Source organism: Podarcis filfolensis (genome assembly GCF_964270895.1).
Source record: "Podarcis filfolensis genome assembly, chromosome: 2".
Lineage (NCBI taxonomy): Eukaryota > Metazoa > Chordata > Lepidosauria > Squamata > Lacertidae > Podarcis > Podarcis filfolensis.
This window is the reverse complement of record NC_139605.1, coordinates 99,558,179-99,702,357: the sequence shown is the minus strand read 5'-3', so window position 1 is coordinate 99,702,357 and position 144,179 is coordinate 99,558,179. Positions and strand designations below refer to the sequence as shown.

The 144,179-nt window shown below is 43.1% G+C and overlaps 2 protein-coding genes and 1 long non-coding RNA gene across 5 annotated transcripts in view; all 3 read left to right on the top strand.

Moving 5' to 3' along the window:
- Positions 1 to 472, top strand: part of LOC310755770 — an 11,219-nt gene extending 10,747 nt beyond the window's left edge. Inside the window, exon 3 of the long non-coding RNA XR_014544529.1 lies at positions 234 to 472. This is a non-coding gene — a long non-coding RNA (uncharacterized lncRNA). The remainder of the gene's footprint in view (positions 1 to 233) is intronic.
- A 29,342-nt stretch (positions 473 to 29,814) lies between these two features.
- KCNJ16 (potassium inwardly rectifying channel subfamily J member 16) lies at positions 29,815 to 74,709 on the top strand. Of its 3 annotated transcripts, none has more exons than XM_083598862.1 (2): positions 29,815 to 29,893; positions 72,857 to 74,709. In XM_083598862.1, exon 2 carries the CDS (start codon positions 72,951 to 72,953, stop codon positions 74,253 to 74,255), a length of 1,305 nt encoding a protein of 434 aa, XP_083454988.1. In that variant the 5' UTR covers positions 29,815 to 29,893; positions 72,857 to 72,950; the 3' UTR covers positions 74,256 to 74,709. The 3 variants fall into 3 exon arrangements, with proteins under 3 accessions (XP_083454988.1, XP_083454989.1, XP_083454987.1); XM_083598863.1 differs by lacking the exon at positions 29,815 to 29,893 and adding an exon at positions 45,242 to 45,285; XM_083598861.1 differs by lacking the exon at positions 29,815 to 29,893 and adding an exon at positions 57,678 to 57,804.
- A 29,087-nt stretch (positions 74,710 to 103,796) lies between these two features.
- Positions 103,797 to 115,761, top strand: KCNJ2 (potassium inwardly rectifying channel subfamily J member 2). The gene is made up of 2 exons (XM_083598867.1): positions 103,797 to 103,951; positions 110,151 to 115,761. Exon 2 carries the CDS (start codon positions 110,366 to 110,368, stop codon positions 111,641 to 111,643), a length of 1,278 nt encoding a protein of 425 aa, XP_083454993.1. The 5' UTR covers positions 103,797 to 103,951; positions 110,151 to 110,365; the 3' UTR covers positions 111,644 to 115,761.
- Positions 115,762 to 144,179: the final 28,418 nt, after the last annotated feature.

Here is a 144,179-nt window from a genome sequence, read left to right as displayed (position 1 = left end):
TCTGGTGGACAAACGCTGGCTCCCTCGGCCTAAAGTGAGATGAGCACCGCAACCACATAGTCGTCTTTGACTGGACTTAACCGTCCAGGGGTCCTTTACCTTTACCTTACCTTCTACCTTAGGCTTCAAAAAGGCACAATTTACATTCTATATTTAAGTGCTGAATCCAAGTCCTGAAAATGGGTCTACTTGCATTACTGAAGGCTTTGCTTTTTTCATTTTGACCCATGCAGAAGTACCTGGAGAAGGCTGATGAAGCAGTTCATGTCAATCAATGTTTGATAAGCCAACAGAAGCAGATTCAGGCTCCTCATTCTTATCTCAACGTTCCTGCCTGGATCAGACTCCCCTGTTGCAAGATTTGGTTTTATGGATGGTGAAAAATGATTTCCTGACATCTTAAAAAACATGCTCTTTTTCCTGTTTTGATGGAGGAGAAAAACCCCGTGTATTTCATTAAAATGGAAACTTTTGTCCCAGTACTATGCAGTGTATCACTTGATCAAGATTTCTTTTTTGGAAAAAAAAATCTTAGCCAAGATGTTTTCCCCGACAGAAACATCTTGTGTTTGGGAAGGAGTAGGTGGGGTTGAGGAAAGGAAGGTTGCAATTAAGAAATTCCAGTCTCTTCTCTCTGAAAGTAAGAATTAAACACAAATGAAAGGCCAGGTAATGGTAGTTGGAACATTTAAGCCTGAATCACAAATGCAGCATGTGCCCCAACCAAACAGGGTGGGCTTGTTGTTGTTGTTGTTTAGTCATTTAGTCGTGTCCAACTCTTCGTGACCCCATGGACCAGAGCGTGCCAGGCACCCCTGTCCTCCACCGCCCCCCTCAGGTTGGTCAAACTCATGCTGGTAGCCTCAAGAACACCGTCCAACCATCTTGTCCTCTGTCATCCCCTTCTCCTTTTGTGCCCTCAATCTTTCCCAACATCAGGGTCTTTTCCAGGGAGTCTTCTCTTCTCATGAGGTGGCCAGAGTATTGGAGCCTCAGCTTCAGGATCTGTCCTTCCAGTGAGCACTCAGGACTGGTTTCCTTAAGGATGGATAGGTTTGATCTTCTTGCAGTCCATGGGACTCTCAAGAGTCTCCTCCAGCACCATAGTTCAAAAGCATCAATTCTTCAGAGATCAGCCTTCTTTATGGTCCAGCTCTCACTTCCATACATCACTACTGGGAAAACCATAGCTTTAACTATACGGACCTTTGTTGGCAAGGTGATGTCTCTGGTTTTTTTTTTTATGGTGGGCTTGCTGATGTGCAAGGTTGCTCCATGGCAAAAAATTGCAGCTGGTAGCATGGAGAGCTTTGAAGTCACTGTAGTAACTGACTGAGTACAAGCATGATGTCCCTAATGGAGCTGGATGGTTCAAACATAAAGGGTTTGCAAAAATGTTTCTTAGAAAGCATGGTTATCATATCCTTCATAAAGCAGGGGTGACTAACATGTAGCTCTCCAAATGTTATTGGACTACAACTCCCATCAGCCCCAGCTAGCACGTCCAATGGGCAGGGATGTTGGGACTTGGAAGTCCAACATCTAGAGGACCACACAGGTTCATTACTCCTGATGTAAATCAGCAGTAGACAACAGGACAGCATAGCAGCTTGACTTTTAGGATACTTCTTGCAGAAGATGCTGCTGTTCAGATATGTTCCTTTCAGAAGAAGCTACCTGAGAAGATAGGTCCACTTTTGACCCACATCCCATCATTTGTTACACTCCAATAAGAGACTTTGCTGCCAAGCACAACTTGCAATTACGCTGGAAGAGGTCAAGCAGAGAATTACTGCAATAACGGTCTCCTGCTTTTATTGCTCTTGACCCCAAAGTAATAAGCAGTGGGTGAAGAACAGAAGCTGATTTCTGGGTACCACTTTAGTCAAGTAGAGTGGGGAGCAATGACACCACCTTCTTAAGGTGTGAGATTATTAAGCTCCAAATTAGACAACATCAATATTTTGGTAAGCAGCTCTTGAGATGATTAACTTTTGTCACTCACCACTAACGTCTATTATCGGAAGATGCGACCCTGCAAAAATTAAGATCCACTACGTATTCCAGATGTGTCTGTTTGTAGCCGAGGGAAGGGTAGGAGGAGAAGGTGTCTGTGTGGTGTTTGTAATGTAATGTAAGTTTAATTTCAGGTTAACTGCAAAACTATGGCAGTTCAATGTATCCTAGATTTACAAACTAATGCACTCTCTGAGTTTCCAAAATATGACTGGCTTTGTTGCTCCATTTCTGTCTCACATTATATGTGATAAAGGTGGATAAAGGCTTTCTCACATTTCTCTTGGGCCATCACCTGCATTAGTAATCCATGCCTGAGAACACTGAGTGAGGAAGTTACAGAATTTCACAGGAAGAGTCATCTTTTAAGGAATTGCTTGTCTTCCTGGTTTCCCCCCACCATGTTTTTGTAGATTTCACAATTCCAAGTGTTAATTTTTTTTTATAAGTATTTGTTGTTGTTAAATTCCCATTTATGTTTGAGTGCCTCTGACTTATTTAAGCAGGGCCTATATGTGAGAGAGTGATGTGAGTGGAATTGAACTCCAATGAAATTCTAGGCTTCAGTGGGATCCCACCATGGAGGTAGACTATAAATTGGAGGCAACAGCAGTGGGTGTTCCTCTCGTATTTTTTTTTTTTTTAATGTAACGTGCTTCAAGGATAAGAGAATTTGTGTGTTCATAGACAGCACGAATGTGTGAAGTAAACAGCAAGAGACTGGCATTCCATGTTGACAATTGCTAGCATTAAAAAATAGTAATGCTGACAATGTGAGAAACTTTTGTGTGAAAGTTTCTGCTTCCTTAGCTAATTGAATATGAAAGGGAGTGCTAATTAAAGGTGCTTTCATATCAAATCTCTAGATTCTGTTGGAACCAGCTAGGGCCAAACAGATCTGTCAATTTCAGGTTCTTTCAGCTTCTCATTTCCCCGCTTCTGTTCTCCACATTTCCACATTCCTCACAAAAACTCAGCAGTGTTTTAGAGCAAGTTTCTCCCAACAGACACTCATATATTCAATTTTGCATAATATATACATTTTTATGGAACAATTTCCTTTGTTATAATGCATTTGTGTATGCTATTTTCATGAATATATGCATACTCATGCACACTAATACACAGCTGTGAGGAAACTTTTCAACTGTAGGGTTGCCGTATTTTGAAGAGCAAAAAATGAAGATGCATTTGTCAACTTCTACTTTTAACTATGGATCGCTATGACGACTCTCCCCATGAAAAAGAGGGTATGTCCTGGAAGAAGAGGACATATGGCAACCCTTATCAGGCTCTGTCTCACAGGCTAAATACTGTGATGCCACCTGTCAATGGCATAGCATTGTTATGACATCACATGATTAACAGGGGGATGGGATACCTGCCTGTCAAAATCTCTAGGACTTTGTGATTCATTCTGCTTAACAGGGGAGCATGGGAGAATCACAAAGGACTCTGCAAGTTTTCTCACTTTAAGCACATCCTATGCTTGGAGATTGGGTTGGAAAGGTGTACCAGTTTCAGTCCTCTTATTTTCTCATTTTGCCAATCTAAAATCGATTTCTCCACATTTCAGTAGTTATTTCTCTCTCTGTGTGTGTGTTTTATTTTTTTTAAAATCCTCATAAAATAATAGATTTGGATCCCTGTATTATACAAAGAAAATGGCAATTAAAAAACCACATATAATCATTTACATTTTGCCTATTTATTTGCATGCATTATACGTAAGAAGCTCTAATTACATATCCAAAAATTGCCCCTCCACCTTTAACAGTTGCATGATAGCAATTATCAAGTGATTTTAATATTTGTTAATGGAAGTTTTGTTTTGTTTTAAAGAGAAGCATATAACTGATCAGCGCTACCTCAGCTGTTTGCATGAGTTGGCTTAAAAGCTTGGGTGAATCCCTAAACAGAATACAGAGAAGTTAAACATCCAAGAGGAACCAATAGTCTCTCTCTCTCTATAAAAAAGTATCAAAGAAAAGCATTTTAATGCTCATATTTCCTCATCCTTTCTCTTCCCCACTACTTTAGTGATTAACATCTTTTTTCCTAAAGTGAAAGCTTGACAGCAAATAAAGGGGGCAATGAATGTTTGGGACGACGTGCAACATTAACAGCCTTGTAAAAATTAAATGACGCATTACTTGCAGATTATTGCTGAACTGGCACTGCACACTTTTGCATAATGCACATGCTTTCCACTTTATTCAAAGTTTTCCAGTCAAGAAACAGCTTCTGATTCTTGCAAAAGTTTCCAGTGAAATTGTGCACTTCTATAACTTTTCTCTAGCACACTATTTTTCCTCTCTTGTGTCTCTCTCTCAATCTTTAAAATGGATACCAACTCTGGCCATTAGGAGCAGAGTTGATCTATTTATAACACAATATAGACTACTAGCCAAATAGCAGCAGTAATTTGATAATCATAGCAAGTAAATCTAAAAGATTAGGAGATCAATCTGTCAGAAGGGAAGAAGATCTAAATTAGCTAAAATACAGGTGGGTAAAGATGAACAAGAATAAACATTTTTGACTAGTGGCATGCTTAATGTTCACAGACCTTTTTTTTCCATCAATGAGAATTTTCCGAGACCTGCAAAAAAGCAAAGCAAAACATAACTCATGGCCAATATTCATCCTTCTGCTGCAATATATATCACAGATATTCATGGTTGCAACAAAGTGATGTTGCAGCATGGATCTCACACGGCTCCACACTCAGAATTGGCTATGTGACAACATCATGAAACCAGTTCAGAGCAAAGGCAGTGCTTGCTCTGAATGGGCAAAAAATGTTTTCCTGCCTGTTCAGAGCCCTCCCTGCAAAATTTTTCCAAAGGGGGTGCTTTTCATAGGAGGCAATAGTGTTCTTAGAAAGTCTTTCCTCCATTTCAACTCTGACATTATTTTACCATTAATCACCCGACAGAATGCAGAAAACGAAATTTAAAACAAGGCGCAAAGGGAAAGGGCACAAGGATTTCATTTTTGAACTTTCAATTAGATGGCTTTATTTTACCATTAATCACCCAACAGAGTGCAGATAACAAAATTTAAAACAAGGGGCAAGGGGCAAGGGCACAGGGATCTCATTTTTTGAACTTTCAATTAGATTCAGGACTGGATGAGAACATACCTTTCTTGGTGTGGCCTAAATATACCCTTGAACCAAATACCTTTGAAGACTTAACTTAAAGACGGGAGGAATGTGATCGTTTTAACTATGACAAGTGTGTCCATGTTAGATATTTGTAAGTCCTGCAGTGCTTTGTGTAATTTTTCTATCCACGTCTTTCCATGTAATGTAAACCACCTGGAGCTGAGTGTGTGGGATGGAACATTAAATGCTATAGAAAGGCTGCTCTGTCCCACAGAGGAAAGAGAAACCGGGTGGTGTAGGGAGAGCAGGGGGGTTGCAGTTTATCAACATGCAGGTTGGAGGGCAAAGAGTCAAGATTTCCAGCTCTGGAATGGTGTTTACTTATCTTCATGAGGGCCTACAACTGTACTGAGAATGCGAAGTCTAGAGGCTACATTTCATTATGCCTCCTTTCTCTTGTGTGGCTTGAAATAATAGAATCTCCCTTCATCGGGAACAGGAGTGTAGGAGAGGCTCGGAAAAGAGGCAGAAAGCAGAGGTAGAGACTGAGAAGGCTTCAGAAGCTGACAGGGACATCTGCATAGCTCTACCTAAAGGAGGCTCAAAGGAAGCCATAGGCAAATCTGTCAATTTTACGCCCGTGTCACCTTGGAACATCCTTACCCATAATTCTATAATTCTGTTCTCCTCCGTGCCTGCATATAATCTGTGGAATTTCACACAAGCTCTTCTCAAAACATTTATTTAAATCGGCATTTAAAATGTATTCAGATGTGGATGTTTTCTGGGGTTTTATCACTTTGGGGGGGGGGGAGGTGCCAGTATTCCCCATCAAGTTGTTACAATAAATGCCACACTTTTTAACAACAACAACAACAACAACAACAACAACAACAACAAGAGGTGCTGGTACTTCGTAATAATAATAGTAATTTATTATTTGTACCCTGTCCATCTGGATGGGTTTCCCCAGCCACTCTGGGCAGCTTCCAACAAAGATTAAAAATACATTAAAATGTCACACATTAAAAACTTCCCTGATGCCTTCTAAATGTCAGGTAGTTGTTTATCTCTTTGACATCTGATGGGAGGGCGTTCCACAGGGCGGGTGCCACTACCGAGAAGGCCCTCTGCCTGGTTCCCTGTAGCTTCACTTCTTGCAGTGAGGGACCTGCCAGAAGACCCTTGGCGCTGGACTTCAGTGTCTGGACAGAACGATGGGGGTGGAGATGCTCCTTCAGGTATACTGGGCCGAGGCCGTTTAGGGATTTACCTTGTGTGCCCCCTTGTTCAGTTAGCACTTAATATTTTGAAGGGGAATGGGTGATCAGGGCTTTGCTCTCGAGATGATAGAGGCTTCACAGATCAGTCAAGTTCATCACTGTGAAAAAGGGCAGTCCGCTTAGATGCATTTTCAAAAAAGAAATTCTTAATCATGTGCATGGTAATTCCACCTTTTGGAAATTAACAGAAGTAGCATGCTTCCTATAGAACAGATTAATCAGCTGAGCTGCCTCATTCAAGGCAGCCTGCAATGTCCAGCTGTCTGCAGAAAAGGGAGCTGAGGAGGTGTTTCTGCAGCACACGGTGGAGTCTGACAAAGGCCAAGAGTTGACCAGACAGTAGTCTTAGGCATGAGTTTAACACTCAAGTACTATGCAGTCCTTCCAAGAGTCCCTATTTTCCTGGATTTACAAAAGCCAACCCAGTTTCTGATTTGATCCTGGAATGTCCCACTTTTCCTCAGGATTTCCCTATTTTCATCAGAGAAAAGTTGGATGATATGGAGTTATGTGACCCCCGAGCCAAGGGTTTAAGACAGTTATAAGACATCTGAAAGGAGCCCTGTATAGGGAAGTTTTTAATGTTTTCTTACGTTTTTATAGAGAGCCTGATGTTGGGAAAGATTGAGGGCACAAGGAGAAGGGGACGACAGATGACGAGATGGTTGGACAGTGTTCTCGAAGCTACCAGCATGAGTTTGACCAAACTGTGGGAGGCAGTGAAAGACAGGAGTGCCTGGTGCGCTCTGGTCCATGGGGTCACGAAGAGTTGGACACGACTAAACGACTAAACAACAACAATGTTTTTATATATGTTGGAAGCCATCCTGAGTGACTGCAACAACCTAGTAAGATGGGTGGGGTATAAATAATAAAGTTGTTGTTGTTGTTGAATAAGATGTCCCTATTTTCATCAGAGAAATGTCTGGGAATAGGACTTCCTTCTGAGGGGACTTAGTTACGATCGCAGTCCTACCGTAAGTCTCAGTATTGCACAGAATGAAGAAAAAGTGCTGGGGGGGGGATGCTATGGATTTACTGCGTGCTGATACACATGACAGAAGCCACTTGTATAATTAGTGAAGTCTGGTTTAGATAGTGGTGTCCCCCCCCCCCCACATTTCGCATTTGGCAGTCAAACAAATTCTGGCATGGGAGAAGCCTTTATTTTAAGTTGCTATTCAAAATCCTTTCTTTTTAGAGGGCTTTTGCTAGAACATGTATCAGCTGGAAATGATGTGGCTATTTTTAGGAGTCATTTATTTCTTCTTGAAATAAGAGGGGGCGGGAGGAAATAGCTGCACATGCTATTTGCATTCATTCTTGATCACAGGGATGATATAAGAAGGCACTTGGTGTATAGCACGTTGCCATCCAAGTGCCTTCGGCAATTTCTGCACTTAGCTCATTGATTATTCCCTTCCACCAAGAATGGACCGACGTCTCCCCAGAAGGCTTTGAACATTCTATCCTTCTGTGGTGTTCAGGTCTCCTGAATGGAAACTCCACTGTTTTCCCATCAGGTAGGTTTCCCCCCTCTTTTTTCATTTTATTCACAAATCCTGTCAATCCTTTCTCCTGTTGCTACTGCGTCATCCATCTGAATGCAAACCTTCTCTAAATCTTCCTTTACAAAAAATGTATATAAATGTACAACTTTGCAAAGATAGTTTCATGCAATATCAATCACAGCATTTGTGGGTCTCAGGTGACTTCCACCATCACTTTCTAGGACCTCACAGCTCAATCCTACACAGGAGTAAATGGAAGGCTCATGAGTTCAATAGGACCTACTTCCAGGTAAGGGTACATAGAATTGTAGCATTTGCTTTTTTAGAAAAACAAACAAACCCAAAAACAAAAGAAGAGGGCATGAGGTCTCGTGGTTAGGAAAATAAATCTGGAAAAACAAGATAGCAGTGGGGCATGCTTCCCAAAATTGGGGGGAAGTGGTGGAAAGGCTGTTGTCATCTAAAACTGCCCTCAGCACCACAAGTGCTGCTGAAGGAAATGAGTTTTGGGGCTTTTTGCATTTGGGGGTTCATTCCTAAAGCACAGCTTCATCAGACTACAGTACAGTGGTACCTCGGGTTAAGTACTTAATTCGTTCCGGAGGCCCGTTCTTAACCTGAAACTGTTCTTAACCTGAAGCACCACTTTAGCTAATGGGGCCTCCTGCTGCCGCCGCGCAATTTCTGTTCTCATCCTGAAGCAAAGTTCTTAACCCGAGGTACTATTTCTGCGTTAGCGGAGTCTGTAACCTGAAGCGTATGTAACGTGAAGCGTTTGTAACTCAAGATACCACTGTAGTGACAATTTTGGGGGACAGGTGTATTTCTTGGGTAATTCCCCTTTAGAAGAAGGAAATTATGAAGGTGATTTCCCCCTTGGGTCATTGCTTAGAGCACGTGTGTGGGACCTTTGGTCCAGATGTTGCTAAAAAACTTCCATCACCCCTGGCCATCAGCCATGCTTGCCAGGCCTGATGGGAGTTGTCATTCAGCAACATCTGGAAAGCCAAAGGTTCTCCACAAAGGAGATTGCTCTGTGTTTGTTTTTTTAATGGAAAGCCTCTTTTGAGCAAAAGCACCTTTCCCAGCTCCACATCAATGCGACCAGGGCAATCCACCATTCCTGCGCACTATTTATTTTGTAAACCCTGCATACAGAATAGTTACCACATGTGCCAGCTAGTATGGCACCTCTATGTGCTTAGAATAAGCTGCCAAGTGCACAGGTGTGCCAGACTAGCTTATGGAGATTTAACCTGAAGCCTAACATCTGAAACTTGGGACTGACATAGCCACCTTAAATATTGGGGTCATAGAAAGCAGTAGGCCATGCTGTTGACCTAAATTATGCTCACCAGGTTCTCTCCTTAACCTGTACTACTAACTTTAGTCTTTCATAAACTAATAGACCCACCTTAGGCTCTGTCTCACCCAAAAGGGATCACATATGTATCTTAATTTGTTCTGGAGGTCCATTCTTAACCTGAAACTGTTCTTAACCTGAGGTACTACTTTAGCTACTGGGGCCTCCCACTGCCGCCGCACTGCTGCCGTGCGATTTCTGTTCTCATTCTGAGGTAAAGTTCTTAACCCAAGGTATTACTGCCGGGTTAGCGGAGTCTGTAACCTGAAGTTTGTAACCTGAGGTACCTCTCTCTCTCTCTCTCTCTCTCTCTCTCTTACACACACACACACTTCCCTGAGGACCAATCCACCTCCTTTGTTTCTTGATCAGGTGGCCTCATCACATTACATGTCTCTGTGCTCCGATTCCGCTATTATCCAACATCTCCCTAACAGAATACCATTCTTTTGTCAGCAACAAGTCCTTAAAATGCCCAGTCCACACATTGCTTGCTGTTTGCCTGCCTTTTACTTCATAGATTTATATTGGGATTGCCAGATTGAATACCAGGTTGGGTTATGGTGCCTTTAATAGCTGTGCCTCAGGAAGAATCTCTGAAAATTGCCCTTCACACACACACACACACACACACACACACACACACACACACAGAATGGAACATTTGCCTTTTCAAAGCATCTGTTAAAGACAGAGACACACACATTTGTAGGGGATGGTAGCCATATGACATACTTTACAAAGGACAGTCCTCTATTTAGGGGTTGTCCAATCTAAGTCCAGTTTAAAGACAGAGAACCATCCATAAGAATGGAGGGCATAAGTTCCCCATTAACAATGAACACATAGACAGGAGATTCAGCTGTTTCCAGGGTCACCCTCTTCCTCACTATGATGAGTTGCATTCGATTTCCATTTAAATTATCATCATCTGTGCATATGAAGAACATCAATACTGTGTTTTATTATGCACTTGGGAGTATGCCCTCTTCGGATCAATGAAATATGCATTTGATCAGGACATAAGGCTGCTATCCTAATAAAGCTTATTAGACATAGGGTGAAAAAGAGGTTAGGGGTTCCTGTACCTTTAATACTTGTGCAGAAGAGGGAAGCTACACCGACTGAAATCCCCCCTTCTGTGCAACCATTAAAAGTGCAGGATACTTTTAATAGTTAAAAACTGCCCACCCTTAACTAAAGTCCACCCGACATATCTGAGACACGCAGCTTCATAAACATACTGCCACGGATATTGCAAAGACCATGGTCGTGAAACTGAAATTCAGACACACCCCTCTTTCTGACCAATCCAACAGCCTCCACTCATCGCCGCCAACTCGATTCCTTCCGGTACTTCTCTCATGAGGTTTTCACCTGGGAGAAAAACAACCTGAAACATTTTACCTTTGCTCATGCTGTCCTCGTAAGGAGGGGAAAGTCCATTAGCAGCGACGGAGCAGTTTATTCCTGTCAGAGCCAGACTTTTTAACAGGTGTTTGAATGTTAACTGTTGCTTGCTGTCAACAGAAAGCCCTTCGTAAAGACTCATTAGGCACCAAGTGGCTGGCTCTCAGTGTAGCTGCAGGGCAGAACAGTGGCGTAGCGTGGGGGGTGCAGGGGGGGCCGGCCGCACCGGGCGCAACATCTGGGGGGGGCGCTCGCACTAGCAGCTCTCTGCCCCTACTAAAATCCACGGGTTAGGGGCCACAAATTACTTGCCTTGCCCTGGGTGCTGACAACCCACGCTACGCCACTGGGGCAGAAACACAGAGCCTGATTTCGGTTTATGCGCTGAGAAGCAAAGGAACGGCATTAGCAGTAAAGAGCCTGGTGCCCCTTGAAGGCCCTTCAGGATGGAAGCAAATTTTTTTTTAAAAAAGTTTTTTTTATTAACAATTTCAACAAAACAAAATATCAAAAGACATCATATTCATTATTTTGCCCCCTTTTCCCCCCACCTCTCCTTCAAACCCTCCCTCCTTCCCCGCCCCCTGAAACTTCCCTCAGTTCCTTTCTCTGATTTCTCAACAAATGTTATTCTCTGCATATTATAAATTGTATAAATCCTTATATTATCTATCTACCATGTTTAAAGGTAAAGGGTAAAGGGATCCCTGACCAATAGGTCCAGTCGTGATCGACTCTGGGGTTGCGGCGCTCATCTCGCTTTATTGGCCGAGGGAGCCGGCGTACAGCTTCCGGGTCATGTGGCCAGCATGACTAAGCCGCTTCTGGCGAACCAGAGCAGTGCACGGAAATGCCGTTTACCTTCCTGCTGGAGCAGTACCTATTTATCTACTTGCACTTTGACGTGCTTTTGAATTGCTAGGTTGGCAGGAGCAGGGACCGAGCAATGGGAGTTCACCCCCTCGTGGGGATTCAAACCGCCGACCTTCTGATCGGCAAGTCCTAGGCTCTGTGGTTTAACCCACAGCGCCGCCTGCGTCCCTATCTACCATGTTATCAATCAATAAATTTGTGCATATTTATTCAAAACCTGCCAAGGAGTCTAGCTCGTTTTGTTGTCTTTTTAAATAATTTGTAAAAAGTTCCCATCCTTCTTTAAAGTCACAGATGTCCTTATCTCGCAGTTTGTATGTCCGTTTAGCCAATTCTGTATAATTCATCCTTTTCTCTTGCCACTGTTCCTTTGTTGGGATTCTTAGGATGGAAACAAATATTTTATTGCAGAATAATTCCTTGAAAACCATTCCTGAATTGCAATAATTGCAGTTTAGCTAGAGAGTGGGCTAGAAAGAGTTTTGATTAAATGCACTGCTGCTTTTCTCCCCACCCCCATTCCCCGTTCTGTTTGAGTGAAAAGGCTGCAGAACTGCAATATAGACAAGGGACCCCCACCCCCCAGTGCCATAGTACAAAGAGAATTTGCTTTTACCTTCACTGAACATAGGAAAGAGGGAATATTAGCAACAGCAGCAACAGTAATAGTCTCTGTGGGATTCACTGAGCTGGACTCCTAACATGTGTTTTAAGGTGCTTTACATATTGTTATAGAATTGGGTGGGTGGGGGGCATTTAGAAATTACTACATGGCAGGATTTTGATTAATTGGGATAGGGATGAAAGTACAAACTGCAGAACTGTTCCAGGCAAGGAATGCCTAGGCTGGCTTATGCAAACTAGCCTGGCCGCCCTAGCGAAGAGCAAATCTGTTAACATGACAAAAAGGGGTTGATGGGCCTTCTGAGAGGAATCCTTTGGCCTGGGGAGACAGGCATTGTCAAGGTGATGGGGTTTGTGTTTTAAAGTGACAGCAAATGAGAGTTTTGAGCAAGGTGTCCTGGGAAGAAGGAGGAAGAAGGAAGACAGGGATCCATCTTGGGCAGGCTGGCTGCAGGCTGGCTGGGAGAGATGCCTTGGACTCTGTGGCTGCACTGCTGTGGGGGATGAGCCCCTCTTGAAATGACCATGCTGTAAGATCTGGACTCCCCCCTTGCAGACTGAAGGTGTAAGTAGGTGAATAAACCATATTTCTTAAAGCTACAACAGTCTCTGCCGTGCCTCAGTTCTCCAAAGGAACACAGAACCTGGGTGGGTGGGTGCCTGGAACCTCATAAACTATTACTACTGCTCAGCAGAGAGGGACAGAGGCACCCAACTTTTGTAGCAATAAATCATTGCAAAAGTTCTTTCACATTATTATTTCCATGTTGCAGATGAGGGAAGGGAAAAGTGAGACTGGTACCCAAGGTCACTTGTTGAGTTCCTAGGCATGGTGAGATTTGTACAAAGGGCTTCCTAGTGCACTGGATTTACGTATAAGCTAAACAAGCTATAGCTAAGGGTCCCACTCTCTTGACCACTCCCCAATATACTTCTTCTTAATTGTATTTCACTACTAATATAAAGGTAAAGGGTAAAGGGACCCCTGACCACTAGGTCCAGTCATAGCCGACTCTGGGGTTGCGGCGCTCATCTCGCTTTATTGGCCGAGGGAGCCGGCGTACAGCTTCCGGGTCATGTGGCCAGCATGACTAAGCCACTTCTGGCGAACCAGAGCAGTGCAGGGAAACGCCGTTTACCTTCCCGCCGGAGCGGTACCTATTTATCTACTTCCACTTTGACATGCTTTCGAACTGCTATGTTGGCAGGAGCTGGAACCGAGCAACAGGAGCTCACCCGGTCACAGGGATTCGAACCACCGACCTTCTGATCTGCAAGTCCTAGGCTCTGTGGTTTAACCCACAGCACCACCCACGCCCCCACTATTAATATGCTTCTTAATTGTACACTGCTAGCTCTCTGCAACAATGCTGTTGCCGAATCACAGGATTGAGCAGGGTCTAAAGAGAACTAGACATCAGCAACCCCCATCCACAGAAATACTCCAATAAAACAAAAAGTAACTCCCAAAGCCCAGACTAAGGAACCCTGAATCCAATCAGCTAATTAGGGGCAAAAAGCACGACAGAAATGAAGACAAGCAGGGAAAGGCCCGGCCAATGCAGCAGAACCCCATTCCCATGCTTTCCAGTGGTGGCATCAATGTCTCTAGCACAGAGCCCACTAAAATCAAATTAAGGACCTCGGAGCCACTGCCCCGTGTATTTCGCTTCCCCTAATGAGTCCGTTATGAAGTCCAGGAAAAACATGTCTGTGTGGTCGAAGCAGCAAAGCAGTGAAGGCAACACTCAAAACCACCATGTTTCCAAATTAAGGGCTTCAAAGCTGCTGCACTGTGTTCTCCGCCTCCCTTAATGAGCCCAATGTGAAGCCCAGCACAAAGAAGCGGAACCCCAGGCTCAGTGCCCCTCCGCAGACAAGGCAGACAAGGCTGGGAAGGCCAAACGAAAAACCACTGCTATCCCATGCCTTGCTGTCAGGCTCTTCAGAACACACCATGTACCAGCGACAGACAGCGGGGAAAGCAAAGGCCAATAATTATAATTATAATTATAATTTTATTATTTATATGCCGCCCATCTGGCTGGGTTGCCCCAACCACTCTTGGCTGCTCCCGACAAAATATTAAAAACACAGTGAAACATCAACCATTAAAACTGGGCTGCCTTCAGATGTTTTCAGATGTTTATCTGTGTGACATCTGATGGGGAAGGCATTCCACAGGGTGGGCGCCACTACTTAGAAGGCTAACCCAATATGGCTGACTGATTTTGCCATGCTGCAGTGATCCTAGAGATGCCAAGGAAGAAGGAAGACCTGGGGGAGGGGCAAATCATTACAGGGATGTGTGTGTCCCCCCCCCCAAGCCTATTGGCAAAAAAAGAAAAGAAAAGAAGCCACATAGTCGGGAGCAGATGTCCCCTCCCCTCAGAAGATAGCCAGACATGACTTCCTTCTTCATAGGGATGGAGCAAACCCACCTTCAGCTAATGAGGTGTATAAAAAGCAAAATTGTTAGCACTATCTGGGCTTCAAGATCCTGAGGAAATGCAACCAATTATATACCATGAAAAAAAATGAATTCTGTGATCTGTAATCGTTGTGCAGGTATTAGGGATTCCCATGCTCTTTTGTGCTGCTAAGACTCTGCTCTAGCTTCTTTCTGTTGTAACCCACTTGACCACAGACGATACCCGCAAAATCTGAGCTCACTAGAACTGTTCCATAGATATGGTCAACAGAGAAATACATTTGTGTAACTGGAGGCACAAACAGTTCTGTCTTATGCCACCGATACACAGCACCCCACTGAAAAACTGAAATAGCTGCAAGGCATCTGAAATGGCAAGAGATCTCGTGCTCCATCATTGTCTCTAGCAAACTTTAGTTTTTACTTGATTAGAACACACTCATTTCTAATCCAGATCATTGTCTACTTGAGTTTATTAATCTCACCTTACATTTAACCACTGCCCGGGGTAGGGTATGGCACTGCAACTGGGCCCACAACAAACAAACAAACAAACAAACGGACTTTGTGGTGAGTTCCCTGACCTTTCCCCCTCCAGAAAAAAGCACTGTGTACAGGAACCTGCTACCCAAGGAATGAGGTGGCGTTCCCTTCCAATGACTCTATAATGCAGCCCAAACTCCATAATCTACCATTTCATACAACCCCAAACATAGGGATAATATGCACAAGTATTAGCAGACACTCAACACACTCATTTTGTTTCCTATCCTTGAGTAAAACAAGTCTGTCTTCACTTTAATCAAAAAGAAAGCACTCGGAAAGGAGCTAATCGCAGCTACCCAGTGGTGGTTTGCACAGAATTATATTAAAGTGCCAGAGCTACAAGACTAATATACTTCTAAACATGTTTCTTTTTATTAGACTTAGCACAAGGGTTTGTACGGTTCCAATGATCTTTAATGGAGATTAGTCTAAATGGAAAATGTGTTTTTTATTTAAGCAACTAAAACACAACAGGCACTGCCGCGCTGGGGATTACTGAGAGCACTGCTTTGGCATTCCGAGGCCAAAGCGAGAGCAATTCATGCATTCTGCAAAGGGTTATAACCCCTTTGGAATACAAGGCCTGGTGTGTCCATATGGTAGTTATGGAATGGAGACTGTAATTCAGTTCCAATGTGCGTATTATTTACTATGTATCATCAACCCAGGGCTGGAGAGCCAGTGTGGTATAGTGGTTAGGAGCAGTAGACTCGTAATCTGGTGAACCGGGTTCGTGTCTCCACTCCTCCACATGCAACTGCTGGGTGACCTTGGGCTAGTCACACTTCTTTGAAGTCTCTCAGCCTCACTCACCTCACAGAGTGTTTGTTGTGGGGGAGGAAGGGAAAGGAGAATGTTAGCTGCTTTGAGACTCCTTCGGGTAGTGATAAGGTGGGATATCAAATCCAAACTCTTCTTCTTCTTCTGACATAATTGACCATGAGAGACAATGCTTCAGTAGGACTGAACTAATGAAACTAATCTGTTCGGTCATTTCATCTGATTTCCTCCTACAGTATTAGATAGTGCTCCCACAAGCACTATCTCTGATAGTCGCTTGATAGAAATAAAATGCATATTCTAATCTAATAATAATAATAATAATAATAATAATATTGTTTATACCCCGCCCATCTGGCTGGGTTTCCCCAGCCACCCTAGGCAGCTTCCAGCACATATAAAAACATAATAAGACGTTAAACATTAAAAACTTCCCGATACAGGGCTGCCTTCAGATGTCTTCTAAAAGTTGTGTGGCTCTTTATCTCCTTGACATGTGGTGGGAGGGCTTAAAAACCTCGAATGAAGGAGAGTCCACAACCTCCAGAGGGAAACTGTTCTAATGTTGAACAGCTCTGACTGTCAGAAAATTCTTCCTGATGGTTAGTTCGAATCTCCTTGCACGTGTAATTGTGCAATGTATTGGTGCAATCATCTCCTTGGTAGGAGAAGAGTAAATGAGCACTGATGAGTTATCTCCCGGTTCACCTGCCTCCAGATCCTTGACTATCCCCCATTTTGCATACAGCATTCAGGGCCACATGTGATGAGTCATGATTCTAGCTCCTCAGAATGGCTCCAGTGTAAACCCTTATTTGTGAGCACATGGTATCATTTCTGCTAAAACTAGGTTTCTAGAGTGGGAAGGACAACTAACTTAACTTGCTGGGAACATTGATTTTATTGTTAAAGGGCATCATAAATATCTGAGTGAACAATGAGGAACCTTGCCCGGAATTCTTAAAACATTTTCCACTGGTCTTCATTCTTGTTTGCGTATTAGATGTCAGCTTTTATACTTCTCTGTTCGGTACAGAGCTCCTAAATGCCTATCCAAGGGTAATACATCATTTTGTGTGAAAAGTCCCAGTACTATCACAGAAGTGTTGATTCAATCAAAGCCGAGCAATCAGATTGACTTGGAAAAAGTAACTTATTGAACATGTGAGATAACTTGAATTTGTGGGGTTTGAGCCAATAGTTTATGAAAGTTGCATCCTGTTAGATGCCACACCTCCAAAATTGTGAATGCAAGTCAACCCCACCCACCCATTGCTTGTTTTGATATGCTCTTTTTGGGGGAAAGGGGGGGGGGCTAAAAGGGATATTTACTTGTTAAATAAAAACACAGCACAGTGCTTATTTTTGTGCAGCAGGGATCCACTAGCTTCTCAGGAACCATAATGATCTTTTTTAACAAGTTGGAAAGCATTGCTAGTGAAAAGCTACAGCATAGCCATGTTTTTCACTATTTTGGATTATTCATTTATACAGTGGTACCTTAGGTTAAGTACTTAATTCGTTCCGGAGGTCTGTTCTTAACCTGAAACTGTTCTTAACCTGAAGCACCACTTTAGCTAATGGGGCCTCCTGCTGCTGCCGCACCGCCGCTGCATGATTTCTGTTCTCATCCTGAAGCAAAGTTCTTAACCCGAGGTACTATTTCTGGGTTAGCGGAGCCTGTAACCTGAAGTGTATGTAACCTGAAGCGTATGTAACCTGAGGTACCACTGTATTCTTTTCATACTTACCGAGAGCGCAAGAATGAGCCATGTACGTGAAAAATGTTCGTGTTTATATAAAATTCATGGAAATTTATTTTAAAATGTGGACTTCTGCTCAAAATCTTAGGGGGACATAATTTATACTTCATGACTTGGAATATATATTTTAAATGGTGGAAGAATCTATACCTACTGTATGCAGCTGAGAAGCTAAGACAGAGGCTGCTTCATCGCAATGATCCTTTAGTGCTGCAGATGTACATTTCCAATCAGCTAGAATTAAACTAGTGGCTCCACTAATGGGCAGAATTTGTAGATGAACGTTGTTGAATGGAACTTCCTTGTGCATACAGAGAAAGAGGTGTGTGGGGGGGGGGGGAACCAAATGTTCCAGGACTACAGCTCCCATCATCTCTAATCATTGGCTATGCTGACAGGGGCTGATGGGAGTTGGAGGCTAACTATCAACGTCACAAGCTCCTTTCCCCTGTCCCAAATCCCCCTATAGGGTTTACTCACAAGCAAGTCCGCTACAGATTCTGCTCATTTGATTGCAGCAATAGTGGCAATATCCCTGATGAATAGCTAATTGTCTCTTAATTACACTCCTTCTGTTCACAGCAGCAGTTGGGGCTTTAATTACTGCTATCCTCCCTTTTTCTGTTATGATCACGAAAGAGAGATACAAAGGGAAAATGTTATTTATTAGTATTATACAATACTTTGTTGCGGTCCAAAGACCCATAAAACATAAACCATAAAACAATTCCAAAACTAGATACCATTAAAATGACCAGACAGACAGACCAAGGCAGTAATTTTGTCATATCCAGGGCATAAAGATCTTTGTTTCTTGTAACCTCCAAAAGAAACTTTGCCACGGCCAGTGTAATATCATTTGACCTGTCTTCCAAAAGATATTTAATATGGGAGGCTTCAGATTTTCCCGGCAAATTTGCCAGTAAGGGTTTGATCAATTGATCCCTTGCTTGCTCATATTGCCCACAATGCAGTAGGATATGCTTCACACAATCAGTGTCCTGGGAACATAAACAAAGCCTATTCTGATAGGGGATGCCTCTCAGTCTGAAATTAGAACTTCTGAGGGAAATACATTTAGTCTAGCTTTGGTAAATAAACGGCAATAGGTATTATTAGTATCACCTCTGAAAAGCGAATGGCAATTCTGAGAAGGGGGCTAGAGCATAACCACCCACTGGCTACAATCTAAACAGGTTTTCTATGTGAAAATACAGGAAATGGGGAAACAGTTCCAACTTTCTTCAACGAGTGCAGTAACTTTCATTCCTACATTGACGAGCTGCTGTGACTCTCGTGTAGCATGCCTTCTTCACTCTTCCTTCCCTGGTTAGCAGTCCCACAGCCAACTGCATCACTGTGCTCAGAGGATTAACAGCCTGGCTGGGTTTCTTTAGTTTGAAAATAAAGATAAAAATGGCCTACATTCCTCAGAGTAAGAGCTGCTTCAAAACAACAAACAAAGCAAGCTCTAGCATTGTGTATCGTTCCCTTACTAGCATTCCCTAGTTACTTCTAGGGATTGTGAATGATACCTCTGGCCAAATTGCTTTTACAGTGGTACCTCAGGTTACATATGCTTCAGGTTACATACGCTTCAGGTTACAGACTCCGCTAACCCAGAAATAGTACCTTGGGTTAAGAACTTTGCTTCAGGATGAGAACAGAAATTGTGCTCTGGTGACGCGGCAGCAGCATGAGGCCCCATTAGCTAAAGTGGTGCTTCAGGTTAAGAACAGTTTCAGGTTAAGAACGGACCTCCAGAATGAATTAAGTACTTAACCTGAGGTACCACTGTATTTGTTTGAAGCGTTAAAGTTTTCAAACTATATGAAGCCTTTCAGCCAGGAAGCACAGAGCAAAATCCTAAACTTCAAATGAAAGTGAAGTTAAATATCAAAGTTCAGTTATTCAAGCTTAGCCTGCAATCCTAAACCCATCTACCTAGGAGTAAGCCCCACTAAGCCTCTGAGGAGACTTTATAAAGGCTTGTATAAGCAGTGCTTTTTTTCCTGGGGGGACACGGGGGTATGCATACCCCTAAACATTTTGTGAATCTCAGTTTGACCTCATTGAGGGGCAGTATTTCAATATGAGTAGGAAAATGAGAGTACCCCTAAACATTTTTTAAAGAAAAAACACTGTGTTCAAAGCTTGCTCAAAGATAAAGGTAATTGAGGCAGATTTAACGAGACTATCTCAGTGACCAGATGGCTCAGGTTTGTTTCTGTTGTTTTTAAAAATATTTTTTGAATGTTCTGAAAATATACCGTATTTTTTGTTCTATAAGATGCACCAGACCACAAGACACACCTAGTTTTTGGAGGAGGAAAACAAGAAAAAAAATACTCTGAATCTCAGAAGCCAGAACAGCAAGAGGGATCGCTGCGCAGTGAAAGCAGCAATCCCTCTTGCTGTTCTGGCTTCTGTGATAGCTGCGCAGCCTGTATTCGCTACATAAGACGCACACACATTTCCCCTTAGTTTTTAGAAGGGAAAAAGTGAGTCTTATAGAGCAAAAAATACGGCACTCCTTGCTAATTCAAGCCTACTTTTATTCCCACAGGCATGTGACCCGTCAATAACTTTCAATGTAGTCTAAGTATTATAATGCAAGTTATTTATTAAAGAGTGCCTAGAGTATATTCAGATAAATGGACTCCATCGCATCTTCAGAATGTTACTTATGCAGCAGATCCTGGACTTCTGCCATTTATTTCATGAGCCAGAGCTATGCAGTCTTTACAACATCAACATAAGACTTTTATTGGAGCCATGAAAAGGTTGTTGTCTACAGCCTGATGATGTGCTATAATTCTTTATACAGTTAATTCCCTTCCAAAACACAGCTTATCCAGTGATTCTGGAGCAGGTACCAATTGGGTATGTTAAATGCACCTGGTAATGGTGTAAGCAGAATGAATTAGGAACTATTAGGACTCCCAACTTGGCACAGGACACCTGGTCCTCAATGTCTTTTCCTCAATATTCAGAAAAAGTCAGATAAAGATGTATCCTCATCTATGGTTTCCCTGTGATAAGCCATGGGTGTGTGTGGTCTACCAGAGGAATGATGCTTGGGCCCTGGCAGTGGCTGAACATATCCACTCCCACTACTATGTTCATATGACCAGCTGGGACCGTTAGTCCAATGAACTCAAGGTGGTACATATGGTGGCCCCCATCCCCATTTTATCTCCACAAAAACCTTGTGAGGTAGGGTAGGCTGAGAGATAGTGACTGGCCAAAGCTCATCCATTGAGCTTCATGATATGAATCTGATCTCCCACGTGATAGTTCAACACTAGGACCACTGTGCCACACTGGCGGTCATGTGTGTCCCTGTGTGTAATCTTGTGGGGTCCAATGAATAACTGGACAGGGCCATAATAATAAATGGGCCCTGGGGCTAATTATGAAGGAATCCAGCAATGAAGCCACCTCAGAAGTTGCTTTTCTTAACCTGTCTCAAAGGACAGGTGGAAGGAAGGAAGTTATGATTAAGACGCAAGTGGAGGCTGGTGCCCATTGGTACAGAAAGCAGGAAGGCCAAGAATAGGTGGAGCTGAAGCCAGTGAGAGATGGAGGAAACTAATTCTAGTTTTTTTTTTAATAGATATTTATTAAAGTTTCAAAAAAGGTTACAAAGAAAAAGTTACAAAATGGAAAAAGGGAAAAAAAGAAAAAATACAAAAATACAGAGAAATACAAAGTACAGAAAAATAAATAAAGAGCAGTTAAAAACAAATCAATCTTTTCATGTTATATATTTCATTTGCTTGTTTCCCTGACCTCCTCACACCTCCCTTTTTTGTATTCCAGTTCGATTAGTTAGTTCAGCAAACCCTTTCCCTCCTTGTTTTTATCTTGACCCTTTACCTTAATGTGTTATAACTTTACATTTTCACCTAATAACAATCCATTTTTACATACTCCTTTATAACATTGCTGCCAAAACCACTTAACTTCACTCCGACATCAATCTAACATTCCTTAATTTTGCAGTATTTGTCTAAGTAGTCTTTAAATTTCTTCCAATCTTCTTCCACCAACTCTTTTCCCTGGTCTCGGATTCTGCCAGTCATTTCCGCCAGTTCCATATAGTCCATAACCTTCATCTGCCATTCTTCCAGGGTGGGTAAATCTTGTATCTTCCAATACTTCGCGATGAGTATTCTTGCTGCTGTTGTTGCATACATAAAAAAAGTTCTATCCTTCTTTAACACCAATTGGCCGACCATGCCCAGGAGAAAGGCCTCTGGTTTCTTCAGGAAGGTATATTTAAATACCTTTTTCATTTCATTATATATCATCTCCCAGAAAGCCTTAATCTTTGGGCACGTCCACCAGAGGTGAAAGAATGTACCTTCCTTTTCTTTACATTTCCAACATTTGTTATCGGGCAAATGGTATATTTTTGGAAGCTTGACTGGTGTCATGTACCACCTGTATATCATTTTCATAATATTCTCTCTTAAGGCATTACATGCCGTAAATTTCATACCTGTGGTCCACAACTGTTCCCAGTCAGCCAACATAATATTATGTCCGACATCTTGTGCCCATTTTATCATAGCAGATTTCACCGTTTCATCCTGAGTATTCCATTTCAACAGCAAGTTATACATTCTTGATAGTATCTTAGTTTTGGGATCTAACAGTTCTGTTTCCAATTTTGATTTTTCCACCTGGAAGCCAATTTTCTTGTCTAGGTTGTAGGCCTCCCCTTATTTGATAATATGGTTTTTAAATGCTTTATGTGCTTTGACCTTATCATACATCAAATATGCATGCCACCCAAATACATTATTGAAACCTTCTAAATCCAAAAGTCTGTGTTCTCAAGAAGCAGCCATTCTTTCAGCCAGCAAAATGCTGCTGATTCATAATAAAGTTTAAGGTCTGGCAGGGCAAATCCACCTCTTTCCTTTGCATCGGTTAATATTTTAAATTTTATTCTGGGCTTCTTGCCCTGCCAGACAAATCTAGAAATATCTCTCTGCCACTTCTTGAAACAGTCCATTTTGTCCAAAATTTGCAATGATTGGAACAAAAACAACATTCTTGGCAATACATTCATTTTTATAGCAGCAATACGGCCTAGCAAGGAAAGCTTCAAATTTGACCATATTTCTAAATCCTTTTTCACTTCTGACCAACATTTTTCATAGTTGTCTTTAAATAAATTTAATTAGTTTAAGAAACTAATTCTAGTTTTGTCCCCATTCCCCTCCCTTTTGAGTTCTACAAGGTCGATGCTGAGATTAAAGAGGAGGAAGCTTGCATGTAACGCAACCAGCACCCACGGACTGGTTGGAAGATAGAAGGCAGGCAGGTGGGGGCTGGTTGAGGGCAGATTGTGGTTGGTGGGGCAGTGCCCCTTTCTCCCTATGGGATGTGACTGTGCTGGACATGAGGAAGAAACAAGTGAGGAGTCACTCTTTCCTTACCATTGTTAGGCATCTTGTTGTTGTTCTCTGTCTTGTTCTGAACTGTTCTTCAACTCAAAGCTCAACCCCAAGTTATGAGGCTACTATAAAGCTTCAGAAAATGGACTATATGGTGGTGCAGTAAATGAGGGTTGTCGTGTGAGCTGGGTTAATGATGAGGCCATTGTACAACTCCTGCCAGTGGCAAAGTCTACTTGGTGCCACACAAGCCACATCCCCCCTCCACTTCAGTGGATTATATGACCTAGTTCTGCCTCACAAATGGAGATGATCAAAACTCATTCCCTACTACACTACTCTACTTCAGAAGCAGCCCATTTGTGGTAGCCCTGCTCCCAAACAACTGATCTCTTGACTAGCTTCTCTTTGGTTATGTTTCATCTGTGAATCCGTGGTACGTTTAAACAACATAATGCCACTCAATCTGCCTGCTCTTATGTTTTTCCGATGCCCGCTTGGTTTTCTTGGAAGAAAAAAAATCAATTTTTTTCTTTAAACATGTAGGAAGAACTTTCCTAATGGTGCTGCTGAGCACAGCTAACCAATGCCAGCTAGTCACTCTTAGGTATTAATTAAGATGTTGTGTGGGTTCATTAGATGGAACATCGAGAGCTAAATCCATTTCTGAGGACAGTGAAATCAATGGTGGCCTCGAAGCTACGTCAGAGTGTGGGGCCTGGGGCTATGGAACATTCCAAGGGTCAAGAAAAGCTCTTTGCAGTTCCACTTTCTCTTCTAGTTGCCTTCGTTGAATAATTATTTCCCCCTCTTCAAGGACGTTAATTCTGAAGTAGGGATGAAGAGTTCACTCCATTTACAGTTTTCATGCGTCCTTTCATAAGTCTGTTCCATCCTACTTCCACATTGAAAAATGTTGTTTAAATCTGAATTGAATGTAAGTTGGACTAGACGTTCTAAGGGACCTCTCAACTCTGCGTCTACACAACCCCAAGCAATTTATCTTGGGAAAGGGGCATATGAAGAATGGAATAACCATTATGTGCCTGGATGGCTCAGTTGGTTAGTGCGTTGTGCTGATAATGCCAAGGTTGCAGGTTCGATCCCTGTATCGGACAGCTGCATATTCCTGCATTGCAGAGTGTTGAGACTAGATCAGTGGTTCCCAACCTTTTTTTGGCCATGCCCCACCTAAGCATCTCTAAACTCCTAATACCCCCTGACTTATAATTCTTATTATTCAAAAAGCGAACTCCCATTCATGTGGAGGAAGCCTAAAAGGCCATGAACTGTTAATAACTCATTCTTGAACTGCTCCCCTTAAAAATCAAATTGCCTCCGCTGTGGGGCATGTGCCCCACGTTGGGAACCATGGGACTAGATGTTCTTCAGAACCCCTTCCAACTCTACAGTTCTATGATTTGTAAAGCTGCTAATTAGTGAAACAGAAACTTCAGGAGCACCTAATTGTGAGTCTCCTCCATCTTGACTGGTTAGGTGGCTCTCCGTATGAGGCAGATACTCCCATATGCTCCATGAGGGGAATGGAAACCAGGTGTAAAGATCTGGAAAGGGGCTGGTTCAGAACTATAATGAGAAAGATAGAGCAGGGAGGGGAGAGACATGAGACAGATAGCCAATAGCACAAATAGCTGTTTTCATTTCCAGTCAGTGTGTTATGCACATGCTGTGTAACTCCAGCTTACAAAATGAGAATGCTCATCTGTAATATCCCCCCCCCCAATTTCCCCCTTTCCAATACGATTTTCTTTTCTTTTTATATCTTGCGTGCGTCGTCGTTAGCGCTGCCTTTGTAGTGGTACGGGCTCGTCTTTCCTACAGGCGCGACATTGCCAGGGAGAGGCACCCGGCACTGCGTGGTAATTAAAGCCTTTGTAGATCATGCATATTTTAATTATGACTTGTTTTAATGTTGAAAGTATTGACTCAAGCTGCCCACATGAGACACAGCCACACATTCCATGAGGGCCGGCAGTGACGGCCAACACATTCCTCAAGATCCCCAAATATTAAACAGACATTCGCTCGTTTTTGAGCCTTGTCTGTTTCTAAGCATCTATAAATCAAGCTGTGTAATGGGTGTGCGGAGAGAATAGCCTCCCATATGTTGGAAAGTTGAACCAAAGCACTAAGAGTGGCAAAAAGCGGTGGCGACACTAGAAGAGGGGGAGAAAACCCACAGGCTGTTTTGTACAGAATATGAGCACACCTTGTCTTTATTAAGGGACAAGCAGAGGCTGGCTTTCCACTAACATAGCCTCCAGCTTCCAGCCCGATTCCCCACAGGGATCCAAAAAGTTCTCGAGTTTCGACCTGCACAATGGCAAAGTTCTAAGCTCTGTTAAGGTTGGGGAAGGTTTGGGGTTGTTGTTTTTTTGGTCAGTGAAAGGGGTGTCAAATAACACAGAAGTGCCCTAGACAAAACAAGATGTGTAGACAGGATGGAAACATCTCAATCTGACAATTACCTGATAGAGAAGGAATATGTGTCTACTTAAAAATAATAATAATAATACAAAAGTTCCAGGAATGGAAAATTCCCTGCCTATGCTTCCTGCTCTTTTTTTGTTATGCTGACCAAGGTAGGAAGGATTAGATTTCAGCTGCCAAAAGAAATATCATCTGTATGCTTCTCATTCTCGAGAAGGAGAACGCAGACACACAGACCTTTTCCAATTCCCGTCTTTTGTATTTTTCTCTCACGTAATGCCAGTCAGCCAACGGTGGGCACCTCAAACCGGGGCTGCCAACTGAATGAAATATTGCGGGGGCCCAGGTAATCAATCGCATGACACGGTGCATGCACAACGTTTGAGTGGCAATGCCCATCAACTTTGAGGGGTCCTGGCCCCCTTAAATCTTTTATCATTCATCATTAATCAACAGAAAGTGAATGCAAATAGGGTGCCTTGCATAATGGCTTTGGCAAAGCTAGCTACTTTTTTCAAACTCTGAGTAAGAATTATTCTTTACATATTTTAGGGAGAATTCAAAATATTTTATTAGAAATTGCAAAAGAAAATTCTGAGAAAGCCTAAATCCCCCATAGAAAAATCTAGCTTTTTTAAAGAAATAAACTAAAATGTGAAGTAGTTTTACTAACTTCTCTTTGTACAACCAGAAGAGATATGGGCTTAGGGTACACTTGGCAAATAGACTACCAAGCTATGCTGCAGCACACAAATCAATTATTTTGCCATTCTTTCTTTAAAAAAATATTTAATCATTTTTTCGATACAAACTACAACCGCAAAAGACACTACAACAAAAACCATAATACAATGGTACTTCAGGTAACATACACTTCATGTTGCTTACGCTTCAGGTTACAGATTCCGCTAACCCAGAAATATTACCTCGGGTTAAGAACTTTGCTTCAGGATGAGAACAGAAATTGTGCTGCAGCGGCGCAGCAGCAGCAGGAGGCCCCATTAGCTAAAGTGGTGCTTCAGGTTAAGAACAGTTTCAGGTTAAGAACAGACCTCCAGAACGAATTAAGTTCTTAACCCGAGGTACCACTGTAACAATAACACAATTTGACAATTCAGATTTAAATAAACTGATATACCTATGACTGCACCCTTTTAACAATATTTTCCCACCTCTCTCTCCTCCCCCCACTTCCCACCACTATCCAAGGTACCACTGTATCTCCCTCAATCAATTCCAGGTGAGGGGCCTGTCAGTTGAATCTTAACTTCAACTCTGGGGATATCAAAGCATCCTCCATTGCACCTGAGTGGAGCTTAGAGGATCCCACAAGCTCAGGGGGTGCATGAAAGGCTGTGTGGCACACTGTGCTCTCAAACCCAACAAAGTTGAAATGACAAGAGGCTCAGAGACTGCGATTTCATCATCATCAATTTATTTGTATGCCGCCTTTCCATAGTTCAAACTGTGCTCAAGACGGCTTGCAACATGACAAGATTTACATAAGTACAAACATAACAGAATTCATAAACAATAAATAAAACACATCAAAAATACACAACCTAATGGAAACAATTTCCTCATAAATCATAAGATCTAAAACTAAAGATACAACAATAATATCAATAACGGCAACAGCTCTCTCAACAGTACTAAACAATACTCCAGCCCAAGAATCTGTTCAACAACCTCAGCTTTTGTAGCTGGAGTCAGTCAGCACTCCACTTTCCCAGGCCAGATGGGAAAGGGCCAGTAAGGCAGGGTGCAGGTCTTCCAGGGCTCACAGCCAAGATGGTCTCATTTAAAACAACACAGATAAAAATTAAAAACAATTTAAAAGCAGCAGCCGCAGTCCTTGTGAAGCCTGCCAAGCCCCGCCCCAAGCCAGGTGGAAAGAGGCAAGGGCGGGGTCCTTTCATGGTGTTTTGAAGGTAAATGAAGCTGACCAGAAGCATTTGTTTGTTTGATTATTTAAATTTATATGCTACTTTTCCATTAAAAATGATGATTAGAGTGGCTCAAAACAGAATAACAAACAATGGCAATTAATACATCCCCCCCTAACATTCAAATGCTAAATCATCTCAAAACATAGCCATTTAATTTTGTTTTGTTTTGTTTTGTTTTGTTTTGTTTATATACCACCTGTATCTTACAAGGATCTCAACGTGGTGTACCTGGTTCTCCTCCTCCCCATCTCACAACAGCAATCCAACATATAACTCGCTCTGATTATTATCATAATGTTTTAAAGTCATCACAAAATTACTGGTCATTAAAACAGATCAGTTAATGACAAATATAATACACATTCTAATAGGGCTATCATAGGCATAATCATAGGCATGTTTTATAATTTATGTTTTGGAATTTGGTGGGAGGGCAGTGCCTTGAAGCTACACTGATTTGTCAGCTCCTTGCTTTAATCAACTAATGATGAAATCCATTCCACCACCATCCTTCCCTTCAGTGTAAGGTCCCAGGGTAGACATGAGAAAGAGCATGAATGGGGGTTTGTGCGTTATGTGCAATTTGGAGCAAAGAAGTAACTAGGAGGTCAAGAGAGGGTTGGGAAAAATGTGATGCACACCAAGAGTTTTGCCATGTCAGGAAACATATACAGTAGTAACAAGAACCTACAAAAGCAAAGGGGATGCGGGTGGCACTGTGGTCTAAACCACTGAGCCTAGGACTTGCCGATTGGAAGGTCAGTGGTTCGAATCCCCGCGATGGGGTGACCTCCCGTTGCTCGGTCCCAGCTTCTGCCAACCTAGCAGTTCGAAAGCACGTCAAAGTGCAAGTAGATAAATAGGTACTGCTCCGGCGGGAAGGTAAACAGCGTTTCTGTGTGCTGCTCTGGTTCACCAGAAGCGGCTTAGTCATGCTGGCCACATGACCCGGAAAAACTGTCTGCGGACAAACGTCGGCTCCCTCAGCCAGTAAAGCAAGATGAGTGCCGCAACCCCAGAGTAGTACGCAACTGGATTTAACTGTCAGGGGTCCTTTACATTTACCTTTATTTGCAAAAGCAATGTAAAATATTATTCTGCTTTTCCATAAATCCATCAGTAGGCATGGCTGGGATCAGCTGTCTGGGAATGTCTGTCTGGATAAAAAAAATCTCTATAAGCATACGCTTTAAAACCTGTTTGGTGGAAATAAATATTGTAAATACTTTTATGAGTTTCTAATTATGTTATTTTTTTATTTACAGTCAAACCTCGGTTCCCAAATGCCACCATTTTGGACCATTTTGGCTCCTGAACGCTGAAAACCTGGAAGTAAGTGTTCCGGTTTTTAAACATTTTTCGGAAGTTGAACATCCGACGCAGCTCCTGCAGGAAGCTCCTGCAGCCAATTGGAAGCCGTCCCTCATTTGTCAAACATTTCGGAAGCTGAATGGGCTTACAGTACGTTCGACAACCAAGGTTTGACTGTATTTTGAAGATTTATATATCACTTCAGACCATAGCTGTGGTTCACCATTAATGAGCCATAAACACAAAACGTGCTTAAAATGCTCTTAGCATGTTGGGAAAAAAATTTTTTTAGCAGGTATGCAGTGCTTTTTTTTTAATGTTATGGGGTACTCTCATTTTGACTCAAGGAAATCACCATTTTATAGTTCAAATCGGGGGAAATAAATACAATAAATGGACAAAAGTACAAAGGTTTACAAAATGTTTAGCGGTATGCGTACCCCTGCGTACCCCCCAGAAAAAAAGCACTGGAGGTATATATGGAGTGTCTGAAGGTTATTGTGTTCCCCCTTCTGGAGCCGCCCTGGCACTGATTAACTGTTCCATTTAATGCACCACCCACCTCCTTAATAGTAGCTTAACCCCTTCCTTTTGCCTGCTCTGGAAATTTCCACTCCAACTTAGGGCAAACAGAGGAACGAAAGAGGATCAAAAAGAGAGCTCTTTTGCGATGACTTTTCCCTTTAGTGACTTTTCAATAGGTAACACCAAACCAGGTATTTGTATTATGAATGGTGGTTGGATTTTTGTTTTTCTTGACCCAGGAAATCTTTCTCTTTTTCACAGTTGTTGAAATCCTAGCCTGAATGTGCTCCAGTGACTTTTGTGAATATTTCAGCACACTTTTTTTTAATGGGGTGGGCATGGCGGCCTGTCACCTGATTCTCAAGATGCCAGGAGCGACCTAAGCAGATTCCTGGAGCTAGATTACAGCTGCAAATTGGGGTAAATGTTTAACTGGGGACTTTGGAGGCTGTGGCTTTGGAGATGTCTGATCCTTAACGCAACCCTTGTTTTCTTTTACAGTTTCGTGATTGCAGGCGTGGAGGTAGCAAAGGGACAATGGTAAGTGGCTTCATATTTGATATCGCGGTTCCTGTTACATCTATAAATTTGACGCCGATACCAGTGTTTTCCTGAGTGGCATTCTCTACAAAGAAACAGCAGAACATCAAAACTGTGCCAATATTCTCCCAGGGAAAAGAAGGCAATGTTTTAGAGCAGAGAAAAGGGCAAGCACCTTGACTGACATGAAAAGGTTTTGGAGGGTGTTGTTGATTTGATTTACTTGGCATCTGTGGTGATTTGTCTCAAGTTGGTTGAAAGCTCTGAAGTTGAGCTCTTGCCATTAGGAGGATCTCGCTCACCTGCAAATCGACTTTGCTCTCACAAGGAAGTTGTTGTAATCGTGGACATTTTATGGTGGGAAACAGACGCATACTGAGGAAACATGCCTCTTAAATACGTAGGATTGATTCTGAAGGAATGTGTTTCCTCTATGCACAGATACTCTTGGAGTAAATCAGTTGAGAACTGCTTGAATATGAAATCCACATGGGTTTTTGAAAGGTTCATAATCAGGAGCAAGCAGGAAATCTAATCTAATGCAATGAAAGCAATCATAGAGAATGTGATGTGATGTTAAAACAAGGGCTTCATGTGAGTGAGATCCTAATGGCAATGATAACATTTTCCATATGTGTTCCTCTGTAGGTATTTTTCCATGGGGAAAAATGTTCCATTGCAATGGGCGCCTAATGTTTGCTTTCTTTCTTTCTTTCTTTCTTTCTTTCTTTCTTTCTTTCTTTCTTTCTTGCTGAGGGGTGGACAGGACAGTTAACAAACTCACACAGGCAAGCCTCAGAGCAGAAACTCTCCTCGAGAAATATTTGTGGAGAGTTAGTGGAGACCCCTATTCCTCAGAGTTACAATTCTTATTTCTCCATTCCTCTTCCCAGAGAAGTCTGAGAACTGTAACTCTGTGAGAGGAATAAGGGCCTCCTCATGACATTTAGCACCATTAACAAGCTATAGTTCCAGGGATACTTAACAGGGAGGAGCAATGACTCTTTAAAGTGGCATGATACTACTTTAAATCTATAGTGCAGATGAGGCCTAATTCTAGTTTTGCCTGCCTTCTCCTGCCTTCTATGAATGGCTGGCCAGAGATCTTTTGTCACCTAAGCAAGGCCAGTCCTACCATGAGGCAAAGTGATGCAGCTTCCTCAGGCAGCAAATTCTGAGGCATGGACAATGACTAGAAAGGTGTGCCATGTGGCCTGCCCTGCAGCCCCTAGGCTAGATTGCTGCCATAGCATTGCTGGTGTACCAGTGAAGTGACCTGAGGTGACCCATCTTGGGTTGCCACAGGGAGCAGGAGATCACAGTCTGGCTTCAGCGTTGGTGGCTTCCAACTTGGCTTTGGGTCAGCCAAAACCAGCCAAAACCAAAGCTAGGGAGAGCACTAACAGTGCCTCCTGGAACGTCCAATTTTCACATATGCTCTCAGTGAAAAGGGGGAGTTCCTACAAAGCAGGTGCATTGCTACTGGTCTCGTTCCAACCTGGATCTGTGTCGGGAGCCATTAGTGGGACATCTTGCCTCAGGCACAGGGCCAGCTCAATATATTTTGGCACCTGACGCACCCACAAAATGGCATCCTCTCTCCACCAGGGAAGAAGGGGTGAGTGAAGATCTACCTCAGGAACAAGGGTGTGGGGAGTAAAGCTCTACACTGGAATCTGATGCCTCTGTGGATCGTGCTGCCTGAAGTGGTCTCCTCACCTTTCCTCATGGGTGGACCATCCCTGCTGGTGGTGGTGTGGTGGTTGGGGCTTATGGGTGACAGAGGAAAGGGTTTTTGGACAGGCCTGAGCCTCAGCACCTCTCTTCTTAAACATGCATTTCAAACTTGAATTGCTCTGTAGGTCAGAAGGGGGGGGGGTGGAAACTGAACAAAAAGCTATCTGCCCATTTAAAGCAATGTCTTCAATAGTTGTTAAGTTTGAAAAGCCCATTAGGTTTCAGGATCTTCACTCCCATTTGTTCCCTCCTGGGTAATTACTGTTGGTGTGGGAAAATAAGAAAAGTTCTTTGTAGGTCATCACTTGGCAGCTAAGGAGGTCAAGCACAACTCCAAGCTAACATGGTAATCAGCATGATTTTGGGCAAAGTGGGGCAAAAACGCCTTTCTCCTCATGCATTCTTTCTGTTGTGAGCGTGAGCAACACAGAAGATGAGTTCTACTGATAAGAACTTGCCTGCTGTGACAATGACGGCTGAAGCTTTATGCCAAGGATGGATTTGGATAAATCTGCTATGAATTCACAAATAAAACCCACAGGGGTAATTTTGAAAGTAATTTTTCCTTCAAAATTAAAGTAACTGTTAACAGCGAGCTTTTCTCCAGCTCTTTAGAACTCTTAAAAGTCAATTAATATAGCTCAACCATCAATCTGTATTCTAGGTGAGTTGTTGGATAAATTAAACGTGACTTAAGTTAAAGATGGTATCATACTCCTATCATTCATTAGTGCCTTAGATGGGTTCCTATTCTACTCTTTTATGCCTGTTAGCACTCCACTTTCTATGAAAAGATACAGGGCAGCAGTGAAAATCATTTCTCTTCTACCTACTTTTCTGAAAGAAAATATTCCTTTAAAGCCAATTCTGTGCATGCTTAGAGCTACTATACAGTGTGACTCTGTCCTGGGCGTGGGGAGGACACCATTCTCTGCAGTGCTTCAGGCTGCAAAATGTCTTAGAGCAGCCCTGCTTTGAAGCTAGAGACTTTTAGGTAGGCTTGACCTTCTAAGTCCTTTTTGTTTCTTCATGGACAATCTCTTTCCTGGGCCACCACAGTCTCACTTCATTCACATTTTCCACTGCAGACAGGGCAAGCTTATAGAAATCTCCTCAGAAGCAGATTGCACTGGTTTCAGTGGTGCTTATTTCCAGAAAATGGGTTTGGGCCAACTTAACATTTTCTGCTGTTGACCTTTCCTCTTTTCCCTATCCGTGATCTGGGATTCACATTCGGCAGAATGAGGTGCTAATTGAGTGGCGAAATAAGAGTGCTGAGGTGATAAAATTGGCTGGATCAGTTCAGGTAGTGGTGGTGGTGGGGGGTGGAATCACATTTTAACATTCTTTTTTTTTTAAGGGGGAAAAAATAAGAAACTAGTGCAGCAAAAGAACAAACTGGGATAGGACATTTCTCCCTGATTGGTTGGCCTCTTCCTCTCCCATCTTGTAGCAAGCCTAATAGTGGGAAAGCAATAAAAACAACTTTCTCCATCTGTACTCCAGTCCACTCTATCATCTCAGGAGTCTGCATAGACTAGACTGGTTTCAGCTCCCAAGTGATCTGAGCAGAGATTGGGTCACATTTGTGATATCCGCTGGGTGAAAGTTCACACTTTGGATGCGAACAGAAATGTTTAAAAGCAGTTTCAACTGCCCCATCCTTTTCATCAATATGCACCATAGACCACATTTCTGAACCCAGTTAGGTGGAACCCATTGAATTTGGTGGGTCTTACTTTTGAGGAAGTGTCTCTAGGGCTGTTGAGATCCATAGCAATGTCATTTCCAAGAGGTATCTAGGCGAAAGTGCTTTGACTAGCTGTTAACCCAAAGTCTATAAAAACCAGTGATTGTCAATAAAAAGTAGCCTCTGGAGCACTTCTTAATAGATGAGCCGTAGGCGGAACAGTCCATGCCAAAAGAGTGGGATTTCACACTTGCCTGTCTGCCTGGGGGTATATTTAGCAATCTGAATGCTCGTGATTTGATGAACAGTTGCTGCCTCATGAAACAGATGGCTTGCGAAATGATCTCTAGGAAGGCTATATAAGGTCAAACACCAAACGTCCTTTCTCACATTTAATAGCACCAACATGAATGCTGAGTTTGGAAAATGGTGCTTGTAAGGCTGAGGTGCCAAAACCTTCTCAGCTTTGGAAGCAATGCAGTCCCGCTCTGGCATTTTATTTTCAATAGCTTGTTGCCATGTTTTTATCACACTGTGGTAAGTAGGCTGGATCTGGCATGTGGGTAAGAGATTACCAGTTGACCAGACCTGATCTGGGATGCCATTTGTATACAGAAGCCTCTTTTAGGGGGTGAATTCTCTTCTCTGGACTTGGATGTGGGAGTCTGCCACATGTCTTCATTCTCTGGTGAAGAACAATTCCCCACCATGTGTTCTGGTGAACATGAGAAAACGAAACCATCTTGATATTATTTTTCAAGTTTTAAACTCTTTCTTGCCCTCTTCAAATGAAGCTTTCCTGACAAGATGCTCAACTTAAAATAGTCATCTTGATGTAGTCACAAGCAATCTTTCCCCTAGAGGAAATAATCATTCTTGATCAAAAATGTCATTTTTTGAGGGAGGGGGAAAAGAAGAAGGCTCCATCACATAATTTATGAACAGAATCATCTGACACTTGATAGTAACAGAGAATTCTAACTTCTAGTGAAATTACTGGCTGCCAGTGAAAGATAATTCTTATGCAACCATTCCAGCAAAAGAAAAAAGAGAGGGGGTGCAGGGAGAAAAATGAAATGAAATATTTGGCGTGTTATCTATTAGTCTATTGTACTTACTTGCTTTCTTTCAAAGTAATTGTGCAATAATGATAGTTCAGTAGATGTCATGCGTTGCTGGTGTTTATTCGCTATGCAAATTAAAATTAAAGTCAACTGAAAAATGGTTCTAAATTGTTGCAATTCTTGTCAATAGACTTGGTCTTCAGGGCTTTGAAATCCTGAATCACAGCTTACATTCTGGAAATGGGGCTCCCGCAGGACTTGACATGAAATCATAGAATTGTAAAGTTGGAAGGTACTCTGAGGACCATCTAGTCCAACCCCCTGCCATGTAACTGTCCCATACAGGCATCGAACCGATGACCTTGGCATTATTAACACCACACTGCAACCAACTGAGCTATCCATGCACTGAAGTTCCTTAAAATGAATGGAGATTACGCAGCTGCAACATTTGTTGGGGTCATCCCTTTAACTGGTGGAAAAAATATTGTTAAGGTTGGCAGGATTTTATGATTACTTTGCTTTTTTATACTTTATAATTTATAGAGGCACCCACAATGCATGATCCAAATCAGCCTTGTTAAGGGGTCGAGAGATTGAGATACAACAGCTGGCTGTGCTGTGGACAGTCAAAGGGATTTTTAAGGGATTTACTCATTATCATAGAAATCACATACTGTCTTGTCTTTCTCATTTAGTCTGATAGAGGAGGGCTCTATTTCTTGCTGCTGCTCTTTCCCTCGGGCAAAAATGCCATTATCATAGCTGTGCCAGTTTCACTCCTGTTGCTGTGGCAGAGCTGATCGGAATATTTTGCAGCAAAAGAAGCTTCTGCTGAAAGCGTTCGCGCTCGTTAAAATAAACAAACGCTGACAGTGTACCCACTTACCCACTTAGAGCACAAAGCAGTAGTTTATTTGACATACACAATGCAGAATTCTTTGCAGTCATCCTCAATAAGCTGCTTTTAATCCAGATATATTCTAGATCTTCAGCCCACAAGAGTGGGTGTGGTTATTGAAAATGTGTTTCGATATCATCCTCTTGATGAGGTTTCCATGCCTTCTCCATGCCCTCCAACACAATAAAGAAGTAGTGGTTGTGGTTTTGGTGTACACCCCCACCCACAGCAACACTGGGCAGGTATGACTACACCCCCTAAAGCTGGGGCCACCTCCATCTGTTATCAGTGAAGTCAATATGGGCTACTGAGTGGCCACTTCTGGAGAACCACAGCCAATTGCAGTCACGAACGACTCTGGGGTTGCGGTGCTCATCTCACTTTACTGGCCGAGGGAGCCGGCGTACAGCTTCCGGGTCATGTGGCCAGCATGACTAAGCCGCTTCTGGTGAAGCAGAGCAGCACATGGAAATGCAGTTTACCTTCCCACTGAAGCAGTACCTATTTATTTACTTGCACTTTGATGTGCTTGCGAACTGCTAGGTTGGCAGGAGCTGGGACCGAGCAACGGGAGCTCACCCCATCGCGGGGATTCAAACTGCCAACCTTCTGAACGGCAAGCCCTAGGCTCAGTGGTTTAGATCACAGTGCCACCTGCGCTGTAGTGTTGTGGATAGTATCAGGCTAGGACTGTAGGGGCTGAGGTTCAAATCCTTACATTGTCGTGAAGTTCATTGAGTGATCTTCAGCCAGTCATTATCTCTAGGTCTAATCAACCTCATAGGGCTGTTGTGAAAATACAAATGCCACACCTGCTTTGGCCCTCAGCCACAGGGTTGTCGATATTTCATTAAGTTCCCTAAAGTTTGGACAAAATACCCTATCAGCAAAGCCTCTCTTGAAAAGCACGGCCATCTTCTTAGCAGCCTCTTTCCCACCGCAGATCAACTTATGCTTCCACAAATAGAAAGCAGATATACATCACACACATACAATTGCAGAGCAATGCAAATAAGTGAACATGGCTAGTTAACTTAGTGGAAAATTTCCTCTTGATACCAGATACTGCAAATAGGGCAACCGATTGTTAAAACAGATCCCCTGCAACATCTGTCAGTGAAGCTTGTCAAACACATTTCACTCAGAGCTTGAAACAAGGCAATGGAAAACGGGAAGATTAAACACAGATTAGACCAACCTGCTTTGTGCAATTTAGTCTCCTTGATTGCATATGTTTACCTTACCATAACAATCACACCAGTTTAATAAAGCTCATTCATATGAACATAATTTATATTTTGAGCCGAGTGATGCTCATATTAATATTTTTAGTTAGGCTATGCTTTTCATTGGAAAACTCCTTCCTAGCTATTCTCATTTCTTCTTATCTCTGGCGTTTAATTTCAATAAGTAAGAAATCACTATCCACCCATCTGGTCTATAATGAAGCTGAGTATATACTGATGGAAAAGTGGCTCCCCATTCATGTTAATGAATAACATTTATACAATGTGGATTAGATCTGAAGACTAGAACGACCATATTAATATGGAGGTGCTGCTACTGAAAAGAAAGATATCTTAGCTTCAAGATACCTAGTGGCTTTGATAGCTTGAAGTATTTTTCACCAGTTGCGACTGGTGTGCCAATTGAAATCCTTCAAAGGCATAAATTGCCAGGCCACTGTTATCTGTGCCCTGGGAGCTTCTGGTTTAGATTATTTCAGTGCGTGTTGTATATAGGACTGTCTTTGAAGACTGTTTGGAAATGTTAGAATATATCAGCACAATAATTAACTGGGCCCAAGTGTTTGGCGCATGTCACTCTAGTTTTGGAACAGCTACCTCATCTGCCAGTCCATTTCTGGACAAAATTAAGAATACTGGACTTTTTAACCTAAGCAGGTTGGAAGCAGGATACCTTAACATCTGCTTCTTCCCACATGAATCTGCTCAGTTACTGAGATCAACCTCAGAGACCCTGCTTGGTGTCCCTACTCCCTACCAGCCCCTCCATCTGGAGTAAGGCAGAGAGGGGACCTTTTCAGTTGTGGTTCATAGGAATTTAGGCCTTTGGTCTATCTATCTCAGTATTGTCTACAGTGACTAGCAGGATTCCACACATGGAGTCTCTCCTAGGATCTCCTGTATGCAGGGCAGATTCTCTGCCCGTGAGCTATGGTTTCACACAGGCATCTGATTGGCCATTCTGATAAAAAGGATGCTATATGGGCCTTTGGTATGATCCAGACTACTTTTATTGTATTATGATCACCTATGGCCCTCTCCCTGAAGGAGTGTCTCCACCCCCATCGTTCAGCCTGGATACTGAGGTCCAGCTCCAAGGGCCTTATGGCTGCTCCCTCAATACGAGAACTGAGGTTCCAGGGAACCAGGCAGAGGGCCTTCTTGGTAGTGGCACCTGCCCTGTGGAATGACCTCCTATAAGATGTCAAGGAAATAAACAACTATCTCACTTTTAGAAGACATCTGAAGGCAGCCCTGTTTAGGGAAGTTTTTAATGACTGATGTTTGATTGTGTTTTTAATATTCTGTGTTTTTAATATTCTGTTGGAAGCCACCCAGATGGGCGGGGTATAAACAAAAAAATATTACTATTATTATTATTATTATTCAGTCTTTCAAGGTTCGATCATTTTTGGAACTCCTCCCTAGTAAGGACACTGTCCATATTTCTTCTTTTTGGGTATCAGGTGAAAACATTTTAATTTGCTTGGGGTTTCTTGAGTTTTTTTTCCTTTTATGTCTTTTAGCTATTTAGGCTAAAAGGATTGCTGAGGATGAAACAATGTTTTTAGATTCACTGTTGCTCATCAGCTTCTCAGCATGTGATAAGCTTTCATTCTCCAACTGTGAAGGCCTCTCTTTTCCAGGCTCTAAAGAGATCTGCACATAATAATGTATGTGTCGATGTTGTGTTTATCGTGGCTTGCTTGCTATTATGGTGCTGAAAGGATAGCGCCTACTCCTAAAATCTGTCAGGGTATAGATCGGAAGTAGCTAAATATTCTGCTTATTTATTGATAGAACTAAATGGAGCCTGCCTTATAGCTCCAGAGGAGTGAATGTTACTTTATACATTCTTATGCCAATGTGGTTTTTTGGAGGGCATCTGGGGACATAGCCTTGCCTAATATGTTGCATTATTTGGTTAGAGAATGCTGCTTCACCTATCTGAGTGCAGAAGTTCCCAGAAGTTTCTTTTAAAGCATGTATGCATTATTTTAAAATTCAATGAAACAAAGGTGCAGTTGTTTCAGAAACAAAATCTGCTATGAGCTCTCCCTGTCGTGGGCTTTGATTCGAAAGGCCAATGTATTAGTTAAGAAAAATAATAATGTACAGTGGTACCTCTGGTTAAGAACTTAATTCGTTCTGGAGGTCCGTTCTTAACCTGAAACTCTTCTTTTTTTTAAAAAAAAATAATTTTTATTGATTTACAACACAAATATACAATTTTATCCAATCTTTTATCCAACCTGAAACTCTTCTTAACCTGAGGTACCACTTTAGCTAATGGGGCCTCCTGCTGCTGCCCTGCTGCCGGAGCAAGATTTCTGTTCTCATCCTGAAGCAAAGTTCTTAACCCAAGGTACTATTTCTGGGTTAGCGGAATCTGTAACCTGATGTGTCTGCAATCTGAAGCATCTGTAACCTGAGGTACCACTGTGATGCAAACTTCTTGGGCCTGCACCACTTTAGAATGAGGAAGAAGGATTTGCTCCTGCAAATCAAAAATACCCTCTTCCTTTTTTGCTAGCTTTTCATGGGTAAGCTTTTGCTCACTGTTTTAACACGCAGCATTTAAACATGCAGTTTCAGTAATATCAGAATTAATTCTGTCACCTGCGTGTCATCATTCAAATTAGCACTGCCGTTGTATAGTTAGTGTGGGGACCCTGTGGCCCTCCAGATGTTGTGGTATCCCTGACCATTGGCCACGAGGGCTGGGGCTGACTGGTGATGGAGTCCAACAAGTCTCCCACTTCTGAACTGAAGTACTGTTCCTTCCCAAAGTACAGCACTACTAAGATCTGTTGACTTTTTGGTGGCTGGATTAGGCCTTAATATTTTACTGGGAAATTAAGCTAAAAAAAGCTCACCGCCAACAGAATGTAAATGACAAAGTGGTCATGCAAATAAGTCTGTAAAGTTTAAAAATAACGCGTGTAAAAATAGGAACACAAGTAATATGAAAGGTTAGGATCTAATTAATTTATACAAAAGACCTCAGTAGTGTCTACATATATTGGTGTTGTTTGTGCTAATCTTTTTCCAAAGCTGTTGAACAGAAATAGCCTATTATGCAGCTCAATGGAAAGCCGTTCCATCTCACTGAACATGTAAAATGTTCCATCCTTCACCCCTTCTTGGTTTTTTAGCTGTTGACACTGTTCACCTGAGAATATGCTACATCTTTATCCCTTTGTGGTTGCATCTACCAAGCCTTTGACCACAGAACTGAATTGATAATATTTGTGCATTAATACAGTTATCCTTTCCCAGGTGTTAATCTCTGCTAGAGGCTGTAGGCTGATAAATGATTTGGGCAAAATGAATGCCAACGCCTACACTTGGCACAAATAGAAAGCAAATTGACATTAGATTTTAGGTGTTAAATGTCAATAACATTTCACCCCTTCACAATCCACAGTGTGTACACACCAAGTTTCGACTGACTGATAATAAAATTGCGCAGATAGGCAATCAAACCCATTGTTTACAAGGCTGCTACAACAGAATGATGAATAGGAGATGTGAGCTGGGAGTTTTATTTAATGAGATCAGTGAGTCCTTGGACATGGAGAAAAAACCAAACGCAGTGGGATGTGTGTGACCACATGATGCTGTTATCCTTGAATGGTGCACTTGACTCCTGAGCTAAAGTAGCAGTGATTTTTCATGCATGTTGTAGCTTAAGGAGAGGTGGACAAAGGCACCAATTCAACAAATGGGACTTACTCATAGTTATCTGCTGAACTTCTACCCTGGCTGAAAAGAATAGCCGAGATGGAAAACAACAACAGAAAACCCACAAAATATCATAAAATGACAATATAGTACAGAATAAAAATAGTTAAAAGGAGACTGGCAAAACATCAATCAAAACAACTAACTAAAATCAATTTTGACAGAAGCTTAAGGGCAACAGGCCTGGCGTTTTTTTTTAAGTATTAGACAGCAAATAATTAGAAATGGACCTTCTTTGGGCACAGAGTTCTAGAGCCTGCAAATAGCTGTTGAGAAAGTTGGAGAATGAGCTCAGCTGCATATGGAATCACAGAAAAGGCAGGGGGTGTCAGTAATAACCACAATCTGTTCATCATTTAAAGGTCACCTAGATAGCAGTCATTATTATTATTATTATTATTATTAACCTCAGGTATCAAAAGGAGGCCAATTATACCCATAGCTCTTTTACCAATCCAGGTTTTCTTGCTTCCTTGAGAAAAAGGAACACAGTTTGAATGAAATATAGGAGACAAATAAACCAGTGCCTTTTCCTTCCCTTCAGAAGGAAAATGACAGGAAGATTGTTATTTGGATCAAGGGAAGAAACAGTTTGTTTCCCTCTGTCTTGAGACCTTTCTGATGTTGTGCCTGTGGGTTTGTTTGTTTGTTTGCTTGCTTTTTTGGTTACCTGTTACACTGAGAGAGAAAAATAAAGCAAAGCCAAGTTAAATTTTTTTTTTATATATAAATTACAGCCATCCCCAGAGTTTCACAGTCCTCTCTTCTCAAGTGAAACCTTGGATGAAAATGGCCATCGTAAGGATTTTTAAAATAGGTATTAAATGAGCCTGCCTGACTCATCATAGGTATGGAGTGGACACATGGGCATGCAAAATTGCTTATTTTGGAAGACATTTTAAGGCTTAGCCAAATTTTTCAGAGCAATGACGAATACAGGGGATTCCCCCCCCCCCCACATTCATTTAAACGTTGAAACAATAAATTTGAAATGACCGGTGGCAGCAACTTTGTAATGAATGCCACTGATCCAAACCTATAATCAACTGAAAATGTTATCCCCTTTAACATCTGAACAACAGGTTCTGAGTGAACATGAACCTGATACTCCCTGCTTGTCTTAGGAGTGTTTTTATCACCTGATCATGCCTGAAGCCTAGACATTGAGGAATCCATCTCTGACAACCTTATTCACCTGCTGCTGAAGCTGGCAGAGATCACTTCTGCTAATAGTATTCAGTTCTTCTGCTTGTCTAAGCCAAAGGTCTTTCAAACATTAGCCCCATCTTCTGGCGCCGACACTTTCGGAGGCGTACACTCCGTGCAAGGCAGCTTGCGAAAATTAAAACCACAATGGAATGTATCAATAAGGTACAGGCAGACAGGAGAGATTGAAATAGTCATCAACGCAGACCCTTACCTAAAGCAGTTCAGCAAAAGTCTGCTGGTGTAGGAAAGTCTCCACCAGCTGACAAAAAATGGTGAAAGAGTCATGTGAACAGCAGAGGACAAGGTGTCCCACAATCTTGGTCTTTCCCCCCACAAGGCAAATAAATTAAAAACAAGGGGGGCACCAGGCAAGCCTTCAAGTATTGTGCAATCACAGTAAGTGGACTTGCCTACACATTCCTTGTGGGTGGAAGCCTACAAAAAACTAATAAGTACCAACCAGTTGGAACTGTAGAGAACCGGGTTCGAATCCTTGTTCCTGTTGTAGGAGGAGAGAAGACGTTATGCCTGAGAATGTATAGTCAGTGGTGCTGAAGTTGTTACTTGACATGGGTTTGTTTCTGTTAAGACGGTTATATTATCCACTGTTACATTGTTATGCCTGCTGTTTTACAGACCTTTAACTGTGAATTTTACTACTTAAGTTAACTCAGCGAGGCTGCTCACAGTTTCAATGCATTTTTCATAAACATGTTTTAATATGTTTTGGGGGTTTGGTTGTTTACTTTAAAAATTGAATTAACTTTTATTGTCTGAAGTACTGTTGTGTAATATATTTGCATTGCTCCTGCTTGTTAGGTTTTCATATGTTATACAGTGGTACCTCAGGTCAGAAACACCTCGGGTTACAAACACTTCCGGTTACAGACTCCGCTAACCCGGAAGTAGTACCTCGGGTTAAGAACTTTACCTCAGGATGAGAACAGAAATTGTGTGGCGGTGGCAGCGGGAGGCCCCATTAGCTAAAGTGGTACCTCAGGTTAAGAACAGTTTCAGGTTAAGAATGGATCTCCAGAACGAATTAAGTTCGTAACCAGAGGTATCAGTGCGTGCGTGTGTGTGTGTGTGTGTGTGTGTGTGTGTGTATGAATGAAGATATTTTAGTTTCATTGTGGATCTGAAAGCAGAGAGGTGACAAGGGATGGATTTCTATCTTTCTTAAAGAAGTCCTCAGGAAAATGTACACACACATTTGTTGACATTTCCAATATACAGTGGTACCTCTGGTTGCGAACGGGATCCGTTCTGGAGGCCCGGTCGCAACATGAAAAGAGTGCAACCCACAGTGGCACATCTGCACATGCACGGGTTGCGACTCGCCGCTTCTGCGCATGCGCACGACGTCATTTTGTGCATCTGTGCATATGTGAGCGGCAAAACCCAGAAGTAACCCTTTCCAGTACTTCCAGGTCACCGTGGGACGTAACCTGAAAGAACATAACATGAAGCAAATGTAACATGAGGTATGACTGTATACATTTCATAATTTTGCTCTCCAAGTCATGGAAGGCCGCAAACATCGCAAAGGTGAAGTGCCAAAGTAGGCAGGACTTTTTTCCCAAGCGAGTAAGCAAAATGTGTAGGAAAGTTTATTATATGGATTACATGACACGTGTCTCTGACATGGCTTTTTAATGTGAGCCTGCAGTGGAGCTGGCTAAGGGAAGAAAGGGAGGAAGCTGCCTGGAGGCTCATCCTACTGTGCCAGGATACAACATATGAAAAAAGAAGAGAGGGCAAGCAGCTGTTTTCTGGCCACTGAGGGGGAATAAAAACTTCAGAGACCCGTCTCCTCTCCCTTCCCATCTTCTATCCCTCTGCACTTTCTCCCTGCAGCTTGAGTTTGTTCCAACATTTTCAGAATCTAGTCCAGTTCCTGTCACTCAATGAACCTCTCTTACATGCCTTAAGAATCCTGCATTACCTGAGATTATAGGGACAAAATGTTCCATTTGGTGGGTTTACGGCGTCCATGAAATGCTGTGCAAACAGTTTACTCTGGTTTCATGAGGAGGGCTGAGGAAGAAGGAAGGATGAAAAGCTGTGAGCGGATCTGAACCGCGGCAGACAAATAGTTCAGATTCGTGGTTGTCTTGCCAGCACACCCGTAGAGAACCATACAGTGGTGAATAGATTCTGTTTATTCAAAATAGAATAGAATAGGAAAGTTGCAAGCAATAGATCAGCCCAATTAACCGAATAAAAAGAGAGCCCAGGCAGTGAAGTTTCCTAAGACAAAAAGGATCAGCTCCACCACAACTTCTGGGCACATTTACAGGCTCATCCTGTGGCTCTGCAACAAAGGACTGGGAAGAATTCTTCCTCCTTGCCACACAACCCTTTGGTATGTGAACTTGACTAGAGCCCTGTGGCCCCACCAGGTCAGTGCTCACCCCGGAGGAGCACATGCCAGACCTCCCTCCATTTTGTACCCCTAACCTTTGGTTATACCAATGTCAAATGGCTGCAGCTTGACATGGCTAGAGGCTCTATGGGAAGGTGATGCATTTCCACTACAGATGGGAGACCCTCCAAGTGCCCCCATTTTCTGGGGACTGTCCCGGATTTACAGAAGCCATCTTGGTTTCTGATTTGATCCTGGACTGTCCCGCTTTTCCTTAAGAAGTCCTTATTTTCATCGGAGAAATGTTGGAGGGTATAGTGTTATGTGATCCCTGAAACAAGGAAATAAATAACTATACAGTGGTACCTCTGGTTGTGAATGGGATCCATTCCGGAGGCCCGTTCGCAACATGAGCAGAACGCAATCTGCGTCTGCGCATGCGCGGGTCGCGATTTGCCACTTCTGCGCATGCGTGTGACATCATTTTGTGCATCTGCGCAAGCGCAAGCGGCAAAACCTGGAAGTAACCCTTTCTGGTACTTCCGGGTCACCGTGGGACGCAACCTGAAAATGCGCAACCTGAAGCAAACGTAACATGAGGTATGACTGTACAACCTTTAGAAGACATCTGAAGGTAGCTCTGTCTAGAGAAGTTTTTTAATGTTTAATTATGTTTTTAGATATGTTGGAAGCCACCCAGAGTGGCTGGGGCAACCTAGTCAGATGGGCGGGGGTATTATTATTATTGAATAGAATGTCCCTCTATTCATCAGAGAAAAGTCAGAAGGTTAATATATTATTATTCCATGTGTTATAGACAATGGCAGCAGAGCACGGTGGGGGCGTGGGGGGGGGGAGGACTGACTTCTGGGCTCTGGCTTATGCAAAGTGCCTCTAAACAGTAATCTGACCCTTTTCATGATATAGTTTCCTTGTTCTGAAACTTGCGTCACCAGCTTTCCTTCTTGTTTTTATGTAGCAGCATTTCACTTAAGCAAGTGGGTGATGTATCTTCTTCCTTTCAGCTACCTGAACTGCAGCAATGAATAAAACTGAGTCTGCGCTCCAATGGAGTTGCACGTTTTTAAGGTGGCCTAGGTCTCTTTATCATTTTCCTTGCTCCGGAGGTTGTTGTTATTATTTCCATTGTGCGGAAGGGAAAATTAGGCTAACTGCTTCAAGGCTATTACTCATCAGGTATCTAAACCCAGCTGTAGGGTTCACCTGCTGACCACACTGGTGCTCTTCAAGTCTACTCCTGGAACAGATCATTTTTACATGAATACTTTCAGAGTGTTTCCAGGCATGTGATGTTTGTTTAACAATATGAAAGAGGGAGGGATTGTACCTACTAGCAAAATACAAGGGGGAAAAATCAGTTTGTTTGTCATGCCAGAGACCAGGGCTATGAATTCCCGTATGCGTGCTGCAGCAGGTAACATTCAGTTTCTCTTCTTACAAGTAATTATTTTATTGTTTCTGTAAATACAGTGAATGTGGCATTAAAGCTGTTTGAATTTGTGTCACAGTGTTAAATACTTACCCTTTGCAAATGAAACGTTTCTCGGGAATCTGGAAAGGCTGTACTTGCTCTATATTTCCTGAAGACATTTACACAGCGTGCCATTAGAAAGAGGAAGCTTAAAAGATGTAAACAGCCTAGGCTGTGATTTTTGCAAAATGAATCCATGTAATTTGCAAATAGATAAATAGGATAGGCATTCATGAATGGCAAATGCAAAAGAGGCAGCCATTTTAGTCTGGGTGGTTTTTTTTAAAAAAAGTTAATGTGGCACTTTAAAGATGAACACATTTATTGTGGCATTTAGTTATTGCATCAGACCTATGCTACAGAAACATATGCACCTTATATTGTTGAGAAATTGAGTTTTCCTTTTCAGGTTGTAGGGTGAATTGGCTGTTGTGTGAACAAACAGTTTAAATTAGATTAGTAAAAAATAGCACTGAGCGCTTAGTTTGTATCCAGTGCTGTTTAACTTTTCTCAGCTGTTGAGCAGAAGTACAACATATACACACCTCTCAGAAAGTATATTTTGAATGCTTACCGGTTTTAGATATAGTTGTGAACTATCGGACACGCAAAACCTGCTTGTTGCTGTATCTACTGGTGTCGTGGGAAAGCATGTTCTCCTTCATAGAGAGCACGTGTTGCGGTGGGGTCTGACAGGCCACCCCTCTGTTGCTGGGCGGGTTAGTATGGATGACCATCTGCAGTGATTGGGCGGTTGGGTTACTGGGCAAATTTTGGTGTTGCCATTTAGGAGGATGGACCAAAGGTTATAAAATCAAGTCACGCAGCACTGACTGGGCTCTTTTGCTGTGTGCATTGGATCACCCGCCCACCCTCCCTAATCTAGGGCTATTGCGTTGACCTTGCTATGCCTGTCATGGGGTCGTCTGCTTTTGGGGCAGGCACCTTGTAGGAATTTTGTCCATTTGGCTGATTGGCTGGTGCTATTTGGTTTTTGCCTTCTGCAGCAAATCGTCACAACTTGTAAGGTTGCGGTTAGGCATTGGTTAAAAAATTGGTTGGTGGAGGAGTAAGGATTGGCGGTGCCTGCCCCTCCAATGCTGCTGCGGAAAGGGAATTCTGTTAAAGGAATCCAGGGGCTTGTCATTCTTTTGTCCATACACCTGAATGGGGCTTAGGGCCACGCAAGCCCCCGGGAACATGCGGGGGGGGGATGAGGGTCTGGTGCCCGGCTCCATGCTCTCCCCAATATTGTTTTCCCTTACTGGCTTTCGCTGGAATTCGGAAATCAGTTCTGTCCCTGTCCATGGGGACAGATAGTCACAACCAATGCGTAAGCAACCACTCACATTTATGTTTTTTAATAAAGTTGTGGCCAAAATTATGCCAAAAACCTTAAACAAAAATTATGTGTGAATTGTGAATTTTTTAGGGGTGGCTTGGGGGACCTCGACACGCAAATTGTGGAGAGTATTTCCACCTGTTTTGCACAATGCTGTGCATGGGTTTAAACACTCTTTATTCAACATCTCCCTCTCTTCTTGACTTTTCTCATGTCATGTTCTAAATGTCCTTGTTTGTCTGGTGACCAACACAGTAATTTCTTGTGAATATTCATAAAGTGCATACAAGTCAATAGAAAGAGAGGCATTTATTAGTTGTAAATTCTAGAACGGTAGCTCCTTTAGCCAAATGAAAAAACAACAACAGACAAACAAAAATGGTCCTGTGGCAAATTGATTGTGGCGTTTAAGCAATTGCATCAGGCCTACATGATAGAAATAAACACACATAAAATTTTACAGTGCTCTTATTTTGTCCCACTGTGAATTTTGACATCAGAAAATCAAGGGACCTCTACTAGGCTGGCCTGTACTGGTTGTTTGATTATATTTTAATTTCAAACATCTGATGGTTTCTCTAGTTGCTACAAGGCACCATGCATTAAATCATTTTGACTTTCATGGTGCCTATAATGGAGAAACTATTCAGTTCCTTTCACACCTGGGCAACACTTCAGCTTCATTCTGCTGCTTTTTGCTCTCGATGAAAACCAGACTGATTTTTCTGCAGTTTCATGAATCTCAACTAGTTCTTTTCAAAGCCAAGCTTTCTGATTGGCTATCCATTTATTCCATGATAAGTTGTTTCACAGATCAAAGTATGAAAACAGTATTCTGCCTGTTTGTTTTAGACTTTAGGTTAATGTGAGAGGGTCCTCCATATTTTTTTTGTGTTAGAAGAAAGGGTACGAGGCAGCTGTTCTCTATTCATTCCTCCCCTCCAGACAGTTCATGAATAAATGTTCTTTTCAATGCAATATTTGGACTGTCTCTCATTTTATTTATGTGGGAGCAAAAGGGTGGCGCAGTTTCCATAGCAATAATCCAAAATGGAATTGGAACCTTTTGAGCAACTTGTGGAATGCGGTTGTACAGGTGTTGCAACAGCTCTAAGTATTTTAATTACTATGAAAAATAGCAGTGCCAGAGCAGCTGCCGGTGATTTATAGAGTCTCTCCTGATGGGACAATGCTATTTCTGTAAGGGTGGCTATTCTTAATGGGACGCAAAGTGTTTGGTAAAATAATTTATAATGAATGACTGCTTTTGGACTTGGTTTTAAGTCAAGCCAGAATACCTAATAGCTGGAGTTATGGATGAGGACAATGGACTCCAACCAATGTTTATGAAAGCTGAATTGTAGGGTCCAGTACTACAGAGTGGCAAAAACAGCCCCACAGCTTGCCCTAAATGGGGACTTTGGGGACTGAGCCTCTGCATTATAGCCAATTGCAGGTGGGATATAGTCAGACCTCTCTGGCATGCAAGACCCCCTCAAACATCAATAGCAGACCATAGCATATCACTAGAGTACATAATGTGCCATGGCCTGAACTCTTTGTACTGAGAGATGATTAATCTTTACATGGGAGGGGGAGGAACCTGTGGCCCTTCATATTTTGCTCAACTACAACTCCCTACTACAACTTATGCTGGCCCAAGTTGTACACCAATCCTTAGTTTTGCAGTACATCCAGGTCAGGTCAAAGCAAAGGACAAATAACAAAGTTAAATTAACTAACATCTTATTAGGTCTGAATAAACCATTGGTCTAATCATCAAAGAAAGATACTTCCAACTTGTAACAAATCTCATTGAGACAATTAAGCCTTTTTGCCTTCTTTTACAGCTGGCTTATTGGTTTTTCCATGTCTCTAGAGCAAGCATCCGCTGCCCACCCCTTTTGTGTGCAATATAGCTCCATCCTTGCCCAGGAATCTTTGCTCTTTCCTTTGACTCATTCTGCCATTAAGAAAAAGTACCAGTGAGCTAGACAATGGCCATTTTTTTTCTTTATTATGGAATGGGAAGTGTACTTGGAAGTTAGTGAAGAATTCATAAACAGTTCAGGGTGTGTGATTGGAAGAATGCCCTCATAATAGATTTTGATGGGTAAGAACAAAGAGATCCGAGTTCCTGGTTTGAAAAACACCCAAAGTTTCAGTGGCTGTCATTGGGACATAATGGGTCATAATAACGTCAACCTGTTGCTCACTTGTTGACACTTGTGCTGATGCACTTTGCAGGTTGGCTTGCAAAGAAGCATAGAGATATCTGTTCCCTTAAGGAATGTTTGCTAACAATGAGTTGCAAGATAACTTCATCCATTTAGTATTTGTTGGAAGCAAAGATCCCCCCTTTTCTGCTTTCCTCAGGATGCTTTGTGACGTCACCGCCTGCAGCTTGTTTTTCACTTCTTATAACATTACTGGCCCTTTTCCAAATTGTTTTCTCTTATCTGTGCTTCCTGCACAGAGTGCAAACTCCAATAAACACGGCAGTTGTCTTCTGAAGCAGAGAGATTCAAGTGCTACAAGCGCTCCTTGTGTTCTCTACTTAGTCCTTCCATGGCGATAGACCACTTGATACTCTCAACACACTCTGTTTCTGAAGCACATAGCCTTTTTAAATCTGCCAGTAGTATCTGATCCAGCTTGCCAAACAAACCCCACAAGCCATGTTTCAATATGGTTTCTATAAAACTAATTAAAATATTCAGTCATTCTAGAGGTTATCCTTCACTTTGAGGACATAGAAAGGGGAGCCTATATCTTCTCACCGTTATTATGTAAATTCAGCAGTCAGTTTCTCCTACCTAAAGGTAAAGGGACCGCTGACCGTTAGGTCCAGTCACAAATGACTCTGGGGTTGCGGCGCTCATCTCACTTTACTGGCCGAGGGAGCCAGTGTACAGCTTCCGGGTCATGTAGCCAGCATGACTAAGCCGCTTTCTGGCGAACCAGAGCAGCACACGGAAACCCCTTTTACCTTCCCACCGGAGCGGTACCTATTTATCTACTTGCACTTTGATGTGCTTTCGAACTGCTAGGTTGGCAGGAGCTGGGGCTGAGCAACGGGAGCTCACCCCGTCGCGGGTATTTGAACCACCGACCTTCTGGTTGGCAAGCCCTAGGCTCTGTGGTTTAACCCACAGCGCCACCCATGTCCCTTTCTCCTACCTAGTGATATTTTAATTAATGATATAAGTATATATGTAGGTAAGACTCCCGAAAGTTTCTGATGAAGTCTTTGTATCAGCACTAGCTAGGACTGCACATTTAAGCATGAGACAGAAGCAGTAAAGAGACTACGTTCATAATTTGGGGTGGCTCTGATTACCTTCATGAACTGAGCCACAGACAGCTTCCGTTTATTGCCTAAATGTGATCAATTGTAGTAGAAATGAGGCTGGGAACCTCAAGAACTTCTGGTGCCAGGATATAGGGTCCCTTCATACAAAGTAATCCCAGTGTGCCCTGTTAACTTAAAATAAGAGAGGTTTTTCATCGCACTATTCTGACCTATCATAGAATTGTAGAGTTGGAAGGGTCATCTAATCCAACCCTCTGCAATGGAGGAATCTCAACTCAAGCATCCATGACAGATGCCCAGCCAACCTCTGCTTAGAAACCTCCAAGGAAGGAGAGCCCACAATCTCCCAGGGGAGGTCGTTCCACTGTCGAACAGCTCTCCCTGTCAGAAAGTTCTTCCTGAACCTTCTTGAGTTCTCCATTCCAAGTAAGAGCAATGGTGGGTCCTTGGGGGAGTAGGCCATTTGCTGGTTTTGGGGTCCCAGCAAATTCTTAATCTCTGCTACCAGGAGCATCATAGCCCAGAGAAGACAAGGTTTGGAGCCAAAGATCATCCATGCACTCAGGGACAGCCAGGAGAAGATCCTATGGAAGCTGGCTGCATGTATGAAAAGCCTCAATATTTTTTTGTGACCTGGTTGTGGAATCCCTGAGTTAGGCTGCTGAACTGGACACCTGAGACATGTGGAAAGATCATTTTATGACTCAGTGTCTAGTCCATTCAAACCGGGTGAATGACATGATAATCTTGGGTGGACATTGGATGTGTTGGTTTGTTGTAGGCCCAGTCTTTCTTTTAAAAAACGAAACAAATCAGGAAGACCATTTCAAGACAGGCTAGAGATTCTTCCATTCACATACAGCACATAAGAGTTAAAAAAAAAAAATATTCTTAAAGGTGTACTCCTGACATAAATTCATCTCACTTTGGTGGGACTGTGTTCCAGCAAAACACTTTAAAACTGTTAATCTGTAATAAATTGTATAGACTGTAAAACATTAGGCTGTAACACATTAACTTCTCAGAGATGAACTGTATCTATAAGGAAGGCCAAGAAACTTTTTGTTTCCCAAAACATTCTTCAGGAGTTGCTTAATGGCAATAAAACCACTTCAAGGCCGGTTTAGACTGATTTTTCTTGAGCCTGTTATTTCTAATGCTTTATTTAGATATCCCAGTTAAAGTCCTTTGCGATAAGATCTGCTCACTCATTTCATCATGTTTGCCTTGGGGGAATAAAGAGAGACTCTGACTGACATAACAACACTATAAAGCAAACTTATTTCAATCCAAAATTAATTAGGGGTGGAGCAGCTGAGTTGGTCACCTCCTATTTGCTCACTACAAAGCCAACAATTATATAACGCAGGGCTCAGGAAAGAGATTTTTTTTTTTAAGAAATAAGTTGGCATTATTAATTATTACATGGGTATCTTGCTTTTCTTTCTCTCCAGGCAGCTCAAGGCTGTGTACATATACAATTATTACATTTCCACATGCCCCCACAATAAACTTTGCTTAAGGTAGGTTAGGCTGAGAGAGATATTGAAAGGATCAAGGTCACTCAATGCAGGGATTTGAATCCAGGTCTTCCTGGTCAAGAGCCAACTGCCACATCTCACTGGCTGTGGAGCCAGGCAAGAATTCCATAATATTGATGGAGCACAATCCTATGCGTGCCTGTTTGTTTAGGATTAAGTCCCATTAAACTACAATATAATAATAATAATAATAATAATAATAATAATAATAATAATAATAATTTATTTATACCCCACCCATCTGGCTGGGTTTCCCCAGCCACTCTGGGTGGCTTCCAACAAAATATTAAAATGCAATAGTCTGTTAAACATTAAAAGCTTCCCTAAACAGGGCTGCCTTCAGATGTCTTCTAAAAGTCTGGTAGTTGTTTATTTCTTCGACATCTGATGGGAGGGCGTTCCACAGGGCGGGTCCCACTACCAAGAAGGCCCTCTGCCTGGTTCCCTGTAACTTGGCTTCTCGCAGCGAGGGAACCGCCAGAAGGCCCTCAGAGCTGGACCTCAGTTTCCGGGCAGAATGATGGGGGTGGAGACGCTCCTTCAGGTATACTGGACTGAGGCCATTTAGGACTTTAAAGGTCAGCGCCAACACTTTGAATTGTGCCCAGAAATGTACTGGGAGCCAATGTAGGTCTTTCAAGACTTGTGTTATGTGGTCTCGGCGGCTGCTCCCAGTCACCAGTCTAGCTGCCACATTCTGGATTAGTTGTAGTTTCCGGGTCACCTTCAAAGGTATCCCAACGTAGAGCGCATTGCAGTAGTCCAAGCGAGAGATATGTAAACATGTATAGGATTGCAGTCAAAGTGTGACCATCCCCATGAAATGAATCACAGTCTCAATCCAATGCTGCCCTCTCTATATATTTGTAAACATATAGAGCATGATATTATAAAGGTGATATTGGCAGGCTTTAGAAATTACTATGCCACTCACATGCCTCTGCAGAAAAAGCAGAGAAATGTTTCTAGAATGGAAAGTGAAGGTAGTTATTACAGCAGTACCTTGGTTCTCAAACTTAATCCGTTCCAGAAATCCATTCCAAAACCAAAGCGTTCCAAAACCAAGGGGTGCTTTCCCATAGAAAGTAATGCAAAATGGATTAATCCATTCCAAATTTTTAAAAACAACCTGTAAAACAGCAATTAAACATGGGTTTTACTATCTAACGAGACCATTGATCCATAAAATGAAAGCAATAAACAATGTACTGCAGTCACAGAATCAGTCAATCAGTAGTTGAACTGGGTTCCACAGAGTCACAAAAAAAAGAGAGCCGTGAAAACTAAAACGCAAAATAAATAGCAGAAACAGACAGAGCTCAGCATAACACTCCAAACAGAAGTGTGGCACTCAAATCGGAAGCGTAACCTCAAAACGGAGCACATTTGACTTCTGAAAAAGGTTCGCAAACCGGGACACTTGCTTCCAGGTTTGCAGTGTTTGGGTTCCAAGTTGTTTGAGTACCAAGGCATTTGAGAACCAAGGTACCACTGTACTGAACACCGCCATGTATTCAAGAAATGTTACCTACAAAACTCCAGTGTATCACCTGTAGTTCCACACAGAACTGCTAAGCATAGACATAACAAGGCTGACATCACTCTCTATGGAAAATGTTACGAATACTCAGCACATTAAACAAGAATCAAAGCGAACAGAACCTGATCTGTAACCGTGGAACTTAGAGAGCATTTGGCTTGCACATTTGCAAACGAAGAATGAAAACAGTTTAGCATTTTGAACAAACCTTCAGCTGCACAGTGTTTGATGGTAAAAAAAGAAAGAAAAGTTTTATGACCTTTCAGACTGTGAAATGCATGTGTATACTTAAGGCTCCAGGCTCCGCTATGCGAATTAATGTAAAATGATTTATTTTGCCATTGGGGGTTAAGAGATGAAACTTCGAAGCAAATTCTTAGTTTAATATCATGCAGAGCAATTGCTTAAGTAATATAAAAGATCTCGGTTCAGCAACTGTGGACATGGTACAGTATCGTTTGACCAATCCTAGCAGTACCATTGAGAAAAAGATTTGCTGTTCTTTCCTTCTCTTACCTTTGAGGCTGAGTAAAATGCTAAGTAGCTGGATCCCAGCATCTGACAAAGGAATATGTGGACATACCTGTGTATATTTTGCAGGTGAAACCAACATACAGTGGTACCTTGGGTTAAGTAGCTAATTCGTTCTGGAGGTCCGTTCTTAACCTGAAACTGTTCTTAACCTGAAGCACCACTTTAGCTAATGGGGCCTCCTGCTGCCACTGCGCCGCCAGAGCACGATTTCTGTTCTCATCCTGAAGCAAAGTTCTTAACCTGAGGTACTATTTCTGGTTTAGCGGAGTCTGTAACCTGAAGCGTATGTAACCCGAGGTACCACTGTACTGTAATAGAATCTAGCTAAAACTTATGAGAACATTGTTTGTTAGACTTTCTCTGAACATTGTGTTGCCAAGAAATGCAGGAACTTTTTTGGCAGAAATATATTAATCAGTCCTCATTGAGAATGTGTTCAGAAATGTTAAAATGACAGATGGATGAAGAGTCAGATAAGGACAAGGGGTTTCAGCATCAGTTCAGGACAAGTAATTGAGATTTTCTTCATTGTGAATGCTTCTGCTTAAATTTTGCACTTCTTTCCTGCCTGGGAAAGCTGAGTTCTATGGCTTGGAAGAAAGTGCATTGCGTGTGCCGCCCTGAAAAGAGCGAAGTGGAACACTGCATCCATTGTGACAGCTTTGGGAAAGGACAGCAGCAGGAAGAGATGTCAGAAGGACAGAATGGATAGGATGGGAAGCCGTAAGTCATTAGAATACAGATGGGGTGGGATGGAAACATTCATGCTGAGATGTTCCAGCAATTTGTCTGAATGGGATGACCCAACTGGAAACTGTACAAGAGGAATATACAAATACACCCCCACCCATGCCATCGTATTACTCAAATACGGATAAGTAAAATGTAGTTCTAACACCATGAGTAGTATAGTAAAATAATCCTTGTGGGTTTTGTTTTCTTTTTGTTTTTCTGAGCAACTGTAAAACTGCCCAGGAAATTTTTGATTGAACAAATGCTTTGAACAAATAAATATACTGCAAGCATATTATGCAAGCAGTTTACTGTTAGCAGTGTGTTATGCATACTGTTTCTATAGTTTATGCTTTGCCTTAAAACTTTCAATTTCCATTAGCTCCCAAACAAAACTGCTGTGTCTGAGATATCCACTGCCTTCCTCTCTTCCTAAGCCATGATTATCTAGCCCAGAAAGAGTCGGCTGGGCAGTCCATGTGACACATTCCCTTTCTTCAGCCCCCTTCGCCCAATCCCTGATGGGAAGGACCTGTAAGGCGCCATTTCTCTCTTGCAGTGTCTTCTCTCTCTTCCAGGGTGACCTCTTTCATGAGTTGGGAGGGTGACACGCACCCGCCAGGTGAAAGTGGCACCCTGGGAAATGCTTTTGGTCCAGGCAACCCTGCCTCCTCTGTGATTTTCCTTGGCAGAGGATGCTCGGCAATGGAAGATAAAAGGATTTCTCTCCAGACAGGTAGTTGTGATATTGGAGATCAGTGCAGAAACTAGTGCATCATTACAAAATTCCCTCTGGCAGTGGGGTGCCCACGGGCTGCATAAGAAGCAGTAGTATCTTGGGCACTGCTTTGACATTTGCTTGCACCTCTTTTCCCTGGGTCAAGAAGCAGTGTGGCTGCTCCAAAAGCTGGTTGCAAGCCTGTCCCATGAAAATGAAACCTGCACCTTCTGCTTGGCTTGCAGGGCAGAGAGCAAAACAGAGAGTAAGGCCATGCACTGCACACGGCACTAGTGAATGTGTGCAGTGCATCTCTGTTCTGAATGTTTAAAGGTAAAGATAAAGGGACCCCTGACCATTAGGTCCAGTTGTGGCCGACTCTGGGGTTGCGGCGCTCATCTCTCTTTATTGGCCGACTAAGCCGCTTCTGGCGAACCAGAGCAGCGCACGGAAACACCGTTTACCTTCCCGCCAGAGTGGTACCTATTTATCTACTTGCACTTTGACGTGCTTTCGAACTGCTAGGTTGGCAGGAGCTGGGACTGAGCAACGGGAGCTCACCCTGTTGTGGGGATTCGAGCTGCCGACCTTCTGATCAGAAAGTCCTAGGCTCTGTTGTTTAACCCACAGCACCACCCGTGTCCCTCTGAATGTTTAGGCTGGTTGAAATTAAATAGGTTATGGCAAAGGTTTTCAACCTATTTGGGTCCATGGTTCCCTTAACCAACTGCATTCTTTCTGCTGCACCCCTGTGGGGCTCAGGAACCCAGTTATGTCTCCCCTTGCCTGCAGAGCCAGCAGCCCCTCACCCCTTTTCAAACACTCTCCCTTGTTGAGTGTTCCCTTGGCCTCCTCTCCAATCCCCTCTCCTTGGGGGTCTTCTGGGCAGCTGCAGCTGCTGTCCCTGGTCTCTGAGCTGCCCCCCATCTCCTCACTGCCTTGCAGGGGCCTGGGAAGCACCCCCTAGCCAGCCCCAGATGCATCATTCACCTGGGGAGCTTGTAGCCAGGGCTGTTGCAACAAACAGCTGTGCAAGCCTTTGGGAGGCAGAGACCTGAGAGAGCATCAAAGGAAGGAAGGGGATGGAAGAGGGGCAGAGGCCAGTGTTGCCTGTGGCACCCCTGACCAGGGTGCCACAGCACACTGGTTGAAAACCACTGGGCTATGGGGATGTCATTGGACCAGACCCAAGATCTATTTGTAATAAGTCTCATTGGGTAGGACAGCTGTGCCTTGCAAGGGAAGAGGGGAAGTGTTGGTGTAGCAAAAAAATACAACTGGGTTTGCATTGAGACCAGACGGTTGTAGAGTCTGGGGCTGTGCCAAATTTTCACGGCTGTTTTTGGTGGGGGAAGGGGAGTCTGCCTCCCCGTATGTTCTCTGAAAGCCTCCTTTTTCAATCAACAAACTTGGCATTCTCCTGTTCATTGCTGTTCAATGCCACTTTGGCTCACCTCACCCCTGAAATCTTCTTGCTATGTGATCCAACCAATCAGGGATCAAGGCATCAGAATTATGATGTCACAGCTGCACATGGCTGCTCAGGTTTGACTAAGGCATCACAGGGACAAATCGGAGGGAAAGCACTGCTTCCTGCCTTCGCTCTGAATGGGAATACATTTCTTTTTATCAGTTTCAATCCCCCTACCCCCTTTCAAATGATCACTGAAATGTGACACATATATTTGTGTGAGTTTTTGCACTGGGAAAATTCCAGAGAGAGAGAGAGAGAGAGAGAGAGAGAGAGAGAGAGAGAGAGAGAGAGAGAGAGAGAGAGAGAGAGAGAGAGGAGAGAGAGAGATGCATGCTGGATTCAGCTCGGCCCTGGTCCAGTCCTATTTCATCTTTTGTGGTGTAAGAAGAGTCTTGGAGACTAGTTCTAGGGCAGCTTTAATCAGAAGCAGTAGAAACATTGAAACTTTCCTTTGGGATGGTCACATGTTCAAGCAGAGCCTGACACAAAACAAACACAGATTATTTTAATTGTCTGCCTCCTAAAAGGCTGGCATGTTGTGTATTTTTAGAGAGCCAAACTTATTTATTTATTTCAAACACTTGTCTGTCTCATCCTCTGTCGTGCTGATGCTTGAAGTGTTGCCCAAAATACATAACTACAAAATCAATTAAAACGCAATCCATGTTTCGTTTTGTTTTGAAGGGGGGGGATGCATAAAGCATACACATTTTTTAAAAATAAACAACAACAAACCAAAACAAAACCTGAAGCAAAAAAAAAAAAAAAACCAGCAAAAGTTAAAACATACGAAATCAACCAGAACATCAGAACCAAATTTAGGGAGAAGATCCCATTTTCAGGAAAACAGTTAGGAGGATTTAGCAAAGCCACAACAATGATTCAGAGTTGAACTGACCTTTTTACACGCAACTTTCTCTGTCTGTCTCTCTGTCTCTCTGAGTTTTGATTTGCTTTCTTGGAAGTATCTAACACTTTAATGCGGAAGCACAAGTCTGAATGGCTGCCAGGGTTATTGTGAAGAGCCTGTTTGTCCTAAATGCTCAATGAGCTGTGGGAGCCAAGGTTGCTTAGCACCCCATAGAATCAAGACCTCAAAGATAAAAAGGCTAGCTTGAGCTGTAGCTTTCTGGGGTGTGGTGTGGACATAAATAAGAAAATTAAGGAGAGCGCAGTTTTGTTCCACTTCAGTAATTGCCGTGGCTCTTTAGCTAGCGAGCTCTAGCTGGTACTTGGTGGATGCAGCTGCCCTCTTGGCCAACAACCTGGTGAGTGTATTGGGGACCCCCAGAATTGAGATACAAGAGGCTGCATCGAAACGGCAGGCTTCGTAACTGGGTGGAATTAAGGTTTTAGACCCCTTTGTGGATTTTGCACTGATGAGATTGGGAAAAACTGCCCATATGGATTAATTCTTCCCACAATAACCAAAAGCCAAGGGAGAATAAAATTGGGATTGAGTATGTTTTGTGTGATGCCATTTTGTTCAGGTTTGTAATTCTTGCAGCACCCGGGCTCCGTTTCAAAACTGCAGGCAAGAGAGCTACCATGTGTGCAGATGTTTGTTTTGCACGTGATAAGAGAGTGCGGGGACAGATAAAGAGGGGCTTGGAATCACATGCTGCTCCTAAACCATTCAAGGGATTGCTCCTGTGTGGAGAGAAAGGTTTCAATGTCAAGTCAGGACTGCTCTCACTAGTCTCCAACTGCAGGTGCTCCAAAGAGGAGAAAATTGCATTGGTAACAACTTGGTCCATAGAAGCACAACATGGCAAGGTTCTTGGGGGATCACAGGCTGGTAGACGGGGAGAAGGAAGAGGAAATGGGCAATGGAAATCTTGGAGAAGAGCTGCAGTGGTACCATTGTGGAAGGACGGAGGAGAAGCGTGACATTTCACAGACTTGTGGAATTGTAGAGTTGGAAGGGACCCTGTGGATCATCTAGTCCAACCCCCTGCAATATAGGAATATGCAGCTGCCCCATAAGGGGATTGAACTTGCAACCATGGCATTATCAGTACCACACTCTAAGCAACTGAGCTATTTGTGGACAGGTACCTGGTGACGTGGGTGGTGCTGTGGGTTAAACCACAGAGCCTAGGACCTGCCGATCAGAAGGTTGGCGGTTCAAACCCCCGCAACGGGGTGAGCTCCCGTTGCTCGGTCCCTGCTCCTGCCAACCTAGCAGTTCGAAAGCACGTCAAAGTGCAAGTAGATAAATAGGTGCCGCTCTGGCGGGAAGGTAAATGGCGTTTCCATACGCTGCTCTGGTTCACCAGAAGCGGCTTAGTCATGCTGGCCACATGACCTGGAAGCTGTATGCCGGCTCCCTCGGCCAATAAAGCGAGATGAGCACCGCAACCCCAGAGTCGGCCACGACTGGACCTAATGGTCAGGGGTCCCTTTACCTTTACCTGGTGACAATAGATGTGTTGTGGTAGCAAGGAAATTCAGATCAGAATCTTGGACCTTCTGAGAGTAGTCCCTTGTACCAGTGCTCTTCTGCTGGGCTTAGTTTTCCTCATGGGCTCAACTTGCTATTATTTGTTCTTCTTCTCTTTGCTCTGCCTCACCCAGTTATTGTGACAGAGCTCCTCCCTTTCCTGATATCACCCTTGATTGCCTTTATAATGCAACAAGTCAGAGTAGAGCCTGTGACTTAATCTTCTTGATCTCTTTCTCCACACTTTGGTTCCCTGAACCTTTCACCAGCTTCCACGGCCTGCCCATTCCTCTCTTCACTGGATTCTGTCCTCAGCCTACCATTTGACCTCTGAATTCCATTTCACCCCTTCTATCCAGAAAGCTCAACTGTCCTCCCCACACTGCCCAATCCCCAATTACATGACATTGCATCTCTTGGTCCAATGAACATGTTAAGTCACAGGCTCACAGTGTGCCTCTATTGGCTAATTTTTGGATGCCTGGTCTTTCCAGTATACTGCTTGCACCATTATTTATAGCATGCTGTTAGTGCTTTTGTACTAGGTTAGTCTTCCTATGTCACAAAACAGCTTTTACATCTACAGTGATGCCCCTTAGCATTTCCTGTTATTGTCTGAATAAACTTGTTTTGTTTTGTTCCTTCCACTGTGAGGACTTACAAACTTTCACATGCTTACAGCCTGCTCTTATATCTCTGAATCAGGGCACTGTGTGCATAATCTTGAGAGTGTAGGGCAGACAATTGGAAGGGGGAGAAAAGAGTTCAGATGTAAGTTCTAGGAAGAACTAATTACAGTGGAATTTCCCAAACATGTAACTGGTGCCTACTGACATTTTAGTAATAAGAACATGAAAATAGGATCCACATTAATTCCAGCTCACACTCTTGAGCATCTTAGAGAACATCTATTACATTTCCCTCGTCTCTAACCTGATCCAAACATCACTACAACATGCTCATATGCTTTTTTTATATAAAAAGGGGGAGGGGGAGGAAAGAAGAAACTTCAGTGGCCTGTGGCACTTTGAAGGGAAAGTTTTCTAGCATCAATGGAATAATCTGCGTAGAGTGTGTCACATATATCCAGTGCTTTTTTTCTAAAAAAAAACATGTTTAAGAGTACTCTCATTTTGACTCAAGAAAATCACCACTTTATAGTTCAAATCGGGGAAAATAAATACAGTAAATGGACAAAAGATTCACAAAATGTTTAGGGGTATGCGTCTCCCTGCGTCCCCCCCCCCCCCAGAAAAAAGCACTGCATATATTTTTTATGTAAAATAACTTACTTCCATACTAATGTAATGGGAATGTTGACATTTTCGAAACACCGCCATTGATTTTATATTTTATATGGCTCTGTTCACCAGCAAAGAACTTTCCTTTTGTACTAGCAATTATGAGGCTTTGTTTTGCCTCCTCCTGCAGCCTCCTTATTTGCTCTGAGTTGCTCTATTAAACGATAACTTTCCAGCAGCTCCTATATGGTATCTTCGTTGCTTCTACTCATGCCTATGAAACACACTTTCATTGGGATGATAGGAGTTCATCTGTAGGAGAGGGGTCATTTTGCATGGCCGCTATGACAATGCTGGCTCATTAAGATCCCACTTTGGGGTAAAGGTTATCTTAGATTATCTACAGGCTTCTACACCATTGTTCTGTGATGATTCTCAGTTTGGCAGATGTTGCATACTTTATAGAATGCATCTCGTTGTTTTTAATGCAAGCTTCCTTGGGAACATATATATCCAGAAAAGCCGTATACAGTTTCTGAAATTAATAAAGGTGCCAGAATGAATCATTTCTACAGAACAAAAAATTCCTGATCTGCTTGGTGCTTTGTGAAAGAATTGCCCCACCTGATTGGGGCTGCCAGTTTTAACATCACTTGCTTGTGGGTTGATGGGCAGAATGACCTCTCAAGTTGCATTGTCAGTACAGAGAGTGGCAATTGCTTGTTCAGTGACAGTGTGTGTGTGGTCTTGATTCAGCAGGCAACCCCACAAATTGGATATGAAGGTTTGTTGGTTTTTATATTTAAAAAGTTAACAACAAGAAGACAAAAATCAGATGTCCATTAGACACATCCCTGTTGGTCTCATGCCATTATCTCATGAATCTTTCATTACATAATGGAAATTATAGCCTCCTCTAAGTTATATTTCTTTCCAGAAATCACATCCGGAAATCACATCCATGCCTCTGCTAGCGCTGGAAGTAAATGTTTCACAAAATGGGCAGAATTTTAAAAACTGAATGAAATTTTAAACAATTTAGAATATGTTCTAAAAAATCTTACATGTTGTATTAGTTTTTTTCAACAAAAGCCAAAATCTTGTTTTTTTGCTGTTGTGATGATAATGATGATGGAATAAAGGTAAAGGTAAAGGTAAAGGTACCCCTGCCCGTACGGGCCAGTCTTGACAGACTCTAGGGTTGTGCGCCCATCTCACTCAAGAGGCCGGGGGCCAGCGCTGTCCGGAGACACTTCCGGGTCACGTGGCCAGCGTGACAAAGCTGCATCTGGCGAGCCAGCGCAGCACACGGAAACGCCGTTTACCTTCCCGCCAGTAAGCGGTCCCTATTTATCTACTTGCACCTGAGGGTGCTTTCGAACTGCTAGGTTGGCAGGCACTGGGACCGAGCAACGGGAGCGCACCCCGCTGCGGGGATTCGAACCGCCGACCTTTCGATCGGCAAGCCCTAGGCGCTGAGGCTTTTACCCACAGCGCCACCCGCGTACCGATGATGGAGTAGGACGTCCCTATTTTCATTGGAGAAATGTTGGAGGGTATGCTGTTCAAGATTGGCCAGGACCCTGAAAAGGAACCATCCTCTTAGAAGTCATTTTCCTGCAGCAGGAAATACCCTCTGTCCCAAACAATGGAGTGCCTATTATATACATGTTCTGAATAGCTAATACCCAATGCATGCATTTTCTAACTTATAGAAATGCAAGTCTTGAAATGACCAATTAGCAGTTTCAGTTATACAAACACACTACGAGACAAATGCCTTTCAGCTGCTATGCCCATTCACTGTTGAATCAGCTAAGCACTGCTGGTTGAAATGTCAACGAAACAGCCTATTAATTATAATTTTTAAAACTACTTGAGAGTTCAGGCCACATTAACAGAAAGTGATCAAACCTGATCCTCTGATTGTTGGTGAGATGCCTTTTACCTGTTATTCAATGTGCTGTTATATTACATCATGTCTTGCTTAGAACCGCAAGAAACTCATTTACTCTTCTCTGCCAGCAAGAGCTGGAAGTGAGGATTGTCGTTTTCTGTGTTCCAAAAGCTGCATGTAACCCATGAGGTTCCTTGGGAAAAGAAATCTGGAGAGAAACAGTCAAGTTCTCTACTTCTGGCAAACGGGCGAAAATGTACATATATTGATTAGACATACAGTAGTACCTCGGGTGTAGGGACGCGGGTGGCGCTGTGGGTAAAACCTCAGTGCCTAGGACTTGCCGATCGTATGGTCGGCGGTTTGAATCCCCGCGGCGGGGTGAGCTCCCGTCGTTCGGTCCCAGCTCCTGCCCACCTAGCAGTTCGAAAGCACTCTTAAGTGCAAGTAGATAAATAGGTACCGCTTTCTAGCGGGAAGGTAAATGGCGTTTCCGTGTGCTGCGCTGGTGCAGGCTTGCCAGAGCAGCTTCGTCACGCTGGCCACGTGACCCGGAAGTGTCTCCGGACAGCGCTGGCCCCCAGCCTCTTAAGCTAGATGGGCGCACAACTCCAGAGTCGGTCACGACTGGCCCGTATGGGCAGGGGTACCTTTACCTTTACCTAGTACCTCGGGTTACATATGCTTCAGGTTACATATGCTTCATGTTACAGACTGCGCTAACCCAGAAATAGTACCTTGGGTTAAGAACTTTGCGTCAGGATGAGAACAGAAATTGTGCTCCGGTGGTGGGCAGCAGCAGGAGGCCCCATTAGCTAAAGGCCCCATTAAGAACAGTTTCAGGTTAAGAATGGACCTCCAGAAGGAATTAAGTACCTAACCCGAGGTACCACTGTATAGTATTTGGTTGTATGAACTCATGATTTGGTTAAGGGTTGATGAGGCCTACAGTTGGTGTGGCATAAGAGTCACTCACACAGATATGGCAGGATAAATTTTTAGGAAACAGTGTTTCCGACTCTTGGTATTGACAAAATCCTGAAAATATAATGATGATCAGAATATCTACCTAATAGATATCTAGATGTGGTGGAGAGGAACTTTAGCTATGAAGCTCCTTAGGGGATCATGGGCCAATCACTTTCTCTCAAGGTAGCTTACCTCACAAGGTGATTTATACCCTGCTCTGTTGTTTTGTTCCAGGGGATTAGCCCCATGTCCCTTAAAAGGTTTTAAAAGTAGCCACATAATGGCTCCAGGAATAAATAATAGAGTGCTTAAAAACAGCATTAAAATACTGAGTTTAGCATCAACAATAAAATATATTGAACTCCTTAGAGAATGGAGGACACACATAATGCTGATTTATTTTTTTAACAAATGCACACATAAACACACATTTCTGGATTTAGTGTATCTTTTAATACTGGGAGACATCATAAACTTTTTTATGGGTGCAGATCTGAGATAGCGCAAGTGATCTTAATCAAATCAAATTTGGGCTGCAAGGGAGCAAGCACCATTTAATTCAGTAGGATTTTGCAAGTAAAGATGCTTAGGATCATATGCTGTCAGTCTCCACTTCTGACCTTAATGCAGAAACTGGTAGCTACATCTTCATGTCCCATCTAATTTAGGAGGTCAAATCAGTTGAGAGCAATAGTCCCTTCTGCCTTTGGAAGCCATGGATCTGACTGCCAAAGGAACCAGCTGCAGTCAACTTCTGTGGACTCCCCCATCCTTCTGTCAATCATCATTGGCCAAGTACCACCTCCTCCTTTTTTTTAAACAGGATCTGGTTTCAGTTAGATGAATTAAATGTTACTGTAGGCTGTTCTAGTGTGGATGACAGCACCGTTGCATGACATTCAAGTCTGCATAACAGCCTCCTGCTCTGTGCTATTTATGTCTTTCTTTCAAATGTTTAATAAACACTTTTATATTGACATATTAAGGCGTCTCTATTGAGACCAATCCAAGTAGTATTTTGCTCCTACTAAACATAGATTCCAGCTCATTTCAAGCATATTTATATTCCCATGTTCAAACTATTGTACTTTACTTTGATCTATTTTTAAAGCACAGAAGAATAAGGCAAAATTTCAAAATGAAGGGGCAACTGAGTTCTCTGTTTCCTTTCCCCAAATCTCCCCACTGGTTCTTGAAGTTGTTGCCACCCTTTATACAAGCAATATAAGGACCTCCTTAAATGGAAGGAATTACGCAACTGGTCCATACATGTATGGAGAAGAGAGCAACAAAAACTCACTATAGAAGGATATAGGGTGCAAACCATTTTTACATTCCACTAACTTTCAAGTATGTTATTGTCTAATATTCTGTTGGGAGCTGCCCAGAGTAGCTGGGGAAACCAGCCAGATGGGTGGGGTATAATTATTATTATTATTATTATTATTATTATTATTATTATTAATCTCACTTGTTTTGCTTTCTACAAAATCTAGCATTCTTGTGTGGCCTTCTTTCCTAATCTTAATTTTTTAAAAAATTATCTATATTCCCAATGCAAGAATAGCACGATTACACTCCTAGTTTCCAATGGAAAAAAAGTACTAAGGTTTATTTAAAGCTGTGTACACACCATACATATGCCACAGTGTATACAAAGTCCTACTGCAAAGGAAGGCAGGGAGGAAAAAACATGTGTTGCAACAATTCATTTCCAATGTTACTGTAGCTCTCCATGTAAAGCCACCATATCGTTACATGGTGACAAGGCCACAGCTGTCAGATTGTTTTCAACCAGAATCTGTACAGGGTAAACGGTGGGTGGTGCAAGTGGTATGTATTTCATTCATGAGCATCTATGGTATCGGTATCTTCCATCATCTATATTTCCATTCATGAGCATCTATATTTTTGTTAGATATGAACCGTTGGTTCCATAGTTATTAGATTTCCAATAACCGGAATGCATCCAGTGAATCTTGCATAGCAAGGTGGTCATCTGGGACAGCAGTGGCAAACAATATGCATTTAAAAATGAAAATTAAGATTATGCACGGAGATAAAAGGCTTTGCCAAGAGGAGTGTCTAGGCAGAGCAGCAAGTGAAGATGGAGACACAGGAGAGACACATCTGTCAAGGATGCTTTACATCGGGGTGGGGAATCTCTAGGTCTCTCCGGCCCTTGGGACTTTCTCCAGGCTATGCCCCCTCCCAGACCACACTCTCTCTTTCAAGGCCACAGCCTTTGCCTCACACTTTCTTGAGTGGTTTCCTGGCTCGAATGTGTCATTGAATTTTGATAATGCGTCTTGCTTGATTGTTGGAGGATAGACAGGGGAGTCGCCATGTGTGTCGAAACTAGCCTACAGTACAAAAGTAAAATTTATATTCATTGCCTCTGGCCTCACCCCCCCCCCATTGGCATGTGGTCGCTATAAGGTTTCCCACAAGGGAAAGTGGTCCTTTGACTGGAAAAGTTTCCCTAAACCTATCTTAGATAATCAATCTATGTAACACATAGGCTATGAAATTATGTTCTGTGTTGAGATGTCTATCTCAGTGCAGAAGTTCACGTTTAGTGGCTTTTCTAGCTCTGTGATTTTTATATCCGTTCATCTTAGGCATGTAAACTGTTGGATGAATTCAGAGATAGATGAGCAGAACTTTGCTCAAGCAACAGGGGACCTCCCAAAAATCCATCTCAGAGGGTTGATGGAGTCTCTGGAATAGCATGTGATGGGGATAGAGGACTTCAGTGGAAAACATCTCTGAATTCAAGTCTGCATATTTCCCCTCTCCATAAGTTCAAGGTGTCATTTACTAAAACCAAATGCAATGACCAAAAGGGACAAAGCGATAGATCCAGTCTTGTTGAATCACCATCCCTCATAAAAATCAATGCTACCAAATGCCATTTCAAAGAGATGCATTTCCCAAAGGCAGTGGCGTAGCGTGGGTTGTCAGCACCCGGGGCAAGGCAAGTAATTTGCGCCCCCTAACCTGTGGATTTGCGCCCCCTAACCCGTGGATTTGCGCCCCCTAACCCATGGATTTGCCCTAACCCCAGATGTTGCGCCCGGTGCGGCCCGCCCCCCCTGCACCCCCCACGCTACGCCACTGCCCAAAGGCCAGGAGAAATTCCAGAATTTGAACATTGTCATTCTAGTGTAGACTTTTCTTTACCTTTTACAGCTAATATGAATCCCACTGGAAGTAAACATTGACCAACTGGGTGCAAAGCTTGAGACTTCTAAGTTCATTGGGCACCCTCAGAAGAGGAAGGAGCCCATTTAAGTCAATGGACCCTAAGGGCACTGAGCTCTTAGGTCCGCTGATCTCAATGGGATGTCAGCAGGACCCATGAAAGCAAAAGTTTATCTCCTCACACATAGAGTGTGTATCTGTGTATACATACCTGAAGTCTTTGGAGCACAGCCTCTGGTTCCATAGAGACCTGGGGATGTGAAAACTAAATTCACATTCACATATAGCCAATCAGAGAAAGGGCTTCATTTGAGATGCTGCCTGCTGAAACAAATTTATTTTTCTTGAAAATGAGTAACCAGTGGATGGTCCGATTTCAAAACAGGTCAAAATGTTCCAGCTCTTCACATTTCTTAGTCTCAGAACAGAAAGTCTCGCAAGGTTACACAACTTCACTGGGAAAGGATGAAACAAAAAACAAAAAGCACTAAAGCTCATTCCTACCCTCACTGATGAGTAGTGCGAAAGTGTGATGCGACTACTAAACCAAAGCTTGAGTCGAATTCATTGCATGCTTTGGAGATTACAGAGGGAATGCCCCCCATTTCAAGCAAAGTCCCAGGCTGTTTTCTTTTTTTTAATTTATTTAATCAGATTCTCAGAACAGAAATACTTTGGAACATAGGTTTTGTGCTGCTTTCTTCACTTTTTCCCTATGACCAAAACAAAAAAAAAAAATTTCTTTCCAGTAGCACCTTAAAGACCAACTAAGTTAGTTCTTGGTATGAGCTTTCGTGTGCATGCACACTTCGTCAGATACACTGCTGTGTATCTGACGAAGTGTGCATGCACACGAAAGCTCATACCAAGAACTAACTTAGTTGGTCTTTAAGGTGCTACTGGAAAGAAATTTTTTTTTTTTGTTTTGACTATGGCAGACCAACACGGCTACCTATCTGTAACTCCCTATGACCAGATTCTTGAAAAATTCAAATTTCCCACTTTCTGCGGTGACTAGACAATGGCATCACAATGGCTCTTTACAGGAACTGCAGGTCTGTGTCAAGGCCTTTTCCAATGACAATGCTTCCACGACCAAGACATGTTTCTGTTTTCAAGACAGCACAGCAGCTTGGTTTTACACAGACTCTCCCAATTCTAAACTGGTGATCTGAGGGCAACATCTTAGTGCTGCTGCAGACCCTACAGCAGCACCCAGGTCAAGATCAGAGTGGAAGAGAATGGCAAACAAAATTTCCTGTTCAGTTAGATCATGGATGGAGAAGCCAATGTCCTTCAACTCTCAGTGCACCCAGAGCAGTCATTTCATGTCTATGCCACAAACAACAAATCGCCACGAGCCTTCCCTTCATGTAGTCTTTGTCCTTTCAGAACAGAGGATTCAATTTCAGTAGACAGTTCTCTTGTTTGAAGTGGCTGTCTGGTCCAAATCCAGTTTAAAGAACCGTAAGAAGGGAGGGCAGGGATCACGGTGTGATCCACCTGTCGCATGCAGGTACACAGGTTGCGTGTTCACAGTCCTCCCTACAGTGGGATGTACTGCATTTCTCTTTTCTCTTTCGTGTTTTATTTTGCAATTTTATGTTGCGAACTGCCCTGTGATTTTTGGGTGAAGGGCAGTATGCAAACAACACCACCACCAAAAATATTTAAATCCTTACGATTGTTTCTAAACTTGCATCTATACCAGTGCCGGATTTACGTGTAAGCTAAACAAGCTATAGCTTAGGGCCCCACTCTCTTGGGGGCCCCAAAAAAAATTAAAGGGAAAAAACCCCTGGATGTACATTTCCAAAATATAGTGGTACCTCAGGTTAAGTACTTAATTCGTTCCGGAGGTCCGTTCTTAACCTGAAGCACTACTTTAGCTAATGGGGCCTCCTGCTGCTGCCGCGCCCCCGGAGCACAATTTCTGTTCTCATCCTGAAGCAAAGTTCTTAACCGGAAGCACTATTTCTGGGTTAGTGGAGTCTGTAACCTGAAGTGTATGTAACCTGAGGTACCACTGTATTAGATAATAAACAAATAAAATGAAACCTACGTACAGCAACAATGGCAAATGGCTTTACATACATATTAGGTCCATAAATTACCATATAGCATCTATTCAACACAAAAAACAGTGACAATTTTTTTTGTAGACAAAGGACAGCTGGACATATAAAGGGCCCCATTACCTTAAGTAGTTTAGGGCCTCATCAAACCTAAATCTGGCCCTGATCTATACATATCAATCAGCATATGCATATGCTTTGCGAATGCCATAGAATCCATCAAAGAATCTTAGAGTTGGAAGGGACCCCAAGGGTCATCTAGTCTAACCCCCTGCAATGCAGGAATCTTAGCTAAAGAATCTATGACAGATGAGCATCCAACCTCTGCTTAGAAACCTCCAAGTAAGGAGAGTCCACAACTTCCCAAGGGAGATATGTGCCCTGTTTTCTCCCTTTTTTGGTGATACATTTCCTCTCTTTTCATGCATAGATTCCTACCCTATATATCCCATAATACCAGAGTTATTGTGAGCAGACGGTGCAGAGGCTGCTGGTGTGCTGGTGAGGCATCACAGAGCTGCCATTTCAACACTGGCATTGCAGTTACAGTCATACCTCCGGTTAAAGACGCTTCAGGTTGAGCGTTTTCAGGTTGCATTCCACGGCGACCTGGAAGTAACGTGACGGGTTACTTCTGGGTTTCGCCGCTTGCGCATGCGCAGACGCTCAAAATGACGTCACACACATGTGCAGAACTGGCAAATTGTGACCCGCACACGTGCAGACGCGGCTTGGGTTCTGCTCAGGTTGCGAACGGGGCTCTGGAACGGATCCTGTTCACAGCCAGAGGTACCACTGTATTTATCTGGACACTGCAGGGTCAGGGCTATCTGGGTGCATCAGCGGAGCCAATTTTTCATTGCTACTAGTGCAGCTTCACAGTCCAAGAGCAAGCCTTATGCAGAATGGGATGTCAGGCGAGGAGAAGCTTTGATGTCCCCCTTCGGTTGCTGAGTAACCTCAATATTGCATCTCTAGCCCATCTCATGACATTGATGCAAGATTTCCCCATCATATACTTAGGCTAAATCTGCAAGCATGGATCTGATCAGTTTGTTGACTGTGCACCATGTTGGAATTGAACCCCAACACAACACTATCCAGTCATAAGTGCTGTCAGATTTTTAAAAATACTGTAAATATGAACTGGTAATATTATTTATTTCCGATGTTGCATGATTTGGCAGGTACTCCTTGGACCCAAACAACCATTGCAGTTGGCATACCCTGCAAGATTTCTCCGATGAAAATAGACACTCTATTCTATAAGAAGAAGAAGAGTGGGATTTGATATCCCGCTTTATCACTACCCGAAGGAGTCTCAAAGCGGCTAACATTCTCCTTTCCCTTCCTCCCCCACAACAAACACTCTGTGAGGTGAGTGGGGCTGAGAGACTTCAGAGAAGTGTGACTGGCCCAAGGTCACCCAGCAGCTGCATGTGGAGGAGCAGAGACGCGAACCCGGTTCCCCAGATTACGAGTCTACCGCTCGTAACCACTACACCACACTGGCTCTCAACAACAAAAACAACAACAATTTTATTATTCATACCTCACCCATTTGATTGGGGTTGCTCCAGCCACTTTGGGCGGCTTCTACCTTATATAAAAACATAATAAAACATTCAACATTTTAAAAAAACCCTCCCCTATCCAGGTATCTTCTAAAGGTTGTAAAGTTACTTATCTCCTTGGCTCAGGGTTCTCATAACGCCAAACATATCCTCCAACATTTCTCCAACGAAAATAGGGGAAAGCGGGACATACTGGGATCAAATCAGAAACTGTGACGGCTTCTGTAAATCCAGGACTGTCCCTGGAAAATAGGGACATTTGGAGGGTCTGAGTTGACACTCCTCCAGGTGTTCTTTTTGTTGCGCATTCATGATGCTCTGTGCTCTTGTTACCATTGGGGTTGTCACCCATGATCCTGCTTTCAATACTGTTCGCCCCTGCAAAATTATAGGGTGGACACACTGTTTCATTTTCAACCGGTTGATACCCTGCTGAAATCACATACCTTTTTAAACAAAAATAAAAAAAAATGTTTTGGTTTATTTTGGTCCTTCTTTAGCTCCTCTGGAGAACAATAATGTGGTAGCATTGAAGCAACATAGCATAGCAGACTAAGGCAGAATAAATCCACTACTAATGCAATACTACTGTGCCAAGAACATGTTGCAGAACAGCCACACAAAGGCAGCAGTCTGGAGAGGCCCTCGGTCTCTTTCATTCTTGAAAAGCCCATCATAAATACTTATTTTGAGATTTTCTTTCCATATTATTGCCTGCCTTGTCCTGGATTCCCTTCCAAGACAATTACTCCTTTTAGCTGTGGCTCAGGCCAGCATTACATTTGTTCTCACATAAGCTGTTGTCTGACCTAGTCAATATGGGGGGGGGGAGGGGGGAGAAAAACAAATTATAACCCCAAGCATGTTTTTAAATGGGAGATTACTGGCCTTTGGTTGCAATGCACTTCCTTTTCACACCTCTTAATGTGCAGCTCCTTAAATCACCACGACACTTTCCAATTGCTGTTTGTTTTTCAAAGACAGCGTATTAAAATATCGGTTCACGAGAGAGCAATGGATGAAAAAAAAAATGAGGGGGGAAAAATGGCGAGGGGTGTTTTAAAGCTGCAGTTACAGCAAGTCATATGAATATTTCCAATAACTGTGTTCCAAGAAGTATTTTTGGAAGCATGAATGTTGTGTTTTTTAATGAAGGCCATATTCTGAGGATACGACACCATATGTCACAATCATTCTTCAACCAAAAAAGTAAAAGGAAAGTATGCTAGGCTTTAAAGTGTTTTGGAAAACTGTCTTTGCACGGCTGTCATTACTTGCGTGGCTGAGGGATTCTTTGTTTTTTAGCACATCCTAAATGAGATGTACTATATGCCTCATAGGACAGAGTATATCCAACTTGCTGCTTGGGTAGAAAAAATGATAGCTCACTTGTGATTTTCCTGGGTGACCCTTAGGGCAGCTATTCTGTGGTTGATGTAGTAGAACAGGCCTTGGGGGCACAGTGATCCATGCGACGGTCACCTCCAGGCTTGACTACTGTAATTCGCTCTACGCGGGGCTGCCCTTGAAGCTGACCCAGAAACTCCAGTGGGTGCAGAATGTCGTGGCGAGGCTCCTTACGGGGTCCTTGCCGCAGGATCACATTCATCCAGTGCTTTACCAACTGCACTGGCTCCCAGTGGAGTACAGGATCAGGTTTAAGGTGCTGGTTTTGACCTTTAAAGCCCTATGCGGCCTAGGACCCATGTATGCCTCTCCTGGTATGCCCCGTGGAGGACCTTAAGGTCCACAAATGACAACACTTTGGAGGTCCCAAGTCACAAGGTGGTTAGATTGGTCGCAACTAGGGCCAGGGCCTTTTCAGTACTGGCCCCGACTTGGTGAAATGCTCTGTCGCAAGAGACTAGGGTCCTGCGGGACTTGACATCTTTCCGCAGGGCCTGCAAGACAGAGCTGTTCCGCCTGGCCTTTGGTTTGGACTCAGTCTTTGGTTTTGGACCCTTATGTTTCCCTCCCCTTATGGTTTTGATCTATCGGCTACTATTAAAATGAGGCTGCATTTTAAATTGGTTTCCCCCCCTTTTCTCCCCTCCCCCCATTATGTTTTTATTGTAATTTTACTGGTGTTAGCCGCCCTGAGCCCAACTCTGGCCGGGGAGGGCAGGTATAAATAAAATATTATTATTATTATTATTATTATTATTATTATTATTATTATTATTAATCAACCTATGGCCTTTTAAACTGTGTGTGGAGTTATTGTTTTCGTTTGTTACTATCAGGTATTTTTGTGTTTTTATCTCGTAAACTGTCCTGTGCTTCTTGGATGAAGGGTGGTATATGTACAGTATTTAATAAATCAATCTCTCGTGAACTCCCATCATCAATGGCTTTTGGGCCATGGTCCCAAGGCTGATGGGAGCTACAAGGAGCAGACAGAGCTCCCAGACCAGAATGCAAAGCCTCTTGTGGCTGTTTTCTCCACCCTGGGCCCCCGAAATGTTCACCATATGGGCTGGATATGCTGAATGGAGCTGAATGAATGAGGTGGTCCATGGAGTGTACCGCTTCAAATTACATGTAAGGGGCTGTCACTTCTGAACATCTGCATTTGCAACACCCTCCCATCCAACCCCCCACCAAAGACTTCTGCAAATGGAAATCTAGCACACAATGGAGAAAGGTTCTAGCCCAGGCCTTTGTCTGCTGTGTTGCTTTTCAATTCATAGGTAGAAAAAACACAGGGGAGCACTAAGAAATTCAACGTCTTGCCTGTAACCTGTGGTCACGCTGTACATTTTGCCTTCTCATTCAGCAGTAAGTGTCAAATTTCCCAATCTGCAGCAGTGCACCCCCCTCATCCATGCTAACCACGCACACAGACACTGAAATATATGCTTTTGTATTTACTTAGAGGCAAAAATATGAAATCTTTTCTCTTTGGTTTCATCTGCAGGTTATAAATGAAGAGAGCAAGAGCGAGACCAGCTGGTGATTGGCATCTTTAATTGCATCTTCTGAATTAATCACACAGCACAGATTAAAGAAGCATGGCTGAGCCTGGCGAGAAGCTTTTAAGTGTGGAAACAAATAAACTCAGACATGCACACAGCTACCAAGACACAACTTCGATTGGGATTAAAAGAATGCAAAAGCGATTTCTCCAGAAAGATGGAAGCTGCAATGTGTACTTCAAGCACATCTTTGGGGAGTGGGAGAGCTATGTGGCCGACATTTTCACCACATTAGTGGACATTCAATGGCGCCATATGTTTGTGATCTTCTCATTGTCCTACATCCTTTCCTGGTTGTTCTTTGGCTTGGTCTTTTGGTTGATTGCACTCCATCACGGTGATTTATCACTTGATGAAGGAACGACCCCTTGTGTTGTCAGTGTCCATAGTTTCACGGGGGCATTCTTATTCTCTCTTGAAACCCAAACGACCATAGGCTATGGATCCCGTTGTGTCACCGAAGAGTGCTCTGTCGCAATCCTGATAGTTATCATACAGTCAGTGTTAGGCTGCATCATTGACACATTCATCATCGGTGCTGCCTTGGCCAAAATGGCCACTGCCCGGAAGCGAGCTCAGACCATCCGCTTCAGCTATCATGCCACGGTAGGCTTAAGAGATGGCAAACTCTGTTTGATGTGGCGGATAGGTGATTTCCGCCCTAATCATATGGTAGAAGGCACAGTGAGAGCCCAGCTCTTGCGGTATGTGGAAGACAGAGTGGGAAGGATGACAATGGAATACAAGGACTTAAAACTGTTAAATGACCAGATCATTGTTGCGACCCCAGTGACCATTATCCACGAAATTAACCAGGACAGCCCATTGTATGATATGGACAGGAAGGCTCTTGCTAAAGACAACTTTGAGATCCTGGTTACATTTGTTTACACTGGAGATTCAACGGGGACATCCCATCAGTCAAGGAGTTCATATGTGCCTCGAGAAATCCTTTGGGGGCACCGGTTCAATGACGTCCTGCAAATGAAGAAGAAGTACTACAAAGTCAACTGCCTCCAATTTGAAGAAACCACCGAGGTTTATGCTCCTTATTGTAGTGCCAAGCACCTAGACAGGAAGGAGCAAGAATACACCACCTTGGAAAAAGCAGTGGATGGAGAACCTGGAACGTCGTCATCTTCTTCTTCCTCTTCATCAGCACCAGCACCAGCACCAAGATTAGGACTAAGAGCCCGGTCCTTTAGTGCTGAAGCATTAATCATCCACTCTGAAATTTCTGAAGAGTCAGCCAAAACTTCTAACCAAGTCAATGTTATGGAGGTGCCGTATGAGAGAGCGCTGGTGACTTTAAGTAGAATCTCAATGGAATCCCAGATCTAACAATCTGTTGCAATGGCTGCTCTTGACTTTGCAGCAGTTTTCAAGGCGCACAAGTTATGGACCTGGTATCCTCAAATCATAAAACGGAAAAACAGACTCGTTGACACTTCATCGAGACTTCGGTCTAGCTGGTTTTCTTGTTTTAGTAGATAATGCTGATATTATCCATCTCCTTAAAAAAAATCCTTTTTTGCAAACAATAGAATTTTGTGCCCTTGTATTTTTTAAATAGAATGCTTAACAATATTCAGCATCAATACTGAAAGTGGAGGATACCTGTTGATAAGAATTTCAAAGTTGCTTTATCACTGAAGCCATGAAGTCAGATTATTTGAGTTAAAACTGCTTCAGGACCTTATAGTCCTATGGTTTAGGCGCATTAATTTTGGATTGTTCAGTGTGACTGTCTTTTGGATTAATGTACATTTCAGTAAATTAAAGAATTGCAAAATAATTAATTTGTGTGCTGCAGCATAGCTTGGTAGTCTATTTGCCAAGTGTACCCTAGGCCCACATCTCACTCAAGTAGCTCTTTTGATTGTACAAAGAGAAGTTAATTAAACTACTTCACATTTTTATTTGTAAAAACTATATATATATATATATATATATATATATATATATATATATATATATATATACTAGATTTTTCTATGGGGGATTTAGGCTTTCTCAGAATTTTCTTTTGCAATTTCTAATAAAGTATTTTGAATTCTCCCTAAAATATGTAAAGAATAATTCTTACACAGAGTTTGAAAAAAGTAGCTAGCTTTGCCAAAGCCATTATGCAAGGCACCTTATTTGCTTCCACTTTCTGTTGATCAGTGATTTATTTGCTACTAGACATTACAAAGATGTAAGGCCTATCACACTCAAATTTATGGCTTGTTTTCATTTAGTTACTTTCATTTCTTTTCAACTACCTAATCATTTCATGTTGAAGATATGTTTTTAAATTGTTCTGCATATTTGGAAAGATGATTTGTAACTTAGAGATAACGATGTGCTAGCTGGTGTACTTTTTTAAAAAAAAGAAAATAATATATAAATATATTTCATCCAACTTTTTTGGATTCTCTCTCACTTTGTTCTTCATTCCTAAGTACACAGATAGATCAGACCAATATTCTTTTCTTTTTGTCTGAAAATTGCATCATTGAACTTTTAAGTTGAGGTATCTCAGTTTTCCCTCAGTGCATCCTCATTCTAGGTTCAGATAACCCCTGTTGTTGTAATTGGACCTTGCTGCCTAAACAGATTTCCGAGTCTCCCTTGGTTCCATGGTCTGTTGTATCCTTCCTTAGGTTGTAGCCTTCCATTCTGCAACTGGCAGCCCATGGACCATGTTATACTGTCAGGGGCTGGACTGAGGAGGAAAGGTGGGGGCCGCCCCTCTTCTCCTGAACCTCCCCGAGAACAGGAGGACAGTATCAATATGGAACAGTGGTTTTCAGAAGGACATAGTTCAGAGACTGCAGAGGGGAAAAGCTGGGAGAAGAACAGGAAGAAGAAGAAACACTGGGGGAGGGACAGCTGACAGACTCAGTTTCTTTGGAGAGTATTCCTGAGCCCCCTTCTCCCAGGACTGGGCATGCATTGAGAGTAGTAGAACAGAAAGCTCAGAGGCAGAAATCCCAGATCAGCCGGCGCAGAGATGATGTAGGATAAGAGAGACAGAGGCGGAGCCGCTCGGGCATAGGGGGTGGCACGCCCAGGGGCAGGCTGAGCCACCCATAGGGGTGGGGTGCACTGCAGGGCCTCTGGAGTCTGCCTGCCTCCTTCCACTCAGCCACCCTACAGCTGGGGGGGAGGCAGTGGGCGGACCATTTGGGCAGCGTGGAGCCTGTGTGTGCACAAGCCACCACGTCTCTCCCAGGAGAGATGCGTGGCTCAGGTGCGCTGCAGGCCCGGCGGTGAGTGCTGCCCAGCATTTTGTCACCTCCCTCAATGGTGACACCCAGGGTGACCCGCATCTACCGCACCCCCCTTCCTCTGCCCCTGAGAGGGGGTTGGGCTTTACTCAGCAACACCATTATTGAATAGGGACTACATTCCTTTCTCTCTCTGTGTGAATACTGAATAAATTACAGTGGATGCTCGGGTTGCGAACGTGATCCATGCGGGATCTGCACACACGTGGGTTGCGATTCAGTGCTTCTGCGCATGTGTGACTGCCAAAACCCGGAAATAACCCATTCCGGTACTTCTGGGTTTCGGCGGTCTGTAACCTGAAAAAAACGCAACCTGAAGCGTCTGTAACCTGAGGTATGACTGTACGTGGTAAGGACTCTTTGTGTTTATCTGCTTTTTTGGCTGCCACCAGAGGAGGGATAGGATTCCCTGAACCTTGACACATACGTGCTTTATATCAGGAACCACATATAGAGGAATATATGTAGAGATGCCTTGCACTGAAACAGGCTGTTGGGTCATTGTTTGCTCTGACTGAAGAAAGCTCTCCAGGACTTCGGACAGAGATCTTTTCCATCAACACTACAAGTTCCTTTTAACAGGACATTAAACCCGAGACCTCTTTTCATGCAAGCCTTGTGCAAGGTAAGTACAGTATAATAATAAAATATTATTATGGCAGCCAGGAGTCATGGGGACAGATCTAGAGCAGTGGCTTAATGGTGTGACTAACTTGGGAATATTAACTAACCTTAGCGCCTTCTGGTCCCACCAGACTCTACTTTCTTGCCGAATCTACATCGTGGGTACAAAACATAATAATACCCCAAAACAAAAATAAAGTAAATGCAGACAGTAAGGGATGCTAGGAAACTAATTTGAGAAGCACATTGCTAAAAACATTAAGACCAGCAACAGGAAGTTCTTTAAATACATTGGTGGCAGGAGATCATCTAAAGAAGCAGCTGAACCCTTGGATGGCAAGGGAGTGAATTGTGTGCTAAAGGAGCACAAGGAGATTGCAGAGAAGTTGAATTAATTCTTTGCATCTGTTTTCACAGAAGAATATATAGGGCAGACGGTACCTGAACTAACTTTTGCAGGATTGGAGTTTCAGGAACTGAGGTAGATAGCAGTGATGAGAGATGAAATCCTAGACCTAAAACAAAAACTGAAAAATTGCTGGGTCCACACGGCATCTACCCAAGACCAGCCCAGAAATCATTAAACCATTACATGTCCTCCATGTTACACCCCTTTTTCCCACCCTTGAAGAAATTTGCTTCATATCTCGATGGATTCCAATATCATGCACCACACTGAAATCAGAACAATGAATTCAAAGTATTGCCCCTACTCGATAAGTCCTGAAACACTGGTCTGGATTTCTGCTGTTAAGACCAATTCTTCCTCAATTATGAAGCACCCCTTTAAAAAATTGTGGGGTTGGACTAGATGACCCTTTGATGGTGACCCTTTGAGTCACTTCCAAATCCACAATTCCACAATTCACAAGAAGTCAAATAGCATTGACTCTTAAGCATTGACTCTTATACAGAGTGGAGAGAAAGTCCCGCAGTTTCCTGAAGAATCTTGCCAGACTGCATGAACATACCATGTACAGTTTCTGTACACTTCCAAACTATGTTTTCACTTCAGGGCTCTTCACCATAGCATGGATCTCACATAGGTTCAGAGAGTGCACACTGCAGGGAGAAAACAATGCCTGAGGATTTTCATTCTGAATTCCAGTTCTTATGCTCTGTTATTTCTCAGGCATATTTGAACCACTGTTACACTTTTGGTTCCCTACAGTTTTGCAACTATACCTTGCAATCCTGGCTTATAAGTCCCACAGCTGCAAAACAATTTACTTCCACAATACAACTAGGTAGTAGCAGCAAGAAAGGAACTCTGTGGCACAGTCTGCAAAGCAGGCACAAACACATTTGGAAAGTTGCTAGTTCAAATATACACAGAGTTGGAATTAAAAAAATAGAATGGAATGGAACCATAGCTGCCATAAACTATACAGTGGACGCTGGGGTTGCAAATGTGATCCATGTGGGAAGTACGTTCGCAACCTGCAGCTTTTGCAACCCGCAGCGCCATGTCTACGCATGCACGGGTTGCGATTCGGCGCTTCTGCGCATGCGCAAGCACTGAAACCCGGAAGTAACCCATTCCGGTACTTCCAGGTTCAGCATGGTGAGCAACCCGAAATCGCACAACCCAAAGAGTCTGTAACCTGAGGTATGACTGTAATCCTAGGGACACATGGGTGCTGCTTGCTAGAGGTTTATTGAATAAAATACTTGCAAATCTGTGATCATGCTGATCATTCTCCCACCTAAAAGAAGTCTCTGTTGAACTGTGGGAAGAAGGGTGAAAATGAGTAGTGGTGCACTTTGCAGAAGTGTGGGATTATTTTTAATTTAACTGAAGGGTTCCATTGTGCTAGCTGGGGTATGAAAGTGTGTGGGTAAACTCATTTGTGCTTTGCAGGCTATGATACAATATCCTTCTGTTCCATTGAAACTTATGGGGTACGTTAATATGTAAACTTTCAGAGAAAAGATGGATAGTTAACTGCTTACTGCATTCACTAGTTACCGTATTATGGGTAAAAGGCAAAACAGAAAACTGTCTTCTCAAAAGTAGAAGCCTGAGATGATAGCTCTCCGTTTTTATTTGTTTTTAAAATGCATATCCCACCCACCCCTACAAAGAAACTAAACGCATCTTGCAAAAAACAAGATATACAGAAATACAAGGGTAAGGTGGTATGTTTATGAATGACTTCAAATTAACATTGTATCTTTACAATACATAACAAATAGGCAAAAAAAGTTGTTTTAAAGGATGTTGTGCAAGAGTCTGTTCAAGAGATTTCTACAAGTAACTAGTGGCAACGATAGGGAGAAAGAGACTGGCCTATCTGCTTTTTATTTCGGTCCTGGAGGTCTTGCTGAATATGATTAGAAGGTTGGTTAAAGGTATTCAGGTCGGAGCCAAACAGTATAAACTGAGAGCATTTGCAGATGATCTAGTTTTGACGTTACAGGAGCCAGAATCTAGTACTAAAAGAGTTTTAGAACTAATTCAAGAATTTGGTCAAGTGGCAGGATTTAAATTGAATAAGTCAAAAACTAAGGTTTTGGAGAAAAACTTAACACCGATTGAAAGAGGGAAGTTTCAGAATGAAACAGGTTTATCTATTGTGAAGAAAGTGAAATACCTTGGGGTTAACATGACAGCAAAAAATGGGAACTTGTTTAAAGACAATTATGAAAAATGTTGGGCGGAAGTGAAAAAAGATTTAGAAATTTGGACAAATTTGAAGCTTTCCTTGATGGGTCGAATTGCAGCTATAAAGATGAATGTATTGCCTAGAATGTTGTTTTTGTTTCAAACATTGCAAATTGTGGACAAGATGGACTATTTCAAGAAGTAGCAGAAAGATATTTCTAAATTTGTCTGGCAGGGCAAGAAGCCAAGAATAAAATTTAAGATATTAACCGATGCAAAAGAAAGGGGTGGATTTGCCCTGCCAGACTTCAAACTTTACTATGAATCAGCAGCGTTCTGCTGGTTGAAAGATTGGCTACTTCTTGAGAACACAGACATTTTGGATTTAGAAGGTTTTAACAATGTTTTTGGGTGGCATGCATATCTGTGGTATGACAAGGTTAAAGCTCATAAAGCATTTAAAAATCATATTGTCAGAAGAGCATTGTTTAATGTTTGGACAAGATATAAAGACTTATTTGAAAACAAAACCCCAAGGTGGCTATCACCAATGGAAGCGAAGGCTCAGAAAAAGCTCAATATGGAGGCCAAGTGGCCAAAATATTGGGAGATTTTGGAACAAGAAGGTAACAAATTGAAATTGCAGAGTTTTGAGAAACTAAAAGATAAAGTGCGAGACTGGCTTCATTATTTTCAGATAATGGAGGCTTACAATTTGGACAAGAAAATTGGCTTCCAGGTGGGAAAATCCAAACTAGAAACAGAACTTTTAGAACCCAAAACTAAGATACTATCAAGAATGTATAACTTGCTGCTGAAATGGAATACTCAGGACGAAACGGTTAAATCTGCTATGATTAAATGGGCACAAGATGTGGGACATAACATAATGTTTGCTGACTGGCAGTGGCGTAGCGTGGGGGGTGCAGGGGGGGCGGGCCGCACCGGGCGCAACATCTGGGGTTAGGGCAAATCCATGGGTTAGGGGGCGCAAATCCACGGGTTAGGGGGCGCAAATCCACGGGTTAGGGGGCGCAAATTACTTGCCTTGCCCCGGGTGCTGACAACCGACGCTACGCCACTGCTGACTGGGAACAGTTGTGGACCACCGGTATGAAATTTACGGCATGTAATGCCTTAAGAGAGAATATTATGAAAATGATATACAGGTGGTACATGACCCCAGTCAAGCTTGCAAAAATTTACCATTTGCCCGATAATAAATGTTGGAAATGTAAAGAAACTGAAGGTACTTTTTTTCACCTTTGGTGGACGTGCCCTAGGATTAAGGCTTTCTGGGAAATGATTTATAATGAATTGAAAAAGGTATTTAAATATACCTTCCTGAAGAAACCAGAGGCCTTTCTCCTGGGCATGGTCGGCCAACTGGTGTTAAAAAAGGATAGAACTTTCTTTATGTATGCTACAACAGCAGCAAGAATACTCATTGCAAAGTATTGGAAGACGCAAGACCTACCCACTCTGGAAGAATGGCAGACGAAATTGATAGACTTTATGGGACTGGCAGAATTGACTGGCAGAATCCGTGACCAGGGAGAAGAATCGGCAGAAGAAGAATGGAAGAAATTTAAAGACTATTTGCAAAAATATTGTAATATTAAGGAACACTGAATGATGTTGGATTGAAATTAAGGGGTTATTAGCTGTAATGATACAAAAGAATATGAGAAAATAGTTCTTTTTTGTACATAAGTAAAAGTATAAGTTACAATAATTTAAGAAGATGGATTGAAAATAAGGTTTATAGCTGTAATGCTATGAGATAAGGATTTGCTGGATGAATAATTTGAACTGGAATACAAGAAGGGGAGGTATGAGGAGGTCAAGGAAATATGTTATCGGAAAATATGACATGAAATTTATGTGTTTTTAATATTTTTTCTTTTTAATCTTTTTTTCTCTTTCTTTTTGTTATGTATAAAATGGAAAATCTCAATAAATATCTTTTTTTTTTTTAAAAAAAAAGAGACTGGCCTATCTGTCTCTTTTGAGGGATGTTTTTAAATGTGAATGGGCAATAATAGAATCTAAATGATGTGGAAAGTAACAAGGACCTTTCTCACCAGCCCATTAACTGTTCTAAGGGAATTCTGCCTGCCTCATATTCTCGAGACATGGAGAGAGTTTGTCAGTCCCACCCTAGAGCTCCATGGCATTGAGGAAGTACCCCTTCATCTCCCAGAAGATGCCTCATTGTGTTCATTCCCATTTTCAGCTATCTACCAAAAAGGTGGTGAAAGGCCCTGGAGCCCTGATCACTCTGCCAAGGCCAGTGTGATGTCAATGGGTGTGGGGAAACCAAGAGTCCAACGCCAATCCTGCATTGAACCAAGCCTGCATTGAACCAAGGGCAGACAGGAAGCTTCTGTCTAGGACACAACGGAAGGTGCGGTGGACAACAGTGTGTAGCCATTCTCTAAAGCTGAGTGGGTGGACTGGCAGGAACACTGGATTGGCTGTGCCAGTGCTCCGGGGTTGCCATATCTTGAAGAGCAAAAAAGAGGACACCCCAAGCCACTGCCAGCCTGAGCTGGCAAAAGAGATGCACAGGTGAGCGGGGATGCCACCACTGTGCCTGCGCGCATCTTTTCCCAGCTCGGGCTGGCAGTGGCTGAGGCATGCAGAGCAGCCCAAGCCTGAGCCTGAATTGCCCGAGCCCATATACCCCGGACATTTCCTTTAAAATGTAAACATCTGCCCAGATGGACATGTTGCCCCCCCCCAGAGGATATGTCCAGGTTTTCCCGGACGTATGGCAACCCTATCCCGCACAGCCCCAATCTTCCTTTCTCTGTCCCAGTAAGCTGCAGGCCGCTGCTGCTGGGAAGATAATATTGTGACTCTGCTCCACACAGCAAGCCAGTTTTGTCCTCAAGGGTTTTGGGGGCTTTGAACAGAATGCTTGAGGAGCACAAATACTTCTGAGGAGGAAGCAGTGGGCATACATCCCTAACATTCAACAGAATAATGTTTAGAGATACGCTTTGAAACCTATGCCCCTTGAGGAGTCAGAATCATCAACCTGTTCCTTGCTTCACATCTAACCATTGCTGACATTCAAGTTTGCTCAAAACTCTTGTGCAATGGAATTGTGGGCTTTTTGAAAGCTCCAAATCCCCAAACCAATCTGACTTGTCATACTTAATTTTTTCCTAGTGTTAGTTTCACTTTTCTAGGCAAAGAAGGAGGGAATCTCTGAGTTTTACATAGTTCCATGGAGGCTGTGGTTGGTTTGTTTTGTTGCTGTTTGATTTTTCTTAAAGGTAGATACTTTTACATGAATCCCAATTCTTTTTCATACTGGAGTGCCCCACCATGTCAAAAGAGCAGGGACAGAAACAAACATGCAAAAGACCCGTTCTCCTAACCTGGGCTCTCTCGTAGCCACTTAATGGTGGGATATTGTGGGTCATCAGTCCGCCACCTTGTGGACATTAAAAAAACACGGGATTCAACATGCACAGAATAGTTCAGTGTGTTTGATTTATGCTTCGGGATGAGGCATTCAGAGAATCATTGCTGGGAAGCACTTACTAGTGGAAAAAATGGCTCACTCTGATTCTTGCTTCACACCCCAGGGAAAGTTTTTGCTCCTTAGGGTCCCAATGGCCTCATTATCCGAGTACTGTACATACTGAAGATAGAACAAAGGTGCAGACTGGCCTGCCACCCAAATGCACGTTCAAAGCCTCCTTCTCCTCCAGGGAGTTCTTCAAATATGTCACTGCATTGTCCAATGCAGGACTGAAGCATGCAGAAGCTCACGGAAACCAAGAGGCTTAAGCAGACTTAACCTTTATGGACTGACCTCAAAGGGGCATATAGTGTGCACTCCGAACTACGAGGTGACTCTGGGTGATTCAAGGAAGACTCAGGTCTCGCTACAAACAAGGCGTGTCGAGGCAGATTGGTGACTCTCCTACTTTCCAAGTAACTCTGCAGCATCAGTTCTTCCAACCTCTGCCCAAAAGACCGGACATTTTCTTTTCTGAGAAACTTCTCCAAGTTACCTGAGGAAACTCTCAGAGCTCATGAGAGGAGCCAGTGGAGAGCAGGGAGGTGTGGTGGAGAATGGAGGGTCTTTTGTTTTGATGTATGGGCCTAGTTTTTAATCACAATTACATTGGTTTCCGAGGACACTCCAATCACCGTGATTGGGGGGGGGGGGAGGGATGGTGAAGTAAAGTTATTCATCATGTGGGTCCTCTGAGTAGTCAGTCAGTCAGTCAGTTTAATTGCACATAGCCAAAGGCTGCCACAATGTATACAGGATCATTCAACAATTAAAAGAAAATATGCTGGATTAATACAAAAAACTTAAAACATTTATATTATCAAGACATTACCTACTCTAAACAGAGCTATAAAAGTACCTTAATATACAGGTTAAGACAATAAAATTTATAGGGACCTCTGAGTCTGGCTGTGAGAACAGAAGATAAGTCCCAAGTTTGACTATTGTGGTGGTCCACTTCTTTCCCTCTCCCTTCCCCTCTCCCCTTCATGGAGGATCCTTTGGGGGGGGGGGACAATGGGGGGGAACGACTTTTCGATTTTTTTGAGCAAAGGAAAAAAAGAACCTAGCACGACAGCCTCTGGACCTATTTGTTTGCACTCCGGCAGGTTTCTTAAGTAGGGATACGTCCATCATGCCCCCAGTTTTGAAACTGACCTCTGTGGGTGGGGAAACTGGGGGAAGAAAATGTGGTTTCCATCCCCCCCCCCCAAGTGTGAAATCTGCCCTTGCAATAGAACTGCTGCACTTTTCTTTCTGGAATTTGCCAGGTTTCATCCCCTTGGAAGGAGATGGATTTTCCAGTGGATAAAACAGACGATGCTGTTGAGGCCCTCGTTTCACTATGGAATGGCAAGACTCATCGGACCATTGACACCATTGCCCTCTCAAGCACATTGGAGCCCGTTTGGTTCCTTGGTATATGAGGAGCTGCAGTCAAGGAAATGGACTAGGAGATAATTTTGGCATCTGATCTATACAAACCCACTGATTCCCACAGTAGTTTAATACAGTGGTACCTTGGGTTACATACGCTTCAGGTTACATACACTTCAGGTTACAGACTCTGCTAACCCAGAAATATTACTTCGGGTTAAGAACTTTGCTTCAGGATGAGAACAGAAATTGTGCTCCGGCGGCGAGGCGGCAGCAGGAGGCCCCATTAGCTAAAGTGGTGCTTCAGGTTAAGAACAGTTTCAGGTTAAGAACAGACCTCCGGAATGAATTAAGTACTTAACCCGAGGTACCACTGTATACTCCCTGTAGCCGGGGCGTAGAGCCTGTGACACTCCACATGTTATTAGACTACAACTCCCATGATCCCTGACAATTAGCCCTGAAGACTAATGGGAATTGGAGTCCAACAATATCCAGAGGACTGTGGGTTCACTATTGCTGCTATATATCAAACTACAGTGGTACCTGTAATTCGTTCTGGAGGTCTGTTCTTAACCTGAAATTGTTCTTAACCTGAAGCACCACTTTAGCTAATGGGCCTCCTGCTGCCCCTGTGCCACCAGAGCATGATTTCTGTTCTCATCCTGAACCAAAATTCTTAACCCGAAGTACTATTTCTGGGTTAGTGGAGTCTGTAACCTGAAGAGTCTGTAACCTGAAGCGTCTGTAACCCAAGGTACCACTGTACTGGTGCAAATGGCTTCTATTAAAGTCACTATGAATAGTAGTTATATTATTTATAGATTAATTAATATCAATCATGGCTGTATATGGCAAGCGGTCACTGGCTTTGTATACAAACTGTATGTAGGGAGCATTTATTGCATAAATTCAGTCCCTTGCTATTGAGCCAGTAACCAATTGTGCCGTGTTATTCAACCTGAGAAATAGAACTTGATGAAAAATCTGATAATCAGTTTGGTTCAATTGCTCACTGTCAACACACAGCACATTAAACTTAGCTAAGTAGGTGATGCCATGAATACCAAGTCTTGAATTCCCTGACTGACAGCATAACATTTCCATTCCTATTATACATATATAGAAGCAGAAGGTTGTCAGGGGTTGTTTGTTTGGCCAGGCTCAATGTATAAGCAAGTTAATACCGGTTGCACTCTACAAGGAACATCTCAAAGACAGCAACAATCTATTTGTGGCACAACATAGTGACACCAAGGGAGTATCTATTACAAGAAACTAAATGCTGCCCGTCTACTTACACTTGCACACTGCGATAAAAGAGGAATGATGTTTCAGTACTTTTAATCAAACCTTTTAACAAAGCCAAATGAGGTTGTTTACAATGATTTCCAGCTCAATAGCATGCATGCTGAGCTCCTATTGCGTATTCAAGCCACAAGCCATGGAAAAATAATAATGGTTCTGAGCATGCTTGATACACAGCTGTGCACTATACGGTCATATGCACACATGTTTGTGCATTGGCCACAGCCAAACACAGAGTTAAGCTTCCTCAAGACCACTGAAATCACAATCATGGGAATAGTGGATGTCCATACACTCAACTCCTACTTAAAGGTAAAGGGACCCCTGACCAATAGGTCCAGTCACGGATGACTCTGGGGTTGCGGCGCTCATCTCGCTTTATTGGCTGAGGGAGCCAGCATACAGCTTCTGGGCCATGTGGCCAGCATGACTAAGCCGCTTCTGGTGAACCAGAGCAGTGCACGGAAATGCCGTTTACCTTCCCGCCGGAGCAGTACCTATTTATCTACTTGCACTTTGATGTGCTTCCGAACTGCTAGGTTGGCAGGAGCTGGGACCGAGTAATGGGAGCTCAGCCTGTTGCGGGGATTCGAACCGCCGACCTTCTGATTGGCAAGCCCTAGGCTCTGTGGCTTAACCCACAGCGCCACCTGCGTCCCTTAGCAGGTATTAAATCATTACTATTTAACAAGACAGTAGAATGCCCTCTTCCACCTTGGTCTTCTGATGCATGGAATTTCTTCACAGTCCAAGCTGGTCCTCCAAAAAGGGTCTCGTGGTCTCCTCTGAACTGAATAATCCACACTGAAAGAAGTCTGTCTGGGGGAGCACATCTCAGCAGTGGTGCTGAGGGATTATTCTTTAGCCTCTTGGCCACTAACCCATGGGGCCTCTCAAGGGCAATTTTTATCCCCGATAGGGTATTTAACATTTACATAAAGACACAGAGAGAGGTCACCTGGAAAACTGGCCTGAGTTGTCACCAATACGTGAGTGCCTCACTTCTTTTAATTTGAATCTAGGGAACCAGTAAAAATTCTGAATCAGTGTCTGCAATCGGTGGAGGATTAGATACGGGCTAAAACACTGAACAGCAGAGGTGCTTTGGGTCAACAGGAAAGTTAATCTGGGATTAAGTGTACACAGTCTGTTTTGGACCAGTTTTGAACCATGTCAGTACTCCTAGAACTGGTTTTGTTCCTGGACATTCAAGTGTTGCTGTGAGTAGTAGCATGGCCCTGCATCATGCACCAGCGTCATCTTTTTCTAGAAAGTATTCCTAGTCCAACATCCAGACTGGATGACTCCCCTGAAAAGCATACTGAAACTCCAGCATGTGCAGAATGCTGCAGCTCATGTCATGAGATGCCCTTTAATTAATCAATTTGGATCATCAGCACAGAGGAGATTTCTGTGGGGAAGTCAGAAGCAGGGATGACAGAGCATAGCCATATTTGTGGTCTGGAGGAGGAGATGGTGTTCTTCCAGGAATACTGAGATGTAGGGTTGTTCTGTGTCCTATATTGCAGACGATAGTCATTTGCCAGGCTGGGGATAGTCTTCTGTCTAAATGTGCCTGCTATTCAAAGGGTTCTGCACTTCACATCCAGTTTAAAGATAAAGAGGATAAAATAAAGAACCCTAAGAAGGGAGGTCAGGGAAGGCCTTGAAGTTGCTCAACAACTGGCAAACACCTGGATAACAGACTGAGCAAAAGGTGTTTAAAGGGACCCAAGGCCTTCTGCCATATCCAGAATTTGCTCCCTAGTAACGATGCTTAGGAAGAGAATTGCAGAGAACTCATCAGCTGAAAACCATTTGAATTTTAGATAGCACATTTTACATTTCCATTCATCTGGAAAACAAACTCCTAATGAATCATTATGCCAATCTAAAATGGCCACTTATGGGAAAGGTGAATGGCAATCTGATCAAAAAGTTTTTGCAATTCAGCTGCATTGCCTTCACCTTTCTAGAGGAATATGTTAGCATTTCACGGTCTTTAAAATAGAAATGTTTCAGGTACCAAAGATCAATTGGGCAAGGAAAAACAGACTTTAGAAGGCTATTTTCAGTGAAAAGCGAATGAATAAGAAGTGTTCTTTTAAAAATCAATTGCTTCCTGGTTTTTTACTTCTTGTTTCTGAATCTGCTACCTTCATATAGTAGCATCCGAAAATGCCGAAACTTACCACTTCATGCTTATGAGTATAGCTGCAGAACCTGCAGGTTGAGATATGCTTTGTATCTTTCACAGCAAACCATTCTGCTAAGAATGTTCTTGATCCTTAAGAACAGGGAAAATAGTGAATTAAAAAAAAAAAAAAGGAATGTTCTTGATCTTTTTTTCCTGTTTGAATACTTGGTAAGAATATGACATTATACTTTGCCCATTCAACCTTTGTAACCCATAAATTGCTAATAGGATTTGGGCATTACCCCAATTAATGTAAGACAATCAAAGCTGACTTTTAAACCATTAAAGGTGATTATAAATATAATGCCTGACTCATGCCTACTGGCTGCAGTAGGAGGAAGGATGATCAGTAACATGGAAAAAGTTACCGTATTTTTTGCTCTATAAGACACACTTTTTCCCTCCTAAAAAGTAAGGGGAAATGTGTGTGTGTCTTATGGAGCGAATGCAGGCAGGAAGCTCTGCTCAGTGCTCCCATTAAAGAGCCGTGTGGAGAGTGTGTGTGGCTCTTGGGGGCTTTTCCCCGAGGAGGGAGAAGGGCAGCCCGTCAGTCCCTTCTCCCTCCTCAGGGAAAAGCCCCCAAGAGCCACACACGTGCTCCACATGGCTCTTTAAAGGGAGCGTGGCTCTTGCGGGCTTCTCCGCAAGGTGGGGGAAGAGACTGAGGGGCTGCCCTCTGTCCCTTCCCCCACCTCCTGCAAAAGCCAGCAAGAGCCATGTGGGGCCTGCAGTGCGCCTGAGCCATGCATCTCTCCTGGGAATGATGCAATGGCTTGGGCACCCACAGGCTCCGCATGGCCCCAGACGATCCGCCCACCACCTCTCCCTCATCTGAGTGGGAGGAGGCAGGCAGATTCCTTGGAGGTCCCACAGAGCGTTCTGCCCTAGGCGCCTGATTGGCTTGCTCCACCACTGATTATATGAGAGGCCCTGCGGAATATTTCAGTTAGGAATGTGAAGAGAGGAAACTGCTTTCTTAAATATCAGGCAAGACCTATTGCTTTTAAGCTTGTGTGCTATTTAAGCCAACGTCTAAGACCTTATTATCAAACAGGTAAAGTTCCTTCCTGGCAGGAGAACATCAGCTCCTGTTGCAACAGGTTCCTCATACTCCACACAAGCTTATCGTTCGAGTTCCTGGTTCTTTGTGAGAAAGTGGCTTTGTTCAACAAACTTTTGAGAACCTCAACAATCAGCGTGCGGGTTTGCCACAGGCAGAGAACTCTGCTTTGATTCAAATTCAAACAAAGTGCACACAAATAATAATAATAAAAAGCTTGCAAACCAGGAAAAGACAATTACGGTTGTGTTCACCTCCACTCTACATCTTCATTTTCATGCAACCTTTTTGAGTAGTAGAACTAGCATCTGGGGGGTTTAAGGAAGAGGATGAAAGCACATTCACACACTGTGCCATGTGTAAATTGCTGGCTCTTAACCCTATTCCTTCCAGGAATTGTCAGCTCACTTATGTCAGCTCAGGAGAGGGGGAAGGGTATGTTCCCACCACTCCAGCAACTTTTATTAACCATTAGCTTGGTTTCCCTTGGTATACACGAAACAAAATCAATCGTTTCCTTTTATAAAAAGTATTATACCCACTGAATTTCAGTAGGTCTGGAACAATAAGTGCTCACACAGTCTCCTCGCTTCCTAGTCTTTGAAGATAATGCATTTAGCACCCATTAGGACACACTGTCCTTCCAAACCATTTCAGCAAAGACTTTTATTGGAAGGTAGATGGCATCTTTCACTTATGGTTGCCATCTTTTTACTGCCCTGGCTACCACTGCTTCCTATGCCAAGGCAGTTTCTCTTTCCCTTTCTCGCTGTTTTCTTTTTCTGATCCAATTTCCATTAATGGGAGGGAATTAATTATGACAGCTGTAGGGTTGACAGAGTTTGGGCCTGTCTGGCAAATGAAGAGGCTTATTTATGACATTCCAAATCCTGTTCCACTGCTCACACTCCATTTCTCACTGCCAGCATCTACAAACGGTGCTTATTTATTTGCTTATGTATTTATAATCCACACTTTCATACAAAATATATCACGGCAGTGTACAACATATAAGAATGAAGTCAGCCCAAAGGATTCATTAAAACCATCAATAAATACTGATTGGATGAAAAAGAGAAAACCCATAGTGCATAGGCCTGTCAAAACAATATGGTGGGGAGTTGCACAGGGCAGGGCCTGCCACACTCAAGGCTTGGCTCCTAGTGAAAGCTTCCGCCAACCTTGCAGTCTGAAAGCATTCCAGTGCAAGTAGATAAATAGGTGCAGGGCCGTCTTTACCCAAGGGTGCAAGGGGTGCGGGGCACCCGGGTGCTAAATTCTGGGGGGTGCCAGGTGCTCGCTGCTGAAGCTGCCCAAGCTCTTAACTATCTACCTGTTATGAAATATTAAATAATTTTGATCAAGCTAGAAAAACAAAATACATATATACCTAGGTACTACCAAAATGTATACCTATTGTTTCACTAAAGGACTTTCGACTTTGCGCACTCATTTACCAAAGACGTGCCACGCCAGCGGTGGCGCTTGTCATTAACAACGGCAGTGCTTGTCACACTCAGTGATGACACTTGGCATTCTCAACAGCGCCACGCACGCGAAATTAACTCTTACATCAAAATATTATGTTACGTATTGTATTGAGCTGCTATGTGGCAGTGGGGTCAGCAGCACCTTTGACATGACTGATGTTTCTCCTAAGTAGGTGCCTAAACAATACTTATAAGTTTAAGTGTGGTGGTGTTAATTTGGGGGCTAAACTAAATTTGGGGGCGCTGGGTGGATCTTTGCACCCCGACGGCGCACATGCTGAAGACAGCGCTGAATAGGTACCGCTGCGGCCTGCAGGTAAATGGCATTTCTGTGCGCTCTGGCTTCCGTCATGGTGTTCCGTTGCACCAGAAGCTGTTTAATCATGCTGGCCAAGTGATTTGGAAAGCCGTCTGTGGACAAACGCCAGCTCCGTTGGCCTGAAAAGTGAGATGAGTGCCGCACCTCATAGTCACCTTTGACTGGACTTAACTGTCCAGGGGTCTTTTACCTTTTACCTTACCCTAGTGAAAACCAACCAAAGCTCTGGGATGTGCGGAACCACAAGAAGTGCCCCATGAGAGGGCTTGGTGATTGAGGTGGAGCATAAGGAATCAGATGGTCCTTAAGGGATGTGCTTCTGACTCAATTCTTTGGGCCGAGTAGATTAGCACAAGTGGCTTGAACCTGCCCTGGCAGAGCTTTCCACTCTGTTGCTCTGTTCTGCACTTATTCGGCTTCCAACAGCCCCTGAAATGACGTTAGGGTTGATTCATTACTTTTCTGTGTGCTTCTTTTTCTAATGGCGTCATATTTACTAATGGCAGATTCCAAATGCCTATCCTTATGTAGCTGAAACAGCACCAGCCATACACAAGAGGAAGACTTGGGGAAACCACAAGTTTTTCAGAAGCACCAAAAATAATAATAATCCCCACTTCTGTGCAAATAAGGGGTGTGGGTGGTGCTGTGGGTTAAACCACAGAGCCTAGGGCTTGCCGATCAGAAGGTCGGTGGTTCGAATCCCTGCAACGGGGTGAGCTCCCGTTGTTCGGTTCCTGCTCCTGCCCACCTAGCAGCTTGAAAGCATGCCAAAGTGGAAGTAGATAAATAGGTACCACTCCGGCGGGAAGGTAAACGGCGTTTCTGTGCGCTGCTCTGACCCAGAAGCTGTACGCCGGTTTGCTAGGCCAGTAAAGTGAGATGAGCGCCGCAACCCCAGAGTCATCCGCAACTGGACCTAATGGTCAGGGGTCCCTTTACCTTTACCTATGCAAATAATCCTAAAGTATTAAACAAACAAACAAGTACTGAATGATGACTCAGCACACTTAAAGGGCACACAGTATTGATTGTCAGGGAGAGAAAATGGAAAACTCAGGGTGGTGGTGGTGGTGGAATAGAGCGTACAGCTGAAGCTTTGAACAGCAGCATCCCATGCGACAATGTTTTGTTCTAGGTCCCAATTATACTAATTCCAATTAGAGTAGCAAACTGAAGGATAAGAAGAAGGGAATTCCTGTCTATATCTGCTATAGCTGTACAGCAGGGGTGGGGGAGAAATTTGATTCTGTTGCAGGAAACCCCCCCCCCATCATTCAGTTTGTACAAACTCGACACACACACACACACACACACACACGACATATGCGATGCTTCATTTAATGAAACTTCCGTGAGCATACCAACATGTCCGCAGTGAGCCCTACCCAGTGGCGTAGCGTGGGTTGTCAGCACCTGGGGCAAGGCAAGTAATTTGCGCCCCCTAACCCATGGATTTGCGCCCCCTAACCCGTGGATTTGCCCTAACCCCAGATGTTGCGCCCGGTGCGGCCGGCCCCCCCCCCTGCACCCCCCACGCTACGCCACTGGCCCTACCCAGTTGGCATGCCAACCTTGATGGTCCTAGACAGAAGATCATTACACTCACAAAGGACCTGCATATGGAAGTGGATTCAGTACGGACTGAAACAAAGGACAGTGACCAGCCCTTCCCTCTGGGGGCAGGAAACAGTGAACTCCTCTTTGTCCTCAGGAATGTAATCATGAGGAGGGGGAAAGGAGGAACCGGACAGGTGACAAGACACTCAGATTACCACCACAACTCCTCCCTGAACCCCTCCTCTTTGTGATGTGTCAATGATGTAGTCATGATGTAGTTATGATGTAGTCTTAGGGGTGTAGCATGGGGGATTAGTAGCTAATAAAAGTTGGGGTCTTCTTTTGTTCAGGGCTTCCATCTTGCTTCATCCTGTAGTGAGTTGGAGTCCTGTCACGACAGTCTCAATAAATACCAAGCCTACTGTCTGCTGTTTTGCTCCAATTGTCCTGGTTGGTGTCTTTGCTTTTTGTCCAAGGGAGCCCTCGGATTTCTCCATTAACAATTCACTTGTATTTATAGGTGTACCTGCCTAATCCACACTTTTCACAATAATACACAGCTTAAGCACAGCCATTTTTTGGTATAAAAAATGTGTATTTCTGAATTTTGCAATGTGTACAGAAATGTGCCAACCACTCAAAACAGCATACAGAAATAAGGGGGAAAGTGCTTGGGGGAAAAGTGCATATTAGGCAAAAAATGGCATACAAAGCTGTGCTTATATTAGGATAACTTTGCACTAAAATGCAGATGAATTTCCATGGGGACTTTTTTTGGGGGGAAATTCAAACTGATTTGGAAATGGGAAGAATTTTGGAGTGAAAAAACAAGAAACTAAAATTTAAAGATTTGCTCATCCTTACTGTACCGTGATTTGGACAATGAGTTTTAAAACAAAAGCAATAAGAAAACAGAATTCATTTTAAAGAATACAGTGGGTGCAACTCTTCCTATATTCTAGGATGTGAATGGATGGATGACAAGATACACAGCCAATAAGTGGAGGAAAACAAACCTTCACCTTTCAGTAAGAGTTAACTTTTCAACTGTATCTCACCCCTTCTTTCTCAGTCAAGTAAATGCAGCAGGAAGAGGGTTTTTGTTTTGTTTTCATGTAACATCAACTTCCTTGTGTGTTGGTCATTAAGGAAACATTTGTCTTCAAACAGATGGCTTTGCTAAGCATTTGACAACAGTTAGCCTCTGAATCTGCAATCTTCAAACTGCTCTTGGGCTTGTAAATCTTGGGAAGCAAGGGGCACACAACATTCGCTTCCATGCTAGAGGAGGAAGAGAATAAAAATGCTTGGCAAGAGCCTTTATTTATCTGTTGGCATTTGCATCCTCTCCTTCCTTCAAGGAGCCCAGAGTAATATCTGAAGCCTGACGACAAGCCTACCAGGCAGCTTAGGCTGCCCGACGCAAGGAGTTGCCTGAGGTCACTCAGGTCACCAGCACACCATGCATTAAAACCATCTTTAAATTAGTTTTTATTGAAGATTTTCTTGTGTTACAGAATATGGGAAAGTAAATATAGCAGTTTGTTAACCTTCAGTATGAGATACTAATGTCATGGGCATCTAATAATAATAATAATAATAATAATAATAATAATAATAATAATAATTTATTTGTGCCCCGCCCATCTGGCTGGGTTTCCCCAGCCACTCTGGGCGGCTTCCAACAAAGATGAAAAATACACTAAAATGTCACATATTAAAAACTTCCCTGAACAGGGCTGCCTTCAGATGTCTTCTGAATGTCAGGTAGTTGTTTATCGCTTTGACATCTGATGGGAGGGCGTTCCACAGGGCGGGCGCCACTACCGAGAAGGCCCTCTGCCTGGTTCCGTGTAACTTGGCCTCTCGCAGTGAGGGAACCGCCAGAAGGCCCTCGGAGCTGGACCTCAGTGTCCGGGCAGAACGATGGGGGAGGAGACGCTCCTTCAGATATACTGGACCGAGGCCATTTAGGGCTTTAAAGGTCAGCACCAACACTTTGAATTGTGCTCGGAGATGTACTGGGAGCCAATGTAGGTCTTTCAAGACCGGTGTTATATGGTCTCGGCGGCCGCTCCCAGTCACCAGTCTAGCTGCCGCATTCTGGATTAGTTGTAGTTTCCGGGTTACCTTCAAAGGTAGCCCCACGTAGAGCGCATTGCAGTAGTCCAAGCGGGAGATAACCAGAGCATGCACCACTCTGGCGAGACAGTCTGCAGGCAGATAGGGTCTCAGCCTACGTACCAGATGGAGCTGGTAGACAGCTGCCCTGGATACAGATTTGACCTGTGCCTCCATAGACAGCTGTGAGTCCAAAATGACTCCCAGGCTGCGCACCTGGTCCTTCAGGGGCACAGTTACCCCATTCAGGATCAGGGAATACTCCACACCTGCCCGCCTCCTGTCCCCCAAAAACAGTACTTCTGTCTTGTCAGGATTCAACCTCAATCTGTTAGCCGCCATCCATCCTCAAACCGCCTCCAGACACTCACACAGGACCTTCACCGCCTTCACTGGTTCTGATTAAAAGAGAGGTAGAGCTGGGTATCATCCGCATACTGATGAACACCCAGCCCAAACCTGGGCATCTTGCAGCTGGGGGAAGGGAAGGGGGAAAGAAAGAGGGGGTATTGTTCTATTGTTTCATTGCATAGTGTTAGTATGGGGATTGTGTCAGCATCCCATCAGTAGGTCCCTTATTTATATATTTGTTTATCTTTATTGGCATTGCGTGGGGTTGGGGGGGTCCAGAGCTTGGTTGGATGCATTCAGTTGGTTGCAGCGCTGCTGGGAGCAGGTGGCGCTGTAGTCTAAACCACTGAGCCTCTTGGGCTTGCCGATCGGAAGGTCGGTGGTTCGAATCCGAGCTCCCATTGCTCTGTCCCAGTTCCTGCCAACCTAGCAATTCGAAAGCACACCAGTGCAAGTTGATAAATAGGTACCGCTGCGGTGGGAAGGTAAACAGCATTTCTGTGCACTCTGGTTTCCGTCACGGTGTCCCATCGCACCAGTCATGCTGGCCACATGACCCAAAAAACAGTCTGTGGACAAACGCCGTCTCCCTCGCCCTGAAGCAAGATGAGCGCCGCAATCCCATAGTTGCCTTTGACTGGACTTAACTGTCCAGGAGTCCTTTACCTACATTACCTTTTACCTTTCTTGTAGCTTGTTTGTATAAGTGTGGGGTGGGTGGGTTGTTGGGTTATTTTCCACTTCAACAAGTTATGGGGACCATAGTCTGCTAAAGGAGCTGGGAATTGTTACTCTGTGAATGGCCTTCTAACAACTGTCAGCCAACATGGCCAATGGTCGGGGTGGTTCCATGGTGTGTGAAGCTTGTAAGCTTCAGTGTGCTGAACTGCAAGCTCAAGATGTGATTGAGTTTGCTTTTCCCGCCATCCCTCCCAATTCCCCCCTCCCCCCGATTGTCATGTCTTTCTCCGAACTGATTTATGTGAGCCACTCTCAGAGCCATTTTGGATAAAGGGTGAGGAACGAATGCTGTAAATAAACAAATACCTGATCTGTTTAACTGAGGATGCCATGGAAGGAACCTGGGAAAGATGCTCTGCGTTGAGAGCATGTGCTGTTCCACTGAACGGCATTTCCATGTTCCATGAAAGCATGTGCTGTTCCCTTCCCTAAAGGAATAAATATACCCTCCAGTTGTGCACACCTGTGAGGCAGAACTAAGGGATTCTCCCAAGTACGTTTTATTGGCCTCAGAAATAAAATAAAACTGGGGCTTTCTCTCTTTCCTCTGCTGCCATGTGGGCCAACAATTTATGTATTGTTTATTCATCAGATTTGTACACTGCCCTTTATGACATGCTGCCCTCTGGACCCTCAAATTTCAGCAGATCCCTGAACAATGCTAAAATTGGATGCCCCCGCATCTTGCACTCCGTTCTACATCATGGCTGCAGCACCCCCTGTGACGAACTGGTCACATTACCCTAAAACCACCTCCGATGATATCCACAGAGTAGTTTCCAACATAATATATAAAAGATAATACAGTGGTACCTCAGGTTAAGTACTTAATTCGTTCCGGAGGTCTGTACTTAACCTGAAACTGTTCTTAACCTGAAGCACCACTTTATTTTTTTTAAAAGATATTTATTGAAGTTTTACAAAAACATTAGTTTACAAAATAAAAAAGGTCATATAAAAAGAAAAAGATACAGAAAAGAGAACATAGAAAAATACATGAAAAAGAAAAATTGAAGCACCACTTTAGCTAATGGGGCCTCCTGCTGCTGCTGCGCTGCCGGAGCACGATTTCTGTTCTCATCCTGAAGCAAAGTTCTTAACCTGAAGCACTATTTCTGGGTTAGCGGAGTCTGTAACCTGAAGCGTATGTAACCTGAAGCGTATGTAACCTGAGGTACCACTGTATGGAATAAAACTTAACAATAGAATAGAATACGGTCAAAGAATAATACTGTACATTGAGTTAAGAAAGACCCAAAGCAAGGTCATAGCTCAGTGGCAGAACATCTGGTTTCCATGCAGAAGGTCACAGGTCCAATTCCTAGCATCTCCAGAAATATCCAGCCTGCAACTCTGGTGACCCACTGACAGTCAGTGTAGAGAATATTGAGATGAACCAATGGTCTGATTCAGCATAAAGCAGCTTCCTAGTATCCTGACAGCCCCCTAATAGCAACCAATAACACAAAATATTAGAAATATAAGATGGCCAAGTGCCTAGAGGATAGAGAATCAACTATCACCACAAAGCATGATCCAGAAAAGAATTACGGCAAGACGCTTGATCTTCGGCATTTGTTTGTTTGCATGAGATTAATTCAACAAAACTGTGCCTTTATTATTTTGAGTCTGACTCAAGTTGTGCCTCCTAATCTCCTGCTGAAATATGGGGCTACGGATTTAAGTAATCTGCTACCACTATTGCAAGTGCAAACCACATGCACACAGCTTCGTTCCGATGTAAATTAACTACACAAAAGTTTCTGACTGCTAAAATCAATTTTCCTCCCACCTTCAAACATGAAGATTTACCAAGCATATATTTAATTTATATACTTAACAGAAAACAATGACTCATAAGAAGTCCAGAGTAGATCTCATATATATATTTATAATATTTGTACCTTATCAACCCATTAATAGATTTTGTAATCCTTGCAGAGTTTTAAAAATTACCTTTTTCGTAACTTGTTTATTTTCCTGGAGTCTGCCAACTTATTTTTCGTTTTAATTGTGCAAAAAGAGAAAACCAATTCCCACATGTCTTCTCACATTTTCAAAACATTAACCAGATCTTCTTTTCCCACCTGGTCTCCATATGTGAGAATGGCTAATATTTCAGTCCAGGATGAACGTAGCATCTGACGGAGTTAGTAATTATAATCTGCCAGATCCATGGTATTCAGATTTGTGACCTTTTCCACTTAACAAGCTATCCTTCCTGAGATTTTCCACTGCAAAATAGGAGGCCGAGGACCAAGCATCTCATCTGACTGGTTACTGTTTGCAAAGAGCAACAACTGTGTGTTGTGCTTAAAAGGTGACCATCTGTAAGAATCCCTAACCATCATAGGCACGGCATGAACATAGCAGCCAACAAGCCATGCCTTTAAACATGCTTTGGTTCCTTTGGAGCATTTGGCAGAACAGGGCATCATTGTTTTCTTTATCAGATGTTTTAGACCAGGCGGTAAAAAATAAATAAAAGACAGGATATTGAATCGTTATACCCTTTAAAATCACAATCGCACTTACCTAACTATGGTGTGAACAGTCTGTAAAGGAAAGCTGGTCATTACAGTAGTGGGCATGCAGGCCTGGTGACCTTCAGAAAAACCACATTCATCTTGGGCAGTTTTATGCCAGCAAAGTTTAGTGTAAGTTTTGTACAGCAATAAAGATTTATATGATGCCGGCCGCTTGAGATCGCCATAGATTCTGGCTCACAAGACAAAGCATGTTGAGGGCAGCATCAAAAAGGCTGCATTGCTACCTTATTTCTGGAAAAGCATGCTTCTTTAAAAGAAACCAGACATTCACTGTTAACTTCCCCTTTTCTGTCTACACTCCATAGACTTTTCCTCTCTTTGCATCATTTCAGGTTCCTCATAATCTTTTTCTGTTAACCCTTCCTGTGGTCTCTCCATTCCACAGCTTTCTTTCTCTTTCTCTTTCCCTATCCTAAAGTTCATACTCAGTTTTCTCTACCCTTAAATCTCTGTAGCCAAATTACCCCATTTCTTTTTCTTTTCTTTTCTTTTCTTTTCTTCTCCACCCACTCTTATCTCTGCAGCCTCGTCTCCATTTTGCCCTTTTCTGATGTACTCCACAACACTCTTTGCACCCCTTCTGCACCCCTATTTCCTATATTTCAGTTTTTCTGTTTCCTACTTGCAGGCTCCCCTCAAACATTTTATTGTGGGGTCAAAGCCCCCACAACCCCCTAGGAGTTAGCTCCTGTATGGTGGGCTGATCAGTTCAGTTAGCATAGGAGAGAAACTTACACCATTTTATTCATTCATTCATTCATTCCCTGCCCATCTGGCTGAGTTTCCCCAGCCACTCTGGGCGGCTTCCAACCAAGTGTTAAAAACAATACAGCATTAAATATTAAAAACTTCCCTAAACAAGGCTGCCGTCAGATGTCTTTTAAAGATAAGACAGCTGCTTATTTCCTTGACATCCGATGGGAGGGCGTTCCACAGGGCAGGCGCCACTACCGAGAAGGCCCTCTGTCTGGTTCCCTGTAACCTCACCTCTCGCAATGAGGGAACCGCCAGAAGGCCCTCGGCGCTGGATCTCAGTGTCCGGGCTGAACGATCCAGGAAAAGGTATCAGGCACTTTGATGTCTGCCCCTCTTATTCTTCTCTGTCCACCCAGGTACACATCTAATTTCCTATCTGCGTTGTGTCATGCCCCACCAGCATTTTCAGCTTTCCCTAACTGGGAACACAACCCCTCATCCGGGATCCCTTATCACGTGGCCAAGTGGAAGCGGGGTCCTGCTGTCAGTGGGATCATATTGTGAACTGCGGATTTCTCAAGGAGCAGAACAGACCCCTTCGCCAGGAAGCAGAGGTAATCTCAGGGTAAAATCAAGACCTATGTTCTAAGCATGGTGCGGGCTGCTGCTGCCTTGAAAACAAATACCATGGAATGCACTGAATGTGTGTTAAAAACCAGTTCTACCAAACTTTTAAATATGCCCTTATCCTCAAGTGAACGAAAGCTTGGCCTCTGAAGCAGAGCGGTTAATCCGCCCCATTCAGAAGCCATGTCAGTCTCATAGTTTATTTGTGCTGCTCAGTGTTGTGTGGCGACACCAGCGACTGTAACATTGTTTGGCCTTCAACATTCTTCACCTGGGCAGGAGGTGTGGAACCACACATGATCGAATGCTTCTCTCAACATTCAGAGCGTGCTTTTACCTTACCTACTTAGCTGAACATTTCATATTTGTGATCAATTCTGGCCTACAAAGTCTTCTGCCATGATAAAATGGTTCCATCTTTTAAGGAGTGTGTGTGTGAGAGAACATCACTGCAGTCCAACTAGATCAGGGGTCAGCAAACTTTTTCAGCAGGGGACCGGTCCACTGTCCCTCAGACCTCATGGGGGCTGGACTATATTTTGAAGGGGGGGAAATGAACGAATTCCTATGCCTCACAAATAACCCAGAGATGCATTTTAAAGAAAAGGACACATTCTACTCATGTAAAACTATGCTGATTCCCGGACTGTCCGCGGGCCAGATTTAGAAGGCGATTGGGCCGGATTCGGCCCCCGGGCCTCAGTTTGCCTACCCATGAACTAGATAATACACACATTGCCATGGGGTATGGAAGATGTAACCCACTACTGCAATACATTAAAAACAAGGCAACTGAGTATCTAAAAGGGAGTATCCTTTACCCCCTCCCCCCTGCCAGTGGTACCTACCTGAAATCTAACTATCCAAGATAAAAGTAACTTGAAGAGTGTTTAGGGCAAGTTTGTATATTACATTATCCACTGGAGTGACACTGGTTTCCTGAGAAATGTATTTCGTGACATATGCCATTTCCTCCCTTGTGATTGCCTCCTTTTAAAAATATGATCGGTAATGCAATAGCCTCGTTTTCAGACTGAATGTCAGGCGTACAGACCTTTTGTGTTAGCATCTGTCAGAACTCTTCCACAACTGCAATCTCTCCTCATGCTCCCTCAAATATAGATTACTTACTGCACCAAACCAGAAACAGCTGTCCATTTAATCAGGCAAACGAATGGGAGTCACCAGGGGGTTCCTTCTAGACCTGATGCCATCGCCTTCTGTTGAGAATGTCCACCAAATGTGATCAGCCAATGCGTCGAGCCCATGGAAATATGACCCACCCTCACTGTCAGATTCTCCAAACACAAATGTGTGGAATAAAAGATGCACTTACTGACCTACAAGACCTGAAAAATGAGTGGGGGGGGGGAGGCTAGTGACCTGGATACAGTGGTACCCCAGGTTACAGATGCTTCAGGTTACAGACTCCGCTAACCCAGAAATAGTACCTTGGGTTAAGAACTTTGCTTCAAGATGAGAACAGAAATTGTGCAACGGCGGTGCGGCGGCAGCAGGAGGCCCCATTAGCTAAAGTGGTGCTTCAGGTTAAGAACAGTTTCAGGTTAAGAACGGACCTCCAGAACGAATTAAGTTCTTAACCTGAGGTACCACTGTATATACTTCTGCTTCTGTTCACATCAGAATTTCAAAACCAAAGTACAGTGGAACCTCGTGTTATGTACCGTCCTCCTTGCGAACGCTGCCGGTTACGAGTTCCGCTAACCCGTAAGTAGATGCCCTTGTTGCAAACTTTGCCCCGGGATGTGAGCGGAAGTCGCGTGCCGGCAGTGCGGCAGCAGCAGGAGGTGCCATTAGCGAAAGTGCGCTTCATGTTACGTGTGGTTTCAGGTTACAAATGGACCTCCAGAACTGATTAAGTTCGTAACTGGAGGTACCACTGTATACATTCCACCCAAGATGTATTCTTGATCTTCTGTTGTGTGTACTGACCTTTAGCCTTTCTTTCCTGAAGGCCTATTTCTTAAGTCTAAATCATGTAGAATCATAGAGTTGGAAGGGACTCTAAGGACCATCTAGTCCAGGGGTGCCCAAACTTTTTTCAAAGAGGGCCAGATTTGATGAAGTGAACATGCGTGAGGGCCGACCAAAGTTGTCGACCTTTTTTAAGGATTGAAGTTGTTGAGCTTTTTTCTTTTTTCACAATTTTACCCCAAAGTTGTTGAGCTTTGGGATAGAAGCTGCAACCTTGGTGTTATCAGCACTACCCCTCTAACCAATTCAGCTATCCAGGTCCTCACTGGACCCTAAAAGAAACAATAATGCACAGAATTAGAACAGCACCTCGTCTGTTTATAGCAACAAAATGCACAGATGAGAAAAACTGGCTATAGACACATTACATGAGAGGCACACATTGGCTTATGCACACAAAATAATTCTGTATGTTTCCAACTGCAAATTTCTCAGGAGGGGAGAAGAGAGAAATGAGTAGACATTTCCCCCATTTTCAGAAATACATACTGATAGAAACTCCATATTCAATTAAACATTTAGTGATATGAGGACATGAGTAGGTGTGGAACTCTAAAATATCCTGCATAAGATGATTCCACCTCTAGTTTAAAGATGGACATAGGATGACGGAGGCTATAAGGAACAGAATTTGTACCTTTCATGCTCAGTGTCTTACTACCTGATTGGAATAACTGTGGCCACGGATTTATTTATTTCTGGACAAATTAGCTGGTGACAGGGCCATTTCGGGTGGTGGGTGGGAGAGAAAATAAACGGGTGCTTGAGATGAAGTCACTTTAATAACTTGATTGCACAGCTTGATTGTTTGAACGTGTTTTGTGATATTTTAGGGACAATAGTTACACAACCACGATTTTAACTGTTGCTAATTTGCTGCGTTTTGTTAACAGAGGCTCAGCTTTTCTTTGTCTCCATTCCTCCCAGGGCAAGGCATTCGGCTTTTCACACACGTTCGTCAGCCGTTTTACTCCTCCACAAATACAAGACCCTCCTTGCTTTGTTAATGTCTCATTCACTCACTCTCTGCCTACATCACTTTGCTGCCATTCAGCCTCTCCCCTGAGCTCCCTTCAATTCCACCCACCAACACTCCCAATTATCTCTCTCTGCAACCCACACAGCACCCCCCACACCATCTTCTCCCAGTTTTTTGCTCCGGTTTCTCCATACCCCCCGCCCCCAGAATCCAACCTCAGGTGCAATTCTCTACCAGCCCCTCATAATTTCTCTTCGCCCCATAGTTTTTTGCCCCCAATCCCGGTTTTTAAAAGAGCGTGTGAGAAGTCCTCGATTGTACTCCCACAGGCACCCTTCCTCCCCAACCATCCCTTTTTTCCTGCGCTCCCCCCAGTCCACTTCCCAAGGGTTGCCACCTTTTCCTTGGCGCCTGCTCTGCACCCTTTTAATAGGACGAAATCCAGCAGGGTGCCATTCTCCCTATTCCTGCGATTGATGAATTTCTGCTTAAACCTCTTGCCAAGGGGGAGGAAAAGGGGGAAAAGAAGGAGTGGCAACCCTGAACTTGCCTTTGATCCTTCACACAACCTCCCCCAACCCCTCACTAGACACACAGCTCTCTTCTCCAGACCACCTGCTTTAAGGTCTCTGTTCCTCTCTGCCTCATATTTTGGTGTCAACCCACCTGCAAAAACCCCTCACGTCCAAGCTTTTAAAAAGGCAACCAAGATCCATCACCATCATCGCCTGTGCGCTGCTCTTTAGGGTGAGCAAGACTCTCAGTTCCTGGCTCCTCCAGACGTGTGCCCCCCCCCAAGTTACTGAAGGCTCTCTCTCTCTCTCTCTCTCTCTCTCTCTCTCTCTCTCTCTCTCTCTCTCTCTCTCTTTCTCGGACACCGCGCCCTCCTCCCGACCCTGCCGCACTTCCTCAGCGCGGAGAACCACAGAACTGTAGTCAGACGAGATCCCCAAAGGTCCTTTAGTCCAACCCCCCTGCGATGCAGCAATCTCCACTGAAGCATCCATGGTAGAAGTCCCCTCTCGGGCTCTCCCACGTCCCGCCACGCGTCCATCCACCGCCACCGGCCGCTCCACGGCTCCTCCCGCAGGGCCAGAAATGCTTCGAGGGCGCAGCGGGGACATCCCTCTCCCTACCCTTTTCCCACCCGCCCCGTAGTAAGCAAACCGGGGCTGGGACGCGCATGGCCCCCGGGGTCGGTCCTCCTGCAACCCCTTTCCCACCCACCCGCGTTCAGTTCCCTCCGAGCCGCAGCAGGACTCCGGAGCTGCTGGACGAGGAGCTCGGCGCAAGCGGGTGGAAGTCCCGGGGAGCAGCTCCGTCCCCTCCGCTCCCCTCTCTCCTACTGCCGGAGCGGAGCCGCGGCCCCGGAGCCCCAGGCGCTCCCGGCCCCGCCCCCCGGCGCTCATTGGTCCGAGGAGGCCCCCGTGGGCGGAGACTGGTGAGCCGGTATTAAAAATCACATGGGCAGCGCTCAAAAGAGAGGCAGTAGCTTATTCCGTTGTATCACTTGCCAGCGGCAGGCTGAGGCTAGGAAGAGCTTTTGGGATGGTTTTCCTTTTTTGCTCACCTCTGGATCTAACACCCTTTTTAACAATATAATTTTTGCCTAGCTTAAAATCCACCGACAGGTAAGGAAGCCTTTCTCTTTCTCTCTCTTTTTTGACCTTCGGGAAGCGGGGTGGCTTGGCACCTCTCAATGGAGAGGAATATTGCGAACTGTTGCTCTTTTGAGTCAGAATGTAACCCTATAGCCCCCACAGATCAATAGGCTTGAGGGTCTTGAAAGAAAGAAGTAAGAAATGGTTTGTTGCTTGCTTGCAGCAGGGAGATTTCCCCGGAGGTCCAAAAATGGAAACGTTTTATAAATTTGCTTTCAGGTACCAGATTCAGTAGCTGCTGAAATTGTTGCAGGTAGATTTGTCTGCGATTGCTGGCGGTTCTTCTGTGCTCTTAACTTTCACTGCATCTAGTTGCTTTTGCAATGGACTGTTTTGGATGGAGTTTAGCAAAAAAAATAATAAAAAATGCTGCCAGCTCTGCTGAGCTCTGGATTATTTTTGCTATTTCCTTTTTTTGCCTCTGGTTTGCAACTATGCTGTGACTCAGGAATAGGTCACAGCATCAAGACCTCTTAGGTCCTCCTGAAGCTCTGAAACATATTTCAAAAGAGCCTAAAATACCACATGTCGACCTTTTCCCAAGATGCTCCGAAGCAACTTGTGGATTGTTTGTACCCCACCCCTCTTATTTTATTATATATTTTTTTAAAAATCTTGGTATTATTCCATGCCAAAAGCAGGCATCGAAAGAAAAGATCAGCATGTCTTGCGTTTGGGGAGAGATTGCATCACTTTAGCTTGATTCATCAGGGCTCCCCCCCCCCCGGCAAAATATAAGAAATAAAGAACAAATCATTTTGGCTCTGCTGTAGCCTGTTACAGACGTTGCCATCTGAAAATAGTTTGTGCTGTAGCAGGAATGTTTAGAGCTTGAAGCAGCTTCTGCAGCTGAAAAAACTATTGTGAGGAAAACCTCTTCCTTATCACTCTCCCCCCCTCCCAATATTTTCGCTTCCCAGATTCTTTCGTTCTCTCACTGTGCATAATTTCTATATTCTGCCCCTTACCTTTTTTTCTGCACTTCTTTCTTTTTCCATCTTAAGCAGCTTGCCAAAGACACCCCCCCTTCTTGGTGATGACTCTGGTCATTTGTTGTTACTTTGTCATCATCTAGAAATATCTTGCCATCTTCTCCAAACAAGCAGGATCTGGGATCAAAAGCCTCTCATCCTTCCCCCTTTCCTCTCACACACTTCCTTCTACAAACTTTCTTCTTGTTGTTGGCATTGTTGTTTAAAACCACCCTCATTGTTTTGGTCCTCCGTTGCAGTGAGGTATTGGAGGGGCAGTCCTGTGCATTGTTGTGCTTTAACAATTAAAAATTAAGCTGAGAATATTAATAGACTGCCAGTAAGGGGAAGGCAGAATAGACTCCTGAACCACTTGAAGAGGAGGGCATTGCTCTGATTATTTATTTGAGCTCTAGCTCACAGCCATTCTGTTTACTCAGGGCACAGGAAGGTAGTAGTTAGGTTCACTTAGCAACATGTGCCTTGAACAGCCTCAGCAGAGGTGTGCAGCGACAACTGGGGAATAACTGCTGCTTGCTCATTAACTATTTCTCTCCCCCTGTTGGCTCAACCCTGAGCAGCCTGAAAGTGCTGATTTTTTTTCTTTTTAAGAATGCTTCTCACCTATTTCATCACTGCAATTTTCAAACAAGCGTGAATGTGTTTAAATTCAGAAGGCTGCTTGTGCCCCAAAGCTTCCTCCCAGACGCAGTTCCTAGACACAGTTTGCTCAGATTCAGAGCCCATTATTTGGGGTGGAAGTGGGGGGGGGGGAAATCCCCCGACTCTCTCCATCTGTCAACACATACATGCAGAACACATCTACAGAGGCAGTAGGGAGTAAATGTAATGCGTTGAACTTATTTATGGGGTATGTTCAGGTTGCATGAGGTTAGCTCAATACAGTGGTGCCTCGGGTTACAGACGCTTCAGGTTGCGGAATACTTCAGGTTACAGACTCCGCTAACCCAGAAACAGTGCCTTGGGTTAAGAACTTTGCTCAGGATGAGAACAGAAATCGTGCAGTGGTGGCAGCGGGAGGCCCCCTTAGCTAAAGTGGTACCTCAGGTTAAGAACAGTTTCAGGTTAAGAACAAATTAAGTTCTTAACCCGAGGTACCACTGTATACAGCAGTGGTTTAATAACTTTAGCAGTGGCATTGGATTTGAAGCTTCATTCTGAAAGATGCTGATCCCAATTCTGTTTAGGGTTTTGGAGGAGCCAGCTCTGGAGTTTCTCTAGCATGTGGGTTCGCAGTCAGCTTACTCCCCTCCCTCCTCTTTTCTTCAAGTAGAGTGTGGGAAGACTGCTGGTAGGCAGGAGAAGTAGCAACAGCTTGGAAGGGGAGAAAAGCCTGCAGACTTTTACCCACCTCTCAGTACTGTGAACTTGTTGTATAGGAACAGAGCAGGTGTTGGTAACATGGGTTTGGTAAATTGTGGCTGGGAGAAGGAAGTGCACCATCAGAAATGGTGTTGGGCATTCTCTTCAGATAGTGAGTGGTGTCTTCATTTCCAAAGGAAGGTGTGTGTGTGTGTGTGTGTGTGTGTGTGTGTGTGTTGGACAGCTGAAAGGGAGGGAGAGTTCAGAATTTTCTGAGACTTTGGCACTACCCTTTTAATGCTGGGGCTATATGCTCATAAAGCATTCCACAGGGCCTGATCCCTGTCCTGTCCAAATTCTACATCTGTGCTGTAGGTCTGCTGCTGCTGTATCAGTTCTGTTGTCTCTGTGGCTCCCACAAAATTCATGTGTGCGTTAGATGCTTGCACCATTCTTCTAAACATCCCCAGAACCTGATCCTGCTTGGATAAATACCAGGAATTTTGCCATTCACTCTGTGGACATTAGATTTCTGCAACTACTAATGTCCCATTGTCAACCTTGTCTGGAGATTCATCGTGAAGGTTAACCTGTCCCTCTGCCTGCTCCCTGTTTGTATCCTAGTTACAGTGGGAGCAGTAGTGGGCAATTTGTGTTGTTAAAAGAGAGGGTGGTTATCCTATAAAGGCTGTAATAAGTGTTGTGTGTGGTATGCCAAAGTTTTGTTGCATGATGAACTTCCAGTCTATAAACACTTGAAAGAGTTATAACCCCAGGCTCTTTGTTTAAGAATTATTTTAGCCAACCTGCACATAAGGGGTTTGCTTCCAGAGGCAGAGTGCCCGTAGTGGTGAAACTCTATTAGCTAATAATACCATGCAAATGTACAACATATGGAACAATTACTATTGCTGGTAGTGGAAATCTGCCAGTAATAGGTACTTGGTGCTATTTCTAGGGTTCTAATTTGAGCAGGCCTTTCATAGGAAGCTGGTATTACGTTGGAGTGATGCTTGGAATTTGATCAAATGGCCAAAGGTCAAGGTAGTTTTCCAAAGTCTCATGTAGACCTTCTTTCAGTCTCTCTCTCTCTCCCCTCTCTTAAACTGGCTTGTTTTCCTCCTTTAAATCTGAGAAAAAGATCAGCCCAAACAGCATGCCTACAAATGTAATTTGAACATGGGCATGCAGCATGATGACAATAATAATAGGATGTGGTTTCTGACATGGAATAATCTGCAGACCAATGAAGCTATCTTTCAGTTAACTGTTTTTGTTTGTGTATAAACAGAAATCTGATTCTTTCTTAAACTGATATTCTAGACTACGTTTATACATCAACAGTAAAATAGTGCAAATTGAACACTGAAAGTAGTTTTGCCTAAGGGGTTAGATATTGGCTGAGCTATTGTTTAAATAAAAAACAAAGCATTAGTTGCTGTAAAAATTGAACTTTTGCCTTGCAAACGAATGATCAGACAGGTATAAATTAACTAGAAAACTAGTGCACATTTGAATAACCCTTGATTGTTGAAAGCTGCCAAAATATGAAGCATAATAAGTTTGACTAATTTCAAGAAGATGTCGCCCATTACATACTGCATTCAGCACCCAGGGACAGACCTATCCTACATCCAGCCTAGACTTTCCATATGTAATTATTATGGGAAGATCTGCTTTCTGTTATCTAGGAAAGTACCTAACATATAAGGTTACCTTATGCAGCTGTGACCTGGAGAATTAGACAAAAGTATATATAGCATCATCTGGAACCATGCTTTGAGAGTCACTTGACCTATGAAAATTCTTCTATATTTGAATTGCCATTCTAGACTTTTAAATGTAGTGTTATTTGATGTTTGTTTGAGTTTGAATGTTTGCTGTGGGATGACCTGTGGTTTTGACCCACTGAGGATGCGCGTCAAATTTCGTATGATGCAAAGCAAGTGCTCCTCTTCATTTTAAGAGTAAAATATCAGCAAGACTACTGTTATGTCACCTGCTGCATTTTAAATTGAACTTACGAGGAGTCACGGAAAGAAATGGAAACATCTCTACAGTAATAGTCCTAACCATTAGGGAGTAAGTCTGCAATCCAAGACCTACTTACCTGATCCCCATTTAATAGGTTTTACTTCTGAGTAAACATGGTTAGGCTTCTGAATCCAGTGACCCATACTTCTGACTGAATATGCTTGAGGTGGTTAAGACTTCGTGGCTGCAGTCTTATGCACATGTGCCTTACAGCAAGCCTCTTTTCAAGTAAACAAGCAGCATTCTAGGTTAGATTTTTTTAAAAAAACAAACCCCAGCAACAAACAAACACATAGGGACATGAGCCAGTCCTGACTATATGGCAGCTCCTTCACATAGCAAATTCACGAAGTTCCAACCACACTGTTCAGGCAGTTGAGCTGCAGAAATTTGGATGGCAGCAAAATGGATGGATGCAACAAAAGAGAGCTAGACAAGGAAGCAGGCTTTGAAATGCATAGGCAGATTAGCATCCGATTGGCTGCGTGGGATAAGAACATGCATCATCATAGACATGACTAGTTGGGAATGAGTAGAGCAGGATCAGGGCCATTGTTTCACTACTATAGTAAATGCCCTTGTAACTTGCATACATGTTGAATGTTGGTCTGTATATTTTGGTTCAGCCATATTTTGGTTTAGGCCCCAACCTGTGCTTGCTTAATTTATTAGTCAAAACAAAACAAAACAAAACACAAGCAACATATTGCGGTTCACCGCAATAAAGGTGAACCTGGATCTCACTCACAGTTCCATGAGGTTCGTTTCTGTATATTTGCTCTACTACAAAAACACACATATTGCAACTGTCACTATGTCAATGTCCAGCATCAAGCGGCTTTAGATTCACTAACAACATATGGCTTTGTGGACTGAATTCTGAAAAAAGGTGAAAACAAAATTCAGTGCTTAGCTTCCAAACAACTTTCATTTAATAAGAGGAGGGATGTCAAATACTGCAAAAGGGTAAACTTGGATTGCATTATAGAAATATCGAGTTGGAAGGGACCTCAAGGGTCAGATAGGCCCTGCAATGCACACAGTTCCCCATCCAATATTGAAACCATACCGGACGCTGCTTAGTTTTGCAAATGTGCTAGCAGGTTTATTGCTGCACCACTATCTTATGTTAAAACTGGTATAAATCACATCAAGGATTCTCAGATCTCGGATTCTCAAAATGGATGGCTTAAGACTAATCAGCAAGATTCCAGGCTATTGGCAATTCATACTGGTGGCAGTGTAATACTAGAGTTTAAAGTGAGTCCCCTTTATACCCTTAAGAAAGGTTTTATGCAGCCAGAGACCAGAATTGGACAAGTGAGCCCCAATAGCAAAATGCTGGGCAGTTTAAGGAGTGTTACCTTGTTTCCTTATTTTTGCAGAATGACTAAATGAGACACTCCCTGACCCTGGCAAAAATGTGTTTCTGGTCATTGCATACTGTGTTAGATTAAATTCATTATACCACCTTTGGCTGAAGTTGTCATCCTGTATCGGCCGAATCTCCTGGGATCGCTCAGTCGGTAGAGCATGAGCCTCATAATCTCACGTTGGGCAAAACATTCCTTCGTTGCAGGGGGTTGGACTAGATGACCCTCATGGTACCTTCCTATGCTATGATTCTGCATATAAAAACTCGAGCTATTAGATGATGCTTTCTTTTAAGATTAGCTGTGTGGTTTCCTGCGGCTATGCTGAGTTGCTACAGAACAAGATGAGGTGCCTCTGGAATGAACGAAGCTGGGAGCGGGATCCGTACAAGATCACGTGGGGGCAGAAAAATAGAAATGCGATCCCAACAGTTGCTGACACAACTTTTTCTCTCTCTTTTATGACAGGCCATGTCTCCTTGTGGCAGATGATTGGCTGCTAAGTTGGCCGCGACGATCGGAAGGTTCCTTGGCGCAGTCAAGGTCTGACAGAGGCCCCGGCTTCTCTCTCTTTTTCCTCTGAGTGTGTTCCCTGAGAGCATTCAAAACTGTTTCTCCAAAGGGTTCTGCAGAAACTCAGACTGTTTTCTAAAGCAGAAGCACCACAGTCCACAGCGGAAGCGATGGGCAGCGTGCGAACCAACCGCTACAGCATAGTTTCCTCGGAAGAGGACGGCATGAAGCTGGCCACCATGGCTGTTGCCAATGGCTTTGGGAATGGCAAGAGCAAGGTACACACCAGGCAGCAGTGCCGGAGCCGGTTCGTTAAGAAAGATGGCCACTGCAATGTTCAGTTCATAAACGTGGGAGAGAAAGGACAGCGGTACCTAGCAGACATCTTTACCACCTGCGTAGACATCCGCTGGAGGTGGATGTTGCTCATCTTCTGCCTGGCTTTCATCCTCTCCTGGCTGTTTTTTGGTTGTGTGTTTTGGTTGATTGCCTTATTGCACGGGGACCTCGATAAAAAGGAAGGACTCTGTGTCTCTGAAGTTCGCAGCTTCACTGCGGCCTTCCTTTTCTCCATTGAAACGCAGACGACGATTGGCTACGGCTTTAGGTGTGTCACGGACGAGTGCCCCATCGCAGTCTTTATGGTGGTTTTCCAGTCGATAGTCGGCTGCATCATTGATGCCTTCATCATTGGTGCTGTGATGGCTAAGATGGCCAAGCCGAAGAAGAGGAATGAAACTCTCATCTTCAGCGACAATGCGGTGATAGCTATGAGGGATGGAAAGCTGTGCTTGATGTGGCGGGTTGGGAATCTACGCAAAAGCCACTTGGTGGAAGCTCACGTGAGAGCCCAGCTCCTCAAATCCCGAATCACCACTGAAGGAGAATACATCCCGCTAGACCAAATCGACATCAACGTCGGGTTTGACAGCGGGATAGACCGCATATTTTTGGTGTCGCCTATTACAATTGTCCACGAAATAGATGAAGAGAGCCCATTGTATGACTTAAGTAAGCAAGATATGGACAACACAGACTTTGAAATTGTAGTAATATTAGAAGGCATGGTGGAAGCTACTGCCATGACTACCCAGTGCCGTAGCTCCTATCTGGCAAACGAAATCCTCTGGGGCCACCGTTATGAGCCTGTACTGTTTGAAGAGAAGAACTACTACAAAGTGGATTATTCTAGGTTCCACAAAACGTACGAAGTGCCGAACACACCCCTCTGTAGTGCCAGAGACTTAGCGGAAAAGAAATATATCCTCTCTAATGCAAACTCATTTTGCTACGAGAACGAAGTAGCCCTCACGGGCAAAGAGGAAGAAGATAGTGACAATGGAGTGCCCGAGAGCACGAGTACAGACACACAGCCAGAGATGGAGCCCCACAGCCAAGCTGGTGTCCCCCTAGAGCCTAGGCCTTTAAGGCGGGAATCTGAAATATGACTGATGGAAATGTTTTCCACTCTGGTTAAAATATATCTGTCAATAACGGGCAGGCTACATGCAGGAGTGGCCACAAACAGTTTTTCAGATGACGGTACTGTCAAACAGAGATAGGCATGCAGGCCAAAAAGTCCTGCTAGGCTGGTTTTCAAAACGCTGTCTTCATGGGAGGTACAGCAAAAGCGTGAATTGGAACATGAAGCACTATGTCTGTGCGTGACTAGAAAGCGCATATATGTTGTAGAATAAATTATGTATATATATTTTTTACAAAACTTGAACTTGCAGGCAAGCTTTGGTTGAGTGGTATTGTTTGTCGTCTATTTTTCTCTCTCTGTCTCCCAAAATGCTTCTCTCTTGGGAACAAGAATGTTTTAAATGGCATAACAAAGGCAAGAGATGGCCTTACTATTTTTTTAATGTTGCTGCTAACTACATGAACACAAATTGTAATTATTTTTTGTCGCAGTGTAGTATTTGTTTTTTTCTTTTATATATCCTTTTATAAAAAAACAACAACAACAAAAACGCAAAACAAAAACAGAAAAGGGGGAAATTCTCAGTGTTGAACTTGTTAGTTTCAAAGCTCTCTGTCAGTCAGTGACTGGTGATGCTAGGGAATCTGAACTTTTGATGAGGCCAGTAGATTGGTGGCTAGAATCAATTTCTCTTCGTACTATCCAGTTACATAAGAAGTATTATGTAACACAATGCCATGCAGTAGCCTACAGCAAGATATATATTTTTTAATTTGTGTTTGGGAATGGAATGGGAGTCACCCCCCCCAAAAAAAATCCAAAATGTGTTTTGATTTCAAAGCTACCTAAGTGAATACCAAAGAGAAAAAATGCACACATTTGCACAGCTTTTTACTTAAACAGAGCAGGTTGCTTTCAGACTATCTTTCTTCCCCAAAGGTCCTTACGCATGTAGTATTTTTTTTTTTTTTAAATGCACCTTATTCTAAAACAAAAGACTTCTTTTTTTGCCCCATCCTTTTCTGGGCAAATAAACTTCTGATCTTAAAGAGGAGGAGAAGAAACTGAGTGAAAGGGAGCAGACATATGTCATTTCCTGTTTGCAAAACAGCAAGACTGTGGCAGAAAGTCAGCTGGGAAGTCATGCATTCCAGACCAGTTTTTAGAACACAGAACCCTGTTAGAAGTGGAGCAGGATTTTGCAGGGACTGCAATCCTAGAGGCAGCTGGGGAAAAGCCCTATTGAACTCAGTATGTCTTTCTTCTGAGTGGACATGTATAGGCTTGTATTGTGAGCCATCAAACGGAACCAAGGCCATAGTTACGATCCATTTGACGTTTAATCCAGCTTTGTTACACGTTGGCAAAACCATCGTTTCAGCCATAGAGATAGACTTGACCATACGTAATAGGCTGCCATGAACAAAGCAACAGGCTGCTCCCAGGAGATAGGAAACTGACGTGGAATAATCTGATGCAAGGAGATCAGTGGTTTTGTTTTCGATGGGACAGCTTCTCCTTGCCAGGGTGATGGGGGGGGGGGAAGTATGCTAAAATTTTTCTAGATTGTTTGTCAGGGGGGTGCGGGTGGGCAGGTGAGTTTGAAGGGAACAATACTGCAAAAGAGTTCCCTCTTTTTGTTTTCTGACAACTTGATAAAGCCACGATGGGATGATCGACAGACATAGCAATATATCTTCACTGAAATCTTTAAACAGCTATTGCGACCGACTGCTGAACCATGGCTTTAATGGCATTTGGGGGCCCCTTGCCAAGAATGCTTTAAAAATTCTCCCTGCCTCGTAAGATCAAGTGTACCGTTTCAGTGGCACCCATAGGTTATAGACGTACGAGCCCTACCAGCAGGTGGAAGAAGAAGGTGATAACTGAGGGAATAAACCTTAAATTCTTTTACAGTATTGGATCTCCCTGTATGCCATTAAAAAATAGCTTGTTCTGGGCCTAATGCTGTTCCTAATAATCATCTGCGAAGCTTTCCGGGCCACAGTTGCCATGTCAGAAGGAGACAAATTCAGTAATGTGGCATTTCCCAGTTAGAATGAACTTTGCAGAGTTGGTGGGTCCGAAACTGCAGAAATTGGAGGTGGTGTTATATAGGCAGATTTGCTTGTTTTCCCTCTTAAGTCAGATATTGTTTATGTACCATGTACTGAGGCTAATTCTGAAGAGTGAAAAAAGGAGGTGGGGGGGGGCATAGAACTAAATATGCATGGCAACCTGACTGGAGTCTCTGGGTCAGGGAAACAATGAAAGCAATTGAACATGACTCGTGCTGCTATTGTGATATATTTTGCAAAGGAAAATAAAGAGCAAACCAAAGAGTATTTAGTGACATGTCAAACAAAGAAGGGAGGAAACTACTCCAAAATGCACAAAGTTCCCACTTGCAAGACTTGAGACATTAAAGGGAAAGGTGGGTTGAGAAAGTGTTGAATATATTTGTTTTAAAAACAAACACACAGAGAGAGGGATTTTTTTTCTTTTTTAAAAAATCAAATCTAATATTTCTTTTCTTTTCCTGGTGCAGAGTTGATTTTTCTTTTCCTGAGAAGCAGGGTTTTGTGTTTTCAGAATTTTTTTTTTAACGAAAATGTACATTTTTTAAAAATAAAGTTTATCAAGTATTTTCATATTTAAAGCCAAATGTAAATAGAGAAGTCCATTGAAAAAAGAAAAACGATAGGAGAAAAGGCCAAGATGGCATCAGTTAGAACCTATGATGCTACAGGTTAGCATGGTTTTTAGCAAATAATTGCAAGCCTTATGGGATTTCTAATGCTATGAGTTATTTTTTTTGTTATTTATTTAGGCATGGATGTTTAACTTGATTGTGTTTGTCCTTGCTATTGGCTTTTTTCTTTCCTTTTTACTTGCATTCAGATCGCTACAGACTTGATGAGAGTGGTTAATCTATTGCACTCTTTGTCTGAGGTATGTTTCTCTTCCTCAAATAACCCTTTGTCTTTACCTGTTTGCTTCTGCATGTGAAAAAAAAATGCTAAAACTTTCCTTTATGTATATATCATGGTACCTACTGGCCCTTAATTGTCCTCATGGTGTTCTTTTTAAACAAACAAACAAACAAACAAGCTCACCATGCCTTGGGAGGCTCAGCCTTAGGTTCCATGACCATTGTGAAGCTATCGAAAGATTATTTTTGAAGCAGCTGATCACAAGGGACAATTGTGCAAAGAGTTGAGCAAGTATAGATTTGTGGTGCAATCGCTCGCCACTTACACCGATGGGAAATTTCCCCACTGACGTCACTGGAATGTAGACTGGATGCAGACCTGAGTCCTCAAGCCACAAATAAGAGCTTTGAGACAAGCAGTAATTTTCCTTTTCCCTAGAAATACTTGAATGGGGGTGGGGGCTTCTCTTGTATGTAACTAACAGTGCAATCCTGGGCAGGTCTACTACTCAGAAGTAAGTTCCATTCCTTCAACGGGGACTTACTCCCAAGGAAGTGGGCACACAGTATAGGGTTGCAGCCTTATTATCTCGCTCGTGCAACAAAGGCTATGGGTTGCTGTTGTTTCTCAACCGTGGCCTGGTGTGCAAGGTTTTAAAATGAATAAAAATGTGTGTATTCTTTGGGTACATGGTTCAGTCACAGATTCACGCCCCCCCTTCATAACTATTCATTCTATTGCTCATGCATTTGGCAAAGACAAAGGGTTCTGAATCTGATATTTTTGCTCTCTTATTTTTGCTCTCCTTTTATTTGTTGGGGTGGGGTTGCAAAGTAAAAACCGATAAGTACTGTAATGTCTTCTTTTTCTAAAAAAAACAAAAACAAAAAACAAAAACCTGGCTGCTGTTGTTGATTATTTTTAAGGTAGGAGAGTGCTGCGCAGTTGCCACCCCACAGGCAACTGGAGAGACCTCTCTCTTCTCGTAAATGGATTTTCTGTCCTGCAGCTGTTTGTAAGGTGAACAAAACCAACAGGCATTTGACAATCGTTCTCCTTTACTTATTTTCCTGTTTGCAGCCTTTTGTATCAAAGTCTTCCTAATGTACTGCACAAATCATGGACTGTACAAAATTTTTATATATATATATATTATGTCTTATTTTATTATTTCTTAAAAAAAATAAAAAATAAAAGTATTCTTGCATATTTGACGCTGAATCTCTTTACAAGCAGCAACACAGCAGCTTGATTGCATAAGCATGCTCTGCCCGCCTGAGTGCAATGTGCAGCTAGCTACCCTCTTTTTGGATGTGTCCCAATCGCTGTAGCAGATTCTCAGCCTGTACGAGATTATGCATTCTAAGCCTGTATGGGATAATGATCAGGCCCCATCTCATTTATGACAACACGAACAGTGGGAATCTAGATCACACCATTTGAGGCAGGGGATAGCTTGTGCAACAAAATTAATTTGCTCCTTATTTCTCTAGTAAGTGTCACTGTCAGGCCTTCACAAGTGTGTGTGTGTGTGTGTGTGTGTGTGTGTGTGTGTGTACAATGGTACCTCAGGTTACAAACTTAATTCGTTCCGGAGGTCCGTTCTTAACCTGAAACCATTCTTAACCTGAGGTACTACTTTAGCTAATGGGACCTCCTGCTGCCGCCGGCGCACGATTTTTGTTCTCATCCTGAGGTAAAGTTCTTAACCCAAGGTACTACTTCCAAGTTAGCGGAGTCTGTAACCCAAAGTGTTTGTAACCCGAGGTGTTTGTAACCCGAGGTACCACTGTGTACACACACACACACACGATAAAACTATGTGGTCTTAGTGTCATCTTTTAAAAAGTGGACTCCTTTATAGTTGAAGCTTCGCTGTGTTTGTGAACAAAAACCTTATTCAGCTTTGCATATTAAATGTTCAGAAGTCTGATTGAAACCTGATGGGTGGTATCCAATTTTTACCATATGCTGAGTAGGGCCATTGAAACTGATAGGCTCAAATTAATCCCACTGATTTCAATGGGTCTACTACTCTGAGTTTCCCTTAGCTGAACACCAACCTATCCTACTAGTGGTCTGCCTCTTCCTCTCCAGTGCAGGGAACATTTTATATAGATAACATTTCAGAGTTGCAACCCTTCCCTCTGCTGATGCTACACTTGTGAAACATTATGCCCTCTCCCATTGGCTACTACCATGAGCTGCAATTCCTCTTCCCAACAGATAGGATGCTGCCTCTTCTTCTAACATGATGCTCTTTCACTCTGAAAACGCCACAACTGGGAGATCATAGAACTGTAGAGTTGGCAGGGACCCTAAGAATTATCTAGTCCAACCTCCTGCAATGCGGAAATATTCACCTGTCCCATATAGCAGAGGTTTTCAACCATTCTGAGTCCATGGCTCTTGTCTTGACCAACTACATTCTTTCTGTGGCACCCCTGTGGGGCTCAGGAGCCCAGTTACGACACCCCTTGCCTGCGGAGCTGGCAGCCTCTCACCCTTTTTTGAACACCCTCCCTTCTGGAGTGTTCCCTCAGCCCTCTTCTCCTCTTTCCTTGGGGGTCTTCTGGGCAGCTGCTGCCACCACCGCTGGTCTCTTAGCTGCCCCAAAGAGAAGTGCCTCCTCACAGGGGCCTGGGACCAATCCTGTCCATTCCCAACAGCAAGGGCTGGCAGACTTGCTTGCTTACTCCAAGGCCGCTTCAGCTCCTGACAACCAGTACCCCATGAGCAGTCCCATTCACCTGGGGAACATGTAGCTAAGCTGCTTCAACAAACAGCTGTGAAAGCCTTTGGGAGGCAGAGACATGAGAGGGTATCAGAGGAGGGAGGGAAGGAAAGAGGGACAGAGGCCAGTATTGCCCATGGGACCCCTGACCATCACCCCAGGGTGCCATGGCACACTGCTTGAAAACCACTGCCATACAAGGATCAAACCAGCAACGTTGTCATTATCAACTCCATGCCCCAACCAACTGATGATTCCAGGGCATAGGGCAGTTACCTGTAGGAGCTGTTCGCATGCAATCCTATTCAATTCTCACCTGCCCATCCACACTTTCAATATCTGATAACCCAGCCCCACTTCCATACAAATTTCAGAGAGGAAATTGACCATTTGGCTGTTTACATGGAGTTCTCAGTGAAAGAAGGTGTTTGGTATACTAGTAGCATGAGTATAAGCAAATTCAGTATTTATGAATGCCCAGTGGCATTTTGGTTCCAAGATCTCTCCTAGAACTGATCTAGTGTGGCATAGAAACTATGTGCCTGCGGTTCAGATCTTTCCTCTGCTGCAAAGGTAGCCTAAGGCAATTCTCCCTCCATCTCCCAGTCTCGGCCACTAAGTGTATTGTGATAATAAGAGTGATCTTATAGGGCTGGGTTCCATAGTGCATTGTCTAAGCTAGTATTATTAGATGCAGGCAACTATAGCACTTTCAGTAGTGGAGGCTGTTGCCTGTGGAACTAGCTGGAGCCAATGATAGCCAGAGCCAAGTAATTCTAGTTTTGTCCCCATCCTTCTCCTTGCTGAGTTCTACAAGCGCAATCCTGAGACTAAGAAGGAGGAAGTTGACAGCCTCCTGGGCTGGTTGTAAGGAAAATGGCAGACAGGTCGGGCAGACTGCTAATGGCAGACTGTGGTTGCTGCCTCATTTGCCATCCAACAGGTAGATCTACTGGTAGATCATGGGGTGTTCCTGGTAGATCTCTGGCCCCTCAGCAATCTACTCCCCCCCCAAAAAAGCTGTACAACTTTGGTTTTCCCCAAAAATCTAAAAAACGTTGGCTTCCTCCAAAAAGCTCAAGAACTTTGCCTTTCCTAAAAAAGCTCAGCAACTTGTGTTTCCGTCAGATTAACGTCCACTATTTGACTGTGGATTCAGAACTCTAAACTGTGTTTTATATGATAGACTCTTTATTATGCTCTGTGTCTATCGCAATGCTCATTCAATTTTATTCAGTTTCATTCATTCGCTTCCTTAAAAAAAGCCCAACAACTTAGGTCCATCCAATGACAATGGGTAGATCACTGCCAGTTTTTTTAGACTGTGAGTAGATTGCATTCTATTGGGAGTTGGACGTCCCTACCCTAACAGATCTGCTTCCATTGACTTTCAGAGGTTATGAAAATGCTATTTTACAAGCACAGTAGCAGATTGCAGGGTAGAGTTGCCACACCTAACCTGAGAGCTTAGGTTGCTATTGCTTACCAGGGAGGAGATAGGGAGGGAGATGGTATTGAGGTTGGCATGATGGCAGACCTTCCGGCAAGCATGCCAGATTGCCTCTGCCATTGTGTCTGCACCATGCTGACCTTCCTGCTGCCTTGCCCCTCTCCATAAGCAACAGCAATTCAGGTCTCAGGAGGTCAGGTGAGCGCTTCTGATCCTCCAATCTGTCTGCTACTGTTTACAAATACACTCTTAAAGATCTATACTGATGTCTTTCTGGTGCTGCGCCATAGTCAGAGGTCCATATTAAGGAGATTTGCAGCAAATTCCCTCACCACCCGATACACGCATTCTAAGGAAAGGCCCTCAGGCATATTTCATGAACTCAAATTTGCATGCAAAAACTCAACTTTGATATTCTTCCAATTATTGATGTTGAGGGGGTGGGGGAATGGAGGTGTCAAAAGTATAATTAGCAAGCTAATGCTTAACCATATTGCTTCTAGCATCAATCTGACTTAAGATTCAGTTGTTGAATGCTATCCCTTAGCAGGATTAACTGAACAGGAAAAGCCAGAGCTCAGACCTTTGCAAGGAATTTCAGATCTTAAATTCACATGGTATTTTGCTTCATTATCCATGCATTAATCAGGTAAACAACTCAAATATACTACATTTCCCCAAAGACGTTTTGGTATATTTTTTAAAAAGCTATAAAATAGAATAATGCATTGCAGCTATGAATTGGACTTAATAGGGAGTCAATTGCAAAAACCCAAACCACAAAATGAAACACTTTGGTGAATAAATGCTTTTACTACTCTGATCTATCATGAACATATTATCACAACATCCCTTCTTTTGCAGAGGAGTTTTTCCTGTGGGAGAAAATCTCTAGTGGTTGTAATTTATCTCCATGCCAAATACTGTAAGAGTGCGTACCTCATTGGTAGTCTTGCATTAATGATGCCCAATGTTCACACAGAGATATTTGTTAGCTCCAGAGCAGATGCATATTCATATGTTGTGCCCAAACAAGGTATTAAATACACCAACAGTAATCTCTTACAGCAATAAAATAACCCACAAAAAGTCATAATGCATAAGAGGCTGGATGCACATAGCACCCCCAGAATATGACCTTGAAACCCAGAAATGTAATAATATGCAGCACATATCCTTCCTTCTCAATTTAGTTCTCTGCAGTGTGTTTCTACAATGCATATCTGGCATTGGAATCTGTGGAGAACAACAAACCATGAACCATGGTTTAGACATAAAAACAAGGCAGGCTATCACTTGTCCCTTTCTCAGAGTGGCAAGAATAGAGGAGGAACAGACTGGATACTTTTGAGCAGTATGCAACTTGGATGCTGCTCATTCAGTTTAAACCATATTTTATGTTAACCGTGGTTTGATGTAAGAACCAGCTCCCCAACCCTGTATGGCTCGAGTGGCTGCAGTGTAGCACATATATGGGTAGACAGAAGAATGACTAGACTTCAGTTGTTTTTGTTTTCATTGGTCCGCATAAGAATGCAGGAATGCGGATCATAAAGTAGCAATTATTCATATCGCAGTGACTGATCAACGAAAAGTTAAGTCGGTTTTTTCAGGAAGGAAGTAAACTTTTCCCAGCTTTTTGATGTGCAAGCAACATAACTTGAATCAGACCCAAATACATATGCTGTGTATTTCAACGGATAGGAGAAACCTATTGAAAATGGAATCCACAGCTTTGCCCCCATTCCTGTTCTATGCGGCTTGCACAGTCTAGGCGATAGTCCTTCTCTAAGACACTTTGTAAAATGACAGCATCTCTAAACTGCATTTTCCCCATTAGTAAAAGGGGAAAGAATGCTGTAATGAAGTCATGCTTCCAGGGAACTCCGTTGGTATTACAGGAGCTATTCATGTCACAGCCAGCTGTGCCTTCTCGGGGGAGATTTGAGATGAAGTGAGCTGTGATCAGTGGTGAGCTCTTTCATGCATCTGTTGGCACTTAGCCATTAGCAGCTAGGTTTGCAAACACCATGTCTCCTTTATTCACTGTTCTGAGCTCATGTGGGCATCATCATTCTTTTATTATATCAGACCCTCCAAGTGCCCCTATTTTCCAGGGACTACCTGATTTGGAGAAGCCATCCCGGTTTCTGATTTGATCCTGGAATGTCCCACTTTTCCTTAGGATATCTCTATTTTCATTGGAGAAATGTTGGAGGGTTTGGAGTTACCTGACCCCCAGAGCCATCTGAAGGCAATCCTGTACAGTCGTACCTTGGAAGTCGAACGGAATCCATTCCGGAAGTCTGTCCGACTTCCAAAACTGTCAGAAACCAAATCACGGCTTCTGATTGGCTGCAGGAAGCTCCTGCAGCCAATCGGAAGCTGCAAAAGCCCCGTTGGATGTTCGGCTTCCAAAAATAGTTTGCAAACTGGAACAGTCACTTCCAGGTTCGTGGCATTTGGGAGCCAAAACGTTCGAGAACTAAGCTGTTCGAAAACCAAGGTACAGTTGTATAGGGAAGTTATTTTTTATTTTTTTTTAATTTTTTATTATGTTTTTATATATGTTGGAAGCTGCTAAGAGTGGCTGAGGCAACCCAGTAAAATGTGTGGGTATAAATAGTAAAATTATCACTATGGAGTGGGATGTCCCTATTTTCATCGGAGAAATGTTGGAGGGTATGTTATATAATGTAACCCTAACACTGATGCCTAAATATCTGCAGGTCTCTTTAAGAGAGAGTTTCTCAGTGAAAAAGATCTAAAAAGTGTGTTACATTCCAGACCACATTTTTCATCTCCAGTAATTATTTCAAAATTTGCATCTATAAATCAGCAAAAATAATCACATTTGTATCACTCCCCACCCCACTCCTTGATTTGCTTCAATCTGCTGTCCAGTTGCTAATTGTTGGTGAGTAGCTTCCAGGTCTTCCCTGCTCTCCCCTTTTAGGGTTATCTTAAACTTAACTTGGACGGGACAGCCTTTCAACTAGAGAACTATATTTCAACCAACTCACCTGTTACAAAAGTTGGGTGCCACCCCCACTCTCTGCTGAGCGGTAGCAAGTTCCAGAGGGTTCCAGGGTCTATGTTCCTTTGGAGAAATGAGACACAGCGGCGGAGACTGTTGTAGCTTTAAGAAATATGGCTTATTCACCTATTTACACCTTCAGTCTGCATGGAAGGAGTCCAAATCTTACAGCAGGGTCATTTCAAGAGGGCCTCATTCCCCACAGCACTGCAGCCATGGAGTCCAAGGCATCTCCCCCAGCCAGCCTGCAGCCAGCCTGCCCAAAATGGATCCCACTCTTTCTTCTTATTTCTTCTTCCCAGAATACCCTGCCAAAAACACTGTTTTTCCTGTCATTCCACCCAGTTACCCTGGCAACCTTCAATTAACCCCAGTAAATGTTCACACCTCAGGGCAAAGGGGAAGGACAGTTATCTTGTAAAGTGGTACCTCGGGTTACAGACGCTTCATGTTACAGATGCTTCAGGTTACAGACTCCGCTAACCCAGAAATATTACCTCGGGTTAAGAACTTTGCTTCAGGATGAGAACAGAAATTGCACGGCAGTGGCACAGTGGCAGTGGGAGGCCCCATTAGCTAAAGTGGTACCTCAGGTTAAGAACAGTTTCAGGTTAAGAATGGACCTCCAGAACGAATTAATTTCTTAACCCGAGGTACCACTGTATTGCCAAATAGGTACAATCAATATCACTACAAGTGTTATCCAAAGAGAAGTTAGAGATTAATAAAGTTGATAAATACAATACATAACACTTCTCAGATCTTTCAGTGCACAATCTTATAATTTGTGAAAGGAAGTAAGAAAAAATGAAATTATAGACCTTTCGCGGCATGTGGTTCAAAGAAAGAAGTAATGTTTGCAGAAGTGTATGCTATAAGAGTTAAGAAAAGTTAAGTCCAGCTATTGCAGGTGTGAGTGTACTCTGCTGTTGTCAATGGTTGTACCAGCTGAAGGGGCAAAACCTTGTTTGCTACCTGCCTTTTCAATGGCACAAAGCTTGTGCCAGAGAACTTCTTGGTCTGTTGTCCTCCACCCTGTTTTACTAATGGTAATAAGAGTTTTCAGAGATCAAGGAGTCCTTGGCACCATTTCTGGTTCTTCAGTTACATCATTCATCAGCCAAGGTATTGCGTATCACATTTTAAGGTTGTTGTGCCAAGTGCCAGAACTATAGAAAATGTTAAGAACAGCATCTCCAAGCAAGGATTTGCTTTCTTGCTAGGTGTTTTCCAAGATACAACCCCTATGGGGATTTTTTATACATAGGTTAATGTAATTAGGAGCACATGACATCTTTAAATGTCTGATTCAAATCATTTTTATTATTAACTGCTCCCTCACAGCAGTCAAGGCTGCTGCCACTGTTGCTCAAGACAAGTACCGGCTCACATACATCCCAAAAGTTTATTGCAGTCACACTAATGGGGGAAAGAGGGATATTCCAGGATCAAATCAGAAGCCAGGATGGCTTTCAGAATTCTGGGACTGTCCCTCGAAAATAGGGATACTTGGAGAGTATGGAACCATAAAATATTCTTATTCCTGCACGATAATTTGATGGTTTGCAATTGGTTGCATATGCTACCATAATCATAACAGAATGCACTGATGTTCATATTTTGTGTGGGTAAAAGTTGAAGAAAATTTTGCTCCTCACAGATGATGAATGAGGGGTAATTTTGCTCCAATCTACCCCTCAGCAAAATCACTAGTGGATAGTTTTCTCCTAATTCATTTGTGGAAGGTAAAGTTAAAGTTAAAGGTAAAGGACCCCTGGACGGTTACGTCCAGTCAAAGGCGACTATGGGGTTGCAGGGCTCATCTTGCTTCAGGCCAAAGAAGCCAGCGTTTTTCCACAGACAGCTTTCTGGGTCATGTGACCAGCATGACTAAACCACTTCTGGTGCAACGGGACGCCGGGACGGAAACCAGAGATCACGGACATGCCGTTTATGTTCCTGCCACAGTGGTACCTATTTACATGCACTGGAGTGCTTTCGAACTGCTAGGTTGGCAGGAGCAGGGACCGAGCAATGGGAGCTTACTCCGTCTTGGGGATTCGAACCACCGACCTTCCGATAGGCAAGCCCAAGAGGCTCAGTGGTTTAGACCACAGCGTGCCAGCTCCTTAGGGCCACAGCTAGGGGGTGGTGAGGTGGGCCCCCACCAGGGGTGCAGGTGGTGGGCCCCCTGCAAAATTGGCTAAAAAATATGTCCATATAAATATTGATTATTGCCTCATAAGAAATGGTTTTAAATAGAGGGTGAATTGAAAGGGTGGAGGGAGGGTGGTTGGAGGAGAGGCAGAAAGAAGAGCTAATTTACCCATGGCTAGGGGGTGCAATCTGGATTGTGCAGATCACCTAGCTACGGCTCTGTTGCTCCCTTTATTTGTGAAACAACATAGTAAACACTGGAAATTGGTGGTAGGCAGTAGATAAGTGTTGATGATTTGCAATGACTAATAATAATAATAATAATAATAATAATAAAAAACATAAACACTAACCCCCCCAGGTAGCAAACCCTGAGGTGAGTTCATGTTTCACCAAACTGCAGCTCAAATTGGAGGCCTAGTTTGTCCCACAGAACTCTTCTGCCATCCCCTATCTCATTCACACACCCTCTGTCCTCCGCCCTCCCTCCTCAGTCCTGCTAAGAAAAGGATTAGACCGCAGGGATTAACTGTCACTGTACAGTACTGGGCTGAGGAAAGCAGAGCGCCTAGAGAGGAGATGGCAACACACACACACGCACACAGCCTTCCCCTTGGCCTTGTGATAGTAAGGAAGAAAGCATGCATCTGTTTCTCTTGGCTTCTGGTGTACCTTCCCCTAAGATTTGAAGGCAAGAAGAGCACCTCTTGAGGCTAGTGTATAAAGGGATATCAGCTAGAAGTGGTGTGTTTAGGTAGGGCAAAGAGCAAGCTGTTGCCTCCCTCAGTGACAGAGAAACTTCCGGTTTTCTTGTGTGTTTGGGCAGGGGAGAGATTTAACGTCATTCAGCCCGGACACTGAGATCCAGCGCCAAGGGCCTTCTGGCGGTTCCCTCATTGCGAGAAGTGAGGTTACAGGGAACCAGACAGAGGGCCTTCTCGGGAGTGGTGCCTGCCCTGTGGAACACCCTCCCTTCAGATGTGAAGGAAATAAGCAGCTATCTTCTCTTTAAAAGACATCTGAAGGCAGCCCTGTTCAGGGAAGTATTTAATATTTGATGCTGTATTGTTTTTAACACTTGGTTGGAAGCCACCCAGAGTGGCTGGGGAGACTCAGCCAGATGGGCGGGGTATAAATATATTATTATTATTATTATTATTATTATTATTATTATTATTATTAACGTGAAGTTTCAAAGGCTCACTCTTCTTGCTTTCCAATGCACCCTGTTTCAGACTTCAATGACGTTGGTCATTGTCTGCCATGACTTTTATTCAAAGCATCTTTGAAGGACCTGAATCACCATGGATGCCAAGATACCATAGCTCCATTGAAAAATAATACCAGGGCAAAATTGTTATGCAACGCGCTAGCTGGCTAAGCAAGCGGGCAGTGTTGCTATGCATGGGTTCTTGGCTTTTTAAACAAAATACATTGGATATTTCACCTCAATGCCCTTTACAATGGTGTTGCATTAGCATTAGTGTAGCTGAATAAACAAAAGCAATCTGTCTCTTTCTCATTCTGATTTTTGCCCTCTGTGTTGAGCTTCTCTGTAGGTGGCAGTGCATGTGCCCAGTGTTTGCATTTTGAAGAGGCGCAACTGTCAGGTTCATGCTCATTTCATGGGGCACATTTACAATTTCCCCGTGAGTTTAGCGTGCCTGTATCTCCCACTCTTGAGAGATCTCCAAGCCAATTTTGGAAGTGAGTGGGTAGGAGAGGGGGGAAAGGCCCATTATACAAGTCTTTGCACATGGGTTGGTTTCCACTGACGGGACCTTTTGAATCCTACCCAGACAGTCTAGCTAGATTGGCTATGAAACAGCAAGAAAACTGTAAGCAAATGAAGGGCTCGATTTTACACGTATTTGACATCATGACGTACCGTAAACATACACAAACACACAAAAACATTTCCAGTTGCAGGACCTCTGTGTTCCCTGGGAAGTGGGATGGCCTCATGAATGCCACCTTCACATGAGATCATAACTGCATATTGATACACAGGCGTTGGCATCTGATTAATGTCGCTACTACTGTATCAACATTATGTATGAATCAACCTGTAACACAGAGCTTCACCACTGATGCCAGAATTCCAGATGTTTTCAGCTACAACTTTCATTAGCCATGGCAAACATCTGGAGGGGCACCAGGTTGACAGTCCAACCTCCAACTCTTCCTTGATCCAGGATTAAGATGCCCTTTATTAATTGTTCAGATAATATATTATCATCTTGTTAAGGGGGAGGGGGAGATTATTTGAGACGCATCAACTTTCATGCAAACCAACCTCTCCTGTTCTTCCCCATTATAAGATGTGTACAGTTAGTCTTGTTCCTTTTAGAAAATCCTAGCAGCAATCACAGTCCCTACAATGCTGGAATCACAGCTAAGAAATCATAGAATCACAGAATTATAGAGCTGGAAGGGACTTCAATGCAGAACATCCCATGACCACCACAGACCCTTTATAAGCAGTGGCTCGCTCCAAGAAGACTCTCGTATATAAACCAATCCGTATCCCCAAGGTGCTAATAATTTTTCCTTTATTTTGTTTGCTGGTCAACTTCCAGATATTCCAGACATGATAAAAAAAAGCTATAATTTACACCTCGGGGATTTGATAGCACTGCTTTCCTTTCTTTTCCCTAGCTTGACTCCGTATGATGTTGCATAACTATTTCTGCGTTGTAAAAGGAAGGGTTCTACGTGCTCGGATAAGCTGCGTGATGAACTGTGGGGAAAGATGCCATGGGCATTCCTAAGCAAAGCACTCTTACCTAAAACAGCACGTCTTTCTCGATGTGAAGCCCATAACAGAATAAAGAAACTAGAGAAATGCAAAAAGCATCCTTGGCCTTTCACAGATGAAGTTATCAGTGTGATGGATTAACCAACTCTGGTCTTTAGGGTACTTTTTTGAATTTGAACACTCTAGCCCTTTCGGTGAGCGTGTGTTGATGGAACGTGGGATTATCTGCATCGCCAAACAACCTATTCATTGAGCAGTCATCCGGATTTCCTCTCATGAAGCATATGCAAAAGTTAATTGCTGCATACATGCAACATTTTAGTCTAGAATCAATGAAGACTTGTTTTTCCTATGTAGTCCACACACAGTCTTGATCCACCTGTGTCTGCAGGCGACACTCATTGAACTATATCACTCTGTTCAACTGTTTTTATTTTATTTTCACACATCTACATCTTGTAGGTTCGTAGACTTTATTCTCACACCCTTGCCAGAAGCAGAGTAAAAGGGCACTATCTCACACCCACTTCCATGTTTTCAATCTATATGTGTACCCAAGGTTTGTTGGGTACCTCTGGGACCATTTATTTACTTAATCTGTATTCTATATTATTTATTTATTCTATATTCTATATTATTTATTCTATATTTATTTATTCTATATTCAGCCAGGGACTGAATACAAACTTTTCCCATGCAAGGCTTATATTCCACCACTGTGTTACAAGCTCAGACCCTCCAAGTGTCCCTATTTTCCAGGGACAGTCCCGGATTTACAGACGCCATCCTCGTTTCTGATTTGATCCCAGAATGTCCTGCTTTTCCTTTGTTGTTGTTTAGTCATTTAGTCGTGTCCGACTCTTCGTGACCCCATGGACCAGAGCACGCCAGGCACTCCTGTCTTCCACTGCCTCCCACAGTTTGGTCAAACTCATGCTGGTAGCTTCGAGAACACTATCCAACCATCTTGCCCTCTGTTGTCCCCTTCTCCTTGTGCCCTCCATCTTCCCCAACATCAGGGTCTTTTCCAGGGAGTCTTCTCTTCTCATGAGGTGGCCAAAGTATTGGAGCCTCAGCTTCACAATCTGTCCTTCCAGTGAGCACTCAGGGCTGATTTCCTTAAGAATGGATACGTTTGATCTTCTTGCAGTCCATGGGACTCTCAAGAGTCTTCCTCCAGCACCATAATTCAAAAGCATCAATTCTTTGGCGATCAGCCTTCTTTATGGTCCAGCTCTCACTTCCATACATCACTACTGGGAAAACCATAGCTTTAACTATATGGACCTTTAACTATACGGTGATGTCTCTGCTTTTTAAGATGCTGTCTAGGTTTGTCATTGCTTTTCTCCCAAGGACGTCCCTATTTTCACTGGAGAAATGTTGGAGGGTATGGAGATATGTGACACCCCCCCACAAGCCAAGGAGATAAGTACCGTAACTATGCAACCTTTAGAAGACACTTGAAGGGAAGGTTTTTTTTAAAAAAAAAGTTTAATGTTTTATTATGCTTTTATATATGTTGGAAGCTGCCCAGAGTGGCTGAAGCAACCCAGTTGATGAGTGGGGTATAAATAAAAAAATTATTGTAGTTGTTGAATAGGACATCCCTATTTTCATTGGAGAAATGTCAGAGACTATGCAAGCTATCTTGCCTACTGTGGTCTAGGCATTTTGGGTTACTCAAACAAATCGGTTTCTGCTCATTTCAATGAACTGCTGCTGGTGCCTGAGATAAGAGGAGCGTTCTGTATTCCCGCAATATCTTTCCTTGATTTTCCTCTACCTAAACATATTGGGAACATCCTGCAGTATCTTTCTCAAGCCATGGCGGAAACCCTATTGCTCACATTAGCCTCTTGGCACACGGACCGCTGCAGAACATCCCTTGTGGCGCTTCCTTCCCTTAAGATCAACAGGCTTCAGGGACTGAACAAATACTATTCGAACACCAGGAGTTTGACTTGGCACCAAATGAAACCATAAAAAGCTCTCTTAGCCCCATTGTGGATATTTGAGCTGGCTGTTTAATTCTCCCCTCCATGTGGATGAGCTAATAGGCGCTGGGCCTGGATGTTTTTATTCTTCATCCATACTGCCATACTTTGAGCTGGAAGGGACCATCTAGTCCTGCCCCCTGCATTGCAGGAATCTTTCTGCCCCAAAAGTGGGTCTCAAACCCAGGACCCTGAAATTGTCTAATGTTCTAGCCCAACCAAAGTTGATTTTCTTATTCCTAGGGCCTTTTGGATTTTCCCTGGGGACATTTCAATAACATTTTCAGAACAGCTGAGTGAACTGGAAGAGAAGGCGAAAGCACCCTAAAGAAATGATCAAAATGTAAATATATGTAACAAATGATTTGCTTCTCTTGGGTAGGGTCATCCTAGCTCACTGGAAGAGCATGGGTTTTGCATGCAGAACCCAAGGAAATCTCTGGCATCTGCCAGAAGCATTGGGAAAGGTGCTGAAATACAGCTTGAAGCCTTGGGAAGCCATTGCCAGTCAGTCTAGGTGAGGGTGGATCTGTATAAATCACCTTCCTATTTGCTAAAAATGAAATTGCGGCTGCTTGATACAACCAGGCAATCCCATTTACAAACACGTGGGTTTTCAGGAATCTAAAAGAACTGAACTATGAAAAGCAAAACCAAAAGCAATACAAACAAACAGATGAATTTATTTCATGGAGCATGAAATAAATAAATCAATATATATTTTTTTTGCATTGCCGGCACTTGGAAAACAATGCAAGGTGGTGTCTGTTCCATCCCACATACAGAAACCAATCAGACCAGCAACTTTCTGATGGTAAGAGCTCCCTCAGGACAGACTCCCTCAGGAGCTCCCTCTTTCATGGAAAGTTTTTAAGCAGTCCGGCCATCAGTCCAGGATTGTTTAGCTGTGATTCCTTCATTGCAGGGGGTTGGACTAGATGACCCATTGATTTTGTGAGTGAACAGCTGTCTCTATTGCATCTGTTTTTTGGAATCAGGTGCCTTGGACTGTTAAAGAGAGACTTTGTAGAAAAATGTTGGGAACATTCTGCTTTTCAGGTTGTTCTGATATAGTTCTATAATTAGTCTGTTCGTGGGCATTAATTTTTTTCCCCTTGCCAGGCAACAGATTTCCCACCCACCCACCCCCAATGAAAAGTATATATTTTATCCTGATAGTGCGAAAAAAGGTCTGTAGATTAGTAGTTTAAATGCTGGGTGTGGAACGAATATCAGAACAGTGTTGGGAAATATTAATAGAAACATTAAAGAGATAACTGAAAGTAAAAGATCGGTTGTTTTCTTTCTTTTGCTACGGCGAATGAGCTCGGCCCTCAGAGACAGAACTGCGTTTTAATTGCAGGCTGCTGAAGAACAACGCATGCTCTATACTCTGGAAACCCAACATGAAGAAATACACAAAAAAGAAAGATGATGTGAGAATATGAGTTTGGCATTTCTTTCCTTAGCGTCATTAATTACCGTATTTTTCATTCTATAAGACGCACCAGACTACAAGACGCACCTAGTTTTTGGAAGAGGAAAACAAGAAAAAAAATATTCTGAATCCCAGAAGCCAGAATAGCAAGAGGGATCGCTGCACAGTGAAAGCAGTGATCCCTCTTGCTGTACTGGCTTCTGGGATAGTTATGCAGCCTGCATTCGCTCCATAAGACGCACACACATTTCCCCTTACTTTTTAGGAGGGAAAAAGTGAGTCTTATAGAGTAAAAAATACGGTATATGCTATCAGCTGCTATCTGTGGAAAGCCAGCCACATCCTGCAAGTATTCATGAGACTCCACTCTAATGAATGCCTATTAAATACGGAGGCAACAAGCCACTACCTCTTTTCCAGAGCAGCTACCTGCATCTGATGAAGTAGTGGCTCCATGTTTATCAAGTGCAGTTGAATTTCAAAGAAGGAATCTCACAGCAGAATCATATGCTAACAGACTTTCCAAGTTTCCCTATTTTCCAGGCACGGTCCTGGATTTACAGATGGCATCCCAGTTTCTGATTTGATTCCAGAATGTCCCTCTTTTCCTTAGGACACTCCTATTTTCATCAGAGAAATGTTGGAGGGTATGGTAGGATGTCCCTGTTTTCTTTGGAGAAATGTTGGAGGGTATGGAGTTATCCAACCCCTGAGCCATCTGAAAGCAGCCCTGTATAGGATTTTTTTTTAAAAAAGTTTGATGTTTTATTATGTTTTTATATATGTTGAAAGCTGCCCAGAGTGGCTGGGGCAACCTAGTCAGATGGGTAGAGTATAAATAGTAAAATTATTATTATTATTGTTATTGTTATCATCATCATTATTAATACTGTTATGGAATAGGACATCTCTATTTTCATCAGAGAAATGTTGGTAGGTATGTGAGAAGGGAGCAAATAAATTAACTTGATGTAGCCTCAGGATATTTGGAAAACCTCACAGAATCTCCCTGTGATGGCCTGTATGTTAAGTGTCAGGCTTGGGAGATTCTCTACTCACCTGGTAGCATCAAGGATCAAGGAAGAAGCAAGAAAGTTCATATTTATGGTTTTATTTAGTATCATGGTGCAAGACAAAGAATCCAGTCCTTAACTTCATTGTGACGTTGCTTACATTGAGCTCCTTCCCTTCTTTCCCCAACAACAGCCCATGGCTCTTCAAGGGGCCCCAGGAGTCAAACATCTTTGAGCCCTTTGCTCTTGAATTCTCAGTGAGCAGTGAGTACGCGGAGATGGTGGGCTTCTATGCTTCCAAGGACGTCTCTGCTGGCAATTCTCCCCCTCCTTCTAACACCTCCTAACTTGGCAGCTCTGAGTTCTGCTGCAATTGATTCCTGACTCCCTCTTCTCTTGAAACTGCTTTTTGGAAGGCAATTCCCGGCCCTACTCCTTGGTCCAGTCCCTGGCATTAAGTCATGTAGCACAATACAGAGGTACCTGAATTTGCTGGGCTACGTAGACAAATTTCCCAGCACAGATTGAACAGTTGGCTAGTTGCATCTCTGAGCTCTTGCTCTATACCATGTACAGTTCGACAAATTCAATCAAAGAAATAAGTGAAATTATATTATTGTCTTCACCCTTTTTCAAAACTCACTTCTTTCTCTCTTTCCTTTTGTTATTTTTAAATTGGTGCCCATGGAAGTAGCAAGAACCTCTTGGAGTGTTAATGCTGTGTATCCTTTCACTGTAGGCTCAGGTTGTGTGTGTGTGTAAATAAGCCCTATATCGTAAAGGCACCACAGTCTCTGCTATGCCTCATTTTCAAAAAGGAAACACTGTTTGGAACCCTTGCAATCTCGCACCGCTCAGAGATTGGGAGTGGTGGCAGCATGCAGCAATATGTACCGGCCATATTTCATCATGCTGATGTCACTATTTGTGTCACTGGTTTCAGTATTCCCTTGGTGAATGCTGACAATCAATGTGAAATACTGGATTTAAGATCCAATGACAGGGTTATAGCGCTGACTTTATTTGACCTTATCCTTTAGCTGACTGACAGCCCAGGGCCATTTTCCATATCATCTACATTCAGGAGTTTCCATTGACTACACTTACAGAGACTCTTATCACACCAGACCATTGTTACATGCTATTTTACCTTTGAGAAAAATGAAGAAAAAGATTTTTTATTTTTTTTTAGAATTCCAAAGAAAACATTCTTTTCCTCTGAGGGAAAGGAAAGGTGATGAAATATTGTTCTAGTGATATAGATGAAAGAATAGAGGTTTTTGAAACAAAAAAAGAGAAACAAACCCATCCCTAAAGTTCTATAGAAATCTGTTTTTGAGATTGTCTTGATAACAAATCTGGATTAAACAAATCTTACAAATTAACGCAAAACACATTTTAACTTCTCTGGGTCCTTTACAAGCTGGTATATTTTAGTCATTTAAAGCTTTTATATACTGTGACCTAAAACTGGTTTACCTGTAATAAATGCCAATTATAGCAGAATCTTTCATGGATCACTGCCTTGTCATGGTGAAGAGGCTTGAATAACTCAGAGAAGCTATGAACTATGCCGTGCAGGGCACCCAAGATGGACAGGTCATAGTGGAGAGTTTTGACCAAACGTGATCCACCTGGAGTAGGAACCGGCAAGCCACTCCTATATCCCTGCCAAGAAAACACCATGGACAAAGACAACAGGCATATAAAAGTTATGACTCTGGAAGATGAGCCCCTCAGGTCAGAAGGTGTCCAACATGCTACTGAGGAAGAGCAGAGGACAAGTACAAGTAGATTCAGAGCTGATGAAGCGGCTGGGCCAAAGCCGAAAGGTCGCTCAGTTGCGGATATGCCTAGAAGCGAAAGGAAAGTCCAATGCTGTAAAGAAAAATATTGCATAGGAACCTGGAATGTAAGAACCATGAACCTTGGTAAGTTGGATGTGGTCAAAAATGAGATGGCAAGAATAAATATTGACATCCTGGGCATCAGTGAACTAAATTGGAAGGGAATGGGTGAATTCAGTTTGGATGACCATCATATCTACTACTGTGGGCAAGAATCCCGTAAAAGAAATGGAGCGGCCCTCATAGTCAACAAAAGAGTGGTGAAAACTGTACTGGGTTGCAATCTCAAAAATGACAGAATGATCTCAATACGAATCCAAGGCAGACCTTTTAACATCACAGTAATTCAAATTTATGCACCAACTACCGGTGCTGAAGAAACTGAAATTGACCAATTCTATGAAGACTTACAACACCTTCTAGAAATGACACCAAAGAAGGATGTTCTTCTCATTATAGGGATTGGAATGCTAAAGTAGGGAGTCGAGATAAAAGGAACAACTGGCAAGTTTGGCCTTGGAGAGCAAAATGAAGCAGGGCAAAGGCTAATAGAGTTCTGTCAAGAGAACAAGCTGGTCATCACAAACACACTTTTCCAACAACACAAGAGACGACTCTACACATGGACATCACCAGACGGGCAGCATTGAAATCAAATTGATTATATTCTCTGCAGCCAAAGATGGAGAAGCTTTACAGTATACAGTCAGCAAAAACAAGACCTGGAGCTGACTGTGGCTCAGATCATCAGCTTCTTATAGCAAAATTCCAGCTTAAACTGAAGAAAGTAGGAAAAACCACTGGGCCAGTAAGACACAATCTAATCAAATCCCTTATGAATACACAGTGGAAGTGCCACTGTATTATGCACTAGGTGCAGTTTCTGGAGAATTTTCAAGCGCAGCCCAGCCTCCAACTCATTACACTTGTCTATATTTCTGTACTCCTTCATGGATCACTGCCTTGTCATGGTGAAGGGGCTTGAATAACTCAGAGAAGCTGTGAGTTATGCCGTGCAGGGCCACCCAAGACAGACAGGTCATAGTGGAAAGTTTTGACTAAGCATGATCCACCTGGAGCAGGAACCGGCAAGCCACTCCAGTACCCTGCCAAGAAAACTCCATGGCGTGCTCTGGTCCATGGGGTCACAAAGAGTCAGACATGACTAAACGACTAAACAACAACAACAAACAACATATTTCTGTTACACAGGTCATTTGGAGGGGAAAATTTTTGTGTGTAGAGTGCAGGAGATTTCCCCAGGAGGTATGGAATGGAAGCAACTTTAATCAAGAGAACTGACAGCTTATTTAAGGGCATGCTGGCTCATGAGAAATGGAAGGCTTGGCAATGCTTTAGTCAAGTTGAGATCATATACCTTTGCAAAGAAGATAGGAGGTGTGATACTCCCTACTGCCAGCCATGCTGGGTGACCCTGTTCTGGAACATAAGATCAAAACGTCTGGCAAGGTTTTAATCAAGCTGAGATCATACGCCTGGATGAAGACTCGTCAGTAGATCCGAGTAGCCTTCCTGACTTTCCTTGTACCCCGATAAGGATCGAGAATGTGGCACACACCCAATTAATTAAAAAACCAAAACACCTGTTTCACAGGAATTTGCCCCTGACATTATTGACCGATACAGATTTGAATTTCAGTGGAGAAAAAGTTGGGGGGAGAAAAAAGAGCAAATCGGAAGGTAGGAAAATACAGAGACGTAGGTAGGTGGAAAGGATATTGCATCTATCGGCACTCAGTGCATTTTCCATGGCAAGTGTCAACCAACATGTGACCTGATGGATGAATTTATCAATTTCATCTGCTTTTTGTTTCTCTTTCTTTCCCTCAGATCTTAAGTTCATTTTTTCTGATTTTGCATCAATTTGCTTTCTTTTATGATTGCCTGGAAATTCATCTACATTTTCACATGCATTTTACTTCATAACCACATTTTTTGTATGCAATTTTGCCCCAAATACTCACCTTTTCACAAATACTCACCTTTTCATAAGCAAGTTTTTCTCATAGACCTTTTGGTTTTTTTTTACTAATGTCAACATTTCTGTATGCCTTTGACTGTAATACATGCTTTGTTGTAAGTAGCTTTCGGTTAAACAACTGCAGTGTAAAAATAAGAGAACGGTGAATTTTTGAAGGCGCATAGAACCACTGTGCCATACACTGATGCCCCGTTCTAAAATCTTGGATTGTGCCATTCATTTATTGCGGTCCAGACACCAGATTTTGTTTGAGAAATCCATCAGAATGGAAACAGAAAGCATGACTATTTTCACAGCCTTTGCATTGATTTTTGACCTCCAGCTGCATCAGTAGCTCTTTCTGCCTCAGGGCAACCACAGACAGTTGGTAACTCTATTACAGATTGTAGCCCGGCTGATCTGACTTCCCACAGAATGACTTATGAAATATTTCCTATCATGGAAGAATGAAAACTTGTCTGATGAGAGTGGAATCCAGAATAATCTACTCTAAAGCAGTCAGTAGGCAATATTCCAGTGAGACATTGCCTAATAAAGAATAAGTCTCCTTCCTAGCATGTGAGCACTTGGGAACTGGAGATATACTATATACAGTGAGAGTTACAGCTGGAAAACAGTTGTTATTAAATTACCAAGTGGGGTATGTGAACCCCAAAATAGCATATCTGTGAAAGGTGGGGCCTAGTTTGGCACCGAGACTGCTTCAAAACTGGGTTCTAGAATTCAGAGAAATTCTATTTTGCATTTGATGGACAGAAAAGTGGAAAAAAATAGGTAGTTACCATAGACATTATATTTACTTCTGGACTATCCAACTTAGAACAGCTTATGCCATCAACAGAACCAGCCACACAAGCTTTTTCTCCAGTTGAGAATGTGTGTCTTCTGCATCTTTTAACATTCCTTGCAAAGATATATAAGGATGTCTCCAACCCAAAGTGTCAAAATCCAGGACAAGATTTTATGCTTGATTCTGCTAATGGTATAATTGACCCTTATGCAAAGCCCTTGATGAGGTGTCTGACTTGAACATGGTTTATGTAGAGATTAACAAGGATTGTATAGCTTTCTGTAATAGCTCCCCCTCACCTAGTGAGGTAAAAGGCAGAGGAAATAAGGTTTTTCATTAGTTGTTTTAGAAGTGGCTGTTTTACAGTTTTGCAAGTGTTTGGACTGTGTGCTCTTTTTCAGAAAAAAACCCTAAATCAAAACATAAATATACATGGCTGTCATACGTTCAGAATGATAGGCAACTCTTCTGGTGTGCTTTTTAAAAAGATAAAGGTAGAGGTTTCTTCTGGTGTGCTTTATAAGCCCTTTTTTGCAATGTGCACTAGGATGGCAGTCTAAATGTGTCAAAAATAACTAAAAGGGGCCGCTAATGCAGCAATAAGGCCAGTGTTTGAGTAATGTTTGACTTCCTTACTTAGCATGTGAAGTTCGGCTTGGAGGTTCCATTCAAATAAATGAAGATCTAGGTGGAAACGTTTAAGCACTGATTTTCTTCCTTGCCCTTCAGATGCTAACAGAAGTCTTCAGTGTGGGGCACAGTGCGGGAAAATCAATATATTCATTCGATGAGCAATGCCTGCTTCTTACTTAGTACGTGCTTTGTCTGTTCTGGGCGCAAAATGAAAACAGGACTATAGCAATAATCACTGGAGTGGGAAGCATTTAATTCCCTCTCTACTCTTTACAGATGACCACTTGCATTGTGTTCTAAATCTGAGATGCAGAAAACTCTGTACAATTACATTTCACCCTCGAAACTCGATTACTTCCTGCAGTCATTATTGTCTGTAGACTGTACCTGGTGAAAAGAAAGCGAGGCTGGGGAACAGAGAAAACGTTGCTTTGTTTGAAGAACATGCAGGTTCTATATAGATGCCAAATGCAAGGAACTATATGCATGTCATTTTGTGTGTGCTGTTGAGAGCCATTATTCTCTGATTCCAAGTCGATAGTAAAATACAATTCTACAATTGTTAGTGTCTTCTTTACAAGTGCTTAATATCGTTCAAGAGGATTAAGCACCCTAGGTTGTGTAAATACTATTTTAATGCTAATTCTACACACCCATACCTGGCCTACTGTCAATATTACCCAGCCTATGATTCACCCTTTTTGAAAGAAGCCCTCACAACATTCCCACTTAATCTTTTAATATGCCACTGCCTTATTTGTCTAAACAGAGGGAGCCTTGCAAAATGTGATGATCTCTTCTGTAGGCATTCACCCAGGGAATTTTGTCTTTGTGAAAAAGGGGACAGAAGCACTCAGGGGAAATGGCCTGGGACAAGCCCTTGAGCATAAAAGATGACTTCAGTCCTGAGGTGCTGCTGCTTGGAGGGGCCCGTGCCATTTCTTGAGGTGGCATGCAGGGCCCCCACATTCATGCACGCTGCCAAAGAAGCCCCTCACGACTGCAGATCCCTCTCCACAAAAGGTAGCAAGTCATAAGCTCCTCAGAAGACACCTATCCATCATTCAGCCCGGACACTGAGGTCCAGCTCCGAGGGTCTTCTTCTGGTTTCCTCACTGTGAGAAGTGAAGTTACAGGGTACCAAGCAGAGGGTCTTCTTGGTAGTGGCACCCTCCCTATGGAATGTCCCTTCAGATGTCAAGGAGATAAAGAACTGCACAAGCAGGGCTGGATTTAGGTTTGATGAGGCCCTCAGCTACTGAAGGTAATGGGGCCCTTTATATGTCCAGCTGTCCTTTGCCAACAACAAATTGTAGCTGTTTTTTGTGTTGAATATTTGCTATATGGTAATTTATGGACCTAATAGGTCCATATACAACACAAAACACTGTTGCTGTATGTAGGTTTTATTTTATTTGTTTTTTTATCTTATATTTTGGAAATGTACATCCAGTTTTTCTCTTATATTTCTTTGGGGCCCCCAAGAGAATGGGACCCTAAACTATAGCTTGTTTAGCTTGTACGTAAATCTGGCCCAGTGCACAACTAACATCTGAAGGCAGCCCTGTATCAGGAAGTTTGTAATGTTTGATGTTTTACTATGTTTTTATATATGCTGTAAGCTGCCCAGAGTGGCTGGGGAAACCCAGCCAGATGGGCAGAGTATAAATAAATCATCATCATCATCTGCACCTTCCTCCCCTTCTTGGTAACTAACAGCAGCATGTAGTGTTTGGAAGCCACATGCCCCAGCCCCAGCTCCTACTGATAACTTCTCCTATTTCGATTGTTGTAGCCCACTCTGGGACCTTGTGCTGAAGTGTGAGCAATAAATTAAATTCATCAACATTACTACCTAAAAAGATAGAGGACAAGGATGGGAAGGTAGTGCTACATTGTTGACTTGGCTCCCCAACGCCACACAACATTGCCAATTCCCCAGAGAGAGAAAGGCAAGGCAAGGCAAGTGGGCACAAGGACAGAGCCAATCTTATGTTTCGGATGCGGAACTGCACTGTCCCCACTGCCTTGCCCATACCACCCTGCCAGCTGCTACTGGGGTCTTCACTGGTTTAAAGGCCCTCCAGATGTTGAACTCCAACTCTCATCAGTCCCAGCCAGCATGGCTAAGGGTGACCAGAACTTTCCCCCCACGACATCAAGAGGGCCAGAGGTTTTCCATTCCTGTTTTTAAGCCTTCCAAGTAGAGATTGATCTCCAGGAGAACCAGGGGCTGCGATTCAGTGGGCACAGGAATGCTTGGCCAGATAGTCTGGGCATTTTAAGGTTGGATTAAGACTGCAACTCGGAAAGGAAATTGGGAAATGTGCCTTTTCATTCCAAATGCAGATGTAAAGTGTCTGCATTTATTTTTAAAATGGCAGACACTATTTTGGAACCTGACCTATTAAACATTATCACTCCACAGGCACAATGGTACAGATGCAGGATCGCTGATAGGTTTAGGGTGTCTTGTTTGATACAGAGCCCCAAGTTCAGGGAAATATAAGTCGCCTCTGATATGTTAGATGCCTGTTTTCAATCCAGATGACATAGTGTGCCTGTAAATTGAGAAGGACATTCTTAACTTTAATTAATTAAGATGGTAATGATGGTCCAGTGATTCTAAGATGAGGAAGTCGCATCACCTGGATTGTTTGGTCACCTGTATGGTGTATTTGAATCAAGGCATGAGTTCTGAGCAAGTAAAGGGTTCCCTGATCTCTTTCCAATACCAGAGTCCAGTGCTGGGGATCCTATAGCCCTCCAGATGTCATTGGACTCCAACTTCTGTCATATCCCTCTAGCATGGACAGTGCCTAGGGATGACGGGAGTTACATGTTCAGCAGCATCCAAAAGGATACAGGTTCCTCATCCCTGCTCTAATCCCTGGCCTTTTTATTTGTGACTGTGGAAGGCATGTCCAAAGTTGTCACAATGTTAATACTTGTTGATGTTGTGGAGTTGGAGAAGGTCCAGAAATGGACAGCCAAAGTGATCAAGAGGCAGGAGCAATTTTTTATTTTATATGCTGTGATCCTTTTATGTGAACTGCCCTGAGACCTTATATAAGGCAGTATATAAATTCAATCAACCAATCAACCAATCAATAAAAACTCCTCCATGAGGAAAGGGACATTTGGGACTTTTTGGTTTAGAAAACAGGTAGGAGGAGACATGACAGAAGCTATGCATGGCTTGTAGAAAGTGGGCGAAGAGAAGCTTTCCTCCCTCTCTCATAACACTAAAACTCACTAGAACATTTGCTAAAGATGGAATGTTGGAAGATTCAGGGCACTTCTTCATGCTCGAAGGAGCTGGGTATGTTTAGCCTGGAAAAGAGGAGACTGAGCGGAGATATGATAGCCATCTTCAAATATCTCAAGGGCTGTCATATTGAAGATGGAGCAAGTTTGCTTTCTCTTACTTCAGAGGGTAGGACTTGGACCAATGGCTTCAAGTTGTAAGAAAGGAGATTCCGGCTGAACATCAGGAAGAACTTTCTGATAACAAGAGCTGTTTGACAGTAGAACAGACTCCCATGAGAGGTGGTGGACTCTCCTTCCTTGGGGGGTTTTAAGCAGAGGTTGGATGGGCATCTGTCATGGATGCTTTAGCTGAGATTCTTGCATCACAGGGGGTTGGACACTTGGAGTCCCTTTCAACTCTATAATTCTACGATTCTATGAATTTGCTTCCACAGGAGACTGTGATGGCCACCAAAATTCACAGAGTGCATATCAGTGACTATGTTGATGGTCCATGTTAGCTATGTTCTTTCTGCACCTCCAGGAGCAGTATGATTCTGAAAACCAGTGGCTGGGCCTCACAGGATGGGAGGGTGCTCTTGCGATCATGTCCCATTTGCTGGCTTCCCGCAGGCATCTGGTTGGCCACTGTCAGAACAAGCTGCTAGACTAGATGGGCCATAGGCCTGATTCAGCAGGGCTCTCCGTATGCTCTTATAATCCCACCACAACTCAATTATTTGTGAATGTGTGTGCTTGTGAAAAGCTTCTGACTGAAGCAGGATGCTTTTATTTATTCTGGAGGAGAGTAGCAGGAACCTCTCTGGATAGCAACACCATTGTGTGAAATAAACACATTGTGTTGTTTATATTTTGCTCAGGCATCACCTGCCTCGTAGACCTTATGCAAAATAAACAGTTGAGACAGATAAAAGGTGGGAAAGGAAGGAGAATCACTGAGAAATGAAGAAACTTCTCAGATTACTCAGTGGTAGGGACCCAGACGGTGGGAGGGGGGGTATCCCATGCTTCCTGATTCTAAGCCGCGGTCATGGTAACAATATATGACTTCTAAGCTTGAAGTAACAGGCCTGAGGTTAATTATATTGTTTCTATATCAATGTTCAGAAAGCTATTAAGAATCTCAGCATATTGTATTGCTGGAATTAATCCTGCTCCTAGATTACCACTGGAAAGTCCAGTGTCTCCATCAAATTCCAGAAGGTTTTGTTTAGGTCCAAGTCTGACCGAAATAAATATATATGATTTTTTGATTTTTTTTAAAGTCCGGGAGAAATTCTCAGGAGCAAGAAAAGTTAAGGTAGCCTTGCTGGCTGCGATACACAGAGCTGGAAAAACGAACGATAAGTTTAACACTCCCAGAATGGGAGGATAAGATACCACTTGCCAAGCAATCAACAGATAGAGTTGCTGAGAGATGAAACAAATCAGTTGTAATCTCCATTTGTTTTAGGAAAAGTCTGCTAGTTATTTATTTATTCCCCTGACTTCTCTTTCTGAAAAGGGAGACAAGCATCGAAATTCAGGTTGCAATTTAAGCTACTGGTGATGTACAAGGAGAGAGAGAGAGAGAGAAAGAAAGAAAGAAAGAGAAGGGCCCCTGCTAGTCAATGTTGTTCTCTCTCTCTCTCTCTCTCTCTCTCTCTCTCTCTCCTCTCTGTATTCATTTTCTGACATACAGAAATGCAAGGTAAGAACAACACGCCCCATCATCATCTCAAGGAGAACTACACAACTTTTAGAAGATTTCTGAAGGCAGCCCTGTATCGGGAAGCTTTTAATGTTTGATGTTTTACTATGTTTTTATATATGCTGTAAGCCGCCCAGCTAGATGGGTGAAGTAATTGTTATTGTTATTGTTTTACTGTTATGTCGAACAATAGGAAAATATAAACACCATCCCAAAGCGTCCTTCCAAAGAAGTTCATGTCTCCCAGGCAGGTGAAAACATGTTCTTCTGTTGCAGCATATGAAATAAAGCATGACCAAATAGTATAAAACTTGTTTGCTTCCTGTTCGTTCCTCCTGACACATAGTTCATGAGTCATTTTCTCCATTGGAGTTAATTGCCGTATTTGCACACTCCATTCTGCAGCAATCATAGATAGCCAGTGCTTGGCTATGGTCAGTCTATACTGTAGACAACACTGAGCCAGACAAATCAATTTCTTGACTCGGCATAAGACAGCTTCCAAAGTTCCTGTATTTTTCCTTAGGTTTTAGGTGTCTTGCATGACTGGAAAGGAGCTTCTGCTTTCGCGAGGCAGCTGAGGCATATTTTTCTGGTTCTGCTCCAGTGTTGTTTAGATCCCTACCACTTTAATTTCTGATGGAGGATTTATTCTATGAATTGATGGGAGAGAATGCAAGTGGAATTACCTTCATCAGACGATGAAAAAGAAAAGAAGGATTATGTCTGTGTACAAGACGTGACTACAAAGCTCTGAGGTTCAGAATACTGTGAGGATGATTCTTGATTCTACAACATTATTATGGCATACACACACACACACACACAAAATTAAATCTCTGTTATCACACTGGTTAGAAGCATCCTACGATTCACGTGTTTGTCTCCAGAGAGCAGGATTGATACTCATAATTAGGCATGAAAATAAAGGGCTTGTCAAGAACAATATTTCTTTATAATGAAAAGAAAGATACTGCTGTTTAAAACCACAGGAATTTTCCCCTTTTTAAGGGGTTTTAAGCCAGACAAAAATTGGACTGTTTGAGCTCTGTATAGCATGCAGATGGATGAGAATGCTGGTTGAGTAACAAATGTAACTTTCTATATGGAAAAAAAAGAATAAAATATGATTACAAAAAAGACAGAGAGAAAGAAAGAGAAAATGCTGGTTGCTGGTGAAATGGGAGTTTCACAAATGGCCTTAGCTGAGATCATAAAATCAGCAATTAAATGCATAATAATTATAGGTAAAGGTAAAAGACCCCTGGACAGTTAAGTCCAGTCAAAGGTGACTATGGGGTTGCGGCGATCATCTCGCTTTCAGGCCAAGGGAGCCGGCGTTTGTCCACAGCTTTCTGGGTCACGTGGCCAGCATGACTAAACTGCTTCTGGCATAGCAGAATACTGTGACAGAAACCAGAATGCACGGAAACACCATTTAACTTCTGCTGCAGTACCTACTTATCTACTTGCACTGGTGTGCTTTAGAACTGCTAGGTTGACAGGAGCTGAGACAGAGCAACGGGAGCTCACCCCATTGTGGGAATTCGAATCACCGACCTTCCGATCAGCAAGCCCAAGAGGCTGAATAGTTTAGACCACAGCATCCCTTATGATCCCTTATGATTATTATAATAATTATAATACTGTACAATTGTATGTACAGTCATACCTTGGGTTGCGATCGCTGGGGGCTGCGTGTTTTCGGGTTACGGTCGCGCCAAAACCCAGAAGTACTGGAACGGGTTACTTCCGGGTTTTGACGCTTGCGCATGAGCAGAAACACTAAATCGCACTTTGCACATCCGCAGAAGCACGTCATGCGTGTGCACAGACTCAGCGGTGTGGGTTGCGAACACACACACACGCACAATTGGCTGTGAACTAGGGCCAAGCTAGCACTGTCATAGGTATACTGTGTATGGTTGCAGACACCAGAAAGAAGTAGCATTTGGCATGACCTTTTAAATTATATCTGTAGTGCCTGTGTAACATTTGCAGAGCTCTGTGCCAGTACAAGTCCCAGCTGTATGACTCTGGCCTGCTGATATGCATATCAAGTTCTTCATTCACTTCAATGTCCAGGGACTTCTCTGCAGCTGCATATATGAAATGCTTTGTACTGAAACAAGTGAGGAAACCTCTGCTTGGAATTGTCACAAGTTCTGCGAGAAGGCACATTTGCTTCTTTTAAAAATCCCTGTGCCTTGGTGTATGTGTAGTTGTGGTTATTAAAATGGGGAAATAGTTGAAGTCTCAAGAGTACTAGGTCAAAGGCTCTGGTGTGTTACAGCAATGTTTTCCTAATGAGAGGTGAATACTTCGGCAAATCATGGTGGATGACAAGGGAAGACATAATAAAGCTTATTTGGCTACATGGGACAGACAAATATATCAAACCAGGTTGGATCCTGGCTACGATATGAAATTGTGTAACTCATCAGTAGGGCAATAACCTGACAGTCAATAAATCTTACAGAACTTAAAAGTGGGGATTGGCTGAACCAATTGAGACTGGTCATCATTATCTGATCAGATAAAAAACTAGGGATAACGGGCCATTTCAAGTGGAAAAGATAGCTCCCATAATTGTGGGGGTTTTTTTGGCGGGGGGAGGTAGAGGGGAGAATATATCTAATATGGAGTAGACAAGTTCTTGCAAACATTTGTTTCATAGTGACATGACAAACCAAATTCCCCCTCTGCTTTGTTTGTATGATGAGTCTAAATAGACATAGGATGGATTAAAGGCTTGTGGGCAGCTGCCAAAACATTACGTCATGCTGTGCTAAGTGTTCGTGGATGTCTG

Bases quoted from the DNA above. Each gene is read 5' to 3' on its own strand.
- KCNJ16 (XM_083598862.1), top strand. From the start codon at position 72,951: ATGGCTGAGCCTGGCGAGAAGCTTTTAAGTGTGGAAACAAATAAACTC.
- KCNJ2 (XM_083598867.1), top strand. From the start codon at position 110,366: ATGGGCAGCGTGCGAACCAACCGCTACAGCATAGTTTCCTCGGAAGAG.